Source organism: Sminthopsis crassicaudata, chromosome 4 (genome assembly GCF_048593235.1).
Source record: "Sminthopsis crassicaudata isolate SCR6 chromosome 4, ASM4859323v1, whole genome shotgun sequence".
Taxonomy (NCBI): Eukaryota; Metazoa; Chordata; class Mammalia; order Dasyuromorphia; family Dasyuridae; genus Sminthopsis; species Sminthopsis crassicaudata.
In genome coordinates, this window is record NC_133620.1 from 302,676,602 (window position 1) to 302,798,784 (window position 122,183).

Below are 122,183 nucleotides of genomic sequence, written 5' to 3' on the forward strand. Positions count from 1 at the left end.
TTATATAATTAGTATTTTCATTCATACAATTATTAATTTTTCCTACAATTTATTCTTTAACTTTTTAATTACATAAGATTTGGTTGTCTCCATTTAGGGTTTTTTTTTGGTGTGTGTGATTGATAAGATTACTATTTTTTTATTGCATTATGCAATAAAAATTATATGCAATTATATGCATGTATTTCTTTTTGTGCCTATTTATCTTTATTTGTCATAGAACATGAGCAAAATGGGAGATCAGTTTTCTCAAATGATTCAGCTTTTAAAGAGACAAATTTTAAGGCAACTGAAATGTTATCAGATACTGTGGATCATATATGTACAAGAATCTTTTCTTCTCAATGTTCTGAGAGTAAGTCTATTTTCACAGAGAGTAAGGTTGTAGTAATAGTAACAGGAATCATCTCTTGTGAGAGAGATGCCACAAGTATCTTGTCTTCTGAATGTTATATAGTTGTGCTGACATTTTTCCCCTTCTTCCTGGAGGTGAAAGGTTCACAGCTATTGAACACTCTACATGTTTTCTGAATGCATTGATTAGTTGTGCTTTTTTTTTTTTTTTTTTTTTTTTTGCCTTCCCTCACATATCCCCATGCATGTGTTATTTAATTTATTCATGCTTAAAATTAGGAATTAGGTTCATAATTTACTCCATTTGTCTGTTTTCCCTCAATTTAGGATTTATTCCATCTTCTGCTATAAACACAGTATTATGTCTCTTCAGTTATTTTAGCTCAATCTATTTTAAAGTGACTCTATTTCCACTAGCTATCTTCCCCTCACTCTTGAGTCCTTCTAATTCATTCCTCTTTTCCTTGTTTTTGGAGTTTTGCTAGTTCCCTTTTCTTGCTTCTAATTAGTTCTTTCCCTCTTTTTTCCTCTTTTCTCTTAAGTAGATAGAAACCTACTCCACTTCTTTCACTTTATTTTGTTACTTTAAAATTTTTCATTTTGTGTACCTTTAAAAACATTTTTCTTTTCCTCATTCTCTTATTTTCCTTTTGTCTAGACTTCTGGTCTCTGATTTGTGACCTTTGTACTTAATCCTTTTTTGTGTTGTTGCTGCTGTGTTATTGGACCCTGCCAAGAGGGAGTACCCAGGTCACCTCGACCTTTAGTGCACAATAAGTTTTCTACCATGTTGCAGAAACACCCTTGTTGAGCAAGGAGCAATGATTTGTGATCATGGGAATGAGCAAGTGGAGGGTCACAGCTAGTTGCTCCTGAGCAGGGCTGTCTTGACAGGGCCTCTCACCTGTGAGTAAATTGCTAAATTGCTATATTGTCTTTCCTCCCATTGGCAGATACCATGCATATGCAAAGCCCATGAGCTGCTTCTCTGAATGATGATTGGGTATGACCTACTGTTCATGCACTGACCATGCTAGCAAAAATGTACATCAACAAGGCTGTATGGAATAATAAATTGGAACTCTTTTCACACTCCTGCCTCATTCATCTTGCCTCTGAGATCAAAGGGCTCATGTGCTTTGAGATCTTAAAAGATAACCACAACATGTTCCCTGTGGAATTAAAACTTTCAAGGTACTTATTTTAGGTTCTCTCTTCTAAACATTTTCTGCAATTGCCTTGCAGTTCTTGCCTTCTACCCTTTATTTCTTATGTGCTGAAGTCTCAGAAATATTAGCTACTCCAGGTGATAAAGAGGATATTAACCCATGGTAGGAATATTCTTATATACCTGAAGGTTCAATTCATTATTGACCTTTACTCTTACCTTGATCTTTTTTTCCCCTTCTACCTCAAAATCTTATCTTTCAGTCTAGACCATTCTAGAAACTCCTATATGAATGGTCTAAACACCAGATCCCTGCAGAGCAGACCCATTGCAAGGTCCTCATTTCCTTTCTTGGAAAATCTCTAAGAACAGTCATCAGTGATACCCTCTCACATCAATAAAACAAGGTTTCCTGCTTTCTCATACCGCTTCTCCTTCCTTGCCTTTGTTTCACTGAATATTCTTTTCAAGGCTCCCTTCTTCCTGAAAGAATTCAGGAATGACTTTCCCTTCATTTTTACCTATATTCCCATCAATTTTCTGCCTTCCTTCCCCCATTTGTACAAATGTGGAGGGAGTAGAAAATACAGGGAGAAAACATAAGCTACTCAGTGCCCTGCTCTCTTAAACTGTAATTTATGAATCCTCACCAGTGGCCCCATGTATATGATCCTAATCTTGAGATGAACAAGTCAGCATTTATACTTATTGCAGTTACAGTGGATAGACTATGGGTAGGCCCTTACATCAGGAAGACCTCAGAAGCTTGAGAATCAAGTTATAGAACCTCTGTTTGATTTAGTTTTCTTTATCTGTAAAATGGGCTTAATAATATTAGCCAAGTCCTCAGGTTGTCATGAGTTTAAAATAAGACAATTTATAAATTTACAAATAAATGAGGGAACTGAGACAGAGATATTGTGACATTCAAGATTATACATTACTAGTGACAGAATCAAGACAGGTTTTCAGATTTCCAAGACCAGTGTTTTTCATTATAACCATAGGATTATAAATTTAGAACTGAAAGAATCTTTAGAGGTCATCAAGTCCAGACTTATCATTTTACAGATAAAGAATTAAGGGGAAGAAAGTTAAATGTCTTGTCTAGGGTCACACAACTAATAACTCAATTCGAATTTGAACATCTTTTGGATTTCAAATTGAGGACTTGATTCATTATTCAATATTATCATTTTTCTATATAAAAATGCTTAGAACCCTTGAGTTATGCTAATAGTACCATCATTGCACATCAAACACAATATTTATTCTAGCAAAAGGCATGTTTGTAAAATATACCTCCACTATTGCAAAGTAAGAACTACAAACTTAATTCTGCTTTTTTTTTCCCTTTAGTTTTGCCCTGTTAATGATCTCAGAGGGGTCATTAATTCTTATCTCTATTCTGCATACCAGATGAACTCTTTACCCTGCCTGTCTATATTACAAATACCTCTGATGTTACACAAGTTGGAGGCTTCCCCCAAATTAATCCCAGTGACCTCTACTTACCTCACCGAGTAGTTTTCTGTTTATAATTTGTTTGGACTGGAATTGCTGTTATCCTTAAATTCCTTATCCTTATCCAAAATATCTTTAAATTAATATACATATTCATATATCTGTATCTCTATATATATCTATATCTATATATCTATATAGATATAGATATCCTCAAAAGAAAGAAAAAGAATTGGTTAGTTTCCAAAACTTAATTGCTATCTCTAAAAGAAAACAAATGAAGGATTTCATTCAGAAAACCACCAGTTTTCCACATCTACAAAGTCTGAAAAGGGATTAAAATATAGCTCAACTGCTGGGTGCTAGAACAATAGAAGGAACTTCAAGAAAAGGTTGTAGAATACCCTTCTGCTGTAAATTGTCAGTGAGAAGTGATATGTGCCTGTCCTGAATAGTTTTGATAATATATATATATATATATATACAGAGAGAGAGAGAGAGAGAGAGAGAGAGAGAGAGAGAGAGAGAGAGAGAGAGAGAGAGAGAGAGAGAATGGAATCTTCCTGTGTCTATGAGATTCCTTGCAGTGGTTTTTAATCTGAGTACCCCTCTCTCAATTTTGACACTTAAGGTAACACAAAGCCGGTTTGAGCAAATCCTGGCATCTTGCTGCTAGCTTTCCTTTCCTTTGGTGAACATCTTTCCATTTTCTTCTCACTATCACAATTCTTGGACTTAAATTTTCAAGGGATTTAAAGTCTGAGTCTAATGTGTCAGATTGCTACAGAGATTTTAACCATGAAATCTTGATAGTAGTGCATGGCTTTCAAGTGACTGGATTGTCAAAAATAGGTATAAAAAGTCCTCTCCAGCCCTACCCCTGTTTCCAAAATCTGAACCAGATCAGATTCAGAGTAGTTTAGTTAGACAAATTAATTTTCTCTTAGTTGTGGCAGTGGTGTAGATTACTCTTATTTCTCCTATGTTTCTCCTAAAGCTAATCAAGTCTTATATTCAGTGTAGTAGATGCATTTGAGTGGCATACAAAAATGCAGAACCTTAGACACTTAAATAACTGAGTTGTTTCTCCTTAACTCCAATAGTTATCAAAACTATTCAGGACAGGCACATATCACTTCTCACTGACAATTTACAGCAGAAGGGTATTCTACAACCTTTTCTTGAAGTTCCTTCTATTGTTCTAGCACCCAGCAGTTGAGCTATATTTTAATCCCTTTTCAGACTTTGTAGATGTGGAAAACTGGTGGTTTTCTGAGTGAAATCCTTCATTTGTTTTCTTTTAGAGATAGCAATTAAGTTTTGAAAACTAACCAATTCTTTTTCTTTCTTTTGAGGATGAGTAATAGAGTTTTGTTTTGTTTTGTTTTGTTTTGTTTTTTACACCATTGTGTTGTTGAAAATAAATAACACTTTAAGTTTGTTGTCCCTTACTGGCATGCAAGTTTCTTGTGGAGGGACTGTATATGATCCTTATATATTTGTATCACTAATACTTATGAAGTGTTTCCTAGATCAATGTTTTATCTATTTAATCCAGCTCCCTCATTTTATAGAGAAGGAAAAGTAAGCCCATCAGTGGGTTGAAAAGTGAATGCTCCACATTCTTCATCATTGCCCTCCCACTGTTCTATCTTATTTTGCTTCTCACTATGAGAAGAAAGGCTATATCTGTAGAGGATTGGAACTCTGGAGAAGTATACTTGAAATAAGAATATTTACAACAAGGTGTTAACTCAGTGGAATTGATGAGATAATGGTTCTCTAATTCACATATATCTAGTATGATATAATGATAGAATCATTCCAGTTAGCATATACTCAGTATGCTGTAATGTAATACAGTAACTGTAATAGGGTATTTAAGGGCTGAGAGAACTGGGGACACAAGTCAGTCAGAGTGAATAGACTGTGAAGGAGACAGACAGTAAAGGACAATAAAGACTTTAGTTTTGTCACAGGGAATGAAAAATAGCCCTACTATGTGTCAACTGTATGTTACTGTTGCTCTTACTCCAGTAAGAAAAGCATTTCTAAAAGTTATTTTGTTACATTACATGGATGATATCTTGGGGTATGCACCTGGGGAGCAAGTGTTAGAAGCATGTCTACAAAAGATCAGAGAAACACTAAGGAGATACAAATTGCACATATCTTCAGAAAAGATTCAAAGACATGCTCCTTCTCAAAATTTAGGATATGAAGTATATCCTAAGGCACTTATAGTACAAAAACTTTCTTAAGAACAAAGAAGTCGAACACCTTAAATGACTTTCAGAAATTGATAGGTGCTATCCAATGGATGCACCCAGTGTTAAGCTTGACTCCCCATCAATTGCAACTATTATATGACATTTTAAGCAGAGACACTGCTTTAAACTCACCACGCCAGTTTACAAAAGAAGCTCAAGAGGCTTTGAGAGAGGTTGAACTGGCTTTATCCAATGTGGTTGAAAGAGTCACTCAAAAACCCTTGGAAATATCAGTTTTTGCTACACAAGAGGCACCCACAGCAGTCCTTCATCAAGGAGACAGTGTGATAGAGTAGGTGAACCTTCCAGCACAACTAGAACAAAGCCTTACTTTTTACCTAGTGCTTGTGGCTAGAATTTTATTAAAGACCATTAAGCAAGTAGTACAATTATCTGGGATAAGTCCTGACATATACCAATGCACAAATTAATGTATGCTGTGAAACCATCCCAGGGTGGCAAATTTTATTGGCCACAGCTCCAAATTTTACACATGGATCTCCATTAAAGATAACCTGGCCATTACATAATTGGCAATGGATTTTTGAAGAAAAGGTTTCTAAGGTTCCTCTTAAAGGACTATCTTTACAGATGCATCCAAACATAACATTTGTGCTATATACTTTCATGACTTAACTATAAAGAGAGTAGTCAGAACTCCTTTTCAATCCACTCAGCAGAATGAATTGTATGCAATCATGTTAGCTCTTACTTTTTATCCAGGAGATGTAAATATATCTGATTTGGCCTATTTAGCGGGTGTGGTACAAAGAATTGCTACAGCCCAGATAAAATTTGTAGCTTCTAATATATATCAGCTCTTTAAGGAACTTCAAGAGTAAGAAAGTGTCGTTAAGATTTATAACTTGCATGTCCCCACTCTCATAGTGGACTTCTAGGACCTATTTTTAATGGAAATTCAAAAGCAGATTGCCTTCTTACCATGTTAACCAATACTCTTTTATTTCAGGCAGCCCAAGAATCTCATTCTAAAGATCATCAGGCTGCTCAAGCTTTATGTTTGTAATTTGGGATAACAAAAGAGGAAGCTAGGAACATAGTAAAAGGCTGTACAGTTTGTCTTCCTTTCCATGCTATGCTCCCTACAGTGAAGAACCTCTGTGGTTTGAGACCCTATGAAATTTGGTAAATGGATGTGACCCATTATAAATCTTTTGGTAGTCTGTCTTTTATCCATGTTGTAGTAGACACCTTTTCAGGATTTACTTTTGCAATACCAGCAGCAAAAGAAACAGCTCAAATGGTTGCTGAATTCCTTATACAAGCTTTTATAATTATGAGTGTGCCACAAGCAATAAAAACAGATAATGGACCTGCATATAAGTCTAAACATTTTGCACACTTTTATGCACAGTATCAGGCCTTACACACCACTGGCATACTTTTTAATCCTCAAGGACAGACAATAGTAGAGAGGAAAAACAGAGACATCAAGACTCTTCTCCAAAAACAAAAGAAAGGGAGAACCACAGGTAACTCCAGAGAACTTTTAAATTTAGCTCTTTATAGTATACATTTTTTTGATTTTTGATAAAAATGCACTGGCTTCAGCAAACAGGTTTATAACCCGCCAGAAGGGCAGTGTCCAGTGCAAGCAGCTCTATTATCTTTAGATGTGGAGATCCAGAAAGTGGTTAATGGAAAGGACCAGAGAGGTTAACCGCTTGGGGGAGAGGGTTTGCTTGTATCTCTACAGATGGAGAAGGAATCAGATGGGTGCCAACAAGCCATGTCCATTGGAGAGAAAAAGAGAAGACCCTTGAAACAAAGAAAAAGACCCAACAAACATGAAATGGTTCCATCTCTGACTGTGATAATGAATAACAAAAATTGTTAATGAGACTACTACAGGACTTCAAAATCTGCAGGAATCATTGAGACTGTTATAGGAGTTCAAAACTTGCAGGAATCATTGACACATGAAGTAATGGACAATGGGTTTTGGACTATCTCTTGGCTGTTGAAGGTGGTGTATGTGTGATTGTTATTTATATACCCTCTTTCTAGGACTTATGGACATGTATAATTTCTCATATTGATTCATGTTATTTGTTACATCACTACTAGTCTGTGTATTATATGCTTCTGTAATACCTCCCATGCTGATGGATTTATACGTTTCAAGACAGATCCTCCAGTCCAGAGGAAACCTGCTAATATTATCTCGTTTGGTGTTCTCACCTCCCTGAGAAGTCAAGAAAAGTGTGATCACCTCTTTTTTGGTATTTTCACTCCTTTTCCTGAAAAGTCAGGAGAGTGTGACCACCTGTATTCTAAAACAAAAGAAAGTGGGAGATATAGAGGGTCTGAAATCTGGAGAAACATACTTGAAACAAGGATACTTATAACAAGGTATTAACTCAGTGGAATTGATGAGATAACAGTTCTGTGATTCACACACACACACACACACACATATATATATATATATAATATAATCATTCTAGTTTGATATGATATAATCACTTCAGTTGGCACATACTCAGTATGCTGTAATAATGAAATTATAATAGGGTCTTTTAAGGACTGAGAGAACTGGGGACATAGAGTGAATGGACTGTGAAGAAGACAATAAAGACTTTAGACTCTATTTCTGATCATCCTTGTGGTGACTATCCTGCTGAAACCAAGGCCCGTCTGGAGGACCTCCCGAAAGCTAGCCTGGACATTACATATATCCACATTGTCAAACACCTTAACAAGTGCATTATTGCCAACTATTAACTGATGGCAATGATTAGAGAATTTGATTTTATGAGGATCAGACAGGACACAATGGAACATTTCTAGAACCTGCCCCAAGCAAGTTCTGAAAACTTCCCAGGATATACTGTTTGAGTCCGATTCCTGTGTTCTTACTGGTTTTGAAAAGAACCATTTTCAGTGCTACATATTGATCTTTCTAGTTACTTCATAAAGTAAGCATTCATATATAAACAAGATTTTAAACCTTTTAGAAAAAAATTCTGAGTTTCATTTGGAATGTCAATAATGAAAGAACATGCTTGTATTCTTCTTCCCTTCCCACCTCTTCTACCTCCCCCAAAATGAAATTTGAATATTTATTCAATAGATGATAAAGACCAGATTCTCTTAGACTCCAGAGAAAATTAAGCACTCAATCTTGATGCTGAAGATTGACTTCTTTGAATATAATCCATATAAACCTGCTTGATTTTGAGCAAGTAATTCCAAATGCTTTGGAATGCCACCATCTATCTAGTAAAAAAAGCCTGGGACAGTTTTGGAATTCTTAAATCTTTCTGAGGTAACCAGATTCATATCCCCCAATCCTGTTCCCTTCCCTCCTCCCCCGCTTCAGAAAATTAACTCAATTGAAAATTCCACTATAGGAGAGGGAAAAACATTTATTACTTTATTAGGGATGAGGCAGATTGTGTGTTGGAGGGGATTTAATCTCTGGATTTTCATCACTATACTAAAAATTGTGCACAATCATGTTTAACTTATTGAAATACTTTAATATCTATAATTTCATTTTTATCTTCATACTGTCCCAGTTGATAAAAGCAAGAATGCCTATATACACAGAGAATGAAACCGGCAAGTGACTTAGCCAAAGTCCAAACTGAAACAAATATTCCAGACCCAGTGGATTTAACCACTAGCCTGGACTAAACCTTTCCCTGTACTTTTATAAATAAAGCAATTCAGGAAATTCTTAACATGTGTAGTACAAATCATAATGTTTTCACTATTAGAAGTCAGTTTTTCACTTATGCCCATTGCATAAATCAAAGCCACCTCTGACAAAGTCACTTTAACTGTCCCTTGGGACAATTTTGTTTTTCCTTCCTAATTGGGAAGTATTAGGGAAACTAATTCCTGGAAGTGGAATAAAGCTTATATTACTTAAAGGTTCTTGGAGGTTAAGGAGCTCATTTTAAGAATCCCAAGAACAATAAAAGCCTGGAAGGAAATGGGAGTTTGGAGATCAGTAAATTTTAACTTTCAATAAATGTTGGGAAAGTATATGGAAAGTTGCTCTGTGCTGCTACTTTTGTTTTTCTAAGTATGGGAAAATACTATAACCAGTCTTTCCTCATTTACCTTTTACCTATTCTCCAGAGCATGTTCCCCTGTTGGAAAAAGGAATTCTCTGACCCAGAGCAAGGGGCATAAGTGGGAAAACACGGGGGGGGGGGGGGGGGGGAAGAATCAGGATTACTTTTAGTCCCTCTATCCTTAAGATAGCACTTTGGAAAGCATTAGTTATTTGGGTTCTAATGTGTCTTATTTCCTTCAATAACCAAGACATGCTGCTTTCACTTTTCTAATCATCTTAAGGTCTTGTTTTTTTTTAATAAACTGGGTAATGCTGTCTGGTTTTATTCATTAATTAACAGTATTAATTTTAAAACTAATAAAACTTGCCAAAAAGAAATCTCTTTGGATAAAAAAAAAATTGATAATCCACTTAAATACAAAATATTTATCTCTCTATTGCAGCATTATATGAAAATTATATGGGAATGGAGAGAACAGTTCTATCTACTACTTCATTAGCCATTCAAGTATGGATGGAATTTTTCTCTCTAAAGAAATGTAGGCTTAGGAAAAGAATATCTTGGCTTAAGGTTCAAAAGTACCTAGAGGGTTGAGTCTTAGGCTCCAAATTATTACTTGTATATATATATATATATATATATATATATATATATATATATATATATATATATATATATATATATATATATATAGTTGAGTGTTTCTAGGCTTATGCTGTACCAAGTTGTACCATTAAATGTTATAAGCAGGTAGTAATTTACTCAGCTTCCCTGATTCATACTTGAATCATTAGCTCCAGTTCCTAAGTTTACTCAGAAGATTCTGCTTTATAAGTGAGTGCCTTATTTATATCCCCTCAATACAACTTTTGGATGGGAGAAAAGAATTGATCTACTCATATTAAAATGTGGCTTTTTAAAGCAAAATATAAACAAACAAAAAATACTTCATATATGTGGAGCACTAGAAGATATGGGTTCCAGATAGAAATATAAGTTAAAGTAGTCTGGTTACATGAAATTTAGAATGCACATATCTAGTAGAAGATAAAACATAATACACATGAAACACAATAGGCTTAAAAGAGCCACAAAATGGGCTTGGGACTCAAAATTTCCTTAGAGATAATTTTATATATGTGTGTTATCTACTGGGGATTGGGGAGGAGGACAGATTACCATTTGCATCGATGATATTGAAGAATAAGGGGGTGAAGAGAGCAGCAAGGAACTGATAATTCTTAGTGTCTTAGCATGGGAATTTGCTTGACCTGCTTTGGAGAGAAACATAGTAGCATCAAGGGATGGTAGGGTTTAGTGCAAGTTGTTCCACTTTGCTTAGGAGACTTGAGCTTTATATTGGTTCTGTCAGTAAAGACCTTCCTCTAGCTGTGGTTACTAGAGGAAACTCAAGTATGGGTATGAAATGCACTTTCTAACTAGAAATTTCATAAGGCAGGAAAGAAATGCTCCTGTGGGTTTATCTGAATTTATCTATAAGATACTAAAGCAATGGATTGATTTCATTTCCAAATCAGTGTGATGAGAATGTAGGGGATGTGATGGAGGAGAGAGAGTAGGAGAAAGGAATAATTATTTGGCATTAGTGGAAGGGAAGGGGAGAAGCTAATTGACTCTATTACTCATGGTTTTTTATGCCTATTAAATACTGTATTGCTATATGGGCATTGTTGCAGAGTAAAGGAATGATCACATGGTGTGTGTATGTGTGTGTGTGTGTGTGTGTGTGTGTGAATGAATAGATAAAAAATACATCTGTGTTGGTGTGAGACTCAGCACACAAAGTGGTACAATTCAATAACAGCTATTAACAAAGTCACAACGGTGAGATCACAGTGACCTAGTAACATAAGGCTTTCTCTAATGTTCCCAGCATACTGGGGTAAAAAGGAAATTAGTATGAATTCAGTGCTTGCTTAGAGCGTCTCTTCATATGTACTCGTTGATGTCGGATGAGATCATGCTTATTAAAGAAACTTTTGACACAGTACCGACATTTAAAAGACTTATCTTTTGCATGAATGCTACTGTGCTGGACCAAGTGGTCATGTTGCTCAAAGGTTTTTTCACAAAAACAACACTTATGTATTTGCTCTCTCTTCTCCTCTCCAAATAAGGTGCTAGGATTTGTAATTTCTTCTGATGGACTAGATGAAGATGATGACCCTTGCTGCTCTTTCTTGCTTAGGTCAGGCCCTTTTTCCTGGATGTGCATTCTGCTGTGGGAGACAAGATGGGAACTAAGGCGGAAACTTTTCCCACATTCACCACATACGTAGGGCTTCTTAGTTTCATGGGTCTCCCGGTGTTCTCTGAATTCCTCACTCTCAGTGAATGTTTCCCGGCAGACAGGACACTCAAGAACTTTCTTCTCTTCTTTGCGGCTCTTGAGATGCCTAATGAAGTTTGCCCTCCAGCGGAAATTCTTCCCACACTCAGGGCATGTGTAAGGTTTCCTTGATGTAGTCTCAACCTGAGTATGGACAGCATCTCTGAAGTTAGTCATGTTATTCTTGTGGGGAAGGGAAGGGTTGCGCTTCCTCCTCTTAGAGCTTGGAAGATCTCTGCAGGACTGGCTCTGTTTGGGATCCTCATCTCCAGAACTGGATAATACAATTTCAATGGAAACTTCCTCTCCTAGATTTTTTTGCTGAGGTATCTCCTTCTTGTTCATATTGTTATCCCCTAAAAAATGAAAATAAGAATCCAGAACATGATAAAATAAACTACAACACCTAGAACAGTATATTAACTGATATAATTGGGTTGGCACTCTATCATTCCCCGGTACAAGAGTAACTTTTTAACTTTATCCTCCTGTTTTCTACTCTCACCAAAATCACTATCTTGTTTCCCTACTCCATTTCTACTCCTCTATTTCTTTGCTTTATGCCTGCGAGTTTAATCCAATATTAATCAATGCTAAAAGAGTTCTCTAATCCATGACCCAGAAATTATTGCCTTATAGGACTGTGGAAGAAAAGACACTACATATGATGGTATCCTATCTTTGATACTCATTAGCTATGCAACAGTAAACATCCACTCTGGGTCCATTTTCTCATTTGTAAAATGAAAATAATATTACCTATAATATCTACTTCACAAGGTAATAATGGAGTTCAGCTGAGATAATGGATATAAAGCACTGCATTTTAAATTGCTGTGTAAATGTCAGTTATGTTTGTCATGATACAATTTGTTTTTTGCATGTTTTACTTTGGTAGTTTCAAAATGGTACTATGAAAAGAATGAGTAATCAGAAAACCTATAGGGCAGTCCAAGTTTTAACTAGTTAAAATATTTGGTTCTAATTAGTTGTATAAGCCTTGGTATTCAATTTCATTATCTACAAAATGAACAGATTAAATTAGATGACTTGTCAAGTATTTTCTCTTTCAGCTCTACAACTCCATGGAAATATTTCAAAGAGTAAGGATTTATACCCTTTGCTTATTTATTGGTTTTTAACGTCTGGATAATTTATACATTTATACATTCTGAATAACATTTTTCTTTATTTCCTCTTAAATTTTGTTACTGACATATAATAAGGAACATTTAGAGGCAAATAAGGTTAAATCAATAATTACCGAAATATATTACACTTTTAAATCTGATTACTTGAAAGTCTCTTAGCCAATCTCAAGAAGTAATTATTAACATAAAAAGTAAAGAAGTATACTTCTAGCCAAGATGACTGCCTGAATGGAGAAAGCCAGATCAGTTCCCCAACAACAACTACCCTAGCAAAAAATTAAAAGTCATATTCTGACAAATCAAGACATCCAATAAAAAACAACAATATCCCAGAACTTCATAAAAACCAGCTAGGAGTTTAAGGTGCCACCTGTCACCTGCAAAGCCAGTGTCCAAATTCAGGCAAACAAGCTGGCCACCATAGTTACAATATAGCAAGGAATGTTCTGTGTTCAGGAGCAGCAAGGGTGACCAGAAACCCATAGTTTCAAATACACCAAACAGTGAAGACAAAGCAGTGCTCACACAAGAATATCCCAGAGCTTCAGATGCCTAAAATGCCAGAGACATAGATCCATTTTCTGAACTTCAAAGATCCAATGGCTTAACTCCAGGAGGACTTTATAGAAAGAACAAAAACCTAAGTAAAGCATAAGTACCAAAAGCATGTGTGTAGCATAGGGCCTATAATTCCATTAAAAAAAAAAAAAAAAAAAAAAAAAAAAAAAAACACAGCAAGAGCCATATCTACGCACTAACACAAAGTCCCCATTCAGAAATTAAGGCTGTAATCCACTTCTCGGGCTTTATATGAAAAGAAATAATACACCCTAGAAATAATCTAAAAAGTATTGCTAAAGATTATGAAGTGTTGGAAAAGAAACTGAAGACTAAGGGCAATAAGTGGTATTTTCATCATTGCTATTGATCAATAGTAAGGACCTTGAAGAAAGAAAGTTTTGGTCAATAAGCAAGTAATTTAAAATGAAATTTGATTTTCTATATCACAAATTAAAATATAGTAATGATGGACCTTAAACTGGAGATGGAGTATTACCAAGTAGCAATTTCCTAGCAATGGCTAGTAAAAACGTATTTGTCTGGTATCTTGGAAATTTAATGAAAAGGAAAGGAGGAAAGGAAAGCAGAAAACTACCTAGGTAGATATCTTTCAAACTGGAAACCATAAAAAGTGGTCATCTTATAAGGGGACTTTGAAAACCTCAAAGTATTATATAAATGCTATTATTACTATTATTCCCTTCAAACATGTCTAAGCTTCCTTCAGAATTCAAACAAAACTTAATTAAACCATACTATACCCTCAAGCTGCTACCAATTAATTCTTTTTCTCTTCTCATTAGGAAATTCTCTTCTCTTAGGAAAAGCTGCATTTATATTAATGTCCTCTCTCCTCACCCCTTTCTAATCTATCTTCTGATCAACTGAAACTGCTCTCTCTCCAAAATTACCAAAACTTTTAAAAACTATCAAGCATTTATATTTTCTACCTTAAACTGGGCCTCTCCTTTTTTTTTTTTTTTGCTGAGGCAATTGGGGTTAAGTGACTTGCCCAGGGTTACATAGCTAGGAAGTGTTAAGTGTCTAAGGTCACATTTGAACTCAGGTCCTTTCTAACTTCAGAGCTTGTGTTCAATTCACTATGCCACCTTGCTGACCCAAACTGTGCCTCTCCTTGGAGGAGAGATTGAGAGAGAGAAAATGGAAAGAGGGAAGAGAGAATGGAAGGATGGAAAGAAGGAAGGAGAAAAGAAGGGAAGGAAAGAAGGAAAGCGTTATGGGCCAGAACTCTATACTTGAAACAAGGATTCTTACAAGGTGTTAACTCAGTAGAATTGTTAAGACAATCTAGTCTAGTATGGTGATTAATAGTTCTCTAATTCAGTACATGTATTTAGTACTTAATATAGTTCTACAAGATTCACACCTATTCTACAAGATTCACACCTATAATAATGTAATTATAATAGAGCATATAAGCTGGGACAAACTCAGTCAGACAGATTCATTCTATCTCATATCACCTTGGTGGCAGACCTGTCGTCCTTCATTTCTCCACAGAAACCAAGAAAACTAGGCCCCAGGCAAAGAAACTAAACTGTGAAGGATAATAAAGAATTTGGACTTTATCCCTGGCTATTTTCATTGATGATTACTCTGCTAAAATGAAGGTTGGTCCAGAGGCCTCCAGAAAATCAACCAGAACACTACATTTTGGCGTCCAACATAGGGCTAAGGATTTACACTCAAAGCTCCAGACTGACACAATCCTTAGTTCAATGGGCAAGTCTCTGATCCTGAGGTCAGTGAAAAAGTCTCTTGTGACTCAGAAATTAGGGTAAGTACAAAAATAGACAAGGAGGAAACTTTGTTAAGGGGTAAACTAGTATTTTAGCTGATGGGACAAATGTTTAGAAAGGAGCCTAGTTAAAGCTAAAAAAGGACAGGATATATCTGATTTAATAGAAGCATACTCTGTTTTTCAAGAGTTTGAATCTTCAGGTCAAGAAAGGAGAAGATACACTCCTTTTGATCTAGAAAAAAAATCAAAGATATGAAAAACAGTTGCATTCTTTATGGGGCTACATCGTCTTATGTAAGATGGTATTAGAGAATTTGGCTTATGAAATTTAACCCCTAGTGATTGGAAATCCATAGCAAGGACATGTTTAGAACCTGAACAAAACTTGTTGTGGCTTTTGGAGTATAGTGAACTATGTAGAATACAAGATCAATGAAATAGGCAGACTAGAGTTAATATACAAATCACCTTTGATCATCTAGCAGGTAAAGATCATTATGCAGATGTTTTAGTACAGATTAATTACCCTTTGACAGCATATGAGCAAATTGCTGCTACTATAAAAACATGGAGCACCCTCCCAGGAAAACAAGATAGAGGACAAGCCTTCACAAAAGTAGAGCAAGGTCCAAATGAACCCTTTGCTGATTTCATGGGACGTCTGCAGACAGCTATCACAAGAACCATTGGTGAAAATGCAATTAAAGGAATTATGATAAAACAACTTGCTAAAGAAATGCTAATGAGGTTTGTAGAAGAATCATTCTAGGACTACACAAAGATGCTCCTTTAGAGGAGATCATAAGACACTGTGCCACAATGGGCACAAATGCCTTTTATACTCAGGCTATGATGCAGAACATGGGAAGATGGGGTCCCTCTTGGCAAGACTTCCAGAAAGACTTTTTGATGCTTTCAATGTGGTAAAGTAGGGCATCTGAAAACTCAATGTAGGCATAGTGATAGAGTGAGAAAACAGGATGGGAGAACATGACCCCAAACCCCATGTCCAAAACGCAACAGAGGCTTCCATTGGGCCTCATAATGTAGATTGACTCAGGTAAATAAGAGATGGAGCCCAGCTCAGGGCCCCAGGTGGGGCATGATGGCAGCCCAAGTTACATGCAGAAAGTCTTTAGAAGTTCAGGACTCTGATATGATCAATCAACACAGAAGCAATCAGATGGGAGAAAGGGATTACAAGTGGGACAATACAGGTTTTTTATCCTGACACAAGGGCAGTGTCCAGTGCAAGCAGCTTCAATATAATCTCCAGGTGATATGGAGAGATCCAGAAAGTGGTGAATTGCAGGGACCAGATAGGTTAACTGCTTGGGGGAGAGGGTTTGCTTGTATCTCTACAAATGGAGAAGGAGTCAGATGGGTGCCAATGAGCACCTTGAGAGAGTCAGAAAAAGAGAAAAACCTTAAAACAAAGAAGACCTAAGAAACATCTGATACTGAAAGAGCATGGTTGATGAAACTGTTACAGAACTTCAAAACCCGCAGCAATCATTGGATTCCCTGATGAGTATTGCAGGACTTCACAACTTGTAGGAATTATTGGATTCCTTGACACATTAAATAATAGACAACAAATTGGTTTTGGACTATTTCTAGGACTTATGGACATATATAATTCCTTGTGTTGATTCATGGTGTTGTTACATCACTACTATGTGCTTATATAATACCTCCCATGTTGGTGGATTTATGTATACCTGTTTCAAGTAAGATCCTTCAGAAACTCGCTAATCTGGTTTGATTACCCATTTCCCTTTGGTGTTTTCATCTCCCTTCCTAAGACATCAGGGAGGGTGTGATCACCTCATTTTATGGTGTTTTCACCCTTTTTCTGAGAAGTCAGGGAAGGCAGATCTCCTCCTTTTTGGGGTTCTCACCTCCCTGAGAAGTCAGGGAGGACATGACCACCTATGTTCTAAAACAAAAAAAAAAAGTAGAAGATGTTATGGGCCTTGTTTCAAGGATTCTTACAAGGTATTAACTCAGTGGAATTGTTAAGACAATCTAGTATGGTGAAAAATAGTTCTCTAGTTCAGTACATGTACTTAGTACTTAATATAGTTCTACAAGATTGACACCTATTCTACCAGATTCACTCCCATGATAATGTAATTATAATAGAGCATATAAACTGGGATAAACTCACATTACCATGGTGGCAGGCCTGTCCTCCACTTCTCCACAGAAACCAAGACTCTGGAAGGCCTCCAAGAAAGCTAGCCCAGGCCCCAAGCAAGATAAAAGAATTTGGACTTTATTCCTGGCTATTCTCATGGTGATTATTCTGCTGAAATGAAGGCTGGTCCAGAGACCTCCAGAAAACCAAACAGAACATTATAGGAAAGGAAAGAAGAGAGGGAGAAAGGAAGGTAGGTAAGAAGGCAGGAAAGAAGAAATGAAAGGAAGGAGGAAGGGAAGGAACCAGGGAGGGAGAGGCAGACAGACAAATCCCCTGTTAACAATAGGGAGAACAAATTCCTATAATGATCAAATTCCAAAATAACATGTTTTATTCTAGTAGTCCATCACTCCTGTCAGGATGTGTGTGTAGCATTCTCCATCATCAGTTATCTGGAATCATAGTTGATTATTGAAACAATAAAATAATAACATAAAAATGTTCCGGTTCTGCTCACCTCCCTTTGCATCAACTCATATAAATCTTCAGAGGTTTTCTGAAACTTTTGTTTCTTCAGGCACAATAATTTCATTATATTCATGTCCCATAATCTGTTCAGCTATGCCCCAACTGAAAGGTACCCCATAAGTTTCAAGTTTTTTTGCCAACATAAAAAGAGCTACTACAAATTTTTTTTTGTTATCTATTAGTGATATCCCTAAGTTGAAGTGATATTATGATTTTGTAGCATAATTTAGCACCTTTAGGGACATAGTTCCAAATTGCTTTCCAGAGTGGCTATAATGACGCTTTCTTAAAGCTTATAGTTCTTGATTTCTCTGTAGCATCTGACACGGCTGACTACGCATTCTTCTTGGATATTCTTTTATATGAGTATTTGTGTCACTATTATCACTTGTTTCTCATCCTTATTGCTCCTTATTCTCCTTTGCTGGATCTTCATGTTATTCATTTAAACTGTAAGTGTGCTCCAAAGCTCTGGTTCTTAGCCCTCTTCCCCTTTCTCACTTAGATCTCATTAACTCCTATGGGTTCAATTATATTCTATAAATCAAGGTTCTTAAGCTGTGGGTCTTAACCCCATATGGGGTTGGTATCATAGAATGTGGGGTAATGAAATTATGATTTACTATTAGTAAATGTTTGATTTGTATACCTATTTTATTTTTTAATGCAAATTTTTATGCAATCCCAGATATAAAGATATGCAATTGGGATTGCATAAACATTTCTTGGGTATAAAGAGGTCATGAGTAAAAAAGTTTCAGAAATCCTGCTATGAATAGATGATTTCTAGGCCTATATATTCAGCCTTAGTCTTTCTCTTTGACTTCACTCTTACATCATCAACTACCTGTTGGACATTTTGTACTATATATACACCATAGGTATCTCTAATTCTAATTATATCCAAAACAACTCCTCATCTGCCCCCTCCCACAAACTCCCAACTTTTCACTCCTATTCCTACTTTCAGTAACCTAAATTCACAAGCTCAGCATCATCTTTGACGCCTCACTCCTGTCTTTTCTCACATATCCAATAGTTACAAAATCTCTATTATCTGTTCCATTTTATTTACATAGCCACCACTCTAGTACAGACTTTCATTGCCTCTCAGCTAGATTACTGCAATCAATTCCTACTTAGTCTTCTTGTTTCCTTGTCTCTTCCCTTTCCAATATATCCTTTATACAACTGTCAAAGTTATTTTTCTCAACTGTAGGTATGACTATGTCCTTCTCTTTACTGAGTAGAAGAAAATGTAGAGAACTCTAAAGAACCTGTCCAGAAAGAGTTAATTCGATCTGGGACCATTTGTCCTCATCTTCACCCTAGCCAATTTTTATTGTGATGCCATGTTCCCCTTCCTCATTCTCAACATTCCCTCTTTACTCTCTAATCTACTTAAACTATAGTTACAAAACAGTTACCATAAACATCCAGGTAGTTAGAGATTTCTTTTTCTTCCAATAATTAAGTGTATGATGTGGGATTATTTTAGGGTTTTTCATTAGAGAGGAAACTTAGTATAAGTGAATAAAGAAGTAACCTCAGCATTACAAGAACCCAAATTAAGTTATACTTCTAACATATGCTGGTTGTGTGAAGTTTGTTAAGTTCCTTAACTTCTCAGTGCTCCAGGCATTTCTAAGATAAGATGCAGTATAGTTGCTGTTCTGTGTTAGTAATGGAAATTCCCGATACGGATATAATCAAAAAATTGAACGTAAATTTTATTTTTAAAATGAATGCATTAATAACTCATGTTTTCTTATGACACCTGAAATGTAACTACTATGCCTATGCCTCTTTAAACATATACTAGCAGAGAAATATCCAGAAGAGGTAGAGAAAAGAGAGTATTAACAGAATCTGGAATCAATTTTAAAAACTTATATAAGATTTCTTCTACAACTTCAACTCCATTCCAGTAATTTAACTAAACATACCATGAAGGAGTAGAAAGTTAAGCAGGGTATGAATGAAATCAATAGGGCATTTGTTTATTCAACATCAAGTTCATTTGCTCATGCACTCATTTCTCCAAGTCTTCTCACAAATGTGCACCTCCTAGAACCTGCTTCTTTTAAGTAGTGCCTTCTCCAAGAAGCCTTACCTGACTAAGTGGAAAAAAAAAAAAACAAACAATTACCTACTGCATATGATAGTATTATCAATAATCAAACATTCACTAAGTACCTACTATGTTCCAGGTAACACAAGAGGTACTAGAGATACACGGATAAAATTAAATAACCAGTCTTCACCATAAAAGAGCTTATATTCTACAGGCAAAAAAAATATGATGGAATCAATTCTCAATTATCTCAACTAATGGAATGGTGCAATAGTTCAAAATCAGAAAATCTAAAATGTATTTCTACTTGGGGATATATCTTCATTATGCACACTTCATTGTTATAACAATTTAAATACATCGAGTCATAAATCAATACCTTGATCTTATCCTTAGATAAATATGTAATATGCAATAGTTATATAAAGTAACAAGCTTGCTATGTCATCACAAGCATAATGGAGCTCTACCATACATTCCCAGCTGATTTTTCTTCTTAATGGCTATTCTTGCTCAAGCTAATATTAAAATGCTTTGTTCTTCCATATTTTACAGGGAAGTAATCTTGACTTTGTGAGAAATTCCCCCTTCATGGAGGGAGAGAATCCTCTGTCTAGGATTTCAATCAAATCATCACATTCTCATCCATTGCCTCTTAATATCCCCTCATTGCTGAATTCATGTGCCATCTTTAAATGGAAAATTAGAATAAAAATGTATTTTCATTAACTGACCACTAGATTATCTCTGAGTTCCCTTCTATATGTGCCACTGAATTTCAGATATAGCAGGGTTTTTAAGAATCAAAAATAAACTTCAATTCTACAGAGTTTAAGTTACTTGCCCAAGGTCAACTAGCTAAGGAGGTAGCTAGGCCTTGGGAGACACCAGAAAAAGGACTGTAAATCCATCCCTGAAAAACTACCCATTGAAAATTGAGTGTGTGTGTATGTGTGCATGCACGCATGTACAAAGACACACACTTTATATTACATTAGTCTTTAAAAATTCAATAAGCATTTATAATACTAAGGGGAGAGTAGTTGTACCTACTATACTGAATAGGTAAATACCTAAAGTTTCATCACCACATATAATCATCTATAAGATGCTGAACTTTGAAATTCTGCCACAATTATCTATCTTTCCTAGCCTTAATAAATATTAACAAGCATTTATTAAGCCCTTGCATATAAGCACTATGCTGTCACAATAAGGAAATACAATGAGACAGGAATTACTACTCCAGGATGTCTCATTACCATATACTTTTTCCCATTGCTCTTTTCTATTAATAACCTCCACCACTTAATTTCTTCACTCTTACTTTTATTGCCACATTGCTGAATAAGTATGTTGAAAAAAGTTATATTAATTTTATTGATATGGTGCTCTATTATCTTTTTGTCCAACATTTATCAATCGCCTAATTATACTTTATATAGTACCCTTTACACAGATATTCCCTTGTTCTCAAGGCCCAAACCCATCCCCACACTTACCTTATCTCCTCCTTCACCGAGAAGACCTTAGTGTCCCATATTCTCTTGTCTATATCCCAGAACTTTTCAACACATTCATTACTTCCTTTTCCACCTTTGTTTTGTTGGAAGACATTACACTTGGTAAATCTAGTTCCATCCATCTGCCCAGCCATCTAAATCCATCTACCCAGCATAGTTTAATCCTCACTTGTCTTGTATTTTTTAATCTCTCCTTCTTTATGGGTCTTTTCTTAAAAGTCTATCACTTAGTTTTCTACTTACTACTCATTTTGAAAAAAAATTTTTTTTAATTGATTCTTCGATCACTTGAGCTACAATATCTATCTCTGAACTTCATTTCATAGTCTAAATTTTTGAAAAATTGTGTTAATATGTGGATAATTGTGAAACAAAGACAACAGGCATCAAACTACCATTTAAAAAAAAAAAGTAGTCTGTCTTGTAGCATCACTATTTCACCATTTAACTTCTCTAGCTATCTTAAAATGTCAAATAAAAAAATCTTTCTCAGGGGCAGCGAGGTGGCGCAGTGGATAGAGCACCAGCCCTGAATTTAAGAGGACCGGAGTTCAAATCTGGTCTCAGACACTTAACACTTCCTAGTTGTGTGATCCTGTGCAAGTCACTTAACCCCAGCCTCAGATTTAAAAAAAAAAAACAAAAAAAAACAACTTTCTCAAAGGTACTAAATATAGGAAACTTTTTTTTTTTTTTTTAAATTTTTTATTTAACCTCATTCTCTTAATCTATATCCTCTCCCATTTGGGATATCCTGTATCTCTAATTCAAACTTCTGTCCTGACTTTCAGATTCACATTTTCTTCTGGACTTCTCAACAAATACTGAAAACTCAGCATTTCCAAAACAAAATTTAATATTACCAATATTACTTTGTTCCCCATATTGGAAACTGTGGTCCCATTTTTGACTCTTCACTTTCCCTCACTTCAACTAAAAGTAACAAATTGCCAAGTCATAACTATTCCTCCTATCTTTTATCATTATCTCTTTCCTATCACTACAGTCACAATTTCTAAAAGGCTTCATTATCATAACTTGAATAATTTTAAGTCTTCCAGGCTCTATTCCTTACCATTACTAATCCATCCTTTATACCACTGCTCAATAAACTGCATGGGTAATAATCACCTTAAATCTCTATTCAAAATCCTACATTATTAGTTCCCTACTGCTTATTGTATAAAGTCCAAACTACTTAGACGGTCATTCAAGAAACATGGTGCCATATTCTTTTGAGTCTTGCCCAACCCTATTTTCTACCAAATATTCTTGTGCTCCAGCTCCAGCTAAACTAAACCACCTAGTATCCCCCATAAATCATATATTCTTCCATATATATATATATATGGAAGAATATATGATTTATATTCTTATATATATATATGAATATGTTTATTTATTATACTTAGAACGCACATTGGCCTTTCTCTGCTTCTTGAAATACTAGTGTTCCTTTAAGAAGTCACTTTAAATATCACCTTCTCATGAATCCTTTCTTGATCCTACAATATGAAATGTCTTTCTTTTTCTGGTCTTCATATAGAGCTTTTGGAGTACTTTTCTCATATACTTGTTCTAAAGCTATGAGTTCTCTGGTGATTTTCTGGTGAGAAAAATTCCTAATGCCCCTCCAATTGGTCAATTATTCTCCTTCATCTGATCTTAGAGAATTGCCTAGGGCAAAGAGAGCCTAAATAGTTTGCCCAGTGTCAAACAGCCAGTGATGTGTCAAAAGAAGTTTCCATTTCTTTGTCTATAAAATGTAGTGCTTACTTCCTGGGGTTTTAATGAAGATTGAATGAGCTAATAAATGTACAACTATCTTCAGACCCTAAAATGTTATAAAAATGTCAGTGACTCGGTAAATGATAAATTCCTATGTTGTAAGCTCCAAGATCTAGTAACCCTACCATCACTTAATGTTTGCTGAATTGATGTTAACTGAATATGATTCAGAGAGGATAGGGGGAAGCTACACAAGACATTTCTTACCAGGATAGGATCATGACATCTAGAGTCCCAAATCAGAGTAGTTCAGAAAGACCTTGGATTATATTTTCAATCTGCCTCCATCTCATTCTTCATCTATTTAGGTGTTTTGGGAGACCTCCCCCAAGGAGGCAATGAATTTTTTAATAATACAAAACTAAAATTTTCTTTTATATAAAATGGCTATTCAGCAAGTCAAGCAGCTGGTATTATAGGTGACTAGGTCAAACCTTATCTAAGTCCTCTAAATTTAGTGAGCCCCTAGACCATGCTTCATCCCATCTATCCATTCATAAAGACTCCTCTACCCACTGGTTTTTGTCAATTGCTGAGGGAAAAATAATCAAATCAATATGAACTATTATGATTGTTAAATATAAAGCAATCTATTGCCTATGATTCTATTTACAATTCCCATGACTGTAGACCGTTTCTTGTTATCATTTTCTAATATAGGCTATAATCCTCTAGTAAAAAGTAAGATACTAGGGCAAGTACTATTTTATTTTTATATTTGTATCCCCAGTACCTAGCAAAATACCTACTATACAGTAGGTATTTAATAAATGCTTGTTGCTTGAGTGAAACCAGTTTAGTATGCTAAGAGAAAAGGAAAAAAGAACTATCTTATAAATCCATCATATCTCAAATGATATTAGAAACAAAAGTCTAATATTTTAAAAAAGGCAACTGTGTACAGTAGTCAGTCAACAACGTTGAGAACCCATTGGCATGAACACTGCTCTAATTGGACAGGGTTAAACCCTCACAAAAGGGAGTACGCTTTATTCTGTTCAATGGCTAGACACTATATGTCTATACCTAGTCAATCATCTCATAAATTCACAAGGTGAAGGAATATGGATACCAAATAATACATTCATCTTTACTAGTAAGTGTGGGAGAAGGTACCCAAAATAATGCCAAAAGGTCACTGGGAAATGGAATAATGAATTTTTCTAGAAAACTCCTGATTTTCCAATCCTGGGTTGGGCAAAAGTATGTATTCTATATTTATTCTTTCTGAGACCCCATATTTATTCTTTTGTATTATAAATCCTTGATAAAAATCAAGGATGGTAAGAAAGAAACCTTGAAATATCAAGTCCTACTCACACTAAATCAATAGTCCCAAATCAGAGAACTTATGGAGCAGGGATGGGGTAGAGATAGGAGGGAGTATCCTGATCACAGTGCTCCTCCATCATCAGAAGACACTGCACTCTACTTACTACCTCATTCCTCACCTGTACAAGTAGTTTTGGGGGTCTCTTTATCCTGGGGACTCTGGAATTCCGGAACACATGGCTCATCCTCTTCTACCGGGGAATCTGGTAGTTGCATGACCTTGGGCAATTCATTTATTCTCTCTGGGACTGGCTGGGGACCTGGATTGTACATCAATGAGAAGAAGGAAGGGGGAATATCTATTTGTCCAGCAACCTATTTAGAAGCATCAGCCTAAGCAATGCTATACCCAGGATGAGGTGAGCAGAATAATTTATCTAGGTCCCTGATGAGTTCAAAGATGGAAAGCAGGAAGAAAAATATGATAGGGCATAAGCAAATATCATTCCTAGGGTTAGGATAGTAGACATGGTTATCACTTTCTAGATGAGAGGAGGGAAGAGTTAGTTCTATCTGTCCCATTAGTTCTCTCTGTCAAAAAGGGAATGGAAATATGACTACGATTGCAGATAATTGGACTAGGTAAAACTACTGGTCACAAAGGAAAGCAAGTATGTTCTTTTTGATTACAAGAGCAAAAATAGATAGTTAGCTATGTCTCTGCTTCTAAATCTAACTTCAGTTTGGAAAAATATTGAGGTAGTTAGCAACTGTTTTTAGAACCAACCAAGAACAAATCACCCAGACATAATGGGGAGGAAAAGGGAAGCTATAGAGGAATAGTCAATCACTTCCAAAGACCCTTAGATTATTAATCCTAGCCTAGGAGGGAGTTGAACCCTTACTCATGGGGAGAGAGACTCCATAGTCCTCCTCTATGATGAATTCTCCATAGAAGCCAGTCTGAGCAGGGTCCAGAAGAGACCACTCTTCCTCAGAGAAACACAGGATCACATCCTTGAGCTGTGTCACATGGTTCTGAAACAAGATGAAACAACTACTCAGGATCCAGAAGTCCAAAGAAGTTGACAGATGTCACACCCAAGGAAAGTTAATGCTAAAAGCAAAGGTGCCCAAATGTCATACATGGCTAGTGAAAATGCTATTTTTATTTCTGACAATGAGTCTGTATTTGAGCAACAAGATATTAAACAGATCAACAAGATATTAAAATTCCTTATTTCTCTATTTTTCATGAATATTTAACAAAAGAAAACAGAGAGAAGGAAGTAAAAGAAGGATGTTGTCCACTGCCCATAGTCCTCACTCCTTCCTGGTATCTTCTCAAATGACTGGCAAAGCTATGGATGATAGATTGGTCTGGGAATCCCCAAGGAGTCAGAAACTAAAGCAAAAGTGGCCTAAAATTCAATCAAGAGAATTTATTGAGTACTAGCATCTATAGAACATTTAATCAAAATTATTTTCACTACATAAAGGGGGAAGTAGGAGAGAGAAATAAGTATTTCCAAATATGGCAATAATGTCTAAGTGCCAGGTACATGGAAGGGGCTATATAAAACTCTTAAGCATTTTATAAATATTACCTCATTTGATCCTCACAACAACTCTGATATAGGTACTGTTATTATTTGTATTTTACATGTGAGGAAACTTAGGCATACTGAGGCTGACTTAATTATTAAGCTATTAAGTATCTGAGGCCACATTTGAACTCAGGTCTTCAGACTCCATACCTCTTTCCACTATGCTATCTAGAAGCCTAGATATAGATCTATATTCTACCATAATTGATATCAAAATATTCCAATAAAGTAAGTTTTATTTTAGCAAAAATATGCTAAATTTGGAAAAATTTGGAAATGGAGACAAGGGGAAACTAATTAACTTAACCTAAACAACTCTCAACTGTCAAGTAACACAGATTAACTTTTAGTTCTTTCTAAAAAGTCATGGCTGTCTCCTAGATATGGCCTAAAATAAATAAGTTGGGAGTGTCAGAGATTTGGGACTGTGATTTTTCTTATTTTCTTATTTGGAGGAGAAAAAGGGAAGAAGAAACAGAAAGCAAGAGATAAAGGGCCAGAGCCTTTCACTTAGAAAGACATTAGTAAGCAATCCCTATATGTCATGAATTTAGCAGAAGGCAAAGAAGAATGAAATTTTAGGTGCAAAGCAATATACTAGACTAGACTATGTTAACAAATGCAAAATGTCCAGAATGAATATGTTGTTATCTTCATGGACTCTGTTTTTGTCAGATTACATTTGGTATAGTATATTCAATTCAGACTACAATATTTTAAGAAGATCACATACAAACAGGAAGATATCAAAAAAGTTTGCCAAAATGGGACTTGAAAGGCTTATTATATATAAAAGTATATTTTCTTCTGCTTAACCTAAAAAGTGTTTTTACATGAAGAGTAATGACAAGTTACAACAAAAAAAAAGTTCAGTTTAATAAGAGGGGAAAATTAATAACAGTGAGAGCTGTCCTAAAATGGAATGTATTGCCTCATAAAGTAATGACTTCTTCATCTCTGGAGGTCTTCAAATAGAAACTTGATAGTCCTTTATCAGATGTTACATAGAATTCTTGTCCATATTATTAATTAAACTCAATAATTTTGAGACGTCTTCCTATTCTTGTGACTAAGTTAGAATGGTTCTTACAAATCCAATTTACAATGTTTTATAGTTAAGGATGAAACCCAAAGAAAAACTCAAGATCACATAGCTAATTGGCACCAAAGCTATGACTAGAACATAGACCTGCTTTCAGTTAGATGCAATTCCTTAAGGAAGAGAGCAATAATAACTCACTTGGGACAGATGGAGTGAGGTCACTTTTTCCTGTTCTTCAGAATTCTCCTCCTCAGGAAATAAAGGAACTTGGGAAATAGGAGGTACTGAAACCGGAAAAAAGAACAAATCAGAACAATATACTCCAAAATGTAGCCTATCGCCAGATAGGTAGGTGCTCTTGTTTCTCCTGCTAAAATTATCTTTTTTCTCCCTCTTTTCTTCTGTTCATTTTAGTTACAAATGTAGGCCATAAAATTAAGACAAATTAACCAATGATAAGATATCACAGTTTTATAGTAACAATTTCAGGGGATCAATCCCAGAATTCTATAGTTGGAAGTTGAATTTTTACCAAAATTGTTAAGTATGTAGAATTTGTTCTTAGTATCCTACCAATGAGAAAGCATTTTCTTGCATAAGGAAATGAGTGCAGAACTAGAAGTTAGAAGGAGATATGAATTTAAAATTCCCCCTTTAAATACTTAGAAGAATTTATAATCTCTAAGGTGAATCACTTTCTCAAAATATTAGTTTTCTCATCTATAAAACAGGGATAATATTTTAAATATCCACCTCACAGGAATATGAGGGAAGCTCCTTTTAAAGTACAAAGTGCTGTAGAAATAATGTTACTGTTCTTCAATTCAATAAACAATCATGCTACATTTATTATGTGCAAAGTACTGTATCAAACATTGAGGATTACAAAGATAGAAAATGATGTAGTCCTTACATTTGGTTTGTAAACCAAAAGAGACAGGAATGATGAACAAAATGTGTTAAATACATAGGAGACATCAAATAAGTCATATGAAACACAGAAAATGAAAGATCATCTCTAATTAGGGGGAAGGCTTCATGGGACAAGTAGCACTTTAGCTGAGCTTAAAGAAAAGGATTTTGTTTACTTCACTTACTTTTCCCAATATATCCCTCCTCCTCCCAGAGAGCCATCCCTTAAATAAAGAAGAAAAAAGAAAAAAAGTTCAGATAATTAACCAAAACATTCAAAATGTCTTGACATATGCAGTACTCCAAACTTAATCAGTTGTCCCCCTATCCCCACTCCCATTGCCACTCCCCTCTCCTTCTAATTATGCTCTTAAAAGATTATTAAAAGATTGGGGAACAGCACTCTTTCTTATTTGAAAAGAACAAAGTGATACAAAGGGAATAAACCAAAATGAATGGAAATAAGAGAGGGAAGCATAAAAATGCAGGTAGTCATAGTTACAGTACTGGAAGGGACCTTAAAATTCAAATGGTATAAAATCATTAATTTTACAGATAGGAAAATTTAATGTCCTTAGAGAAAAATTGACTTGCCCGAGAAGCAGAGAAGAGATCAAACAGTCTTTTAACTGAAAGGCCAATATTCTCTGTAAACTTTAGTAAGAGGAATAATATGACATGCTGGGGAAGTAAGTTGAAGCCAAACTGTGTTGTTAGGCCAAACAAAAGTAGATTGAAATAAAATGTTGGTAGGGAAAGGGAAGCCAGAGACTTTCAGGCAGAGGAATAGTATGATTAGATTATGGTTACTTTAAAAGCAGTGTAGAAGAAAGAATGCAGAAAGGAAGAAGATTGGCAAGGAGAAGAGTTAGGTTGTTATGATATATACAGCTGATAAATGATGAAGGCCTAAATTAGATTGATGACAATGGCAGCGGTAGTAAAAAGAGGGAGAGATGCTCGCTGTCTGGGATATAATTTTGTTTTGTTTTGTTTTCTTTTTTTTAATTAGTTTTATAATTATATCATTTTTTGACACTACATATGCCTAGGTAATTTTTTAGAACATTATCCCTTGTACTCCCTTCTGTTCCGAATTTTCCCCTCCTTCCCTCCACTCCCTCCCCTAGATGGCAGGCATTCCCATACATATTAAATATGTTATAGTATATCCTAGATACAATATATATATATATGCAGAACCAAATTTTGTTGTTGTTGCAAAGGAAGAATTGGATTCAGAAGGTTTTCTGGGATATAATTGAAGTGATTTGGCAACTGATTGGATGTAGGAGCCAAAAGAGACCCAGTTATTGTTTCAAGTATTTTCCATATTGTTTTTCAGCTGTAATTTCTGCTAAAATGGATATTAAATATAGTAAAGAAAATATTGGCTCCTTTTGACTCTGCTGGCATCAAAGGATTTAAATGAAAATCCCACTTCTGATGTTTAACAACTGTGTGACCTTGAATAAGTCATATAAATTTCCTATGGTTCAATTTTCTTATCTTTAAAATGAGAGGGTTGTACTATATGGCCTCTGAGGTTATTTTCTAAATATATGATACCACCTGGACTTCTGCATTTAAAGGGACTCTCTATAAAAGAAAAATACCTGCTGTATCAGAGAATGAATCATAAACTAGAAGTCAGGATACCTAGAGATTCTGTTCCTAGGTCTGCACTAACTACATGACTATCAATGAAATTCAATAGACTTTAACTGAGTCCCTACCTAAGACAAGCTGCCACTCTTGAGGATATTACATTGTTTGAAGGGGAGGGGGAAGAGGCAGGGAATGGAGGGATGGATATCACATACATAATAAGGTAATTTATGGGGGAGTTAAAAAAAACACTAGTAGATAAATGGAGAGATCTCAGATTTGATGGAGGAGGCAATACTGGAGTGAGCCTGTAGGGGAGATAAGAATTCAGAGAGGTGACATTAAGAGAACAATGAATTCTCATGAGAAAGGCAGCTAAGTGATTGAGTGGATAGAGTGCTAGGTCTGGAGTCAGGAAGACCAGACCTTTCCTTTGTAGGACCTTGTACAAATCACCAAACCTCTTAGTGTCGCCATTTCTCATCTGTAAAATGATAAAATAATTGTTCCCATTTCACAGGATTTTTTTGAGAATAAAATGAGTTAACATATTTAAACAGCTACATAAATATGCTATTGTTGTTATTCTAAGCATGAGAAAAAGGCTTATGTAAATGAAGATACGCAAAAAACATAGAATTCAGAGAGTACCTGAAAAGCTAATTTGCCTGAAACAATTCAAAAACGGGAGGAATATAAAAAAATCATGAAAAAGTGAGTTGTTATATTACAGGAGATATTAAATGCCAGGTTGAGGAACTTATGTCTTATTCTAGAGTTTAAAGTGATAAAGTTACATGGCCAGAATTGAAAAAAGACACAAGTTTTTTCCTTCAAGAAATGTACCATAATATAGTACAGAAATAAGAATGTACAAATAATCACAATAAAAATAAGAATGAAATAATGTAAGCAAAGGAAAGGTCAAACAGAAAAGCACAAAACATTTAAGGGAAGGGAGATGACTTCTAGCTGTAGATCTCAAAAGATCTCATGGGAAAAAATACTTCACATACTATACATTTCTTCTACAATTCATTTATGTATGTGTAATATATATTGCACTACATCTATCTCTTCATATTGTGACTTTTCTCATTGTCTTTTTTTTAATATCACATGTTGGCATTAAATTAAATGAAATGCAAATTTTGGAGTTTTGCAGAAGTTGCAGTTAATGTCACGATGAAGCAACTAGCAGACAATACCAGGCCTATGACCAAACACTTGACTCAAATTTTACAATAAGATACTATACACACCCCATAAAAGAAAAAAGGAAAAATTTAGACTTCTCTGATATAAAGGGATAGCAAAAAAATTTTATGCAGATTTTTCAGATTGCAAAGGCACTGCACTTCTCATTCCTACAATGTGAAAGTAATAATTATATTTTCTCTTTAACCCTTTTTGAGATATTATCTATATTATCTTAGATTTCAATCTTTGAAAGGACAGAGATTCTTTTTGGTTTTTGTACCAACAAATGATTCATGTACCACAAGATACCAAGAAAGAAGCGCTTGGATGATTTTCTTTTTTAAATATCTGGACATATATTTTAGATAAAAACTGACAATCATGTGGGTCCAACACTGAACAGAAGAATGAGTTGGGTTGCCTTTAAGAAATTGTGAACTGAACTGGAATGGTGCAAATTATCTGCTATTAAGAAAAGGCAAGAAAAAGATTTTATAATGAAGGAGAAGAGGGGAGGAAAAAAGGTAAGTGAGTGAACCTTATTCTCATCAGATCTGGCTCAAAGAAGAAATAACATACATATACAATAGGGGTATAGAAATCTTACCCAGCAGGAAAATAGGATGGGAATGGGATATGAAAGGGAGAGAAAGTGATAAAAGAGAGGGCATATTCAGGGAGGGAGTGGTCAATATAAAAACACTTTTGAGAAGGGCCAGGATGAAAGGAGAGAATAAATGTGTGTGTGGGGGGAGAGAAAATTACAATAGTAATTATAAAAAAGTGTAAAAAAAAATTTCTCAGATAATGCCTCATTTTTCAGACATAGAAGGAATTGAGTCAAATTTATAAAAAAAATCATATATTTATGTTTATAAATATATATATAGTTCATATATATATATATATATAAATGTAAATATATACATATATATATATATATATATATATATAAATGTAAATATATACAACTTCATACCTCAATTGATAAATGATTAAAATATATGATCTGAGCCCAAAGGGCTATAAATTCATGCATATCCTTTGACATAACACCACCACCACTACTACTAAACATGAATACCAAAAGAGATGCAGGGAAAAAACAGAAAATATGTTCTATGTAAAAAAAAAAAAAATATCAGAGCAAAAAAAAAAATTAGAAATTGAGGAGTTGTCCATCAATGAAGGAATGGCTCAATAAACTTTGGTATGTGGAATATTATTGTTCCACGAGAAATGATCAGCAGGATGGTCTCAGAAAAAACAAACAAACAAAAAAAAAAACATGGGAAGTCCTCCATGAACTCAAGCAAAATGAATGTACTATAAACAAAGTAATAGCAATGTTCTGGGATGACCAGCTGTAAATGGCTTTGCCATTCTCAATAGTACAATCATCCATGACTATTTTGAAGGACTTATGATGAAAAATCCTATCCATCCCCAGAGAAGGAACTGATTGTGTCTGAATAAAAACTGAAGCATTGTCTCTTTCTCTCTCTTTCTTTTTAACTTAATTTTTCTTGAGGGTTTTTATTTTCATTAGGGTGGGAGATCTGTTTTCTTTCACAACTTAACTTTTATGGAAATGTTTTGCAAAACTTCATATACAGCTTATTAATTGTAGATGGGAATAAGGGAGAGAACCCTGGAACTCAGCAATTTAAGAAACAAATATAGAAAATTTGCTTTGAATGCAATGGGGGAAAATATTAAATAAATAAGTAAAAAGTAAACAAAACCCAAAAGCTTCTACCAGAAACTATCACTTTAATAATATTTTTCTTGAATATCATGGGATGCCAGGGTCTCTAATTAAAAAGCCAAAATTATCCAAAGAGCAATAGAGAAGACCAGAGTGAGACTGAAGAGGCTGTAACAAAGTGGTAATAAAGAATTATGTAGAAGTAGCATAAAGGATGTCATCAGTTTGATATCTAATCAATAGTGGTGAATCATGTGGCAAGAGAATAAAAACTAGTCATCAGAGCCAATGGGCTCTTCTAATATCCAAGCAACATCAGAATACCTTGAGGAAAACTAGCATGAACTTCTTCTCTTTGGAAGATTTATGGGAAGTTATTACTTAACTTTGTTACTATTTGGCATTAGTAGCACAAGATGAGTTTAAAAAGATAGGATGTCTTCTAATGTATCCTGACAGATGGAGTACTTTCAACAGATATCATAAGTACCTACATAAGTAGATAAATCAATTGTGGTACTTCCAAGCTACCAGAATATATCTTAAGAGTAATATTTCATTATAATTCCAATGAGATAGGCCAGCTCTGCAATTCAGCAATATAAATATCTTTTGTCTTTTTTTTTTAAATACCAATCAATTTTACCTGACACAAGGCACATGCATGCCATACTGTACATGTAGTAGTATCATATAATTGGTGAAATATATTTACATTCATTTGATCCTGAGAACAATGCTGGAAGGTAAGCTTGAACAGGCATTTATAAAACCCATTTTACAGGAAAGGAAAGAGTCAAAGTGACTTGTTCACGATCACATAGCTAGAGTGAGAGAGCTGGTAATAGATCTTAATGCAGTGTTTTTTATACTATATCTAGTTGCTTTCTAAACCTAAAGCAGAGGGCAATAGCAAGCAAGGTAAATTAAAATGGTATTATTTGAATTATAAAAAGATTCTATTTTCAAAAGAATTCTTTTAAATTTCTTGATATTTTGCTCTAGCCTTCTTATATACAACATGTTTACAGGGCATTAAATAGTCTATGCTTATAAAGACTGCAGTAAAATATGTAAAACCAAATTGACAGAAATATAGATAATTTATCCCAGAATTACATAATAAGGTAATAAGAAAATAGTCTGCTTTGAAGTATTCTGAAGAACTTAAAAAGCAGGCTGCTAGTTATAAATAGAAATCTTAACATTCCCCAAAAGGCTTATAATTTAGGGAATCACAGAATAGAAAATATCTCACATATCATCTCATTCAATGCCTTTACTTAAAAGAGAAAGAAACTGAGGTCCAGAAAGGTGAAGCAACTTGCTCAGTCAGTAAAAGAATAGGAACTTAAAATTTCAATTTCCTGCCTCAGTTCTATGCCCCCTTTATTGCACCACACTATCATGTCCTTACCTGATTCTTTTGTGAATGGAGGCCCTTCATCAGTACCTCTGTTGAGTTGCTCTGATCTTGGGTTTGGATTCCCTAGTCCTTCTTCTTGGGATGAAGGATGGCTGACCCGCCTCTTTGCCAGGCTGTTGGAGGGTTCTGATGATGTCACAGGGGATGCTGTGTCTGACAAGAATCTTTCTTGTTCTGGCCCCCGAACTAGGACAGGGGAACCATCACCATCATCAATCACCACAGGATCCTCAGAGAGCTGAAGCTAAAATTCCAGAGAAGAAATCTCAGGAACAATTTCTGGGGACAGGTGTAGTTCTGCAAAGTCACTAGCCTTTTCACTTTATTTCTGTCTCTTAAGTGTTTTCCTAATCAACTCCATGGTTAACATATCTCCTGATCCAGACACACATTTCCTTCCCATAAGTCAAAGAATTTACACGATATTTTCTCCTCTAGATAAAGGTAATAACTATCATTAATATAGTACTATGCATTAAGCACAGTGCTTGCACTTTACAGTCATTATCTCCTTTTAGGGGCAGCTAGGTGGCGCAGTGGATAGAGCACCAGCCCTGAATTCAGGAAGACCCAAGTTCAAATGTGATCTCAGACACTTAACACTTCCTAGCTGTGTGACCCTGGGCAAGTAACTCAGGGAAAGAAAGAAAAAAAAAATATATATATATACATTATCTCCTTTTTTACAGGGAGTTTTCCTGGCTTGCTTAGAGAATTGATGGCTTGCTCTACCACTATCTGTTCATTGAACAGCTATCCCTTATACTCACTAACCCCAAAGTTGCTTGTTCCCTTTTCTCCTATTTTTCTCTTTTCATTATAACTAAGTATCCTAAAGATCACAGAACAGTTAAGTGCATACAATACTACTTATAAAAGCCAAAGTCAAAGCAATGATTTGGTTCACTTTTAAAGCCTCCTCTTTTATACAGACACCTAATGCTCTATGGCAAGATTGTCTTCAAGAATCCCAATGGCCTCCTCCCCACTCTAATCTCTAGCCCAATTGTACAGAAAGCCAGTTAACACTGTTGGGATAAGAGTAGACATCCTATTCTATGTCCAACATCTTTTTTTTTTTTTTTTTTTTTTTTAATCATGTTTTCTATTTTTTCAAAGTTAAGACTAATTGCAGTCCTTTTCTCCCAGGCACTTTTCCTTACCCACTGCCAAGGTCTCCCAGGTTCTGTCTCCAAATCCTCCACCACAACCACTGCCTGCTCACTGCTTTCTGGTTCCTGGGCTCGCACCCAATTCTGGATCTTTCCAGGTAAGATGGTCAGGAACTGCTCCAACACTAGGAGCTCTAGAATTTGCTCCTTGGTATGTTGTTCTGGCCTTAGCCAACCCCAGCAGAGTTCCCGAAGCCGTCTTAGAGCCTCTCTGGGACCAGCAGCTTCCTGATAGCGGAAACGCCGAAAAAGCCTTCGGAAGGATTCAGGACCAGGTGGTTCTGCCTGTGGGGTAGGGTCCTGCCCTCGGGGGTTCCTCATTTTAATGGGTTCTTCTCGCTCCTTTGGGGCCAAAACTCTGGGGCAAAGGGCTGTAGGCATGATAGACTTTAAGATGGATGGGTAGTGGCAGGCAGTAACCCTACTTCCAGGCAAAAATCACTAGCTTCTATATTTATGTCCCTTTTGTTTATTTCAGAGGAACACTAAAACTGGTTCACAGGAGCGATGAAAAATGAGATACAACGTGAAGAAAGAATGCAAGTAATTGATGCTCAGATGTGAGACAGAGGTTGACAGTTTCACCTACTTCTGAAGAAATTTGTCAATCAACAACATTTAAAAAGAAAGTTGTTCCATTTAGGAACAATTAGGAAGTAGTTGTTCACTACTAGGAACACCACACTAGGAAGTAAATGGTAGAGAAATCCAGAAGAAATATATTCAAGTGTTGATGTAATACTGTCTCTAAAGTCCATTTCACAGAACTGTGTTGCAGTTGAATGTTGTAAAGATATCCTTTGTGCACTTCCAGTAATAAATACTATTAGAGTCTAAAATGAATTTACCATTATACTTGATTCTATATTATATCCGGTAGTGTAATTCCAAGGCAGTGGAAGATCTTGAAGAGTTTATAAACAGAAACTAAACTGGGAGAGAAAAAAAGGTACAAAGGTCTCAAAAACACTTAAAATAACAATCACTAAATAAATAAATAAGCATTCAAACATTTATGTGCCAGTAAATGAAGATACAAAGACTGCACTTGCCCTTAAGGAGCTTGTGTATAAAGAAAGAGTACTGGATTTGGGTTTCACAAGGCAATAATTGTAGTTGATAAATCATAAATCTAGGACAAGGGAAATAATTTAGCACAAACGCTTTGCTTTATAGATATTTATACTATCTAATTCACAGTGTTTTTGCTAGGATACAAATGATATAATGTGAAAGGACTTTGTAACTATAAGTATTATCTAAAGATAAGAGTACCTTACTATGTATATTGGTAGGATCTATAGGAGATACAAAGTAACAGAAAATGTTTCCAAACCTCAAGGAAATTATAATTAGCTTGAGTCAAGGAGTAGATATATAAAAAAGTAAATGAACAGGCTTTTCTTTTTTCTTTTAAATCAAGATGATTCAACAGACAACTGTTAACTGTTAACTATTAAACAGACAGCATTTAAAATAATTTATAATTAAGACTAACCTTACTCTAAATTTGTTTGAATTAACAATTTGCCTCATTCCCTGAGACAAAATGTTAACTTTGAGTCCAGATTTAAAAAAAAAAATACTTTATGTGAAATAATTTTTCTCTGTAGTTGTATATACCTCATAAAATAAATTGGGAAAAGCCTGTAGGATTCACTAGACTTCCAGAGATGCAAACAAGGCTTAAGACTGTTACTCTACTTTTGTTGGTTGTCCACCAAAGCTATTCTACTTGTAGCTAGTAGTAGGTAGTTGAAGGTAAATAAGGCAGAAGCTAAAAGTAAACAAGGGCACCTCTTGACAGAATTATTAAGCAGCTGATTTCCTTAATGGCACCTGTCCAACAATTCAACATCATCAATAAGATTATACTCTTTGCAACCTCCAATAACAACTTGCTACAATTGCTGTGTTGAAAGAATGTTAAGCACCCTGAATTTGGAGTTCAAGAATCCAGGTTTAAATTCTGGATATGTCAGTTATGATCTATATGATTTAAATAAATCATTTCTGATCCGTTAAATGGGGAAGAGGAGAGGAGAGCATTTGATTTAATGGCCTCTAAGGTCCATTCCAGCTCTAAATCTATGCTCCATTGACTTAATAGCCAGAAACCCCGTGCATTACACTCTCATCTGTTTTACAATCAAACTGGCATCATCCCTTACCAAAACAGAAAACAAAATAAAACCCCAAAACCCAAAAAAACCCTTTCTTCATCTCCCCAAAGGATATTAATTTTACGATCCCCAAATTATTTTGCATCTATTTATGTACACAGGGGCAGCTAAATGGTGCAGTAAACAGAGAGCCAAGCCTAGAATCAGAAAAACATTAGTTCAAATCTAGCCTTAGACATTAGCAATATGATCCCAGGTAACTCACTCAATCCTGTTTGCCTCAATTTCCTCATCTATAGAAACAAAATGAGGAAATAAATGGCAACTCACTGTAGTTATCTTTGCCAAGAAAAGCTCCAAATGGGTCATGAAGCACAAGACTGAACAACATTTTGTTGCAGATCTATAGAAAATAAGTTCACTAAAGGCAAGTGAACTTTTTTCTTTCTTCTTCTTCTTCTTCTTCTTCTTTTTTTTTTTAATTCCTTTTTGTATCCCCAGCAAGTGTCTGAATTTGTCTAACTTGAATTCTCTTACTGCAGGAGAAATAAAGAACAGCTGCTTATCATAAGATAAAGATAATCTTTATTATATTTTATTTTATGCAAAAGCCCTCTTCTGTTAAATGAAAGTTACATTTTGAACCCAGACTCAAAAAGCGAATAGGCCTGATTCCTCTTCCAATCGAAAACTGTGGAGGAAACCTAGACTCCTTTCAAAATAGGCTTTTAATTACCCCTTTCTCCTCTCCATCCAATATCCAATATACCCCTATCAAAGGAAAAGAAGAAAACTCCAAGTGGGATAGGGGCACAGAAAGACAGGGAAGGGGCGAGGAAGGTTCAGAAAAAGTAACTGTCGACTTAAGACGGAAAGAAGGGAGAATGAGAAAGAGTAAAATAAAAATAATTAGTGGAAGAGAGAAGGATAAAAGGAAAAGAGTGGGGAGGAGAGAAGGAGGGAAGAAAAAGATGGATAAGATACAGAAAAAAATAAAAAAAACGAAACTGATTGGAAGAAGAGAAAAAGTTCTTAAAGAAAGGCAGAAAGAAACAAAAATAGAAGAAATTTAGGGGGGAATGGCGAGACGAGGAAAAAATAAGACGAGGGAGGACAGAGGAATAACTCGAAGCAAGGAGCAAATGTAAGAAGAGAAAGCAAGGGAAAGAGGAAGGGGAGAAAACTTAGGGAAAAGAGAGGAAAAAGAAAAATTAGTCGGGAAGACGATGGGGTAGTAGAAGAGGGCGGGAGGAAGGTGGAAGGAAAGGGAAAGATGGAATGTCAACTTCCCAAGGAAGTCTCCCCAAACCTTAGTCTCCTTGTTCCTCTGCAGGCATGGGAGATTTCGAGGTTTCCAGACTCACCTCCTAGCCCCAGGTTCTCATCTCAGAGACGCAGTCAACAGAGCCGTAAGCACCGCCTCGGTGGATGGAAAGGACTGAGTGAGTCTTCCAGTTCCCTCCCTAGAGACACTTCCTGCTCCTCTCTAGGACCTTGGAGGTTTCAGCATCTCAGTGGTTTTCCTCTACACCACCCTATTCCTCACTCTTTGGTATGTATTGGAGGTAAGGGGGCGGGAATGACATTTGAAACCCCCAAGTCCACAGCATACAAAGATGCTGGTACCTCCTTTCCATCAGGTTCACACTACAATTTCAGTCTTCCTGCATTCCAACAGAGATCAATCTCTTCAGCCAGATATCTACTCCTGGAAGATGGGAGTGAGGGGAAGTGCTAAATATATTTTCTTGCAGACAAAACTGTCGGATCTATATTATGCACTCCCAAACTTCATACCCTGGGATAAGGAATTATATCAGAGGAGAGACGCAATTCTCACTTTATAGGAAGATTAGGGCAAAAGAAAGAAAAAGAAACAACAAATCAGTAATATGCCTCGGTTTTTTCAAATTTTTTTTCGTGGGTTAGAAGCAAAGGTGAACTGAAAGGGAAAAGATCTGATATGAGAGGTGGAAAACTGTAGAAAGAAGGAACAAAGGGGAAGAGAATTGCCAAACTTCACTCCATAATCCACATGAAGTGAATGAAATGTTTCCCAGCTCTTGGCTCTTCTGATACCTCTACATCTACACTCAGCTCCTCAAGAGGAGCCAACAGAGGACGTAGTCCTCTAGCCAGATTCCCAACCATCACTCCTAGGAAGAAAACACCCCCGCAACAATATGAATGGAAGAACTGATGAGGGGGTGGGAAGAGGAAACTGCAAGTTATACAGATTTCATTTCCTTATCTCCCTCCCTCCCCCCATCCCTTTCCCCCATAGAGTGGTCAATGGAAAGTCCAGTTGTTAGAAAAAATGAATTTCTCTTTAGGAAGCTCATTAGTAATAAGTGTGCCAGCCCATTTTCTTCCAGGCTTCGGGTACAGCAGCCCGTTTTTACATCCTCGTGTAAGAAAATAAGGTTCCTGTACAATCCACAGTTTTGAGGAGCTATGCAGCCTAAGCTTCAGGAAACTATGGAAATTTCAGCTGTTTTTCATTCAGGGGCAAATACTCCAAAATGAAAGGCCCCTATTTTAGTTCTTATGAATCAGGGAACCACAAGCATTTCTTATCTAGTAGATGAAGAAATTTAGCTATTGGTGGCTTAATGGAACTATACTAGCCAAGGTCATCTTCTCTGAAATCGCCTTACTTTCTAATTCACTATGGAGAGAATTCTAATTTATCCTCCTCCTATGGAAACAAACCTTCTCAACGGAAGTTTCTTCAAATATATTAAATAAATATTAAGTGCCTACTAAGGGCAATGTAATGTTATATGTTTTGGACACAAAGATAAAACCGTCTTCCAGGAATTTAATAGAAAGTATATTATGATATAAATGTTATAAATGCATACATAATGTAGTAGATGTTCCAAATGTGATAGAGAGGAGTGTTGTAAAAGTCACTATGTCTTGAAGAGTACCAATGATATCATAAGGGTGATGTTTTGACTTGCTTGTGAACTGGATGAGTGAGATAGAGCTGTGCAAAGTTGTGAGCCCACTTTCTCCTCCAGTCATTTAAGTCAAGAGGACAATAAACTAAATCTTGAACCCAATATAAATTTCTTTTTCTTTCTTTCTTTTTTTTTTTTTTTTTTTTTTTTTTGCTGAGGCAATTGAGGTGAATTGCCCAGGGTCACACAGCTAGGAAGTATTATGTGTCTGAGACCACATTTAAACTCAGGTCCTCCTGACTTCAGGGCTGATACTCTACTATGCCACCTAGTTGCTCCTAAATTCCATTCTTATTAATATTATTTAAGAGGACTGATATTTTTTACAGTTGAAGGTGGAGAGAGTAGAGAAAGAGAAGGGACCTAGGAAAAGATCCCAGTCATGAGTTACCTGCCATAGACTGTAGAATTTTCAATAGGTGGAAATATGGAGTGAGTATTCCTAGCATGAATTACTGATTAATTTCATCCAACTACAATTAACACTTGACACTTTCTCAAATTAGGATATCTAGAGTAGGAAAGAACTCTACTATCAAATCAAATTGGTCTATCAAATCTCTCCTCTCTCCAAATCATATACCAGAGCTGCTATGCTAGTTCCTAGAAATTGTGGGCAACTCATTCAATATTCAAGAAGCATTTATTTAGAGCCTACTATATGCCAAACTAGATGTGGATAATACAAAAATAAAGACTATCTAGTATCTGCCTGAATAGGGTTTGCTTGAGAGCTAATGTAATACACTGGCTGATGGTACTCAAGAAGATATTGACATGCCACAATCCTGACCAAGAAGTTTCAGTCTTCCTATTTTCCTACAGGATAAAATACAAACTTTTGTTTGACATTTAAAATTCCTTATAATCGAGCTCTAGCATGTCTTTCCATGCTTATTACAAATTACTTTCCTACATGCAGTCTGGCTTCTAGCCAGAAATCTATTCTTTGTTTCCTGAATTCTGCATTCTTTCTCTAGACTCACTGTCTTTGTACAGGCTATCCATAGTTCTTGGCACTGCACTTCAATTTCATTGGTGTCTTTTCAAATCCCTAACTTTCATCAAGTTGAGTTCACATACTATGTTTTTCAAGGGGATTTTCCCAATTTTCCATCTCAATTTGATTGTGTCCCCCTCTCAATTGTATGTATTTTGTATATATCTTGTAGTTATTTTGTATTTACTTACATTTGTACATATTATTTTCCTTAATAGGATCAGCCCATCAGTCAATAATCTTTATTAAGTGTATTCTAGGTGCCAGGCACTATGTTAAGCCTGGGGAAAAAAAGCCTCTGTTCTCAAGGAGCTCACAATCTAATGGAGAAACACTACACAAACAACTATGTATAAATATGGATAAATTGAAAATACCAACAAAGGAAAAGTATTAGAATTAAGGGAAAGTTGGGTAAAGATTACTATATAAGATGGGATTTTATCCGGGACTTGAAGCCAGGGGCAGAAAATGAATCCTAGAGTGACAACAAAAATGACTGGGAGAAAGGAGATGAAATGTCTTATAGAGGAAGAGTAAGGAGGGCACTATCACCAGAGTGAAGAATTTGGGGGCACAAGCATGTAAGATGTAAGAAGACTGGAAAAATTGAAAGGGGGAAGGTTACAAAGGATAAAGAACATCAAAAAAGATTTTATGTTTGATCCTGAAGGTGATAGGGAGTCACTAGAGTTTGTTGAATATGTATGTATTCAAGTGTGTGTCTGTCCACCTGAATGTGTGAAAGGGCTGGCAGGAAGGGGGTTGACATGGTCATATCTGCACTTCTGGAAGATCAATTTGATAGCTGAGTGGAAAAGGGATTAAAGTGGAAAGGTTTGTGTCAAAGAGACTAATCAATTATTGCAAAAAATCCATATGTGAGGTGATGAGTGTTTTCTCTAGTATGGGAGTAGTGTCAAAGAGGAAAAACATTTGAGAAATGTAACAAAGGCCTTGAAAAAATTTGATATGGGAAGTAAGGGAGGATAAGGAGTCAAGGACAAGCCTAAGTTTTCAGTCTAAATGATATGTAAGGATGGCAACAGTAATAGAGAAGTTAGGAAGAAGGGAAAACATGAAAATGTTTGTAGAAAATTGGCAACTAGCTATTTAAAGCTGGAAAAGACTTTAGAGGCCATCTAATCCCCCTCTTTTTCAGTTCAGTGCTCCAGTCCCACTGAATTAAATCTCCAAATCCCACTGCATTTGAATAGATCAGATCCTAAGTACTCAATCAATCATTCAATCAATAGTCTTCCTACTGTGTGCTAGGTACCGTCCTAATCTCTGGGGATGAAAAGACAAAAGGTTCAATATTTCCTGACCTCAAGGAGTTGAGTTCTATTTGGGGGAAAGAAAAATGGGCATATAAGTATATAAAGAATAAATACTGGATGGATATAAAGTTGTTTGGGAAGGAGAGCATTATTAGCATTTCTAGAAAAAGTGATGATTAAGCTAGATTTTGAAGGAAACTACAGAAATCTATAGGGAGGGAGAACATTTCAGAAATGCTGGAGTATGCATTAGGCAAGAGAATAATATTTAAGACTGGAAATATAGAAAAGGCTTAGGTTAATTACAGCTGTATATGTCAGGTAAGGCTTTATATTTGATGCTAGAGATAACAGAACCATTGGACTTTAGTGAGTAGAGGACTGACAAGGTAAGTACTTCACTTGAGAAAATCACTGTGGCAGAGTTTGGAAATGGGGAGAAATCTGAGGCACAGAGGCCAAATAAGATGTTATTGGAATATTATATGTGTTAAGGGACTGAATTAAAGTAGAGAAGAATAATATTATACACAGAAATATAAGAAAATATGAGAAAGTATTTTAGAAACAAGAAAAATGTTAACACAGTAATAACAAGATTTTGAAACTGATTGCATATGTGAGGTGAGGGAAATGAGAACAACCAAGGCAACACTTCTAGAAATAATAATTATTGACTTACTGGGTATTTTTTCTCATATCATTTAAGAATAAAAATAAAGAAGATGAAATGGGAAAGAAAAGGAAGGGAAATTGGGGAAAGTTAGGGGGAAAAAAAGATAAGGAGAAGCAGATACAAATATTTGAATTAGTAAAGGACCATTAATAACTTACTGAGTTGATGGAAGAGACTTAAGATTTAATTATATAATTTAGCTCTTTCTAGAAGGGACTTTACAATGCATTAGAAAAGCAGCCTTTTGTAGTGGAAAGACTTGGATTAAGACCTAACTTTCTTTGATTCAGACTAGCTATTCACAGAGTAACAAAATTCCTAATCCAGCATTTTTTCCATTGTTACCCTCAGTTCTTTCCATTTTTAGATTTTGTTTCCTAAATTGCTTCATTCACCAAGAAGCAAACAGAAGGGTGCAGAGACCCATTCTTTCCACTTCTCTTGGTAAAGCAACAAGTATGTCATGGTCAAAATTCCTTTTGGTCTTAAGCAATTCAACAGACATCCAAGAAACAGTCATAATCAGGAATTCTATCATTTGAAGTAGAAGAAGCATGTAAGAGTGGGAAGAGTCTTGGCTCTGACCCCTTTTATATGGTTGAGGGAAAATGGGAAAGAAGTTAGGAGTATTGGGTAGGTTGTGGAGCCACTTCAAAATAGGCAAATGAGATACTTATATGATCAGTGAATTCATAGATAATAGCAACAATGACCAGGTTTATTTTCTGCATATTTTACACTTATTTATATGTAAACATATTTCCCCAGGTGAAATGCAAATTCCTCTAGGGCCAGGAAGTTTTTCTCTTTTGGTCTTTGCAGAGATAGTACCTGAAATAAAGTAGGTACTTAATAAATGCTTGTTGACTAATTCAACGGACAAAATCTTTAAAGATGGTTGCTAGGTAATAGTGAGATAGTGTTGTAGAAGAATAAAATGCCAACTCATCCACCTCCTAGGCGTAGAGAAAGGAGTGAGCTTTTGAGAGAATGTAAAAACATCTGATATTTACAAGAGAAGGCTAAGTTTCAGGAAATCCCACAAGACGTTACAAATGTTAGAGGAATCAGGATAAACATTTCGAGTCAGAAGGGCTATTAGAGCGCGCGCGCGCACACACACACACAATTTTATATATAATGAAACAAGAGGCCCACCGAAAAAGGGATTTGTCTAAGGCCACAGGACCAAGTGGGCGAGTCAGGCTTTCGGGCGTCCGAGGGTCATCTTGCCATTGCACCACAATAAAGGAAGGTAACCACGAAGGCAGAGGAAACGCGAGGTAGAGGAGACCATGAGCCCGTGAGGGCTAGTGCCGAGTTTTCCGAGGTAGGATGAGAGTGGTGGAAGAAGCCTCCTTTGATGCTGCTTCTCCAGTAGTCACGGATACCCAGGCCCGGCAGCCATTGCGTGGGTCTGGGGTCCGGGATCCGGGATGGAGAGGACCCCTATATTTCCAGGACTCTGGAGTAGCAGCCACTGGCCGGGGAGGGAAACGAGCTGAGTAGTCCCCAGGGATGACAGAGTGTGAGGCGGGGCCCCGGCTACTTCCGGCCTGGAACCCAGCCTCTACTTCAAACAGTGGGGCCTGCCCAGCCTCCCGGCCCCATTTACCTCGGTGTAGCGGCGGCGCTTGCAGGCCACGAGGGCCTGCTCCGTTTTCTCCCTCCTCTGGCCCCCTCGCCTCTCTATACCTCCCGCGCACACAGTCGCTTTTGCCTGTAGCTCTTACCTTCCCACCTCAGGACTGATCGGAATCTTTGAACTCACAGTCTTAGGGCTTCTTCACTTCATCTCCATTCGCTTGGCTAGGACTTGGGGAGAGCTCAGAGAAGAACTGCTGATTGGCTTCGGAAGGTGACGTCACACGGGAAAAAGTCGGGAACCGTAGAAATCTCTGCCCTATAGATGGCGCAGCCCAGATGCAGGTTCTGGGCCAGAAGACAAAAGTTTATCAAAGGAATGTATCCTACCTGTCCGAAAGGACACCAAATTGAAATCCCTCCAACTTTAACTATGTGATCTGGGCACATTAGTCTCTGTTCTTTGATAAGGCAACTAACTGGAAAACTGGGAAAGGAATACTGATCACAGTTCGAATGGGTTCAAATCCTGCTTGTGATATTTACTCCTGGAGGGTTTGAAATTCCCAACTAAGGGAATTCTGAGCTTCCACCACTCCACCTCCAATCAAGCTAATTATACAATATTTATATAATACAATATATTATGTTTATATAAATGGTTTAGTAATCATTAGGGTTTCTTTCATAGAGGTCATGTGGAGGCAGCGGTCAGCTTATTCAGTAGATTACCAAAAAGACACCCTAAAACCCATGGTAATTGTAGAAATCAGAAAAAGGAGGAGGACCTATGGAGCATCATGCATAAATTAATTTAGTTTGGCTAATGTTTTTATTTGTTGCTTGGGAACTGGGTCTGATTCTGGATTCCAGGTGTAGGTAGTTTGATGTTCAGACACTGAAGGCCATGTACGAGTAAGTTACCAGATACATACAAGGTTATTTGTTGTATATTATGTCCTTGTAATGGCTTTTACCCTCCTATTGTGTCTTTACCTCCTTTGGTATGGCTTCCACCCCTATAGGGACTCCATACACCCCAAAAGGGACCCTATATACCATCCCTGAAGTCGTTGTTATGGCTATCACCAATGGGTATCCCACACTACTTGTGTGTCCTTAAAGGTGATATAGCATTCTCAAGCTTGTTTCTGCATCTGTAAAATGTGGGACTTGAACTAGGAGTCTTCTTTCCAGTTTTGAATCTAATAATTTGATTGTCATTTATAATGATACTGTTTTTGAGGTAAGGGAAAGAAAATAAGTTGGAATATTTACTTCAAGAATAATAGTTATTTTACATATCTACACTTGGGGTTCCATAAAAATTTTTTGTGCAAAAAAGAGGTCACAAGTGGAAAAAAGTTTAACAAGCCCTGCTATAGGCAAAGAATGGCAAAAAGAGATAATGGTACTAAAATTGTGATCATGTTATATATTTCCTTAATTTGCAAGGTTGTTATGAAACTATGAATTTAAAACATTATGGAATGGGAGACTTAGAACAAAAAATTATATGCGAATTTCTCAAACGCATACAAGACTTCTAAAAGAATACTCCATTCAGGGATGAACGCTCCCATCAAACGGAGACGGATAGCAGACTGGATCAAAAATCAGAACCCTACAATATGTTGTTTACAGGAAACACACTTAAAGCAGGGAGATACATATAGAGTAAAGGTAAAAGGTTGGAGCAGAATCTATTATGCTTCAGGTAAAGCCAAAAAAGCAGGGGTAGCCATCCTTATCTCAGATCAAGCAAAAGCAGAAGTTGATCTAATTAAAAGAGATAAGGAAGGAAACTATATCCTGCTGAAAGGTAGCATAAATAATGAAGCCATATCGATACTAAACATATATGTACCAAGTGGTATAGCATCTAACTTTCTAAAGGAAAAGTTAAGAGAGTTGCAAGAAGAAATAGACAGTAAAACTATAATAGTGGGAGATCTCAACCTTGCGCTCTCAGATTTAGACAAATCAAACCACAAAACAAACAAGAAAGAAATTAAAAAAGTGAATAGAATATTAGAAAAACTAGATATGATAGACCTTTGGAGAAAACTGAATGGCAATAGAAAGGAATATACTTTCTTCTCAGCAGTTCATGGATCCTATACAAAAATTGACCATATATTAGGACATAAAGATCTCAAAATTAAATGTAGGAAGGCAGAAATAATAAATGCCTTCTTCTCAGACCACAATGCAATAAAAGCTACATTCAGTAAAAAGTTAGGGATAAATAGACCAAAAAGTAATTGGAAACTGAATAATCTCATCTTAAAGAATGACTGGGTGAAAGAGCAAATTATAGAAACAATTAATAATTTCACCCAAGATAATGACAATGATGAGACATCATACTAAAATCTGTGGGATGCAGCTAAAGCAGTAATAAGGGGAAATTTTATATCTTTAGAGGCTTATTTGAAGAAAATAGAGAAAGAGAAGATTACGAATTGGGCTTGCAATTTAAAAGGCTAGAAAAAGACCAAATTAAAAACCCCCAACCAAAAATTAAACTTGAAATACAAAAATTAAAAGAAGAAATCAATAATATTGAAAATAAAAAAACTATCGAATTAATAAATAAAACCAAGAGTTGGTTTTATGAAAAAGCCAATAAAATAGATAAACCTTTGGTAAATCTGATCAAAAAAAAGAAAGAGGAAAATCAAATTGATAGTCTTACAAATGAAAAGGGGGATCTTTCCACCAATGAAGAGGAAATTAGAGAAATAATAAGGAGTTACTTTGCCCAACTTTATGCCAATAAATTTCATAACTTAAGTGAAATGGATGACTTCCTCCAAAAATATAGGCTCCCTAGATTAACAGAGGAGGAGATAAATTGCTTAAATAGTCCCATTTCAGAAAAAGAAATAGAACAAGCTATTAATCAACTCCCCAGGAAAAATTCTCCTGGACCAGATGGATTTACATGTGAATTCTACCAAACATTTAAAGAACAATTAGCCCCAATGCTATATAAACTATTTGAAAAAATAGGGAATGAAGGAGTCCTACCAAACTCCTTTTATGACACAGACATGGTACTGATACCTAAACCAGGTAGATCAAAAACTGAGAAAGAAAATTATAGACCAATTTCCTTAATGAATATTGATGCTAAAATCTTAAATAAGATATTAGCAAAAAGACTTCAGAAAATCATCCCCAGGATAATACACTATGATCAAGTAGGATTCATACCAGGAATGCAGGGCTGGTTTAATATTAGGAAAACTATTAGTATAATTGACCATATTAATAATCAAATTAATAAAAACCATATGATCATCTCAATAGATGCAGAAAAAGCATTTGACAAAATCCAACATCCATTCCTACTAAAAACTCTTGAGAGTGTAGGAATAAATGGACTATTCCTTAGAATAATCAGGAGCATATATTTAAGACCGTCAGTAAGCATAATATGCAATAGAAATAAACTGCAACCTTTCCCAGTAAGATCAGGAGTGAAACACTATCACTATTACTATTCAATATAGTACTAGAAACTCTAGCCTCGGCAATAAGAGCCGAGAAAGAGATTCAAGGAATTAGAGTAGGAAATGAGGAAATCAAACTATCACTTTTTGCAGACGACATGATGGTATACTTAGAGAACCCCAAAGACTCTGCTAAAAAGCTATTAGAAATAATTCAGAATTTTAGCAAAGTGGCAGGATACAAAATAAATCCACATAAATCCTCAGCATTCTTATATATTACCAACAAAATGCAACAGCAAGAGATACAAAGAGAAATTCCATTCCAAACAAATGTTGAGAGTATAAAGTATTTGGGAATCCATCTACCAAAGAATAGTCAGGAATTATATGAGAAAAATTACAAAACACTTGCCACAAAAATAAAATCAGATTTAAATAATTGGAAAGACATTCAGTGCTTTTGGATAGGCTGAGCGAATATAATAAAGATGACAATACTCCCCAAACTAATCTATTTATTTAGTGCTATACCAATCAGACTCCCAAGAAACTATTTTAATGACCTAGAAAAAATAACAACAAAATTCATATGGAAGAATAAAAGGTCAAGAATTGCAAGGGAACTAATGAAAAAAAAAAGTCAGAGGAAGGTGGTCTAAGTGTACCTGATCTAAAGCTATATTATATAGCAGCAGTCACCAAAACCATTTCGTACTGGCTAAGAAATAGAACGGTAGATCAGTGGAACAGATTAGATACAAAGGACAAAAAAGGGTACATCTATAGCAATCTAATCTTTGACAAACCCAAAGATACCAACATTAGGGACAAAAATTCATTATTCGGAAGAAACTGTTGGGAAAACTGGAAATTAGTATGGCAGAAATTAGATATGGATCCACACTTAACACCATATACCAAGATAAGATCAAAATGGGTCCATGATTTAGGCATAAAAAATGAGATCATAAATAGATTAGAGGAGCAGAGAATAGTCTACCTATCAGACCTGTGGAGGAGGAAGGAATTTATGACCAGAGGAGAATTAGAGATCATTATTGATCACAAAATAGAAGATTTTGATTACATCAAACTAAAAAGTTTCTGTACAAACAATACTAATGCAAACAAGATTAGAAGGGAAGTAACAAATTGGGAAAATATTTTTAAAAGTAAAGGTTCTGACAAAGGTCTCATTTCCAAAATATATAGAGAACTGACCCTGATTTATAGGAAACCAAACCATTCTCCAATTGATAAATGGTCAAGGGATATGAACAGACAATTCTCAGATGATGAAATTGAAACTATTTCCACTCATATGAAAGAGTGTTCCAAATCACTGTTGATCAGAGAAATGCAAATTAAGACAACTTTGAGATACCATACCACTACACACCTGTCAGATTGGCTAAGATGACAAGAACAAATAATGATGAATGTTGGAGGGGATGTGGGAAAACTGGGACACTGATACATTGTTGGTGGAGTTGTGAAAGAATCCAGCCATTCTGGAGAGCAATTTGGAACTATGCCCAAAAAGCTATCAAACTGTGCATACCCTTTGACCCAGCATTGCTGTTATTGGGCTTATATCCCAAAGAAATACTAAAGAGTGGAAAGGGACCTGTATGTGCCAAAATGTTTGTGGCAGCTCTTTTTGTTGTAGCTAGAAACTGGAAGTTGAATGGATGTCCATCAATTGGAGAATGGTTGGGTAAATTGTGGTATATGAAGGTTATTGGAATATTATTGCTCTATAAGAAATGACCAGCAGGAGGAATACAGAGAGGCTTGGAGAGACTTAAATCAACTGTTGCTGAGTGAAATGAACAGAACCAGAAGATCACTATACACTTCAACAACAATACTGTATGAGGATGTATTCTGATGGAAGTGGAAATCTTCAACATAAAGAAGATCCAACTCACTTCCAGTTGATCAATGATGGACAGAAATAACTACACCCAGAGAAGGAACACTGGGAATTGAATGTAGATTGTTAGCACTACTGTCTATCTACCCAGGTTACTTATACCTTCGGAAGCTGGTGATTAATGTGCAACAAGAAAATGGTATTTACACACATATATTGTATCTAGGTTATATTGTAACACATGTAAATGTATGGGATTACCTGCCATGGGGGGGGGGAGGGAGTGAAGGGAGGCAGGGGATAATTTGGAAAAATGAATAAAAATAAAAAAAAAAAGAAAAAGAAAAAAAAATTCATTCAAAAAAGTACACATAGAATACCAAGTTTTAAATGCTAACATAACACTGTAACTGCTTGAATTTTCTAGTATCATCTAAATCTTAGAGAGAATGTCAATGACCTGGAAATGGGTTGGGCCAGGAAATTTTATAATCCATATCCTATAGGATGAAAATAAAATTACAAACATTGATCCATACATGTGAAAATATTTAACTATTAAGTTCATGTATATCTGAAAGAGAATATTATCATCAAAGTATGCAGTTAAAAAAAAAGAAAGAAAGAAAGAAAACCCTAGCAGCTTGAGAAAGTTCCAGTTTTTCAGGAAAAAAAAATGCTTTAAAGAACATTTAGTAACTTAACAAAATTCACAGTAGGATTAGATTAAGAATAATAATTATAAATAAAATTTTGGCTATATCTCTCCTATAGACTACAATCATCTTGAATTTTCTGAATTTTCACAGTTTTCCTTCATCTTTAATTCACAGTTGAGACTGCTTAGCATACACCTGTGGTTCTAGAAATTTAGAATTCTGGTCAAAGTTTGTTCTCTTGCTTCCTCAGTTTCCTAGAAGCTTTTATCCATAAAATGATCTCCTACTGTTTGAAGTACCACCTGACTTCCTCATTCATGAGGACTAGGTTCAAAAAGTATCATTCTCAGAAATTTTTATTGATATCTAATTGTTAAGACTTGTGTCATATTCTACTGGAAAGAGTCAATTAGCCATGGTCTCCATTTCTGTTGTGCTGGACCTAATTCTAATATTCTCTTTATATTGACTATTACTCCATATGCTGAATTTTTATTTTTTAATTAATAAGATTTTTTTCTAACAATGACAAGTTTTTAAATACTTTGATTTATTTTATTCAAATTCTACATGTACACAATTTCAATACTAATTTCCATCTTAATAAATTTGTTAACATCAGATTAGATTCAAGCTCATGAATGATAAGATCATACTTTTTCCCCCGAAGTCTGATAGTAATCTTTAAGAAAGAAAAAATTAGTAAAAAATAAAAATTATTTAAAAATTAGTAAAAAATAAGAAAGAAAAAAATTGGAAAAAATAGTAATCTTTAAGAAAGAAAAATTACTTTAAGAAAGTAATTTTCTTGAAACAGTTGCCATTTTAGAAATAATGCTTTTTCTACTTTGCTCTCTTCTTTTTTTTTGTTTTATTTAATTATAGTTTTTATTTACCAGATATATGCATGGATAATTTTACAACATTGACAATTGCCAAACTTTTTGTTCCAATTTTTCACCTCCTTCCCTCCCCCACCAGATGGCAGGTTGACCAATACATGTTAAATATGTTAAAGTATAAATTAAGTACAATATATGTCCAAACAGTTGTTTTGCCATACTGATTTCTAATTTTCCCAGCAATTTTTGTCAAACAGTGAGTTGTTATCCCAAAAGGTGGGGTCTTTGGGTTTGTCAAACACTAGATTATTGAAGTTATTGGCTGTTTTTTCCTTTGAACCTAACCTATTCCACTGATCAGTCTATTTCTTAGCCAATACCAAATGGTTTTGGTAACTGCTGCTTTATAATATAATTTTTTATTATTTTTATTATTTTTTAAAATTAATTTTATAATTATAACATTTTTTGACAGTATATATGCATAGGTAATTTTTTACAACATTATCCCTTGTACTCCCTTCTGTTCCGAATTTTCCCCTCCTTCCCTTCACCCCCTCCCCTAGATGGCAGGCATTCCCATACATATTAAATATGTTATACTATATCCTAGATACAATATATGTGCAGAACCGAATTGTTGTTGTTGTTGTTGTTGTTGTTGTTGTTGCACAGGAAGAATTGGATTCAGAAGGTAAAAATAACCTGGGAAGAATATATGGGGTCTCTGTACTTCTTTCTTCCAGCCTAGGTTGACAGGTGTCTTATAAAGGGCCATGACTCTCCAGTCTACCTCAAAACCACATAGGAATGTTTTATACCCAACCATTCTCCAATTGATGACATCCATTCATTTTCCAGTTTTTAGCCACTACAAAAAGGGCTGTCACAAACATTTTGGTACATACGGGTCCCTTTCCCTTCTTTAGTATTTCCTTGGGATATAAGCCCAGTAGTAGCACTGCTGGATCAAAGGGTATGCACAGTTTGATAACTTTTGGGGCATAATTCCAGATTGCTCTCCAGAATGGTTGGATCCTTTCACAACTCCACCAACAATGCATCAGTGTCCCAGTTTTCCCACATCCCCTCCAACATTCATCATTATTTGTTCCTGTCATCTTAGCCAATCTGACATGTGTGTAGTGGTATGGTATCTCAAAGTTGTCTTAATTTGCATTTCTCTGATCAACAGTGATTTGGAACACTCTTTCATATGAGTGGAAATAGTTTCAATTTCATCATCTGAAAATTGTCTGTTCATATCCTTTGACCCTTTATCAATTGGAGAATGGCTTGATTTCTTATAAATTAGAGTCAATTCTCTGTACATTTTCGAGATGAGGCCTTTATCAGAACCTTTAACTGTAAAAATGTTTTCCCAATTTGTTACTTCCCTTCTAATCTTGTTTGCATTAGTTTTGTTTGTATAAAAGATTTTTAATTTGATGTAATCAAAATTTTCTATTTTGTGATCATTAATGATCTCTAGTTCTCCTTTGGTCACAAATTCCTTTCTCCTCCAAAAGTTTGAGAGGTAAATTATCCTATGTTCCTCTAATTCATTTATGATCTCATTCTTTATGCCTAAATCATGGACCCCATTTTAATCTTATCTTGGTATGTGGTGTTAAGTGTGGATCCATGCCTAATTTCTGCCATACTAATTTCCAGTTTTCCTAGCAGTTTTTGTCAAATAATGACTTCTTATCCCAAAAGTTGGGATCTTTGGGTTTGTCAAACACTAAGTTGCTATTTTTATTCACTATCTTGTCCTGTGAACCTAACCTTGTCCACTGATCAACTAGTCTTTTTCTTAGCCAATACCAAATGGTTTTGGTGACTGCTGCTTTATAATATAATTTTAGATCCGGTACAACTAGGCCACCTTCATTTTTTTTTTTTATTTTTTTTTTTTTCATTAATTCCCTTGAAATTCTTGACTTTTTGTTCTTCCATATGAACTTTGTTGTTATTTTTTCTAGGTCATTAAAATAATTTTTGGGGAGTCTGGTATAGCGCTAAATAAATAATTAGTTTAGGTAGTATTGTCAGCTTTATTATATTCGCTCACCCTATCCAAGAGCATTTAATATTTTTCCAATTGGTTAGTTCAGACAATTTGTGTAGAAAGTGTTTTGTAGTTTTGCTCATATAGTTCTTGATTTTCCCTTGAAAGATACATTCTGGGACAGCTAGGTGGCACAGTGGATAGAGCACCAGCCTTGAATTCAGGAGGACAGGCGTTCAAATCTGGTCTCAGACACTTAACACTTCCTAGCTGTGTGACCCTGGGCAAGTCACTTAATTCCAGCCTCAAAAAAAAAAAAAAAAAAAAAAAAGATAGATTCCTAAATATTATATTCTCCTAAATATTTTGTACTATCGGTAGTTACTTTAAATGGAATTTCTCTTTGTAACTCTAACTTGTATTTTGTTAGTGATATATAAGAATGCTGATGATTTATGTGGGTTTATTTTATATCCTGCAACTTTTCTAAAGGTGTGGATTTATTTCTAATAGCTTTTTAGTAGACTTTCTGGGGTTCTCTAAGTATACCATCATATTATCAGCAAAGAGTGATAATTTGGTTTCCTCATTACCTACTCTAATTCCTTTGATCTTTTTCTCAACTCTTATTGACAAATCTAGCATTTCTGATACAAGATTGAATAGTAATGGTGATAGTGGGCAACCTTGTTTTACTCCTGATCTTATTGGGAATGGTTGCAATTTATCCCCATTACATATGATGCCTACTGATTATTTTAAGGAAAAGTCCATTTATTCCTATACTCTCAAGTGTTTCCTTCCTTATCTCTTAATTTGCTCTCTTCTGTGGGAGAAAACCTGTTGTCTACTGTCAACTCAAATAGAAACCCAAGTCCAATGGCTCTTAGTAAATTTAGTTAAGTTGACTCTCCAATCACAGGTTTTCATTAGTGTAACTCTTTCCAACTTGGTAGAACAAGTAGAACATGAACTTTACTGATAAATCTTCCAAGAATGGGGATAAACAGTTATCAACAAGCTTAAAATCTATAGAGAAAAATTGTAGTTAGAAAGGTGAATTGAAAGGTCATTTAAAAAGTCCACATTTCCTGGCTAGCAAAAATCCAAAATAGTAAATGCCTTCATCCAGATCAAAATTGCAGAAAAAGCCAGACACTTGTTGTCAATAGGAGAGAGATCTGACTAAGGAAGCTAGCATCAACTTGGATAAACAGGTCTGCTACCACTTTGATCAAAGATGCTCCAGGAACACTGAGGTTTGAAGTGAAAGGGTAAATTCAGTGGAAACTCACACATGGTAGTTTTCTGGGGAATAGGAGCCAATAATGTTTTGACCTAGATAACTGGGGTTGTAGAAAGTTGAAAATACTCCAAAGTACAGTGATATACATGTCTGGAATGTTCTTCCTTCACATTTCTGTCCCCTGGTTTCCCTAGCTTCCTTGAATTAACTCAGTTACTCTTTTTTAGAGTCATTTCCTGGTCTGTTAGAGATAGAACTCTTAGTTCATGTTCAATGTTTGGACAAAATCAGGCACTAAAAAGTTATTGAACATTTAACACAAAGTTTACCTTGCCCTAACATAGCAAGGATATGCAACAAATGTAAAAATTAAATATCTGAAATTAAAAAATTTTTTTTAAAACAATGAAGTACAAATACAAAAAGTAATTAATAATGATGTAATTGTAAGGCTAGCAAGTTACCATTTAATCAAGTCAATTAATTACTCACTAAACATGGTTCCCCACTCAGAAACCACTATTACCAGTCACTCCGAATTCCCATGCCCTTAGAAGAATCTCTGGCCACTGTCTAGTATAGTGCTTCTACCAATCTTTCCTCAATCAGAGGTCTTCAGAGATCTCTGACCATCACTTCATCAAGCAATGGTTGTACAATAGTTGTACAATAGAGTACCTGAGGACAGTCACATGGAAGCTTAAGATCTTTTATTCCATGTGTTCACATTCTACCCTTCTGACCTCCTGTTCACTCTTAATCAATTCCTAGTAAAACTCTTGGTAGGACTCTTAATAAAACTCCTCCTACTTCCTGGTCCCCATAGCTTACATAGGGTCTATGAGGTCACAGCCAATTAGAGAAGGAGATGCCTCCTGTTGATAATGTGGATCTCAATATGACCAGAGCTCCTGCCCACAAGGTGGTACATGCTAATCACAGAAATCCACATCTGGGGATCTCAGGCCTTGTTACTTCCTGATTGCACTGTGCATGGCTCTTCTCCTGACCCTTACAATTCTCTTCTCTTGTAAAGTGGGCACCACTCATCACATCAAGCTAACTTTAGCATCAATAATAGCTCACTTGATCAATGAAATTATAGAATGTATATAACAGAATAAATGCAAACAAAAGTAAAACAGTAAGAACTAGGCCCAACAGGAGCCATAGACAAGCAAGAATAATGTGGTGTTTAACCCACTCAAGAAAGTCATGTTCAATTCTGTAAGATGTCATAAGTTTGTGGTAAAGAAAGGCACAGAGAGAGGTCTATACAAGAAAAGTCATGTCCTGTAGCACTGCCTCATTAACATTGGCAGGTGGGTGTATTGATTTTTCAACCACTAATCAAGAGACATTGTCTATAAGTGGAAGATAGGGCAAAGCCTCCCTAGACCACCATATGAGTCAGGTAGCCATGGGAGAAGTGCACAAGCCCATTGCCTAGTTCTGTTGGTCTTTAAGTGTTGCACATCATCCAGAACAGTCCAATTCAGCTGCTACACTGGTGCTGTGTCTGCCTCTCTGGTGTCACGGTCAGGAGGGACATGGTTGTCATCAGCATCTGAAGGGCTAGTGACATCCGGCCAATCTTTCTGGGCCAGCGGTGGGAGTGACACCTTCGTTGTCTGGTCCTTCTCTTCTTGGTTCCCGAGTTCACAGATATTTCTGGTTGGGATCCACTCTTTGCTGTTGGGTCTCCATCTGGAATAACAAAAGCATACCCAGGACCCCAAACCTTGACCCAATCCAGGCTCTTCCAGATGCCATCTAAGCCCTTTCACATCACTGTAGAGAGAGGGCTCTTGTCCTTGTTGGCCAGTCTGTTAGTTAGCCACGCTTTCTACATGTGCCAGAAGCATATTGCTGGAGTGAGAGCCAAGGAATGTGAAAATTATAAGTAATTATATGTATATATCAATGCATCTAAGTGGGCTTGTAGAGTTTTATAAGTGAGCTTGGGTGAGTCAGGTAGAGGGTCTTATAAACCCTAATATCCCCTTTTCTTGCTTAGACAGGAGCATCTTGAGGCTACAATTAGCCCATTTAACTTCGCCTGTAGGGTTATATGGGATGCAAGTAGAATGGGCAATGCTAAATTCAGAGCAGAAGGACCTAAAGGCAGAGATGTATAAGCTGGTCCATTGCCTATCTTAAGTGCATGTGAGACTCCTGCAAATGAAAAATAATGATAAAGATGGCTGATCACATGCCTAACTGCTTCTCCAGATTGCAGTGAAGCCCTGAGGAATTGAGAATGTATATCCATAGTTACATAGATGCTCTGCCTCAACACAGGTGATGTCCATTTGCCAGAAAGCATTAGATCTCAAACCACAAAGGTTTTGTACTGGTGGGAGCATAGGAGTGTAGAAAAGAAGGCGAACTGTACAGCCTTTTACTATGCTCCTAGCTTCCTCCTTTGTTATCCCAAATTGCAAATGTAAAGCTCTAGCAGCCTGATGATAAAAGGTAGGATGTGAAAGTCCACTATGAAAATGGCCATGCAGGATATAATACTTACCTGAATGCCTTTTCACTTGCTCTCGAAGTTCTTTAAAGAGCTGATATATATTAAAAACTACAAATTTTATTTGGGCTGTGGCAATTCTTTGTATCACATCTACTGAATAGGCTGAATCAAAAATTATATTTACATCAAAAATCCATTGCCAATTATATAATAGCTGGTTTATCTTTAATGGAGACCCATGTATAAGATTTGGAGCTGTGGCCAATAAATTTTTCCACTCTGGGATTGTTTACCAACACACATAAATTTGTGCATTGGTACAAAAGGTATATTTTTTATCAGATCTTATCCTAGATAATTATACTGATGTGGGCGTAGCCCCCCCTTTTAAGATTCCTTGTCTGATCTACCTTTGGGATTGATCTTTGATTTACAAGATCTGGTCAAAACCCCAAGATGAGAGATCAGTATCTGAGCCAGTTTGGGCTTGTACCCAACCCCCAACTATCTGCTCAGGTTTCCCCAAAACAGTTTCTTCCTTATCTGAAAAGCCTGCCAAAAATCTGGCCTTCCAGGAATCAACCTGAGCTCTGCCCTATGCTTCTTCAAGCAGATAAAAACAGCCTAGGTGGAGTCGTCCTTTGTCAGAGAGTTGAAAGATGCCAGCCAAGATGCTTTGCATCAGAGACTCTCTGTCCCGCCGCTTTGGGCGTATATCTTCCTCTGTCTAATGTCTTTTTTAACCTTGCTTCCAAACCTTGCAATAAATCTTGTTTTTACCCATCTAGGTTTTTGGGCCTGTAAATTCATTTACAGGGGACTCTCACCGCCACTAGACCTGATTTAACTTTGTATCCTTGTGCCGAATCCTAAGGGGGTTGCAAGGGAGTTCCATGTGACTCCAATCCTGCCACTAGACCTTAATTAATCCTTTTGAGGTATATACCTCACCATTAGGTATTTACCTCAATTATTTGGTTCCCTGTTACCTCATCATGTTACCTCATCAGTACTACTCTCTTATTGGCCTTTAATGAAGTTCTAGCTACCAACACTGGGCAAGGAGCAAGACTTTGATCTGGTTGTGCTGGGAGGTTTACCCACTCCATCACACTGCCTCTTTGATGAAGAATTGCTGTGGGTGTCTCTTTTGTAGTAAAAACTTTAATTTCCAATACTTTTTGAGTGACTCTTTCAACCATATTGGATAAAGCCAATTCAATCTCTCTTGGAACCCCTTGAGTTTATTTTGTAAGCTGGCGTGGTGAGTCTAAAGCACTTTCTCCTCTTAAAATGTCATAGAATGGTGGTAACAACAATTTTTGGAGATGCTTTTCTTACAGGAGTAAAATCAGCAGCCACATTTGACACATAGTAGGGCTATTCATTTCCTGTGGCAAAACTGTCCATACAAATCTTTTGTAAGGCTCAGCTAAATTAATGCTGGGCACTGAAAAGACAAATCCTTTCATACCCCTCTTATCTAGAGGGATATAATAGAAATAATCCTTAATCCAAAAAGACCATTCCCTAGACAATTGAATAGGAGATGGAAGCTCAAGCTGAAGAGCTCCTATTGTCTCCATCTGTCCATGTACTTTTCTTGACTTAATCAATATTCTCCATTCTCCAAATTTCTTTTTTATAGCAAATTCAGGGGAATTTCAAGAACTTAGAGAAGCTTATAAATGTCCTTGGTTAAGTTGCTCCTGTCCTATGTCAAATGAGGCCTGAATTTTTTCACTTTATAAAATGTCTTCCCCACAGATCCTTTCAACTGTAAAAGAAAGAAAAATTTCTCTTATCTTCAAATTCCCATCTCAGAGGGGTAGCACTAATTCCAGCTACTATAGATCCTTTTATGCTAGACATATAGGTATTTGCTGTAGTCTTTAGCCAATGACTAGACCAGCTGACACCTCTGGTAGGTATATGATTTGTGTCTACCAACCTTTTCAATGGTATGCCATTCATATGGATAATGAGCAAAGGGCTTTCAGCTATAACAGCTGTAGTCCACACTGAATTCTGTTGCCGGAAGTCAAAGTTTGAATAACTATCACCAATTTCAAGAGTGTGAACCAATAAATCTGATGTTACTTCTCCTTCTGGGTCATAGATCACACATTGTATGTCTATCTATATTGGTGATTGGAACAATAGCTATACATTCTTCAATTTCCCAAATCAGTATATAAATAGACATTGTCTTATAAGTACTCTCAGGAGGCGAAAAGATCAAGCTAACTGTGTAAAGCTCTATTTTATAATCCCCTATCCCCACAGGCTTGCTTAAAGACTGAGCAGGTTTGAGTGCTGCATTTTCAAAGACTCTCTGAGCATAATAATTGCTGCCATCAAGGCATCATAATTGCTCCTTGACTATTTTCTCCTAAGCTTGTGTAGCACATTGGGCAATAAGTAGAAATACAGTTACATCCTATAAAATCTGAGCCTGAGTTGTGGAATAGTGGCCAGTGCCAATAATTACAAGCACACATTCTTCTGAGTCCTGATAATCATTGGCCACAGCATACTTCTGAGCCAATTTAGCAAATTCTAATAACCATATAACTGATTGGCCAGGAGTAAAACAGGCAGATGCCATGGATTTTCAATCATTTGGTGTGAGGGCATACCTACTTGATAATAGCTGTAACATTTGTATGATATAGGGAGCCTTCAGACCATAATTAACACAAGCTTGTTTCACTTCCTTCAACATTTTAAATGGGATTGGGTCATGTGTTCTGGGATTGGGTCATGTGTTCTGCCTCCAGCCTGCCTGGAGGGCCCAATTGGAACCCCATGGAATTACATCCTCCCTCTCAGCAGCTGCCTTTATCAAAGCTTCCAGTAAAGCCAAGAGGGAGTGGCTCTTTCTGTATTTTATAGGAAAAGCAACAGGTCTTTATAAAGTAATCTTTTGTCTCTAGCTCAGCTTGAAGGCAGAATTCTTGCATTTTTTGTTCTCTCTGCCAATAAAATAATCCTTTCTCTGTTTTCTGCCTCAGCCTTTAGGTGGCATTGTTGTGCTTCTTGTTCTAATTGTAAGGTTTGTCCTGCAACTCTGCCCACAGGCACACTAACCTATCCCTTCTTGCAGAACTGTACTTAATGGGAGTGGGAGACAATTTTCTTGTTTAATTCTCACTGCATTCTTTTCATCTTTGCTATCTTGGTCACCTATCTTGGACATCTATAACCTGGTAGATGTGCTAATGAAGGGTATATATGCCTGGGCGCTGGAGGACAAACCTCCTGCTTTTTACTGGGCATGTTTTTTGTTAAACGATCACCCATTCGATTTTTTAATTTGTATGCTTGAGTTGCCTGTACAACTGTACCCTTGGGTTTGGTCATAGGTACCTAGACCCATAATACTTCACTGCCTTTTCTTCTGGATAGAGGACTATTGTATCTTCCCAGATTGTGGGGTCTGGTAATTTACAATGCTGCCCCCATGTTTAGGCTGCCGTTTGTGGCTCCCCACTCAAAAACCACTATTACCAGTCACTCCTAATGCCCAGGCCCTTAAAAGAATCTCTGGCCACTGTTTAGTACAGTGCTTCTACCAATCTTACCTCAATTCAGAGATCTCTGGCACTACTTCATCAAATGATGGTTTTATGTATGATAGAGCACCTGAGGACAATCACATGCAAGCTTAAGATCTTTTATTCCACGTGTTCATCTACTCTTCTGACCTCCTGCTCACTCTTAGTCAACTCCTAGTAAAACTCCTGATAGGACTCCTAGTAAAACTCCACCTACTTTCAGGTCCCCATAGTTTACATAGGGTCTATGAGGTCACATGCACAGCCAATTAGAAAAGGAGACGCTTCCTGTAGATGATGTGGATCTCAATACAACCAGAGCTCCTGCCCACAAGGCAGTCCATGTTGATCACAAATATCCACATCTGGGGATCTCAGGCTTCAAGGCCTTGTTACTTCCTGATTGTACCATTCATGGCTCCTCCCCTAATCCTTACAATTAATGCCTTACAAAGAAATTATTTACAGAACTTATTTTTATAACAGAAAAAAAAGGAATAAAAAAATGGGAAAGTTGTTTTGTACTTAATTCAATTAGACAAGAAAGATCATTTGACACTATTGATCAGAGAAATGCAAATTAAGACAACTCTGAGATACCACTACATTCTCAGATTGGCTTAGGTGACAGAAAATAATAATGAATGTTGCAGGAGATGTTGGAAAACTGGGACACTGAAACATTGTTGTTGGAACTATGAATGGATCCAACCATTCTGGAGAGCAAATTGGAACTATGTTCAAAAAGTTATCAAACTGTGCATATCTTTTGACCCAGCCAATGTTTCTACTAGGCTTATATTCTAAAGAGATTTTAAAGGAGGGAAAGGGTTATGTTTGTGGCAACCCTTTTTGTACTGGCAAGAAACTGGAAACTGAATGGATGCCCATCAATTGGAGAATGGCTGAATAAATTATGGTATATGAATGTTATGGAATATTACTCTTCTGTAAGAAATGACCAGCAGGATGATTTCAGAGAGGCCCAAAGAGACTTACATGAACTGATGCTAAGTGAAATGAGCAAAACACAGCAACAAGAAGAGTATACACTGATCAATTCTGATGGACATTGCTCTCCTCAACAATGAGATGATTCAAATCAGTTCCAGTTGTTCAGTGATGAAGATTGTAGAAACTGAGTGTGGAACACAACATAGCATTTTCACTCTTTCTCTTGTTGTTTGCTTGCATTTTTTTTTTCTCAATTTTTTTTTCTTGGTCTGATTTTTCTTGTGCAGTAAGATAACTGTATAAATATGTATACATATATTGGATTTAGCATAATATATTTAACATGCATTTTACTACCTGCCACCTAGAGGAAGGGGTGAGGGGGAGGAGGGAAAATTTTGAGGAGAAGGTTTTGCAAGGGTCAATGTTGAAAAATTACCTATGCATATGTTTTGTAAATAAAAAGTTTTAATTTTAAAAAAGCTGAATCATATTATCATAGAGATGGTATGGATAATTCTGAAGAGTAAAGAAATAACAAGATTATAAAACTTGCTAAGCAAAACCCGATTATACTATTAAGTGGTGATTATATGGGAAAATAGTGTATGTTTTTGCTGGAAAATAAATCTCTTTGATGCTCTGCTTAAAAAAGAAAAAGAAAAGTCATTTGACTAGCTCACTTTTCCAGGCAACATCTTGGAGATTGCTGCAGAAATTCTTACTCTACAGGTGATCCCTTTTGTAACCAAAATGGTTATTGGGAAAGAGGAACTTGTGGTTTGTATTTAGCAGTTATCCCACCACCACCACCATCACCATCTTCCAGCTGCCTATTTTAGAAGATTCCATTATTCAACTTAGATTTAACCTATAGCTAATAAAAATAAAAATTAAATTAAAAAAGAACAACAACAAACAACAATAGACTGTTTTAACCATTAAGACTGGAAAGAGGAACTTAGCCTTTAGTCAACTCCCCTTTCCCTAGCTCCAAGAAAAAGGGAATTTAGCCTTTAAAAAGAGTCTTATAATCCTATGATTATTTTATTTATGCAAAGATTTATCTTATTATAAATTATCTTCTACTAAATGATCTTATCAATTGATCTTATCATGCTATTCACTAAATTTATAGGTAATCTATGCTTAAGAGAACATATAGTCTGGTTTAGCTATGAGGGCTAGCTTTTCCTAAAGAAAGGTGTTTAATCCTACAATTAAACTAAAAATCAAAGTAATCAATAATAACTGATTTTCTTTTTACAAAGAAATGGATCCTTTGGTCCCAGAAAATCTCTCCTTCTCAGAAATCCAAATAAAATATTAAAAACTCTATCTTGCCTCAGTTTCTCCAGCATTACAGGCATTAATAGTTGAAGAGATCAGGAAAAATTTCATTTATGAAGTAGTACTTGAAATGCATCTTTTAAAGCATGTAACAAATTCAGTTAGAAGTCTGGAGATATGTAACGAATTGTTCAATTATAATATTTCTTAAAGTATATATAAAATATTTGAAGTTTTATATACAGTTTTCTTATTCTCTTTATATATGAGACATGTTCATGTTTGCTGCTTGTCTAGTTTAGAATAACAAAAAATTAAAAAAAACCTTGGGGAAAGAAATTGAAAGGAAAATGACTTACACAAATATAAAGAGGGTGCTTTTCTGTGGGTTGAAATAAAAATATCTAATATACATTTTTTTCACTCTGATGCTCTGTATATGAACAGAGGGCACTTTTTGTTCAGACTTTTAGAAATCTGGATGTGAGCCTGGTTCATTAAGGTCATGGGGTGCTGTGTTATGGGCCAGAACTTGAAACAAGGTGCTAAGTCACTGGAATTGATAGAAACAATGCTTATATACTTAGTACATACCTTTAGAGTTACGCCTTTTAGAGAGTTCACACATTAGAGTTCACATCTTTAGAGAGCATATAAAAGCCAGGAGCCTCAACTAGGATTGACTTTTGGGAGATTCACAAGTCAGAAGATCACAATCCTATTCTCAGAGGCAGAGTCAGATTCACTCCGTTTTCCACTTTTGTGCTGGCTAGAGGCTCAAGGACAAACCTTTGGATTCAAAGACATTTGGAGGGAGCTCTTGGAACCAAGGAGAGAGATAGGCCTCTAAGAAAGCTAACCGGGCCCCAGGAAAAGATTCAAGACTTTGAAGGAGAAAGTAAAGGATTTGGACTTTAACTCCTGGCTGCATTTGAGGTGATTATTGAACTGAACTGAAACTAAGGCTGCTCTCAAAGAAACCTGCTCCCAGAGAACATAATTTAGAGAAGAGAACACTACAGTGCCGTCATATAGGTAAAATAATGTAAACTTATTTGGAATCCTTGTAGACCTGCTATCCCCCCAACCTCATGAGCAAATTATGACACATGAATATTTGTCTTTTTTTAAAAAAAAAACAAAACAAAAATCTTTTTCTTTTCCCTTGCCCCATTGGCTATATTTTCTAACCAGAGGGTCACAGGAGATCTATCGGTTTGGGAAATTGATTTGAGAGAGCTCAAGTTAAATTTGAGATACATGTGACTGGAAGGAAAGACACATGCTTTCCAGTCAAACTCAAACACACCAAAACAAAGAACTAGTAGGGGGAAATAGCTTGAAGACAGGAGTAGAACATTGTGGATTCAAGGGAATTTCCTGGTAATCAAAAGCTGAAAAGAGGAGAATTCAAAGAGGAGAGATAAGATAGTGAAGCCCTGAGGTACTGAGCAGGAATTGCTTTGATCACATGAGTGCCTTGGGTTTATTGTTCTCAAAGTCTGTGAGTATTTTTCCCATATGTGCTGTTGAGCAAAAATATCTTTTTAAAGATATTTCCATATTTGTCAAGATGTATAAGAAAAATCAGGTCAAAAAGAAAAAAAACCTACAAGAAAAACAACAAACAAATAAAAAAGGTTAATATTATGCTTCAATCAATATTCAATCGCCATAGTTCTCCCTCTGGATGTGGATGATGTTTTCCACCTCAAATTTATTGGAATTGTCTTGAATCACCACATTCCTGAGAAAACCAACTTCATCACAGTTGATATGCACTCACTCAATTTCCAATTCCTTGCCACTATAATAAGAGTTGCTATGAATATTTTTGCACTTGTGGGTCCTTTTACTCTTTTATATTCTCTTTGTGATATAGACCCAGTAGTGAGACTGCTGGATCAAAGGATATACATAGTTTTATAGCCCTTTGGGCATATTTCCAAATTGCTCTCCAGAATGGTTGATCAATTCACTACTCCACCAACTACGCATTAATGTCCCAGCTTTTCCATACCCACGCCAACATTTTTCATTTTCCTTTCCTGTCATCTTATCCACTCTGAGAGGTATGAAGTGGTATCTTAAAGTTTTATTCAGCATTTTTCTAATTAAGTGATTTAGAGCATTTTTATATGACTATTAATGACTTTAATTTCTTCATCTGAAAATTGCCTGTCCATATCTTTTGAGCACTTATCCATTTATTTTTTATTTATTATTATTTTTTTTACATTTAAAAAGCAGATTCTTAATTCTTGGTCTCACTGAAATTTCTTTCTTTTTTTTTTTTTTTTTTCTGAGGTTGGGGTTAAGTGACTTGCCCAGGGTCACACAGCTAGGAAGTGTTAAGTCTGAGACCAAATTTGAACTCTGGTCCTCCTGAATTCAGAGCTGGTGCTCTATCCACTGCGCCATCTAGCTGCCCCTGAAAATTTTTTTTTAAATTAATTTTATAATGGAGGCAGCTAGGTGGTGCAGTGGATAGAGCACCAGCCTTGAGTTCAGGAGGACCCAAGTTCAAATCTGGTCTCAGACACTTAACACTTCCTAGCTGTGTGACCCTGGGCAAGTCACTTAACCCAGCCTCAGGGGGAAAAAAATTAATTTTATAATTATAACATTTTTTTTGACAATACATATGCATAGGTAATTTTTTACAACATTATCCCTTGCACTTCCTTCTGTTCCGAATTTTCCCCTCCTTCCCTCCACCCCCTCCCCTAGATGGCATGCATTCCCATACATATTAAATATGTTATAGTATATCCTAGATACAATATATGTGTGCAGAACTGAATTTTTGTTGTTGTTGTTGTTGTTGCTAAGGAAGAAATGGATTCAGAAGGTAAAAATAACCTGGGAAGAAAAATAAAAATGCAAACAGTTTATACTCATTTCCCAGTGTTCCTTCTCTGGATGTAGCTGATTCTGTCCATCACTGATCAATTGGATCTGAGTTAAATCTTCTCTTTGTTGAAGATATCCACTTCCATTAGAATACATCCTCATATAGTATTGTTGAAGTGTATAATGATCATTTCACTCAGCATCAGTTGATGTAAGTCTCTCCAAGCCTCTCTGTATTCATCCTGCTGGTCATTTCTTACAGAACAATAATATTCCATAACATTCATATGTTAAATTGTGGTATGTGAATGTTATGGAATATTATTGTTCTGTAAGAAAAATGTGCGCGTTTTCTTAATAGCTATATATTATAAAAGTCAGTTTCAACTAGCCAAAATTAGATTTAATGGTTTTTGCATTGGTGAAGTCTGAACTCACTCTAAATTAGAGATTTTTTTTTCCCCTAAATTTGGAACCAAGAAGTCATCATAGAACAGAATTCAAAATTCCTCTGATGTAAGGGAGGATTCAATTTATTATGCCTAATGAAAAATAATGATATTGTTAAAAAAAAAAAAACAACAGAACTATATTGTGAACTACTTGAGGAATAGTAACTCAATCTGAATTCTGAGTAGTACTACAGGGACTTTTATCCCTAAGTCTCAACTCTGGACTCCTAAACCCTCAAGATTAATTGCATTCAGGGGTTCTGGGATCCCTAAGGCCTTTGTACAATGAACATAAGGCCTCTCTTCCCCAGAGCTAACAAATTTCCTAATGCTTTGGGGAACTGGGCAATCTAGATATTTTCATTGGTACCAAGGATTTCTTCCCTTATCTTCTTGGTTTTCAATTTAAGGCTGGACATCTTTGAATATCTCTATCCAATGATACCCTGTTTCTATGCAAAGGGGGAGATGGAAGTAGAGAATTCTTCTTCCCTCAATTTTGTCACAGTTTGTCCTGGGAAAGCTTTTTGGAAACAGAGCTGGCCTTGCAGTAGTAATCTTGGGCATTTTCTTCTTCCACCCTAGGAGATTCTGCTACAGGATACAGGATCCCTGGCTGCTTGTACCATGCTTAAAGGAATAGAAGTGAGTTGCTTCTTCAAGTTTTATTTGATTATGCTTTATTTATTTATATTTTTTGGGGTGTTTTTATCTAAGCCTTAAAATGAAAGCACTGAGGAGAAAAGAAGCTGAAACAAGGGAAGTAAGAGTTGTTACCCTGATTTTGGGGGTCTGCAATCCCTATCTCTCATTGCTCTGTAGAGTCTGATTTTATTTGATTTCCATAGGTAATGGAGTTGAACACTCCTTTGAATGCCTTCCATAATGTTTTCTATTCTTCTGATTTTTTCTTGACTTTTCCCCTCATAATTTTTTCTATCCATATCTTTTCCCTCTCCTTTCCTTCTCCTTATCTCTAGAATTAGTCATAGAAAGTAGATATGGAAATGAATTTAGAAATCATTTAATTTAACCCCATCATTTTGCATTTAAAGAACTAGAAGTTTAGAGAAACAAAGGGATTTTTTTTTTCAGCCATACTGTTAATTATTGGTGGAGTTAAAACTAAGTTTTGGTCTTATATGCTTTTAGCTACCCAAATACTTTGCCTGCTCTTCCCTTTTCTCTTCTTTCTTTCCCAAATCATAAAGACACCAAGGATTTCTATGCACTTCTATGAATTCTATACATTTGATGCTCTTAATTCCACAAGCCATATCATAATATTGATGTTTTTCCAAAAACATTAACTTTACATCACTCTGTAAAGAATGGAAGTAATTAAATAATTCAGTTCTCCTAAAAGTCTGTTCTTATCTCTGATGGTGTATTAAAATGAGCAAAACAATAATTAGCATGTAAGAAGTGAAGTGATTTTTTAATGTATATTTGGGGCAAAAATGTTTCATGGTCTATTTTCTTCAGTTGAACACATTATTAAGCACATGAGAATATGTGAGATATTATTTCAAATGTATAAATTCCAAGATTTAAAAATGAGATTTCTAGGAATTTTCAAAACAGATTACCTTTTGATTTTAAGTGTAAATTCATTTAGTAATGAATTTTATAGAATCATAGAATCCTATTGTTGGAAGTAACCCCATAGACCATTTGTTTCAACTTTAATTTTACCACAAATTTCTTCTGTAAAAAATAACTATCCAGACTCTGCTTTTAGTTAGAGGTAAATATACTACCTTCTGAGCAGCATACATACATACATTGCATAATTCTAATGATTAAGAAATTTTTCCTTATTAGATCTACTTTTCTGCTACTTTTACACATGGTTCCTAGTTCTGCTTCCAAGGGTTAAGTAGAATAAGTCTGTTGTGGAACAAAAAATATGTTCTATTTGGGAGGTAAAATTATCAAAGTATCTCCCACTTTTTAAGCAATCAAAGTATCTTATAAGCACCATGAATAGTAATCACTCAATAAAAAAGCACTTAGTAAGGACCAACAATAAGCCAGGCACTACACTAGGCAATGGGAATCCCAAGACAAATTAATTAAATAGTCCCAACTCTAAAGAAGTACACACTCCAGAAAAGAATACAGTAAAGTCATTCATCCTCTTGCATTCAGAAAAAAAAAATATTAAAGAGGATAAATACACTAACATTTGGGCAGATCAGGAAAAAGATTAATGTGATCTGCATCTTGAAGAAAAAGATTCTAGCAGGTAGAAATAAGGATGCTATGAATTCTAACAATGGGAAGTTGCCAGGGCAAAGATGGGAAATGGGAGTATTATGTGTGAGTAACAGAGAAGTTCTATTTCACTTAATTGCAGAGATCAGGAGGAGGAATAATATACAATGATACTGGAAAGATAGATTGAAGTCAGGTTGTGAAGGACTTTCAAATTTTGGAGTTTCAGTTATAGGGAGCACCTGACATAGATCTCCATGTTAGGAAATTACTTCAGCATTAGTGTGGAGGACAAATGATAAAAGGAGGAAGAGACTTGAGGGGGAGACACCAATTAGAAGGCTGTTTCAATCTTCTAGACAAGAGCTAAAGTTGTGGGAAGAGGTTAAGACTTTGGATGTGAGAAATGTTAAAGATGTGGAAATGGAAAAATTTAGCACCTAATTGAATATAAAGTAATCAATTTATTGATTAATAAATATTTGTTAAATGCCTACAAAAAGAACAAGGAACTTAGAGTAATGCTAAAGTTATGCAATTGGTGAACTTTTTATATAAAAGTTATAAACATTTTCTAGGTTCAGATTTTCTAGATTTTTTTTCCAAAAAATTATTTTCTAGAAATTGGGACACTATCTGGTTTCTAAAGCAAAGGAGAAAAAATAGAAAAACAATATAGACAGTTATTGAGGCAGGGACATGCAGTTAAGAGTCAGATAATGTTCACTTAGATTAGACTAACTTCATCAAGAACTGAAAAATACTTATTGGTCATAAGATAATTTTAAAGTCTATTGTTACTATATTACTTACTCCCTTGCTTCAAATCTAATGAATAGAGGAGGTTTGAAATGGAATTATTGAAACTAAACAGACTTTTTTGCCAGTCTAATTCCACTTTGACATGACAAGAATTTTACATCCTCCAGTTTCTTTTATTGATACTCATTTGGCAGAAACCAAAGATTTGCAATATTAGCTTGTCTATGTCTTTTTAAAGATGTAGCACCCAGAAGTGAACATAATATACTAAATATAATCTGACAAGAGCTAAGTACAGTAAAATAGATTGTTATTATAGATGCTATGTCTCCCTTAATACAAATTTAAAAAAATATTAGTTTTTTTTTTTAATTGCCATATCACACTGGGATTCACAGTGAGATTAAAATTAAAATCTCTAAATATGTTTTCACAGGAACATTTCTTTCATCATACCTCCTCATAAGGTGATAATTGATTTTTAAAAACATTTATATATGCAACTTTACATTTATTCCTATTTATATATTTATATTTATTTATTTATTATTTACACATATATATTTATTTATATTTATATATTTATATTTATTCCTATTGTTCACTTTGGCTGATCATTCTAGCTAGTTAAGATTGTTTTTCGATTCCATTTTTTTTTCATCCCACAAGTTAGTTATCCAGATTCCTATAATTTATTAATATGAAAAATATATTTTATGCAGCCTCATACAAGTCATTGATAACATGTTGAATAGATGAGAACCAAATATAAATATCTGTGCCATTCCACTAAAGTCTACCTTCCAAGTGAACATTGGTACATTAATGTTTTATTTCTGTTTCTGAGTTAACTAGTTCTAAATCCACCTAATGATAGTATTACCTAGACCACATTCCTTCTTTCTGTCCATAAGGATAACATGAGAAATTTTGTCTGATGGTCTGCCAAAAATGTAAATATTTTGTGAATGTAGCATTTCCTGATCAGGCTAGATACTCTGTCAAAACAGAAAATGAAATTAGTTTAGCTTGACTTATTTTGAGGAACTAATGCTGCTTCTTTTTCTAAATAATACAAATCATCCCTTTAATAATGTTAATGTATTCTAGCGTTGTCTGGAATAAAAATCAAATTTATTAAGCTATATTTTTACCTATCAGCATGGAAGCTTTAACCTCTTCCAACCTAGACCAGTTCACTTTTCCTTTTGGTCACCTTCTGTTTCTGCTTCACCATATTAATTGGCGTTAGCGCTTCTGCAGCTCAGAACTCTCAGATCCAAACCATTCAGCAACCTCAACCTCCTCAGTGGCAGGAACTGGCATGTACCATTAAGCATAGCTCCCTGTGATATTTTGGAGGTTGCGAGTCATGACTCAGCAATTATATTTGCCAATATTTTTAATATTATAGATTGAAGTTCATCTGGGGCTTGTAATTAGATCTCATTGAGGGCAGTTAGATGTTCTCTCATCATCTCATTTATCTTTGAATTAAACTTCTTGGTAGCTATTGTCATTTTACACTTCCAAATCTAAAAGTAGAGAAAGTAGAAGCAATATGAGTAGACTAACTCAGCCTTCTTACTGACATCTGTCAGCATCCATTTTAAGCAGTGATAGTCTTATCTCTTCACTGGTTTTACTTTCCCGCCCCACTCCCTCCAGAAAAAAAGCTATAGATTCCTTTCTTCTTGTTTTTAAGTATTCATCACCAGCCTTAACTCATCTGGTGATATGGTACTTCTGATATTCTTATCAGAGTGATACTTTTTTTTTTTTTTTTTTTTGGTATTCATATTCATTTATCTCCCCTTGTTCTCTTAAGTCCCTCACTTTTCTGCTTCACAAGAATAATTTTTCCATGTTACTTTCATTTTCTGATAACTTGTCACCCCTCTAGGGCCAACAAATCATTTGTATATTAGAACTCTTTCTTTTCTTTAATCTTTAAGATTGGCTCTCCCCAAATCCTGGGTACATATCAACTATTTTTTCTTTCTCTCTGACTGGTCACTTTGCCCTAGGGTTTCTAATCATTTGTACTTTAGCAACATGTTTTTTCTCGAGCTATTTGGTCCTAGGATACATTGTCTTTCTTTTTAAAATAAATTTTTATTGCTATCTTTTTTTTTTTTTTTTAACATCACTCAAATTTCCTGCATAGCCATTTCTTTCTTCCAGAGAGTCATTCCTTATAATGAAGGAGTTTTTCTTAATAGAGAAAACAAAATTGAGCAAAAGCCAATCAATCTACTGAAGAACTAACTCCACAAAAGAGGAGAGATGTGGTGGGGAAAATGACTTCTCATATGACTTTTTTGGGGCCAAACTTATTATTTGTGATTTTGTAATCGCAATTTTAAAAAAATATTTTGTAGGGGGCATTTAGTTGCTACAGTAGATAGAGCACCAGCCCTGAGATCAGGAGAACCTGAGTTCAAATTTGGCCTCAGATACTTAACACTTACTAGTGACCCTGGACAAGTTGCCTTAGCAAAAAAAAAAAAAAATAAAAATAAAAAAAAATATATATATATAGTAGTGATTGTTCTTTCCATTTACATTGTAACAAATATGTATGTTGTTTTCTAGACTCTGCCAACTTTGCATCAATTTATATTTTTCTGTAATCATCATATTTATGATTTCTTACAGAACATTAATACTCCATTACATTCATATACCACAGTTTATTTAACTACTTCCAATTGATGAGCAGTTGAAAAATTTTTACTTTCACAAAAGTACAGCTCTCAATATCTTAGATACCCTTCAATGGGATGAAACATCAGACTGACCAAGTATGCTAGAGCAATCAAGAAACAATGTACTTATGCAACAGCTTTTAAATATATCCCTTTTTCTCTACTGAACTGCATTGTCTTGATAGGATACCTGATCTGTATTTCTAGTTATGAAACTGGATTTTCTGGCCAGTTCTAGTCTCAATGGTTAGTTACTTATTTAGTGACTACAAGACTGAGTTCCAGGATACAATCTTTTTTTAGAGAAGGTATTCCTGAGAAACACCAATCTTGTGTATAAAAGAGTAACAATCATAGATGCCAAAACTGAGAGAGTGAAAAAGTGGAAAAGTTATAATATAAAATAATATAAAAGTTTGATTAATAAGTTATAACATGGGTACCAAAATATCTTTGAAAAGTATTCCAATCTTGTGTCATATTATTTTCTTCTCCATATTCCTCATTTTAGTCAATATACACTGTATTTTCCTCTTTGAGAGCCTTTGTTTTTTTTCTAGACTCAGAATGACTATCTTTTCCATCTTCATTTGTCAAATGCCTGCCTACCTGATAAAATTTTACTATAAAACATCCTCTCGGAATGTCATATAGTACTGTTTCACAGAACTCTGATGCATTTAACATTATGTATTATAGATATTTATGTTTTGTTCTATTCAACTATTAGACTGTTAGCTCTCTAAGGGATTGTGTTTTATTCAAATTTTGTATCTCTTCCAATACTGTACAGAGTTCTCTGCAAACAGAAGGCACTTGATAATAGTCAATAGTCCTGGATTTTGCGTTATTTTATTTCCTTGAATTATTTTGATGGTGTCAGTTTAATGGGAATGGTGATACCTGTCTAGCAACCTCATTAGAGGCTTTCCAGTAGGGAGTTCAATACATAGGACAATGCTATGAATTGTAGAGACTGCATATATTTCCTCAGAAGAGAATGGAAATTGATTCTCATTTTAGAGTGATGAGAACTACATCAGTCATTTATGTGACACAGAGACATATGTGACATAGTTTCAAAGATACCTATAGGCTTTTGTGAATAGCTTATTTGTAAATATGTACTTTATATGTAACTATCTTTTTTATTGTACTATGGAAATGCCCATAATTTGCCTATCATGTTAAAAATAATGTAAATATTATGTGAAATATTTGCTCTTTTTACTAATAAATGTGGGAACATAGACACAAGCTGGATTTAATTTATAGCTATAATTACAAAATTACAAAAACAAGCTATAATTATGGCATTTCTCAGAGAAGAGTAGGTTAGAGACAGATATAAATTATTTTTGGGAGGTCAGGAGTATTCTGGGAAGTGATGTAGTGTCAAGGCCCCCAGAACAAATGTCAAGCACAGGGTAATGAACCTTGGATTGTATTTGCAAAAATTGTTCTTCAGTTATATTGTATTGTTCATCAATACAATATAGTATCAACAATATTGTATTGTTCAAACTCATTACCTTCTCATGGACACCAAAATACTTTTGAAAAGTATTCCAATTTTGTCTCATATTACTTCCTTCTCCATATTTTTCATTTTAGCCAAGCCAAACTCCTTTCCAAATATCCTTTCTTCTTTCCTTATCCCCTTTTCTTCCCATGTACTGTATTTTCCTCCTTATGATCCATCTTTACCATAAAACATCCTCTCAGAGTGTCATATAGTACTGTTTTACAAAACTCTGATGCATTTAACATTATGTTTTATAGATATTTATTTTTTTTATTCAACTATTAGACTGTTAGCTCTCTTCCAGATTATGTTTTATTCAAATTTTTTATCTCTTCCAGTATTGAGCATAGTTTTCTGCAAACAGAAGGCCCTAAATAAGTGTTTATGGAAGGGCAGCTAGGTGGCCCAGTGGCTATTGCACCAGTCCTGAAGTCAGGATGACCTGAGTTCAAATGTGGCTTTAGACACTTAATACTTCCTAGTTGTGACCTTGGGCAAGTCACTTCACTCAATTGCTTCAGCCAAGAATAAATAAATGTTTATGGAATGAATAAATTTTGAGTGAATACTTTGCTTGTATTTCATAATCACAGCTAGATTACAAATTAAAGTATCACTGAGGAGGCTTGTATGATTTTACAACTTGGGGACAGAAAAAAAAGAGAAGCAATTATTCTCTATTCTATTCTACAGTATAGTATATATTTACTAGAGTATAGTAAGAGAAGTGGAAGAAAACTTAGAAAACATGATGACGTAGCCTGAGTAGCAAACCATGATTGTTTTCTTCAAATCAGCTTCAGCAAACTAAAAGCCATTTTTATTAAAGTTGTAGATTTCTGTGAAATATAGTGATCTGGATAGACTCAGGTGTATTGTTTAACCAAAGAGCTGGTTCCTTTCCAAAACAGGAGCCAGAGATGAAACTCTACTTGCACTGTAGATTAGGAAAGAGCTCCAATTGGGAATAATCTGATGAGGATCTAAAAACATGAATCAATAATTAATCCTCATTTTTCATACCTCTTGTTTCTATCTTCCCCTTCTCTATAATCCCTAAATTTTTTTAGTACTTTCTTCATCACTTTTAACTTCATTTTACACTTGGCCTTTGCTGCTCTGCTTGCTGCCAGGAAGGCACTTTATTATAGATAAAATGCTGAACTTGATGTTAGGAATACTTTAGTCTAAATTGTACTTCAAAAACTCACTAGAATTATGACTATGGACAAGATTTTATTCAACCTTTTTTAATACTCAATTTCTTATAAAATGGGCATAACAATAACTGTAACACTTATATTACATAGTAATAGTGAGGCTCAAAGAAAATAATGTTATTAAAAGTGCTTTGCAAAATTTTATGTTCCTAGTTATAAAATAAAAGCTGCATTGTTTTTTTGGCACAATTATTTTCCAGACACTTTGAGAAAACTTTTTAGATAAAAAAAGTTTCCTGACTAATTCTACTGAATGATCCTCTCCTTATTTAGCAATTTGAAATCATAGGTAATAATCAGAGATAAGCAAAACAATTTCTCCTGGACTGGGTTTCTTTCATTCTGGTTTTCTTAATTCTTTATAGGTGTCAGAATATGAAGCAGCATGAGAAGTAACAACCAGAGTCTATTGGGGACTTTTGCTGGGGATTTCTTCCTTTTGGGGATCTCTGACTGGCCATGGCTAGAGCTACCCCTTTTTGTAATTCTCCTGGTTTCCTATGTCCTGGCAGTCTTGGGAAACATTGCCATCATATTGGTGTCTCAGCTGGATCCTCTGCTGAGCAGTCCTATGTATGTTTTCCTCAGTCACTTGTCCTTTCTGGATCTTTGCTATACCACTACTACTGTGCCTCAGATGCTGTTTAACATGGGTAGCTCAAGGAAGACTATCAGCTATAGTGGCTGCACAGTGCAGTATGCCATCTTCCATTGGCTAGGCTGCACTGAATGTATAGTCCTGGCTGCCATGGCCCTGGACCGATATGTGGCCATCTGTAAACCACTCCGCTATGCAATCATCATGCACCACACACTATGTCTGCAGCTAGTGGCCACTGCCTGGTTCAGTGGATTTGGAAATTCTCTGGTTCAAGTTGTATTAACAGTACAACTACCTTTCTGTGGGCAGCGGATGCTGAACAACTTCTTCTGTGAAGTGCCTGCTATGATTAAGTTGTCATGTGCCAACACAACCATCAATGATACCATATTGGCTGTGCTGGTAGCCTTCTTTGTGCTGGTGCCCCTGGTCCTCATTTTTATCTCCTATGGCTTCATTGCCCAGGCTGTGATGAGAATCAAGTCCTCCAAGGGAAGAAGTAAAGCTTTTGGGACCTGCTCTTCCCACTTGGTGGTGGTGTCCCTCTTCTATTTGCCTGCTATCTACATGTATCTTCAGCCCCCTTCTAACTACTCTCAGGACCAAGGTAAATTTATCTCCCTCTTCTATGCCATTATCACTCCTACCCTGAACCCCTTCATTTACACCCTCAGAAACAAAGATGTAAAGGGGGCACTGAAAAAACTTTGGGAAAGGATTTGGAAGCTCATTCAGAGCTGAGTAATAAAAAGTTCATATTCAGTATAAATTTATTGCCTTCTGTTTAAAAACTTTTGACAATGTTGGGGATTCCTGTAGAGGGAATAATATACTTAGTTTAAGAGATTGGTGACAGAATAGGGTACTGGATGCCTATGTGATGAAATAAGAGGAGGAAAAGCTTCCTATTTAAAATATTTTCTTACTGTTATGTCAGTGTCTGAAATTACACCTTTAGAGATTCATGCTATTGCATCTTTAATGACATTATGATTTTATTCTCAAGAATGCCTTTTGACATATTACCTTAACTATCCATTTCTTTTTTAAAATTAATTTTTGAATTAATAAAAATCTGTTTCCCTTTCTTCCAAGTCAAATCAAGTCAACAAATGTTTATTAAGCATTTAACAAATGTGAAGCACTATATTAAGCACTGGATCCTAACTGTCGCCTCTTACTGAAAGAAAAAGAAAAGCAATAAATATTTTGTTACAAATATGCATAGTAAAGCAAAAAATATTGTCACATTAGCCATGACCATAAAATAGATCTCATTCAGTGCCCTGACCTCTCTGAAAAGACTGAGGCAACTTACATCATCACAGGTATTCTAGAATCATGCTTGTCATTGCAATAATTTGAGTTTTAAAGTTTTTTAAAGCTATTTATCTTTACAATATTGTTATTATGTAAAATTTTATCTTGGTTCTGCTAACTTTATTCTGTTTTAGTTCAGTCCATTAATTAGTTCAGTGCAATTACAGAGCCTACTATGGGTCAGGCACTGTATCAAGTACTGAAGATACAAAGAAAGGCAATAGACATTCCTGTTCTCAAGGTACTCAGAGTATAATGGAAAAAAATATGAAAGCAACTATGTCCAGATTATGTAAATGATATTTTATTTTATTTTCAGCTTCAAATTTTTTCCTTTCTTCAGTCCCTTCCTACATCCATTAAGTTGATAAGAAATATGATATTAATTATGCATATGAAGTAATAAAAGCATTTGTGTTAACCATATTTATAGAAAATTTTTTCAAATGAAAAAAATTTATAAGTCCTTTGGAGATCCAGTGGATCCTGATAATGTTTATCTTTAAAATATTGCTTTTATATTGCTCTGGTTCTATTAATTTCATTTTACATCAGTTTATTTCAGTCTTTCCTATTTTTCTGAAACCATCCCCTTCATCATTTCTTTTACTACAATAATACTTCAATAATATTCCATCACATTCATATCCACAACTTGTTCAGTCCCGTTGATGAGCATCTCTTCAGTTTCCAAATCTTTGCTATACAAAAATTGCTGCTATAAATATTTGCATGCATATGAATCTTTCCCCTCCTCTTTTTTTGGCTCTCCTTGGGGTGCAGACTTAGTAGTCAAATTGTATGTAGTTTTGTAGGTCTTTGGACATAATTCAAATTGTTCTCCAGAATGGTTGGGCTAGTTCACAACTCCAACAATGTTTCACTATTTTCCCATATGTCTACCAGCATTTGTTATTTTCCTTTGCTGTCATTTTAACCTATTTTATGTGTGAGAAATAATACCTCAGAGTTGTTTTGATTTACATTTCTCTTATTATTATGGATTCAGAGAGTTTTTAAATGTTAGTATTATAGAGGATAATTTGAAATAAGCAACAGAGTGAAAAGCCTGGGATTAAGAGAGAGCAAGAAAATCTTCCTGTAGAAGTAAAATTTTAGTTGGGAATCCAGAAGATCCAGGAGGAATCCAGAGAAACCAGAAGGCAGAGAAGAGGAGAGAAAGCACTTCAAGCATAATGGAAAGTCAGATAAAATTCAAGGAATTGAAAGATGGAATGTCTTATTTGCAGAATAGCATAAGAGCCAATGTCTCTGGATCAAAGAATACATGGTAGATATAAGAAATCTGAATAAGTGGGAGGGAGCTCATGAAGGAGCACCACGAAGAGGAGTTTGTATTTGATCTTGAAGTTGATAGGGAGCCACTGGAATTTATTGAACGCAGAGTGAAATGGTCAGACTTATGCTTTTAGAAAGATAAGTTTGGATGTATGGGAGTAGTGGATATTTGGGAGTGAGGAGAAATGCATGACAGGAAGACAACTAGTAAGCTATTTTAGTAATCCAGGCAAGGTGATGAGAGAGAGTACTTGAGTAGAAGAAGCATCAGAGGAGAAACAAGAACAAAAGTTTGGATTTAGGGGGTTCTAAGATATGGATATAGGGGAAAGTTGTAGGTTATAAACCTGGATAACTGGGCATATAGTGGTCTCCTCAAAAGAAATAGCGAAGTTAGAAAGGGAAAGACTTAAGAATGGGGTTAAGATTTCAGTGTGGGACATTATCAGTTTATAGTTTGAGACATCCAACAGGCAGAAAGAGAATCTAGAAGTCAGCAGAGAGATTAGGGCTACAATACTAGTTTTGAGAATCATCAATATAGAAATGATAATTGATAATTACATTCATATATCATAATTGGTTCAACTATTCCCTAATGAATGGGCAAGTCCTTGATTTCTAGTTCTTTGCTACCACAAAAAGCTCTGTTAAAATATTTTTTCCCATATATATCCTTTTCCTTTCTTTGACCATACAGGAATATAGGTTAAATGGGTATGCATCACTTAGTAACTTTGAGGCAGAATTACAAATTACTTTTTGTAAGTAGGTAAGCTAAACCAATCTGTGTCTTCAGCATTGTGAATATTTTGCTTCTTCTCTGATATTTGTCAATGGTGAATTTGGTTAGATAAAATAAGATATTTGTTGTTAACATGTAATTTTGGTGCTTTAGCTCAAATTAGCAAGATTAGGAGAAATTATCTCAGCTGGTAAATTGAGAATGAATCTGTTAAGAGACAATTGGCTCTTTAAAAATGAATAGGGTTTTAAGAAAGAAAAACAATTGAGTAGAAAGTAAGAAGAGAAATAAAGAAAGGCTATGATGCACTGCTTATAGTCATAGTTATAATATAGTTATGAGAAAGTAGAACTTCTTGATTCATATTTTCTATCTATTCATATTTTTCTGTGCCAAAAAGAATGATTTTTGGACCAAGAAATATAAAATAAAAGTGATAAGCAGGTCATTTAAACCAAAGAAGAGTAAAGAGATGAAAAGAGAACATTTAATTGCCCTCAATTCATCAGTCCTAAACCAACTATATCTCAAGGAATTGACTGATAATGATACACCAATAATGTGGCCACCACATTGTTTTTGTTGTTGTTCAGTTGTGTTGATATTTGATTCTTTGAAATCCATGGTATACTATGCTAATACTGTCCATGGGACTTTCTTGGAAAAGATACTGGAGTGGCTTGCATTTCCTTGGCTAGTGGATTGAGTTAAACAGAGGTTAAGTGTCTGAGGCTGAATTTGAACTCAGCTCTTCCTGATTCCAGGCCCAACACTCCATCTCTTGATCCATCTAGCTGTTTCTGATGGTTACCACATTTGAACTCTAATATTCTAGGCAAGGATATATTGTTGTTGCTATTTTTTCCAGGAAATAGAAATAAGTAAAAATAAGAAAGATGGGAACTTAATTGAAACAGTATATGCAGAGATGAGTCAGTGCTAAATAGATAATACAATTTTGAGATATTGAGAACAATAAAGGATTAATTATGAAAACATATATATGCACATATATACATATACAATGTATATATATGTGTGTTTATATATATTTGATGTATATATGTATATATATTTGATGTATGTATATGTATATATATATATATATACACACACATATACATATATATACATCAAATATATATAACATAGAAGAGAAAAAGATTGTACACAAAACTTCAAATTTTCACTGATGAGATAGTAACTGGATAGAACACTGGACCAGGTGTCAGGAAAACCTGAATTCAACTTAAGACACTTATTAGCTGTGTAATTCTGGGCAAGTCACTTAACCTCTGTCAGTTTCTTCAACTATGAAATGGGAAAAATAAAAATACCTTCATAATTATTGTGAAAATAAAATGAGATAATATTTGTAAAGCATTTAGCATAGTGTCTGGCAATGAACAAATAATTAATAAATGCTTATTTCCTTAGTTTTCTCCCTTATTATGTATAGTTTTTTTTTCAAAGTATGTAATAAATTTCATGTTACTTTGAAAGCTCACCTGTGTGTTTGTATTTCCTTCACTGCCTTCTTTCTCTTTCTGGTTTTATAACACATAACACATATAAAGAAGCCATCAAGTAAATATATAACTGAAAAAGAAGATGGTCCAGCCATATATCAACAGTAGCACAAGCAGCAGACACTTTTATGTATTTTAAAATATCAAAAGAATGTGAAGGCCTTTAATAGACTAAAAAGAACCCCTTTTCATGAGCTTATGGAAGGACATAGATGAGAATCCCATAGAGTGGACAACCCTTAGATAGCTGAGTCATGTTATGGATCATTGAAGTGAATATCCAAATTAAGATGATCTATTGTAACATTGAAATATGAGATCTGCAATTAAATTGACATAGTTATTTTCCTCTGAACTAACTATGCCTTAGTTTACAATCTTTATGAATTGCTGTGGCCAAAAAGATTTATCATTCATTAATCATGATACACCTCTCCACACTTAGTACTGTTCCTCAAACAAAGATAGTATAGTTTTGGTCTATACTACAACCTTTTGCAGTTTAGTAGTTCTGCCAGGATTAATCTTCTTTAGCCAAAGTGTTCAAGAACCTAGGATCATTTCCATGTTATAACTAGATGGAGTATATGAAAATATGATGTAACAACAGGTACTCAATAGCTTTATATTTTTAAAGTTATTTTTTTACAAGATTTAATAAGTTCTATGAAGTCAGTTAGTGATTTCTGCATCGCCTAAATAGCAAATTCAAATATGAAGGTAAGAAAACCAAAGTTTAAATTATATGGGGGAGAATAAAAATCTATTTAATCTAAAACAATAACTACAAAATTAATAAATATCTACATTTTGCTTGACAGAGATGAAATGACACAACTGTTGCTCTTGAATTTACAATAATCTAGTAGGATGTCTGAGCATAAATAACTATAATAAAATTAGATTTTATTAAATACATAGGAGAGGTGATAGATCACAAATGAAGGGGTAACTTCTTTCTGCATGTCAGTTTCATGAATGACTTGGACCCTGAACAAAGGAAAAGCTTTCTATTCAATTCAGAAAATATTGAAAGTGTATTTTAGGTGCCAAATACCGAGGCTAAAATGGAATGGTAGATAGCAGAGCTTTGTCAGCAGAAGAGAGACACCCCTCACCCACCCACCTCCAACACACACACACACACACACACACACACACACAAAACCTCATCCAAACAACTTCATTGTTTCTTTGAGGCAATCAAGATTTACTCTAGACCATATAGTTAGTGTTTGAGGCTGTATTTGAACTCAGGTCAGGGCTACTGTTCTATCTATTGTACCACTTAATTATCCCATACTGAAGTGGTTTGCCATTTCCTTTTTCAACTCATTTTATAGATGAGGAAATTGGAGCAAGTAGGGCTAATCCATTTTCCCTGGTTTACACAGCTAGTAAGTTTTTGAGGCCAGATTTGAACTCATGAAGATGATCTTTGTTTTATTTATTTTTTTCTTTTTTTAAAATTAATTTTATAATTATAACATTTTTTTGATAGTACATATGCATAGGTAATTTTTTTTTTTTTACAACATTATCCCTTGTACTCCCTTCTTTTCTGAGTTTTTCCCCTCTTTCCCTCCATCCCCTCCCCTAGATGGCAGGCATTCCCATATATATTAAATATCTTATAGTATATCCTAGGTACAATATATATGTGCAGAACCGAATTTTGTTGTTGTTGTTGCAAAGGAAGAATTGTATTTGGAAGGTAAAAATAATCTGGGAAGAAAAACAAACAAAAAAAATGCTCACAGTTTACCCTCATTTCCCAGTGTTCCTTTTCCAGGTGTAACTGATTCTGTCCACCATTGATCAATTGAATTGGATTAGCTCTTCTCTATGTTAAAGATATCCACTTCCATCAGAATACATTCTCATACAGTATCATTATTGAAGTGTATAATGATCTCCTAGTTCTGCTCGTTTCACTCAGCATCAGTTGATGTAAGTCTCCTCAAGCCTCTCTGTATTCATCCTGCTGGTCATTTCTTATAGAACAATAATATACCATCACATTAATATACTATAATTTACCCAATCATTCTCCAATTGATGGGCATCCATCAATTCATTTTCCAGTTTCTAGCCACTACAAAAAGGGCTGCCACAAACATTTTGGCACACACAGGTCCCTTTCTCTTCTTTAGTATTTCTTTGGGATATAAGCCCAGTAGTAGCACTGCTGGGTCAAAGGGTATGCACATTTTGATAACTTTTTGGGCATAATTCCAGATTGCTCTCCAGAATGGTTGGATTCTTTCACAACTCCACCAACAATGCATCAGTGTCCCAGTTTTCCCACATCCCCTCCAACATTCATTATTATTTGTTCCTGTTATCTTAGCCAATCTGACAGGTGTGTAATGGTAGCTCAGAGTTGTCTTAATTTGCATTTCTCTGATCAATAGTGATTTGGAACACTCTTTCATATGAGTGGAAATAGTTTTAATTTCATCAGAAGATGATCTTTCTTGATCCCATAGCCTGTAAACTATCCATTGTACCATCTAGCTGTTTGTCTCCACAAACAACTTTAAAATAGCACCTCAAATCAAATTTTGGAGTAGCAGAATCAACTAAAGATTGGGTTGAGATACTTAGGAGACAGCTAAGAAAGGTCTGTGATACTGAGTTTGGGATCCAGTCCAAAGTGCACATGATGGCATTACCAGCACAGATCTTGGAAGTGGTCTAAAGAATATTAACAGCAGTAGCCTGAGAAGTTCTCAGCCAAGAGACAGTAACAGAATCAGAACACTGCTCATAAATGGATTAGGGGGCACCCATTGCCTGCATTGTGCATATCTATTTCTGATTGGCAACTCTATTACTGGTAGACAGTTCTAGATCACAATTCCAGGGTAAAGAGGAACACATATGGTCAGTCACTGGGGAAAAAGGTATTAGTCACAGTTCCAAAGTAGAGAGAAGTACTGGCACTTGTGGTTACAGGGCATAAAGAATCCCTTTCTGAGCAAAGACCAGTGTGAAGACCCCCATTTCTGGGCCCATACCATGTTAGAAACACTGAAAACTTGCAGAACTTCTAGAATTAGCTCTGGAAATAGCAGAACAGAAAAACATGAAGCACCAAACAATGTATTCTTGCTGCCAGGTGACCAGCCCAACTTTAAAATAAAATTCAAAGGAAAGAAATGAGGGAAAATGGGAAATTTTCTTTTTTTTTTAAATTAATTTTATAATTATAACATTTTTTACAACATTATCCCTTGTACTCCCTTCTGTTCCAAATTTTCCCCTACTTCCCTCCACCCTCTCCCCTAGATGGCAGGCATTCCCATACATATTAAATATGTTATAGTATATCCTAGGTACAATATATATGTGCAGAACCGAATTTTCAAAGGAAAGCAAAAAGGGGAAATGAGCAAATAACAAGGGAAAAAAAAGTTGACCATAAAGACCTACTGGCAGGGAAAACCAAAAAACAAACTCAGAAGACAAAAATGTAAAAAGAACCAAATCCTCAAAGGGGGAAAAAATAATTGTTATACCCAAGCTAATAAGAATTTCTGAAATAAGTAAAGAAAGAGATAAGAATAATAGAAGAAAAATAGGAAAAAAGGAGTAATGCAAGAAAATTGTGAAAAAATAATTAACTTGGTAAAAGGTACAAAAATTCACTGAAGAAAAAACTCCTTAAAAAGAAGAATTGGGATTAGGTAGATGATACAGTGGACAGAGTGCTGACCCTGAAGTCAGGAGGATCTGAGATCAAATCCAGCCTCAAATACTTGACACAATAACTATGTGATCCTGAGAAAGTTACTTATTATCTTGCAGCAACAGCACCACCACCACCACTACCACACCAACAATTGACAATATAAAGTAGGTATGATAGATCTTTGGAGAAAACTGAATAGTGACAGAAAAGAGTATACTTTTTTCTCAGCAGTTCATGGAACCTATACAAAAATTGACCATATATTAGGACATAAAGATCTCAAAATTAAATGTAGGAAGGCAGAAATAGTCAATGCCTTCTTTTCAGAAAATGATGCAATAAAAACAATATTCAACAAAAAGTTAGGGGTAAATAGACCAAAAAGTAATTGGAAACTAAATAATCTCATCTTAAAAAATGATTGGGTGAAACAGCAAATTATAGACATAATTAATAATTTCACTCAAGATAATGACAACCATGAGACATCAGACCAAAATTTGTGGGATGCAGCCAAAGTGGTAATAAGGGAAAATTTTATATCTTTAGAGGCTTACTTGAATAAAATAGAGAAAGAGAAGATCAATGAATTGGCTTGCAACTTAAAAAGCTAGAAAAAGACCAAATTTAAAACCCCCAATCAGACACTAAACTTGAAATTCTAAAATTAAAAAGAGAAAATAATATTGGAAGTAAAAAAAAAAAAAAAACTATTGCATTAATAAATAAAACTAAGAGTTTTATAAAAAAAACCAATAAAATAGATAAACCTTTGCTAAATCTGAGTAGAAAAAGGAAAGAGGAAAATCAAATTGTTAGTATTAAAAATGAAAAGGAAGAAGTTTCCACCAATGAAGAGGAAATTAGAGCAATAATAAGTAGTTGCCCAACTTTATGCCTATAAATTTGATAACCTAAGGAAATGGATGACTACCTCCAAAAATATAGGTTTCCCAGATTAACAGAAGAGGAAATAAATTGCTTAAATAGTCCCATTTTAGAAAAAGAAATAGAACAAGCTATTAATCAACTCCCTAAGGAAAAATCCCAGGACCAGATGGATTTACATGTGAATTCTACCAAACATTTAAAGAACAATTAGCCCCAATGCTATATAAACTATTTGAAAAAATAGGGAATGAAGGAGTCCTACCAAATTCCTATTATGACACAGATATGGTATTGATGCCTAAACCAGGAAAGTTAGAAACTTAAGTTGAAGAACTTAGGATAGTTTACCTCTCAGACCTGTGGAAGAGGAAGGAATTTATGACCAAAGAAGAACTAGAGATCATTATTGATCACAAAATAGTAAATTTTGATTATATTAAATTGAAAAGGTTTTTGTACAAACAAAACTAATGCAGACAAGGTTACAAAGGAAACAATAAACTGGGAAAACATATTTACAGTCAGAGGTCCTGATAAAGGCCTTATTTCCAAAATATGTAGAGAATTGACTCTAATTTATAAGAAACCGAGCCATTCTCCAATTGGAAAATGGTCAAAGGATATGAATAGACAATTCTCAGATGAAAAAATTGAAACACTATTTCTAGCTATATGAAAAGATGCTCCAAGTAATTATTAATAAGAGAAATGCAAATTAAGACAACTCAGATTGGCTAGAATGACAGGAAAAGGTAATATGGAATGTTGGAAGGGAAAACTGGGACACTGATACATTGTTGGTGGAATTGTGAATACATCCAGCTATTCTGGAGAGCAATTTGGGACTATGCTCAAAAAGTTATCAAACTGTGCATACGCTTTGATCCAACAGTGTTACTACTGGGCTTATATCCCAAAGAGATTTTAAAGATGAGAAAGGAATCTGTATGTGCAAGAATGTTTGTGGCAGCCCTCTTTGTGGTGGCCAGAAACTGGAAACTGAGTGGATGCCCATCAATTGGAGAATGGCTGAATAAATTGTGGTATATGAATATTATGGAATATTATTGTTCTCTAAGAAATGACCAGCAGGATGATTTCAGAAAGGCCTGGAGAGACTTACATGAACTGATGCTGAGTGAAATGAGCAGGACCAGGAGATTCTTGTATACTTCAACAACAATACTATATGATGATCAATTCTCATGCATGTGGCCATTTTCAACAATGAGATGAACCAAATCAGTTCCAATAGAGCAGTAATGAACTAAACCAGCTATACCTAGTGAAAGAATTCTGGGAGATGACTATGAACCCCTACATAGAATTCCCAATCCTCTATTCTTGTCCACCTGCATTTTTTATTTCCTTCACAGGCTAATTATACACTATTTCAAATCCAATTTTTTTTTGTACAGCAAAATAAGTGTTTGGACATGTATACACATATATTTTTTAACTTATACTTTAACATATTTAACATGTATTGCTCAACCTGCCATCTGGGGGAAAGGGTTGGGGGAAAGAGGGGAAAAATTGGAACAAAAGGTTTTGCAATTGTCAATACTGTAAAATTACCCATGCATATATCTTGTAAATAAAAAGCTATAATAAAAAAATAAATAAAATAGAAAAATCCTTTCATTCATCTATTTGGTCCATACTAATTGCTTTCAGAGATTAGTTTAGATTACTTATAATGCAAATTTGTTATAGTCACAAACATGTCACCAACAGTTATCATTCAAAACATAGATTAATCATTTTGTGAAAAACAGTTTTGCCTAAATGATTTATTTTTTTTGTCCATTCATTTTTCAGATGTGTTCAACTCTTTGTGTCTCCATTAGAGGCTTTCTTGACCTTTTTCATCAACTTCATTAATCTGGTGGCTGTGAGGTGGTACGTCAGAATCGTTTTAATTCAATATTCTCTAATTATCAGTGATTTAGAACACTTTTATATGTCTTTTTAATGTCTTCCTTTGAAAACTGACTATTCATATCTGTGGGTGATTTATATCAATTGAAGAATACAAAAATGAGACATTTATCAGAAAAATGCACTCTAACACTTTCTTACAGTTTCCTGCTTCCCTTCTAAATTTAGTTTCATTTCTGTAAAAATCTTCTTATTTTGTGTAATCAGAATGATCCATTTTACTATCTGTTATTCTTATTATGTTTTATTTGATCATGAGCTCTTACAACTGACCTCCATTGGTCTGACAAGTAATTTCTTCTACATTTATCTAATTAACTTATGATTATAAACTTTATGTCTAAATTATGTATTCATTTGGAACTTATCTTGGTACACAGAGTGAGAAGATGTTCTATGCCTAGCATTTTGAAGACCGAGTTAGCACCCTGGATACCTTAGAATCAGCCAGAGTCAGGATAAGCAAAAGTCCTTGGTCTTTATTCCTGGTCTTAGGGGTAGAAGTGAATTGGATGGATGCAGGATCTATACGACTCCCTCTTTCTCTACCACCAAAATCACTCTGCTTGTCTAGTCCACCCCCTGGTCCCTCCTACAATTCTCTGTATACACTATTGAGCCAATACAGAATAGTGGGAAGGGCCATTTTCCAAGCATATTCTAATAGAGTATTGTACAATAAGTAATTAGCTTTAAGTGCTCGGTTGTCCAAGTGTACCTCCTCAGAGTTTCAGCCCTTTACAATTCCCACTTTCTTTTGTTTTAGAACACAGGTGCTCACACCATCCCTGACTTCTCAGGGAGGTGAGAACTCCAAAAATGAGGTGATCATGCCCTCCCTGACTTCTCAGGAAGAGAGATGAAAAACACCAAAGGGAAGTGGGGAATCAAGCCAGATATTGCTAGCAGGTTGTGGGCTGAAGGGTCTTATTAGAAACAAGTATGCACAAACCCATCAGCATGGGAGATATTAAATAAGCACATAGCAATAACACACAGGTTATTAGTGATGACTTTCCCCACAGCCAGTGCAGGCTCAATGTGGTATAACAAACATGAATTGTACATGCAAGTAGTGATATAACAAACAATATGAATCAACATGATGTTGTAAAAGATTTCCACAAGTCCTAGAAGGAGGGTATGTAAATAACATCACACACACACGACTCCTTCAGCAGCCAAGATATAATCTAAAACCAATCTATTGTCCATTGCTTCACGTGTCAGGGAATGCAATGAACTCCATAAGCTTTTGAAGTCCTGCAATAGTCTTTTTATATGTTAGGGAATCCAATGATTCCTGCAGATTTTGAGGTCCTGCAACAGTCTTACTATTTCTCAGAAAATCCAATGATTTCCTGAGGACTTTCAAGTCCTACAACAGTCTTATCATGTCCAATGATTCCTGTGGGTTTTGAAGTCTAGCAATTTTTGATATCTATGAGTCAAACACCATAACTGCCAGGCTCTTTCAGTGATGGGCACAGTCAGCAATGGAACCACATGGTGTTTCTTGAATCTTCTCCTTTATTTCAAGGGTTTGCTCCATCTCTCTTCAATGGACAAAACAAATATGGCACCTTGGCACCCATCTGATTCCTTCTCCATCTGTGGAGTTACAAGCAAACCCTCTCCCCCAAGCAGTTAACCTAACTGGTCCCTTCCATTCACCACTTTCTGGATCTTTCCACATCATCTGGCAATTATCTAAAGATAGTAGAGCTGCTCGCATGGGACATTGCCCTTCTAGTGGGTTATAAAACCTGTGCATCTTTGTCAAAAATCAAGAAGTTAATAGTATAAAGAGCTAGATTTAGAAGTTCTCTAGGGTTATCTGTGGCTCCCCCTTTCTTTTGTTTTTGGAGAAGCATCTTAATGTCTCTATTTCTCCTCTCTACTATTGCCTGTCTTTGAGGATTAAAAGATATGCCAGTGGTATGTAAAATCTTATACTGTACACAAAAGTGTGCAAAATGTTTAGAAGTATATGCAGGTCCATTGTCTGTTTTTATTGCTTGTGGCACACCCATAATTGCAAATGCTTGTATAAGGAATTCAGTGACCACTCGGGCTGTCTCTTTTGCTGCTGGTATTGCAAAAGTGAATCCTGAAACAGATTAATAAAAAACAGATGACCAAAAGATTTATAATGGGTCACATCCATTTGCCAGATTTCATTGGGTCTCAAACCATGAGGGTTCTTCCCTGGAGGGAGTGTAGGAGCATGGAAAGGAATGCAAGTTGTACAGGCTTTTACTATGCTACTAGCTTCCCTTTTTTTTTATTCCAAATTGTAAATCTAAAGCTCAAGCAACCTGGTGATATTTAAAATGAGATACTTGGGTTTCAGGAAATAAAGGAGTGTTGGCCAACATGGTTAGAAGGCTTTCTGACTTTGAATTACCATCAAAAATAGGATCTGGAAGTCCACTATGAGAGTGTACATGCAAGATATAAATCTTACCTGGATGCTTTCTCACTTTGAAGTTCCTTAAAGAGGTGATATATATTAGAGGCTACAAATTTTATTTAGGCTGTGGCAATTCTTTGTACCACACCTACTGAAGAGGCCAAATTATTATTTATATCTCCTGGACAATAAATAAGAGCTAGAATGATTGCATACAATTCATTCTGCTGAGTGGACTGAAAAGGAGTTCTGACTACTCTCTTTATAGTTATGTCATGAGAGTATACAGCACAAATATTATGTTTGGATGCATCTGTAAAGATAGTTGGTCTTTTAAGAGGAACTTTAGAAACCTTTTCTTCAAGAATCCATCGTCAATTAGGTAATAGTCTGGTTATCTTTAATGGAGACCCATGTGTAAAATTTGGAGCCATGGCTAATAAAATTTGCCACTCTGGGATGATTTCACAGCATACATTAATTTGTGCATTAGTATAAAAGGTGTATATCTTGTCAGGTCTTATCCCAGATAATTGTACTGCTTGCTTAATGGCCTTTAATAAAATTCTAGCCACAAGCACTGGGTAAGAAAAAAGGCTTTATTCTGGTTGTGCTGGGAGGTTCACTCACTCTATCACACTATCTCCTTGATGAAGGACTGCTGTGGGTGCCCCTTGTGTAGCAAAAACTGGTATTTCCAAGGGTTTTTGAGTGACTCTCAAATCCACATTGGATAAAGCAACTTCTCTCAAAGCCTCTTGAGCTTCTTTTGTAAGCTGACATGGTGAGTTTAAAACACTGTCTCCCCTTACAATGTCATATAATGGTTGCAATTGATAGGTAGTTAAGCCTAACACTGGATGCATCCATTGGCTGTCTCCTATCAATTTCTAAAAGTCATTTAAGGTGTTTAACTTCTTCATAACCTAAATATTGAAAAGGTGCATGCCTTTGAATTTTTTCTGGAGCTATGTGCAATTTGCAGTTCCTTAGTGTTTCCATGGTCTTTTGTAGACATGCTTCTAACACTTGCTCCTCAGGTGCACATCCCAATATATCATCCATGTAATGTAATAACATTATTTTGGAAATGCTTTTCTTACTAGAGTAAGAGTAGTAGCAACATACATTTGACATATATTAGGGCTGTTTTTCATTCCATGTGGCAAAACTGTTCATTCATATCTTTTATAAGGCTTAGCTAAGGTAACACTAGGCACTGAAAAGGCAAATATTTTCATATCCTCCTTATCTAGAGGGATAGAATAGAAACAATCCTTAATGTCTATAACCCACAGAGGCCATTCTCTAGGCAAAGGAGATGGAAGTCCAGGTTGAAGAGTTCTCATAGTTTTCATCTGTTCATTTACCTTCTTATATCAGTCAACATGCTTCATTTTCCAGATTTCTTTCTTACAACAAATACTGGGGAATTCCAAGGACTTAGATAAAGTTGTAAGTGTCCTTGGTCAAGTTGCTCCTGCATTATATCCAATAAGGCCTGAATTTTATCACTACTTAAGGGCCACTGTTCTATCTATACTGGTTTATCAGTTTTCCATTGGATAGGAACAGGTGAAAGTGCTGGCAGGCCTTCAACAGCAGCCCTGCCTAAAAAACTGAAGTATTCATTTGTAATTCTAATTGTTGTAAAATGTCTCTTCCCCATAGATTGATGGGGATTTTTTCAACTATAAAAGGAGTAAAAACTCCTGTTTAGCCTTCAAAAGTCCATCTCAAAGGGGTAGCACTAACTTCAGCTGCTACTGATCCTCCTACATCAGACATGTAGGTGTCTGCCTTAATCTTTAGCCAGTGACTGAGCCAGTTGGCACCTCTAATGACTATATGATCTGCACCAGTGTCTATCAATCCTTCTTATGGTATGCCATTTATATAGATAGTAAGCATAGGCCTGTCAGCTGTCACAGATGCTGTCTAGTATATTGCTGGATTTTGTGATAGTGGACGACTATCACCAGATTGCTTATTAGGAGTCTGTATCAGTAAACTGGATGCTACTACTTCTCCTGGTTGATAAGTCACACATTGTCTACCTGTATTAGTGACTGGGATATTATCTACACATTCTCTAGTTTCCCACATCAGTGTATGAATGAACACTGTTTTGTAAGTTCTCTCAGGAGCTGAAATGGTCAAGCCTACTGTGCCTGGAGGCAAGGGATCCATAGGCTGGAGAGGAACATATTTCACTTCTCCAGGAGGTATCTCAGTTGTCCCAGCTGCATACAACTCTATTCTGCCCAATTGTAATCCCTTTCTCCCATCAGATGGCTTCTTGGCTGATTAGGTCATGTCTGGGTACTGGACTTCTAGGCACTCTCTGGGTGTAGCATCGGCTGCCATCATGCCCCAAGTGTTTTTTGCCTGGGGCCCTGGAGCTGGGCCCCTCATCCCATTTCTCTGAATCACTCTACATTCTGATGCCCAATGGAAGCCTTTGTTGCATTTTGGACATGGGGTATTGGGTCTTGTTTTCCCACCCTGTTTTCTCACTCTGTCTCTATGCCAACATTGAGCTTTCAGATGCCCTACTTTACCATACTGAAAGCATTGATGAGTCTCTCTGGAAGTCCCTTGCCAACAGGGACCCTGTCTTCCCATGCTCGGATCTTGGGAAGTCTGCATCATAGCTTGGCTATAAAGGATATTTGTGCCCACTGTGGCACAGCATCTTATGATCTCCTCTAAAGGAACATCCTTCTGTAGTCCTAGTATAATTCTACAAAATTTCTGTTACTGCATTTTCACCCTCAGTTCGTATGACAGCTGAGTGCAAGCATCCCACAAAATCAGCAAAGTGTTCATTTGGCCCTGTGCTATTTTTGTGAAAGCATCTCCCTTGTTTTTTACATGCTTTGATAGCAGCAGCAGCAATTTGCTCATATGTTGTTATGGGGTAATTAATCTGTACTGAAATATTTGCATAAGAACCTACATCTGTTAGTTGGTCATAGGTGATTGGAGGATTAACTCCACTGTGACTGTTTTGCTGGACTTGTATCCTACAGAACTCATTATATTCAGAAAGCCACAAGTTTTGTCCAGGTTCTAAGCGTGTCCTTGCTATTATAGATTTCCAGTCCCTAAGGGTTAAGACTTTATAACACAAATTTTGTAACATCTTAACATAAACTGATGTAGCCCCATAAAGAGTGCAAGCCTTTTTTCAGGTCTTTGAGGATTTCTATATCAAAAGGAGTGCATCTTCCACTTTCTTGACCTGAAGAGTTAAACTATTGAATCACAGGATACATTCCTATTTTCCAGTGAGCTATATCCTGCTCTCCTTATGTGGCTTTAAGTAGTGGCTTTTGCAATCTAGTCATAAGAGGGGGGTGATTGCTGGGGTGGGGAGGTGCTGGTGATATCACTGCCCCTCCCACTACTCTTACTCCTTCAATCTGGGAAAGTGGAGTTGATGGGGGCATGTCAATAATCTGCTCTGTAGCTCTTCAGCAGCCTGGTGAGAGTGAGAATCACCACACCCTAGAACCTCACTTAAGTCCCCATGCCCTCTGGCTATATGGTCATTAATCTGCTCTTTGTCTTCCTCTTTTTCCTCCCACTTCTGAAAACTTTTCTTTTTTCTATAACTTTCAGGATTCTTTAAGGCCAATTGTATTACTTGTACATATAGAATGTTTCTTTGGAAATTGAATCAGCACTATTATCATTATAATATTCACATAGTTGATCTCCTACTAGTTTCCATTTATCTGCCCCTATATTTTCTTCCATCATTCTGCTCCCAAGTCATAATTAAACCCTGTCTCTTTATCAGAGTATGCTTCCTGTAGATCTCCTTTGGGGTGGGGATGGGGAAGAATCTTTTCCTAATATCTGCCCCATTTCAGCTAGAAAAGATTACTTGTTTAGCTCTTAACAAAGTAAGTTCCCTATTTGTCTATTAAAATACTCACCCTATTTCATGGTCATCAGGGACTTCAGTGAAATTAGGGTTCTTGGTTCACACATTGGGCACCAAATGTGAAGACCTGGATACCTTAGAATCAGCCAGAGTCAGGATAAACAAAAGTTCTTGATCTTTATTCTTGGTCTTAGGGGTAGAAGTGAATTGTATGGACACAGGATCTGCACAATCTCTCCCTCTTTCTCTACCACCAAAATTCCTTTGTTTGTCTCACTTCACCCCCTAGTCCCTCCTACAATTCTCTGTATATTACCAAACAACTGAGCCAGCATAGAATAGTGGGAAGGGCCATTTTCTAAGGATATTCTAATAGAGTATTGTCCAATAAGTAATTAGCCTTAAGTGCTCGGTTGTCCAAGTCCACCTTACTCAGAATTTCAGCCCTTTACATAGCATATGTTATATTTTTTAGGTTAGGCTATTTTCCAGTTTTCTCCAAAATTTTTATTTTTAGTTTGTGAGCTCTTGCCCCCAAAGAGAGATCTTTGGGTTTATTAACCACCAATTACTAGGCTGATTTGCTTCCTTACCTTTGTACCTAAACTATTCCTCTGATCAACCTCTTTATTTCCTATCCAATATAAATTGTTTTGACAATTATGTCTTTGAAAATCAGCTTAAAATCACACACTCCTAAGTATCTTTCCTTCACATTGTTTTCATAGATTACCTTGATATTCTAGATCTTTTGTTCCTCTCAATGAATTTTATTCTTTTTTATATTTCTTCAAGTCTATCAAATAGTCCTTTGACAGATTATTATGATATTGAATTAAAATTTTGTAATAATATTGCCATTTTAATAATATTGACTGTGAGCAATTAATATTTCTCCAATTATTTAGAGGTTTTTATTTATGTAAAAAGTGTTGTGTTTTTGTCTTCATATACTTCCTTTGTATGTATTAGCAGAGAGACTACCAAGTATTTTATGCTATTATAATAATTGTTATAAATTCAATTTATCTATCTCTTTCTGATGAATTTTATGGATAACATACAAAAATGCTGATGATTTGTGTGGATTTATTTTATATCATAAACTTTGTTGAATTTGTTCATTGTTTCAATTAGTTTTCTAGTTGACTCTCTAGTGTTAGGGATTTGCAGGCTTTTGATGAGACAAGGCGCAGGTAAAGTAAAAGAATTTACTAAATTAAAAGTAAAATTAGAAGTAAAAGTTTATTATAAATCATTGAGAGATCTCAGTGGACCAGAATTCTTGGATAGAATTAGAGTTCTGTCCATTCTGCCCACCTGTCCATTCTTCCCACCCTCATATATATGATTTGAGACAATACAGAGCTATTGGGTTTGAATAGGCTTCAGTAAGGCTATAGAAAGCTGTGTGGAGATGGTAAGTAATTTTAAGAACCTTTGCTACAATTTGTGTCACCTGAGAAATAAAGGCAGGCCCGTTATCACTCTGTAACGAGGCAGTAAACCAAAGCGAGGTAGGATTTCGTTTAACAGTCATTTGGATACCTCGTGGACTTTCTCAGTCCTGCAAGGAAATGCTTCTACCCAGTTAGTAAATGTGTCCACTAACACTAGAAGCAACTTGAAACCTCTGCAGGGGGGCATATGCGTGAAATCTAGTTGCCAGTCCTCGCCAGGGTAAATGCCTCTTCTCTGAATTGGCTTCAGGAGAGGTGGGGGTTTAACGGCTCCCTCAGGATTCACCTGGGCACAAATTGGACAGGCCTGGCAGACTTGCCTGATCAAGTTTCCCCCAGCTTACGGCCAGTGAAAACGCGTTCAACCAAGGAGTGGAGAGCATTCCTCCCCAGATGTGTAGGCTGGTGCAGACCAGAGATCAATTTCCACTGATTTGCCTCTGGAACTAAGAGGTAGTCTGAGAGAGTCTGGTACCAACCATTGGGAGAAAGGGTGTATCCCCTTTGTTCTGCCAGAGCTTTCTCCTGTGTGCTTTAGGAAAGAGTAAAAGACTCAGTTAGCTGGGGAATTAAAGGTGTTAATAGGGGCGTAACAGCAGCCATCTTAGCAGCTGCATCTGCCAGCCTATTTCCCTTAGCCTGAAGTGACTCTCCCTTCTGGTGCTCTGCAAAATATAACCGAGACCTCCTTGGGTTCAGGGACAGCTTGTAATAGATGTAGAATTTCTCCCGAGTGTTTAATGGGAGAATTCCTTACTGCTAACAAGCCCCTTTCTTTCCAAATAGCTCCATGAGTATGCAAAACATGAAAGCATATTTGGAATCAGTATAAATATTGACTCTCATCCCCTTCCCCAGTTCTAAAGCCCTGGTTAATGCTATAAGTTCGGATTTCTGTGCCGAGGTGCCAGGAGGCAATGGCTTAGCTTCAAGGGTGTTATAAAGAGACGCCACCGCATAACCTGCCTTTCTCTCCCTATCCTTGAGGAAGCTAGACCCGTCCGTGAACCATTCCTAATCTGGGTTCTCAAGAGGAATTTCCTTCAAGTCAGCTCTGCTAGAGTACACAGAGTCTATAATTCCCTCGAAATTATGGACAATCTCTCCAGATTGAGAGATGTCAGGGAGGAAGGTAGCAGGATTTAGGGTGTGGCAAATTCGAAGAGTCAGGTCAGGGGTATTTAATAAGAGAGCCTGGTATTTAGTAAGTCTCCCACTTGAGAGCCACTGATGGCCTTTGGATTCTAGAATGCTTTGGACCTTGTGTGTGTGGGGGTAAAAACCTGTAATGGCGACCCCAAGGTCAGTTTAGAGGCTTCCTTTATTAAGAGGGCAGTTGCAGCTACCGCTCTAAGGCAGGAAGGCCATCTAGGAAACTGAGTCCAGCTTCTTTAAAAAATAGGCCACTGACCTGGGATCTGGTCCCAGAGACTGAGTAAGGACTCCCAAAGCCCGCCCGCGCCTTTCGCCTATATACAGAGTGAAAGGTTTCTGTAAGTCAGGCAGGGCGAGAGCAGGGGCAGAGGTTAACTTAGCCTTCAAGGTTTTAAAAGCATTGGCCTGCTCAGGTCCCCATTCGAGAGGAAGGTTATCGGGACCTTGAATAGAACCATAAAGGGGCTTAGCAATAATCCCAAAATTTGGAATCCAGATTCTGCAGGAGCCTGCCATACCTAAGAAGGTTCTCAGCTGTTTCTTAGAAACAGGAGGTGGGATACCTAAGATAGCCTGCTTCCTCTCCTCAGTTAGAGAGCGAGAGGTGGGGGTGAGATTGTGACCCAAATATTTGACAGATTGGCAGGCAATGTGGGCAATGTGTTAGAGAGACCCTGTAACCTCTTGAGGCTAAGAAATTCAAGGTTTTTACAGTCGCTGCCAGAGACTCCTCCCTAGTAGGACTTCAGAGCAAGATATCATCCACATATTGAATAAGGCTGCTGCCGGGCAGCTCAAGATCTCTCTAATCTTTAGCTAAGGCTTGCCCGAATAGATGTGGACTGTCTCGAAATTTTGAGGGAGGACCGCTCAGGTTAATTGGCCAGGAATTCCACCTGGCTTTACCCATTCAAAGGCAAAGAGAAATCAGCAGCCCTCGTGCAGAGGAATACAAAAGAAAGCATCTTTTAAGTCCAGGGTAGTAAACCATTGAGTATTTCCAGTGAGTAAGTATAGTATAGGGATTAGGCACTATGGGATGGATTGGGATAACTGCTTCATTAAATTGCCCTTAAATCTTGTACCATAGGATTGTTGAGGGCGGTAGCCCCTTGGTATTCCTTGTTTGATCTACAACTTCCTTTGGGACTTGGACCTTTGATACAAGATCTGGTCAAACTAGTCTGGGCTTGTACCCAGCCCCCCACTGGATCTGAGCTGGATTGGATAAAGCCTGCCAAAAATCTGGTCTTCTAGGAATTAACCTGAGCTCCGCCCATGACTTCTTCAAGAAGATAAAAAGAGCAAAGCTAGAACCATCTTTGGTTCAGAGATTTGAAAGATGCCAGCCAAGATGCTTGCATCAGAGGTTCTCTGTTTCAGTGTATATCTTCCTCTATCTAATGCCTTTTACTAACCAGACCTTAACTTTGCTTCCAAACCCTGCAATAAACATCTTTTACCCATCTAGGTTTTCGGGCCTGTAAATTCATTTACAGGGGACTCTCGCTGCCACTAGACCTGATTTAACTTTGTATCCTTGCGCCGAATCCTAAGGGGGTTGCAGGGGAGCTCCATGTGACTCCCTGTACCCTGAATCCTGCCACTAGACCTCACTTAATCCTATTGAGGTATAGACCTCATTATTAGGTATTTATCTCATGATTTGGTTCAAGTTACCTCATCATTTTGGGGTTCCCTATTACCTCATCAGGATAATCCCCACTTTCTTAACAGGAAGGATAGGAGTATTACAGGGAGACTGGCAGGGAATCAGAAGTTTAAACTTAAGGAACTTCTCAATCAAAGGCTGTAACCCGATCCTGTCCTCCTGCTTAATTAGATACTGTCGTCTATGTGGGAACACAGTAGGATCCTGTAGCTTAACGAGGGCTGGTGTAGCATGCGTTGCCCTTCCAGGAATGCCCTGATCCTCACAGATTTCATAAGGAACATGGAAAGGTCTCAGAAGGAGCACAAATATATCACTTGGAGATTTGAGCAGAGAGAATTGGGTTCCCAGCTTCTCCATTAAATCCCTATCCAATAGAGGAGTGGGACAGGAAGGAATAATTAAAAAGGAGTGTGGAAACAGCAAATCTCCATATCTACAAGGTAGAGGAAAAGTTTCCAAGCAGCTCTGGAGATTCCCTTCAATCCCTATTACTTTTCCGGGGGAGGGGCGCGTTGGACCAGAGTGGGATAATAGAACTGAAAAACAGGCCCCAGTATCAAATAGAAAATTAATGTGCTTACCTGCCACGTCTAGAGTCACCCTGGTTCGGCTTCGCTGATGGAGAAAGGTGGGGCCTCGCCGAACCCCGGGCCCCATTATACTGAGTCCTGAGAGGACTGGAGGGTGAGGTTTGAGGCAGTGGCTCTACCCCTTTCTGGGCAGTCCCTTTTCCAGTGTCCTTCCTTGTGGCACGTAGGACAAGGATCTGGAGGCTTTTTCTGGGGGCATGTTCTTGCCCAGGGACCCTGCCTCTTGCATATAAAGCATGAACAGGTCTGATCTCTAGAAATGGTGGCCTCTAAAAGCTGAGCCTTTTCTTTATTTCTGGCTCTGGCCCTGCAATCCTTCTCCATTGCTGCTGCTTGGTCCCTATCATTGAACACCCCAAAAGCAACTTCTAATAATTTAGTCATGGGGGTTTGAGGCCCTAGAACCAATTTTTGTAGCTTCCTTCTGATATCTGGGGCAGACTGGTTAATAAAATGCATGCTAAGAACTGTGGCACCCTCCTGAGAAGTGGGGTCCAGATTAGTGTATTTTCTCAGGGCCTCTTCCAATTGAACTTGGAAGAGGGCAGGATTCTCCTCAGATGTTTGAATAATCCCCCTGAGCTTGTCATAATTGACTTGCTTTTTGATTCCTTTCCTCATGCCCTCAATGAGGCAGATTAGTAGGTGGTCTCTCCTCTCTCTCTCCCTGCTTCCCTCCTGATAGTTCCATGAGGGGTCTGATAGAGGTACAGCAACAGCCCCTACCTGGTACCTAGCAGGGGAGGAGGAAGCCATATCGTCCCGAATTTCTGAGCTTAATCCCAGATTCGCCTTTTCTCCTCTATGGCACAGGAAGAGGAGATGATAATATTAATATCTCCCCAGGAAAGATCATATTGGAGGGTGATGGCTTTAAATCCCTCAATATATTTAGTAGGATCCTCAGATTATCTGCCCAATATTTCCTTGATTTGGGAGAGATCTGACATGGAAAAAGGCACTTGTACTCTGAGTACTCCCCCCTGAGGGTCAGCGACTTCCCTCAAGGGGAAGAGATTAGAAGGAGGCTCCTGTAGAGGTGTAGAGCTGTAGAGGAATCAGGCTCCCATGGAGAAGGGGAATCTACAGCTTCAGCCTGAGGAGGGCAAAGGCCTTGAGACTGGCAGGCCTCAGAGGGAGGAGGAAGGGATTGGGTTGAGGAGAAAGGCAGCCCACTTTGTGTATGAGAAGGACTAAAAAGTGGGGGTTGGGCATTTCCAGAAGTCGATATGATGAGGTAATAGGGAACCTCAAAATGATGAGGTAACTTGAACCAAATCATGAGATAAATACTTAATAATGAGATAGATACCTCAATAGGATTAAGTGAGGTCTAGTGGCAGGATTCAGGGTACAGGGAGTCACATGGGGCTCCCCTGCAACCCCCTTAGGATTCGGCGCAAGGATACAAAGTTAAATCAGGTCTAGTGGCAGCGAGAGTCCCCTGTAAATGAATTTACAGGCCCGAAAACCTAGATGGGTAAAAGATGTTTATTGCAGGGTTTGGAAGCAAAGTTAAGGTCTGGTTAGTAAATGGCATTAGATAGAGGAAGATATACACTGAAACAGAGAACCTCTGATGCAAGCATCTTGGCTGGCATCTTTCAAATCTCTGAACCAAAGATGGTTCTAGCTTTGCTCTTTTTATCTGCTTGAAGAAGTCATAGGCGGAGCTCAGGTTAATTCCTAGAAGGCCAGATTTTTGGCAAGCTTCATCCAATCCAGCTCAGATCCAGTGGGGGGCTGGGTACAAGCCCAGACTAGTTTGACCAGATCTTGTATCAAAGGTCCAAGTCCCAAAGGAAGTTGTAGATCAAACAAGGAATACCAAAGGGCTACCGCCCTCAACAGACACAGGTGGAGAGGGGAGTTCTATATCTTTGGACCCTGGGTCCTGTTTCTGATAAGTGGAGTGCATGTGTTCTGCCGAGAGCCAGAGGATGGAGCAGACGCTTCTTGTGCTCTTAAAGGAGTGGAGAAGAGAGGATTGACTAAAAGGTCAATTTCTTCTTCTCCATTAGAGTTGGCAAGTAATGCTTTGCAATTTGGCCTTGCTTCAGCGTCCTGTGCTAGAGCCATGAAGGCCTGAACATAAGGGACTTCAATCCACTTCCCTTGTCTCCTGCAATATAAGTCCAACTCCTTAAAAATCCTATAATCTGTTGAGCCGAATATGGGCCATCTTTGTTGGCCGCCTAGAAGCTACTTTGGCCAGGTATTTTTGGAAAAATGAATTAGTTTTTTTGTTTTGAGATCTCTTATGCCAAACTTATCTTTGTTTTTTAAGAGACACCTTAGAGGTGAGTCGTTAGGAATGGATGAGATAAATTGACCCATTCTTGCTTTAAGCCTCAAAAAATTATGCAAAAGCCTTAAGAGCTGTAAAGCACCCCGAATTTTTCCCAATAGCTCCTTCGTTCTCCAAGGCGACCCTTGAGAGAGAGAAAAAAAGAAATTGCAGAAATCCTTATTGCAAGTGTCCCCACGAGTAAGGATTTTGCTCGAGCGGAAATGCTCCAGCAGACAAAGTTGATCCGGATCTTTGGCTGCTCACAGCTATGGGGGTTCAGAGAAAGAGGGGGCTTACCTACAGCTGGCTCTGTCCATTCCCCGTATGAGGCCACCAGGTTTGTTGGGGATTTGCAGGCGTTTGATGAGACAAGGCGCGGGTAAAGTAAAAGAATTTACTAAATTAAAAGTAAAATTAGAAGTAAAAGTTTATTATAAATCATTGAGAGATCTCAGTGGACCAGAACTCTTGGATGGAATTAGAGTTCTGTCCATTCTGCCCACCTGTCCATTCTTCCCACCCTCATATATATGATTTGAGACAATACAGAGCTATTGGATTTGAATAGGCTTCAGTAAAGCTATAGAAAGTTTGATTAGTGATAGTTCAAATTATATAGAGCTTAAGTGGTGGTACTTAACATTAATTCCGTTCTATTGAAAGTTAAGTAGGGGTACTTAGTTTTAGTTCAGCTCTTTAGAAAACTTGGGTAGTGTCAGCTGAACTCTATAGAAAGGTAAATTAGTGAAACTTAACAGAGGTGGGGGTTGGCCTGACTTCTGGGTCACGATAACATGGAAAGTGACTTTTTTTGGGTCTCCAGTCTCAGTTTCCCTTGTCACTAGTATTATCTAAGTAAGTCATCATCTAGAAAAAAAAATGACAGTGTTATTTTCTCTTTGCCAATGCTTATTTCTTCGATATCTTTGTTCTTGACTTATTTTTGTAGCTAACATTATTAATACAATATTTAATTGTAATGGTAATAATGGTTATCCCTTTTAAACTCATGATCTAATTGGAAAGTCCTCTACTTTGTCATCATTATAGAAAATGCTGCATTTTGGTTTTAGAGATATATTACTTAACATTTTAAGAAAAAAAAAACATTCCTGCTTTTAGTGTCTTGAAAAAACTGCAACAAGTATAATTTGTGAAAAAAAATTTCTATATCTGTTAACATAAGCAGATGAATTAAAAATGGTTATTTATATAGTTAATTACATTTGTTATTTTCCTAATATTGAATCAGAATTGCTTTCCTGGTAAAAATTCAGATTGCTCTTAGTGTATAATCTTTGTAATATATTGCTGTAATTTTCCCCCTAATATTTAATTTAAAATTTTTTGCCTTAATAGTTATTAGTTTTCTTTTCTATTTTGACTCTCCCTGGTTTTGGTATACATTCCATATTTGTGTTATAGAAGGAATTTGGCAAAACTATTTAACCCATTTTTCCAAACAGCTTGTGTAATATTAGGATTAATTGTTCTTTGAATGTTTCAAACAATTCACTTGTAAATCTATCTGGTTCTGTTTTTCTCCCCATGGAAGTTCATTTATGAATCATTCAATTTCGTTTTCTATTATATGGTATTCTATTTCTTGTTCTATTACTTTGAGCAGTTTTTTTTTTAATACGCATGCATTTAATTTGTATTGTTAGCTTCTAAAATTGATTTCTTCTTCTCTAGTTATGAATTAACTCACCTCTTTTATAGCTGATACTGATAATTTACTTTTTTTTTCTTTCAAAATAAATTAGCCAATGCCATGTAGGCAATGCCTTATCTATTTTACTGTTCTCTCCCACCAAAATTCCATCTCTTAATTTTGTCAATCTGTCCTTTTGGTTTTTCAAGATGTCTATTTTGATATTTACTTATTACATTGATAATTTCTTTATTTTATTTTAATTTTTAAAATTATACTTTTTTATTTACAAAAACTATGCATGGGTAATTTTTCAGCATTGACTCTTGCAAAATCTTCTGTTCCAACTTTTCCCCTTTTTCCCCCTACCTCCTCCCCTAGATGGCAGGTAACAATGCATATCAAATATGTTAAAGTATATGTTAAATACAATATATGTATATATGTTTATACAGTTATCTTGCTACACAAGAAAAATTGTATTTAGAAATAAGGTAAAAATAACCTGAGAAAGAAAACAAAAATGCAAAGCAGACAAAAACAGAAGGAGTGGAAATGCTATGTTGTGGTTCACATGCGTTTCCCATAGTTCTTTCACTGGTTGTAGCTGGTTCTCTTCATTATTGAACAATTGGAACTGATTTGGTTCATCTCATTGTTGAAGAGAGCCCTGTCCATCAGAACTGATCATCATATAGTATTGTTATCGAAGTGTATAATGATCACTTGGTTTTGCTCATTTCACTCAGCATCAGTGTAACGAGCTGTTGTCTCCAGAAGCTGCTGGATCACTCTCTGGGAAGAGATCTGCTGTGTCTACTCAAATCTCTCAGACAGATTCTTCTTCCTGTAGTGAACCGTTGTCTCCAGGTAGTTGCTGTTAACTCTTGTCCAGAGAAGTGACTTCCCTTCCTGCAGAAAGCCGACTTCCCTTCCTGCAGAGAACTGCATCAAGCCAGATGTAGTGCAGAGTCTTCTCTTTTTCCTGGAGTGCTGTCCTCTTTTATCCTCCCAGAGAATGGGCGTGGGATAATGCAAGGGCTTCTGGGAAGAACCACTTCAGCCAATGAGCTTGCTCCTTCTATCAAGTCAACCTGAGTTCTAACCTTGTAATTGTCCAGAGAACCTGAATTCTCACCTTGTCACTGTCCAGACAACTTGAGTTCTCACCTAGTAATCCTAACACATCAGTTCATGTAAGTCTCTACAGGCCTTTTTGAAATCATCCTGCTGGTCATTTCTTACAGAACTATAATATTCCATAATATTCATATACCACAACTTATTCAGCCAGGTTCCAATTGATGGGCCATCCATTCAATTTCCAGTTTCTGGCCACTACAAAAAGGGCTGCCACAACATTTTTGTACATACTAGTCTCTTTCCCTTCTTTAAGATCTCTTTGGAATACAAGCCCAATATAAACATTGCTGGATCAAAGGGTATGCACAGTTTGATAAGTTTTTGAGCATAGTTCCAAATTGCTTTCTAGAATGGTTGGATGCATTCACAATTCCACCAATAATTTTATCAGTGTCCCAGTTTTCCCATATCCCCTCCAACATCATTATCTTTTCCTGTCATCCTAGTCAATCTGAGAGGTATGTAGTGGTATCTCAAAGTTGTCTTAATTTGCATTTCTCTGATCAATAATGACTTGGAGCATCTCTTCTTATGGCTAGAAATAGTTTCAATTTCTTCATCTGAAAATTGTCTGTTCATATTCTTTGACCACTTATCAATTGCAGAGTGGCTTGATTTCTTATAAATTAGAATCAATTTTCTAAATATTTTGGAAATGAGGCCTTTATCAGAAATGTTGACTGTAAAAATGTTTTCCCAGTTTGTTGTTTCCCTTCTAATTTTGTCTGCATTAATTTTGTTTGTACAAAAACTTTTTAACTTGATACTATCAAAATTTTCTATTTTGTGATCAATAATGATCTCTAGATCTTCTTTGGATACAAATTCCTTTCTCCTCCACAGGTCTGAGAGGTAAACTATCCTATGTTCTTCTATTTTTTTGTAATCTCATTCTTTATGCTTAGATCATGAACCCATTTTGACCTTATTTTGGTGGAGGTCAAAGCCTAGTTTCTGCCATTCCAATTTCCAATTTTTCCCAGCAGTTTTTGTCAGATAGTGAATTCTTATCCCAAAAGTTGGATTTTTGGGTTTGTTAAACACTAGATTAATATAGTTATTGACTATTTTGTCCTGTGAACCTAACATATTCCACTGATCGACTAGTCTACTCTTAGCCAATACCAAATGGATTTGGTGACCACTGCTTAATAATATAGTTTTAGATCTGGTACAGCTAGGCCATCTTCATTTGATTTTTTTTTTTTTTTTTCATTAGTTCCCTTGAAATTTTTTACCTTTTGTTCTTCAAGATGAATTTTGTTGTTATTTTTTTTCTAGTTCATTAAAATAGTTTTTTGGGAGTCTGATTGTTATAGCACTAAATAAATAGATGAGTTTAGGTAGTACTGTCATCTTTATTATATTTGCTGGACCTATTCAAGAGCACTTAATATTTTTCCAATTGGTTAGATCTGATTTTATCTGTGTGGAAAGGGTTTTGTAGTTTTGCTCATATAGTTACTGACTTTCCCTTGGCTGATAGATTCCCAAATATTTTATACTGTCAGCAGTATAAAATGGAATTTTCTTTGTATCTCTAGCTGCTGGATTTTGTAAGTGATATATAAGAATATTGATGATTTATGTGGATTTATTTTGTATCCTGCAACTTTGCTAAAGTTGTGGATTATTTCTAATAGCTTTTTAGTAGAATCTCTGGGGTTCTCTAAATATACCATCATATCATCTGCAAAGAATGATAATTTGGTTTCCTCATTACCTACTCTAATTTCTTTAACTTTCTCAACTCTTTTTGCTGAAGCTACCATTTCTAATACAATATTAAATAATAATGGTGATAGTGAGCAATCTTGTTTCACTCCTGGTCTTACTGGGAAAGGTTGCAGTTTATCCCCATTACATATGATGCTTATTGATGATTTTAAATAGATGCTACTAACTATTTTAAGGAAAAGTCCATTTATTCCTATACTCTCAATTGTTTTTAAAAGGAATGTGTTTTGGATTTTATCAAATGCTTTTTCTGCATTTATTGAGATGATCATATGATTTTTGTTGATTTGGTTATTGATATAGTCAATTATGCTAATAGTTTTCCTAGTATAGAGCCAGCCCTACATTCCTGATAATCCTACTTGGTAATAGTGTGTTATCCTGGGCATGATTTTCTGTAATCTTTTTATTAGTATTTTATTTAAGATTTTTGCATCAATATTCATTAGGAAGATTGTTCTATAATTTTCTTTCTCTGTTTTAAGCCTACCTGGTTTAGGTATCAGTACCATGTCTGTGTCATAAAAGGAATGGTTTACGAGTCCTTCATTCCCTATTTTTTCAAATAGTTTATATAACATTGGAGTTAATTGTTCTTTAAGTGTTTGGTAGAATTCACATGTAAATACATCTTGTCCTGGGGATTTTTTCTTAGGCAGCTGATTAATAGGTTGTTCTATTTCTTTTTCTAAAATGGGACTTTTTAAGCAATTTACTTCCTCCTCTGTTAATCTGAGCAACCTATATTTTTTTATTAAATTTAAAAAATTAATTTTATAATTGTAACTTTTTTTTGACAGTACATATGCATGGGTAATTTTTTACAACATTATCCCTTGAACTCACTTCTGTTCCGAATTTTCCCCTTCTTCCCTCCACCTCCTCCCTTAGGTGGCAGGCAGTCCCATACATGTTAAATATGTTATAGTATATCCTAGATACAATAAATGTGTGCAAAACTGAATTTCTTATTACACAGGAAGAATTGGATTCAAGAGGGAAAAATAATCTGGGAAGAAAAACAAAAATGCAAACAGTTTACACTCATTTCCCAGTGTTCCTTCTCTGGATGTAGCTGATTCTGTCCATCACTGATCAATTGGAACTGAATTAGATCTTCTCTTTGTTGAAGATATCCACTTCCATGAGAATACTTCCCATACCGTATTATTGCTGAAGTGTATAGTGATCTCCTGATTCTGCTCATTTCACTCAGCATCAGTTCATGTAAGTCTCTCCAGGCCTTTCTGAAATCATCCTGCTGGTCATTTCTTACAGAATATTCCATAACATTCATATACCACAATTTACCCAACTATTCTCCAATTGATGGGCATCCATTCCAGTTTCTAGGCACTACAAAAAGGGCTGCCACAAACATTTTGGCACATACAGATCCCTTTCTTTTCTTTAGTATTTCTTTGGGATATAAGCCCAGTAGTAGCACTGCTGGATCAAAGGGTTTGCACAGTTTGATAATTTTTTGGGCATAATTCCAGATTGCTCTCCAGAATGGTTGGATTAATTCACAATTCCACCAATAATTTTATCAGTGTCCCAATTTTCCCATATCCCCTCCAACATCATTATCTTTTCCTGTCATCCTAGTCAATCTGATAGGTGTGTAGTGGTATCTCAGAGTTGTCTTAATTTGCATTTCTCTGATCAATAGTGATTTGGAACATTCTTTCACATAAGTGGAAATAGTTTCAATTTCATCATCTGAAAATTGTCTGTTCATATCCTTTGACCATTTATCAATTGGAGAATGGCTTTATTTCTAATAAATTAGAGTCAATTCTCTATATATTTTGGAAATGAGGCCTTTATCTGTACCTTTAACTGTAAAAATGTTTTCCCAGTTTCTTATAGACAAACTTCTAATCTTGTTTGCATTAGTTTTGTTTGTATAAAAGCTTTTTAATTTGACATAATCAAAATTTTCTATTTTGTGATCAATTATGATCTCTAGTTCTTCTTTGGTCACAAATTCCTTCCTCCTCCACAAGTCTGAGAGGTAAACTATCCTATGTTCCTCTAATTTATTTATGATCTCATTCTTTATGCCTAAATCATGGACCCATTTTGATCTTATCTTGGTATTTGGTGTTAAATGTGGGTCCATGCCTAATTTCTGCCATACTAATTTCCAGTTTTCCCAGCAGTTTTTGTCAAATAATGAATTCTTATTCCAAAAGTTGGGATCTTTGGGTTTGTCAAACACTAGATTGTTATTGTTATTCACTATTTTGTCCTGTGAACCTAATCTATTCCATTGATCAACTAGTCTATTTCTTATCCAATGTCAAATGGTTTTGGTGACTGCTGCTTTATAATATAGTTTTAGATCAGGTACAGCTAGGCCAACTTTATTTAATTTTTTTTTCATGAATTCCCTTGAAATTCTCAACCTTTTGTTCTTCCATATTAATTTTGTTGTTATTTTTTCTAGGTCATTAAAATAGTTTCTTGGGAGTCTGATTGGTATAGCACTAAATAAATAGATTAGTTTAGGGAGTATTGTCATCTTTATTATATTTGCTTGGCCTATCCAAGAGTACTTAATGTTTTCCAAATATTTCAATCTGAATTTATTTTTGTGGCAAGTGTTTTGTAATTTTGCTCGTATAATTCCTGACTTTCTTTTGGTAGATAGATTCCCAAATATTTTATACTATCAACAATTGTTTTGAATGGAATTTCTCTTTGTATCCCTTGCTGTGTTGGATTTTGTTGGTGATGTATAAAAATGCTGAAGATTTATGTGGAATTATTTTGTATCCTGCAACTTTGCTAAAGTTGTGAATTATTTCTTTTTTTTTAATTTTTATTAAAGTTTTTTTATTTTCAAAACATATGCATGGATAATTTTTCAACATGGACCTTTGCAAAACCTTGTGTTCCAAATTTTCCCCTTCTTCTGTCCACCCCTTTCCCTAGATGGTAAGTAATCCAATATATGTTAAATGTGTTAAAATATATATTAAATCCAATATATGTATACATATTTAGGCAATTATCTTGCTGCACAAGAAAAATCAGCTCAAAAAGGAAAAATAATAAGAAAAAACAAAATGCAAGCAAACAACAACAAAATGACTGAAAATGCTATGTTGTGGTCCACACTCAGTTCCCACACTCCTCTATTTGGGTATAGATGGCTTTCTTCATCACAAGATTGGAACTGGCCTCAATCAAGATACTCAGATTTTGAAAGTGTTTGAACCCATTTTTGTCTTACATTGTAATAGTACATGTATGTTCTGCTGTATCTCATTCCCTTTAAATGCCATTACTGTACCACACGATGTTTATGAAGAGATTTCAGTCTAGTATAATGAATAAAGTGTTAAACTTTGGTTCAGGGACACACTTCAAATTCTGTCTATGACACTTTTTACCTGTGTTATCCTGTGCAAGTCACTTAAACTCTTAGATGTCCAATTAACTCCTCAGAAAATTTATGAAATTGAAATTTATTTCAATCTGCATTGATGGAGGTAGTTCCTTCATTCCACATGCTGATTAAATTGCTGACATTATTGTTATATCAGTATTAATGATCTTGATATCCTGGCCACCTTCCTCATCTTAATATTCAAGTCAGAGGAATTACCAAAAGTATCTGCCCCAATTGCATGGAAAGAACTACATGGATTTCTGTTTTCCAAAAACTGAGTAGCTGATTAATTCTTGGCTTTATTAATGACAGAGAAAGAAATGAGTGGAAGGGCTATCCTAAACTTCATCATGATCAATTAAAAGAAATTGATGAGATTGAGATGAGACCTTAGGAAGAAATGACTACTCCATTTTAAACTATATATTAGAGGAAAAAAAATAAGTATAGTCAGACCACAAACCCTACCTACGTTTGGGGTGATAAAGATAGGCACCATAACTCAGGCTTAAGATTCTGCAAAGGAATATGGTCCAAGAAGGACCATTTCTATGTTTCCATTCAACCATGGTTGAAAAATTTCAGGATTAAAATTATGGAGATAGAAACATGAAGAAGAGTGGATTTTTCCTCAGTCCTATAAAAAAAAGTTGATATTGAGTTAGCATTTTAGGGTTTACAAAATTTTATATAACTTTATATATTTTATATAAACTATCTCTATAATTCTCTTTCCCCCCCTTTTTTATTAATTTTATAATTATAAAAATATTTCCACAGTATATATGCATGAGTAATTTTTAAAAATAATATTATCCCTTGTATTCATTTTTCCAAATTTTCCCCTGCTTCCCTCTACTCCCTCCCCTAGATGACAGGCAATCCCATACATTTTACATGTGTTACAGTATAACCTAGATATGTGTGTAAATCCAATTTTCTTGTTGCATGTTAAGTATTGGATTCCGAAGGTATAAGTAACCTAGGTAGATAGATAGTAATGCTAACAGTCTACATTCAGTTCCCAGTGTTCCTTCTGTGGATGTAGTTGTTTCTGTCCATCATTGATCAATTGGAAGTGAATTAGATCTTCTTTATGTTGAAGATATCCACTTCCATCAGAATATATCTTCATACAGTATTGTTGTTGAAGTGTATAGTGATCTTCTGGTTCTGCTCATTTCACTCAGCATCAGTTCATGTAAGTCTCTCCAAACCTCTCTGTATTCATCCTGCAGGTCATTTCTTAAAGAGCAATAATATTCCATAACCTTCATATACCATAATTTACCCAACCATTCTCCAATTGATGGACATCCATTCATCTTCCAGTTTCTAGCCACTACGAAAAGAGCTGCCACAAACATTTTGGCACATACATGTCCCTTTCCCCTCTTTAGTATTTCTTTGGGATATAAGCTCAGTAGTAGCACTGCTAGATCAAAGGGTATGCATAGATTGATAACTTTTTGGGCATAGTTCCAAATTGCTCTCCAGAATGGCCGGATTCTTTCACAACTCCACCAACAATGTATTAGTCTCCCAGTTTTCCCACATCCCCTCCAACATTCATCATTATTTGTTCCTGTCATCTTAGCCAATCTGACAGGTGTGTAGTGGTATCTCAGAGTTGTCTTAATTTGCATTTCTCTGATCAGTAGTGATTTGGAACACTTTCATATGAGTGGATATAGTTTCAATTTCATCATCTGAGAATTGTCTGTTCATATTTTTGACCATTTATCAATTGGAGAATGGTTTGAATTCTTATAAATTAAGGTCAGTTCTCTATATATTTTGGAAATGAGAACTTTATCAGAACCTTTAACTGTAAAAATATTTTCCCAATTTGTTATTTCCCTTCTAATCTTGTTTGCATTAGTATTGTTTGTACAGAAACTTTGTAGTTTGATGTAATCAAAATCTTCTATTTTGTGATCAATAATTATCTCTAATTCTCCTCTGGTCATAAATTCCTTCATCCTCCATAGGTCTGAAAGGTAGACTATCCTCTATTCCTCTAAACTATTTATGATCTCATTCTTTATGCCTAAATCATGGACCCATTTTGATCTTATCTTGGTATATGGTGTTAAGTATGGATCCATATTTAATTTCTGCCATACTAATTTCCAATTTTCCCAACAGTTTTTTTCAAATAATGAATTTTTATCCCAAATGTTGGTATCTTTGGGTTTGTCAAACACTAGATTGCTATAGATGCACCCTTTTTTGTCCTTTGTACCTAATCTGTTCCACTGATTGACTGGTCTATTTCTTAGCCAATACCAAATGGTTTTGGTGACAGCTGCTATATAATATAGCTTAAGATCAGGTATACCTAGGCCACCTTCATCTGACTTTTTTTTTTTCATTAATTCACTTGAAATTTTCAAACTTTTATTCTTCCATATGAATTTTGTTGTTATTTTTTTAGGTCATTAAAATAGTTTCTTGGGAGTCTGATTGGTATATCACTAAATAAATAGATTAATTTGGGGAGTATTGTCATTTTTATTATATTCACTTGGCCTATTCACGAGCACTGAATGTCTTTCCAATTATTTAAATCTGACTTTATTTTTGTGGCAAGTGTTTTGTAATTTTGCTCATATAATTCCTGACTTTTCTTTGGTAGATGGATTCCCAAATATTTTATACTTTCAACATTTGTTTGGAATGGAATTTCTCTTTGTATCTCTTGCTGTTGCATTTTGTTGGTGATGTATAAAAATGCTGAGGATTTATGTGGATTTATTTTGTATCCAGCAACTTTGCTAAAGTTGTGAATTATTTCTAATAACTTTTTATTAGAATCTCTGGGGTTTTCTAAATATACCATCATATCATCTGCAGAGTGACAGTTTGATTTCCTCATTACCTATTCTTATTCCTTTAATCTCTTTCTCAACTCTTATTGCCAAGGCTAGCATTTCTAATACAATATTGAATAGTAATGGAGATAGTGGGCAACCTTGTTTCACTTCTGATCTTACTGGGGAAAGGTTCCAGTTTATCTCCATTACATATTATGCTTACTGACGGTCTTAAATATATGCTCCTGATTATTCTAAGGAATAGGCCATTTATTCCTATGCTCTCAAGCGTTTTAGTAGGAATGGATGTTGGATTTTATCAAATGCTTTTTCTGCATCTATTGAGATGATCACATGGCTTTTATTAATTTGATTATTAATATGGTCAATTATACTAATAGTTTTCCTAATATTAAACCAGCCCTGCATTCCTGGTATAAATCTTACTTGATCATAGTGTATTATCCTGGGGATGATTTTCTGAAGTCTTTTTGCTAATATCTTATTTAAGACCCTTTTAATGAGGTGAGAGAGAATTCTCTGGAAAACAAATTTGTCAATTATTTACTCTTTGAGCCTACTCTGCAGAATGGCTGGATTCTTTCACAACTCCACCAACAATGAATCAGTGTCCCAGTTTCCCCACATCCCCTCCAACATTCATCATTATTTGTTCCTGTCATCTTAGCCAATCTGACAGGTGTGTAGTGGTATCTCAGAGTTGTCTTAATTTGCATTTCTCTGATCAATAGTGATTTGCAGGTCATTTCTTAAAGAGCAATAATATCCCATAACCTTCATATACCATAATTTACCCAACCATTCTCCAATTGATGGACATCCATTCATCTTCCAGTTTCTAGCCACTATGAAAAGAGCTGCCACAAACATTTTGGCACATACATGTCCCTTTCCCCTCTTTAGTATTTCTTTGGGATATAAGCTCAGTAGTAGCACTGCTGGATCAAAGGGTATGCATAGATTGATAACTTTTTGGGCATAGTTCCAAATTACTCTCCAGAATCACCAGATTCTTTCACAACTCCACCAACAATGCATCAGTGTCCCAGTTTTCCCACATCCCCTCCAACATTCATCATTATTTGTTCCTGCCATCTTAGCCAATCTGACATCCACCTCTAGTTTCTAGAACAAATTATACATGTATTCTTTATATATCTTTATTGCAGAAATAAAGTTCTCAAGATTTCTTTTTGCCTTTTTAAGGATCTCTTGAGTTCTATATTTGGGGATGAAAATTTTGTTTAGATCCGATTTTTTCATCAAGAATAGATGAAATTCAATTTTTTGTTGAATGTCCATCTTCTTCCCTGGAAAAAGATGCTCATTTTTCCTGGGTAAGTTATTCTTGGCTCCATACCAAGTTCGTTAGCCTTTCGGAATATCAAATTCCAGGTCCTTCAATCCTTTAATGTGGATGCTGCCAGATCTTGGGTAATTCTTATTGTGGCTTCTCTATATTTGAATTGATTTTTTGTAGCAGCTTGCTTTGCATTGTTTTTTCCTTCGTGTGATTGTTTTGGAATTTGGCCACTATATTTCTTGATGTTTTGATTTTAGGGTCCCTTTCAGTAGGTGATCAGTGAATTCTTTCAATGTCTATTTTACCCTCTGTTTCTAAACATGTGGGGAGTTCTCTTTGATAATTTCCTGGAAAACTGTGTCCGGGCTCTTTTTTTTCATCATATTTTTCAGGGAGTCCAATTATTCTCAGATTTTCTCTCCTGGATCTATTTTCCAGGTCGGTTGTCTTCCTAAGAAGGTATTTAACATTTTTTTCCATTGTTTCATTTTTTTGGTTTTGCTTGACTGATTCTTGGTGTATCCTCGAGTCATTCAATTCTATTTATTCGATTTTGATTTTCAATGAAGTATTTTCTCCACTTACTTTTTAAATATCTTTTTTCTAATTGTCCAAATGAGTTTTTTAGTGAGTTGTTTTGTTCTATGGAATTTTTTTCCATTTCGCCAATTTTATTTTTTAGAGAGCTGTTTTCTTTTTCCAACTCACTAATTTTGTTTTTCAAGTATTTGATTTCTTTATCCACTCTATCTTTAAATGAGTGGGATGACTTATCTAGTCTCTTGCTAAGCTTCCCTTTCCTTTTCCCATTTTTCTTCTAGCTTTCTTGTGAGAGCCTTTTTGATTTCTTTTATGAGTTTTGTGTATTGAGGAGCAGATCATATCTCCCTTTGGGGATTCATCTGGAGACAGTCTGCTTTTAGTTTCCTTGGGGTTTAAAGTCTGCTCTCTATCCATATAGAAGCTATCAATGGTTAGAGTCCTTTGTAATTTTTTGCTCATTTTGTCAGAGAAGAATCAAAGAAAACAAACTAACAAGAAAAACAAATGCAGTCTACTTTTTTTGGGGGGGTAGGGTGGGGGTTTGGATGGTGTTACTGGGCTTCCTCTACAGACTGCAGGGGACAGCAGTGAGGCAGTAGCAGGACATCCATGATTGTGCTGAGGGCTCACTCTGTGACTCTGAAGCTCCAAGAATGTGCTGAGACACCCCAGATGGGAGTGGCCAGATCCTGAGAGTCCCTAGCTTTGAGGGGTTACAGTCTTTATCTCCTGTGTTTACACCTTCTCTGCTGATCCTGGCTTGCTGCCAAAACAGAATATCCACACTGTAGTAAAGGGCGCTCCACAGAAATGGCAGAGATCGCACCACTCCCCCCTCTGGTCTGTGCAGTGTAAGCTGCCTGCCTAGCCCTCGCTGCTTGCACTCAGCCTGAGCCCAGTCTGTTTGTCCCTGCCCCCCATCAAAAAGAGACCTTTTCTGGCGAATTTCAAGGATGTCTTCTGTTGGTAATTATTTGTGGGGTTTTTTCCAGTCAAGCACTAATTCTGAGAGAAAACACAGAGCTTAAGCAGATGTGTGCCTCTTCTCCGTCATCTTGCCTGGAAGTCTGGCAGCCTATATTTTTAAAGGTAGTTATTCATATCACTTAGATTATCAAATTTATTTGCATAAATTTGGGCAAAGTAACTCCTAACTATTGCTCTAAATTCCTCTTCATTAGTGGAGAGTTCTCCTTTTCATTTTTAAGATTAAAAATTTGATTTTCTTCTCTCCTTTTTGTAATGAAATGTCCAAAGGTTTACCTATTTTATCATTTTTTCCATAAAATCAACTCTTAGTTTTATTTATTAATTCAATACTTTTTTTTACTTTCAATTTTATTAATTTCTCCTTTTAATTTTAGAATTTCAACTTTAGTATTTGATTTGGTGGTGGGGTTCAATTTGCTCTTTTTCTAGCTTTTTAAGTTGCAAGCCCAATTCATTGATCTTCTCTTTCTCCATTTTATTCAAGTAAGCCTCATTGATATAAAATTTCTGCTTATTACTGTTTTGACTGCATCCCACAAATTTTGATTTGTTGTCTCATTGTTGCCATTCTCTTGGGTGAAATTATTAATTGTGTCTGTTATTTGCTTTTTCACTCAATCATTTTTTAGGATGAGATTATTTAGTTTCCAATTATTTTTTGGTCTCTTTTCCCCTACCTTTTTGTTGAATGTAGTTTTTATTGCATCATGATCTGAAAATAATGCATTTACTATTTCTGCCTTTCTGCATTTAATTTTGAGGTCTTTATGTCCTCATATATGGCCAATTTTCTTCTGCTGAGGAGAAAGTGTACTCCTTTCTGTGTCCATTCAATTTTCTCCAAAGGTCTATCATACCTAACTTTTCTAATAATCTATTTACCTCTTTATTTACCTTTCTTATTTATCTTGTGGTTTGATTTATCTAATTCTGAGAGTGCAAGGTAGAGCTCTCCACTATTATAGGTTTGCTATTTCTTCTTGCAGCTCTCTTAACTTTTCCTTTACAAATTTAGATGCTATACAACTTGGCACATATATATATATATATATTTAGCATTGATATTTCTTCATTATCTATACTACTGTTTAGCAATATATAGTACCCTTCCTTATCACTTTTAATTAGATTCATTTTTGCTTTTGTTTTATCTGAGATCAGGATGGCTACCCCTACTTTTTTTTTTTTACTTCACCTGAAGCATTATAGATTCTGCTCCATTCTTTTATCTTCACTCTGTATGTATCACCCTGTTTTAAATGTGTTTCTTGTAAACAACACATTGTAGGATTCTGGCTTTTTGATTCAGTCTGCTATCTAGCTTCACTTTATGGGAGAGTTCCTCCCATTCACATTTGTGGTTAAAACTACTAATTCTGTATTTCCTGGGATCTTATTATCCCCAGATTATACTTTCCTTTTTCTTTTCCCCCTTTCCCTCCTTGCCAGTATTACACTTATGGGCACCACTTGCCTCACACAGCTCTCCCTCTTTAGATCCTTCTCACCCCCTTTGAGTCCCTCTCCCTTCCTTATATTTTTCCCTTATTATTTCTGTATTTCCTTCTATTTAGCATACTCTTTTCCTTTTCCCTTTTCCTCTCTCACTTTTTAATGAGGTGAGAGAAGTTTCTCTGTAAACCAAATATGTCTAATATTTTCTGTTTAAGCCAAATCTGATAGAACAAGATTCACACAATGTTCTCCCCCTCCCTTAATTCCCTCAGATATGTTACCTTTGCCACTTCCTGAGATGTAATTTCCCTCTTTTACCTCTACTTTTCCCTTTTTCTGATACAATCCCCTTTCCATTTCTAATTCCCCCTTTTTTATACTATAACAGTAAAAATCAAATTAGACATGTGCTCTTTATGTATGCTTGTAACAGAAATATAGTTCTCAAGAATTTTAAAAATCTTTTTATGCTTCTCTTGAGTCTTGTATTTGGAGGTCAAATTTTTTGTTTAGCTCTGGTTTTTTCATTAGGAATAAATGGAATTCACATGTTTCATTGAATGTCCATCTTCTTCCCTGGAAGAAAATTCTCAGTTGAGCTGAGTAGTTTATTCCAAGTTCTTTTGCCTTTCAGAATATCAGATTCCAGGTCCTTTGATCCTTTAATGTGAAAGCTGCTAGATCCTGAGTGATCCTTGGTATTTGAATTGTTTTTATTTTTGGCTGCTTGTAATATTGTAATATTTTTTCTTAGTCTGATAGCCACAATATTCCTTGGAGTTTTTATTTTGGGGTCTCAGGCAGAAGGTGTTCAGTGAATTCTTTCAATGCCTATTTTACCTTCTGATTCTATTACATCTGAACAGCTCTCTTTGATGATTTTCTGAAAAATATTATCTAGGCTCTTTTTTTCATCATGGTTTTCAGGGAGCTCAATAATCCTTAGAGTATCTCTCCTAACCTATTTTCCAGATTTATTGTTTTTCCAAGTAGATATTTAACATTTTTTCCTACTTTTTCTTTTTTCTTTTTTCTTTTTCTTTTCTTTTCTTTTCTTTTCTTTTCTTTTCTTTTCTTTTCTTTTCTTTTCTTTTTTTTTTGGAGGCTGGGGTTAAGTGACTTGCCCAAGGTCACACAGCTAGGAAGTGTTTGAGTGTCTGAGATTAGATTTGAACTCGGGTCCTCCTGAATTCAGGGCTGGTGCTCTATCCACTGTGCCACCTAGCTGCCCCTTTACTGACTAATTCTTGATATCTCAATGAATCATTCATTTATTCGGTTCTGATTTTTAATGAGTTATTTTCTTCATTTATTTTTTAAACTTTTTTTTGTATATGTCCAATTGAGGGTTTTTAATTTTATACTTTTAATAATTTTTTTATTATACCTTTTTATTTACAAGTTATATGCATGGATAATTTTTCAGCATTGACAATTGCAAAACCTTTTGTTCCAATTTTTCCCTTCCTTCCCCTCACTCCCTCCCTAAGATGGCAGGTTGACCAATACACCGGACTTTGAAATAGTGTACAATTAACCTGTGAAGGAAATAAAAAATGCAGGTGGACAAAAATAAAGGGATTGGGAATTCTATGTTGTGGTTCATACTCATTCCCCAGAGTTCTTTCACTGGGTGTAACTGGTTCAATTCATTACTGCTCTATTGGAACTGATTTGGTTCATCTCATTATTGAAGAGGGCCACATCCATCAGAATTGATTATCAGATAATCTTGTTGAAGTATGTAATGACCTCCTGGTCCTGCTCATTTCATTTGGCATCAGTTCATGTAAGTCTCTCCAGGCCTTTCTGAAATCATCCTGTTGGTCATTTCTTACAGAACAATAATATTCCATAACATTCAAATACCACAATTTAGTCAGCCATTCTCCAATTGATGGGTATTCTCTCAGTTTCCAGTGTCTGGCCACTACAAAGAGGGCTGCCACTAACATTCTTGCACATACAAGTCCTTTTCCCTTATTTAAGATCTCTTTGGGATATAAGCCCAGTAGTAACACTGTTGGATCAAAGGGTATGCACAGTTTAATAAGTTTTTGAGCATAGTTCCAAATCGCTCTCCAAAATGGCTGGATGTATTTACAATTCCACCAACAATGTATCAGAGTCCCTGTTTTCCCACATTACTTCCAACATTCTGCATTATCTTTACTTGTCATTCTAGCCAATCTGACAGGTGTGTAGAGGTATCTCAGAGTTGTCTTAATTTGCATTTCTCTGATTAATAATGACTTGGAGTATCTTTTCATATGGCTAAAAATAATTTCAATTTCTTCATCTGAAAATTGTCTGTTCAAATCCTTTGACTATCAATTGGAAAATGGCTTGATTTCTTATAAATTAAAGTCAATTCTCTATATATTTTGGAAATGAGGCCTTTATCAGAACCTTTGACTTTAAAAAAATGTTTTCCCAGATTATTGTTTCCCTTCTAATTTGTCTGCATTAATTTTATCTGTACAAAAGCTTTATACTTTGATATAATCAAAATTTTCTATTTTGTGATCAATAATGATCTCTAGTTCTTCTTTGCTCACAAATTCCTTCCTCCTCCACAGGTCTGAGAGGCAAACTATCCTATGTTCTTCTAATTTATTTACAATCTCATTCTTAATTCCTAGATCATGAACCCATTTTGACCTTATCTTAGTGTACAGTGTTAAGTGAGGGTCCATGCCTAGTTTCTGACATATTAATTTCCAATTTTCCTAGCAGTTTTTGTCAAATAGTGTATTCTTATCCCAAAAGCTGGGATTTGGGTTTGTCAAACACTAGATTATTAAAACTATTGATTATTTTGTCCTTTGACCCTAACCTATTCCAGTGATCAACTAGTCTATTCCTTAGCCAATACCAAATAGTTTTGGTATAATTTTAGATCTGGTACAGCTAGGCCACCTTCATTTGATTTTTTTTAAGCTTTTTATATACAAGATATATGCATGGGTAATTTTTCAGCATTGCCAACTGCAACCTTTTGTTACAATTTTTCCCCTTTTTCCCCCACCCCTTCCCCCAGATGTCAGGTTGACCAATACATGTTAAATATGTTAAAGTATAAGTTAAATACAATATATGTATACATGTCCAACTAGTTATCTTGCTGTACAAAAAGAATTGGACTTTGAATGTGTACAATTAGCCTGTGAAGGAAATAAAAAATGCAGGTGGACAAAAATAGAGAGATTGGGAATTCTATGTAGTGGTTCATAGTCATCTCCCAGAGTTTTTCTCTGGGTGTAGCTGGTTCAGTTCATTACTGCTCTATTGGAACTGATTTGGCTCATCTCATTGTTGAAGAGAGCCACATCCATCAGAATTGATCATCATATAGTATTGTTGTTGAAGTATACAATGATGTTCTGGTCCTGCTCATTTCACTCAACATCAGTTTATGTAAGTCTCTCCAGACTCATTATCCTGCTGGTCATTTATTACAGAACAATAATATTCCATAATATTCATATACCACAATTTATTCAACCATTCTCAGGAGCAAGTTTTCTAAGATTCAGAAATAGAATTAATGGGTCTTCAGGTGCTCGAGGAAGGTCTGGATCTTGCCTAAGGTATTCCTCAATGACTTCATTGTATCATTCCTCAGACTGAATATTAAGGATTTAAGCAGGGATGTAACAACACTGGAGAGGACAAAGAGGATCTTATTAAGGTGAAGGCTATTTGTGAAGGGCGGACATAGACAAAGATGGATATCCCATATCCCATGGATACCATAGTGAAGTGTGAGGCACACGTGACAAATACTTTAGGTTGACCTTGGCCTGAAGGGATCTTCACAATTGTGAAAATGCTGTAGACATAAGAGACTATAGTTAGTGTCAGTGAGCTGATGAGTAGCACAAGGGAACTGAGGAAGTCCAGCTCTGATGTCAATACATGCAAGATGCAGTAGGGGAGCACTATCACAGAAGAAGTAGTCAATTACATTGAGTCCACAATATGGAAGTCCTCCCTTAAGAATAGTAGATGGACAGATGAGCAAAAAACCACCTAACCAGGATAAGATGACAAGTTGAACAGAGTGGATGGGTCATGATAGTGGGATATTGAAGGGGACTACAGATGGCAATATAGTGATCAGAAGACATGATGGCAAAGAGGATAAACTCAGTGCATCCAGAAAGGAAATAGAAGTAGGATTGTGAGAAGCACCTAGCAAAGGAGATAGTTTTTTTTCTAAAATAGAAAATCGGCCAGAATCTTAGGTTGCAGTTAAGATTTTAAGGGCTGGATAGTGTTACTGGGCATCTTCTACATGTGGTGGGAGATAGCATCAAGGCACTAACAGGACAGTGTGCCCTGAGGCTCTAGGAATGTGCTGAGTCACTCCAGATGGGGGTGGGGGTAGCCAAGTCCAGAGAGATGCTAGCTTTCTGGGGTTTTATTCTTTATTTCCGCTGTTTACACCTTCTCTGCTGATCCTGGCTTGCTGCCAAGATGGAATATACACACTAGGGTAAAGGTCGTTCTGCAGAAAGGGCAGAAATCGCACCCCTCCCCCTCTGGTCTGAGCAGTGTGAGCTGCCTGCCTTGCTCTCACTGCTTGCCCTCAGCCTATGCCCAGTCTGTTCATCCCCTCTCCCGAGCAAAAACAGACCTTTTCTGGCGAATTTCAAGGATGTCTTCTGTTGGTAGTTATTTGTGGGGTTTTTTCTGGCCAAGCATTAATTCAGAGGCTTGTCATGAAGTAAATTCTGAGAGAGCTCAAGCAACTGGGTGCCTCATTTTCACCATCTTGGCCGGAAATTCCAGAAATGCAACATTTTACATCTGTAGCAACCATCTCTCTCTATTCAAAACAAAAACAACAAATTTATTTTTTGTTACATTTTACCCTAGTTATATTAAAAAGAAAAGAAAAATATACACAACACAAATAAATGGCATGTATGTCACATTCTATACATAAATCCATCACCTTTCTGTTGATGTTTTATCATTGGTTCTTTGGAATAACAAATGATCATTGTATTGATTATAGTTTTTGCAATTTGCAAAAAAGTTGTTACAAAGTTTTATATTGTTATCATTATTGAATGAATTGTTCTCTTCATTTTGCTTATTTTATTCTTTATTAATTTGCAAAAGTCCTCAAATTGTTTAGTTTTAATTGTAAAAATTATATTAACAAATATATCTATTATTACATTAATGATTATTATTGATTAATAATTATATTAAATCTTAATTGAGTTATAAAATTATAAGTATAAACACTTATATACCACAGCTTATTTAGCCATTCCTCAATTAATCTCTAGTTTTGCTGTTATCAAAAAAGCATTAATGCAAAATTTTTGTACATATGGAAATTTTTTTCTCTTTCATTGATCTTTTTTAGATGTAAATTGGTGTAGATATGCGATGGTATTGATGGGATATTATTTAGTCAATTTTTTGTATACAATTTCAAATTGCTTTCCAGAATAATTGTCCCTATTCATATGTCCATGAACATGCCTCTTTTCCCACATCCCTCTACCTCTATCATTTTCCTTTTATTTCTTTGATCCCTTTTGCCCTCTGCTGAATGTGAGAAGGAATCTCAGGATTGCTTTAATTTGTCTTTCTCTAATTTGGAGAATTACTTAATTGGTTTATAGATTACCCATGTTTTTTCCCTTAAAAAATTCCTCTTTAGATCCTTAGACCATTTATCAGTTGGGGAAGAGTGTATATATTTGAATCAATTCTTTGTGAATCTTAGAAATGAGAAAAACTTGCTTCAAAGACTTTTTGTGTTAATTGTTTCTCTTTTAACTTCACCCCCTTCAAATCATTCTTTTTTCTTGATACAATGTAAGAAATACTTATTAAGAGAATCTGTCATATATAAGACATTATTATTAATTTATAGATTACAAAGATAGAAATGATTCAGTATTTATCTTCATAATCTTACATTATATTAAGAGGGGAGGGATATAATATGCACAAAAATAATCCTAATAGAAATGAGGTAGTCAGTGAAATGGTGAGTAGGAGAAGAAGAATAGAAGCAGGGAACATAATTCTAAAACACTTCTCACACAAATAAAGTCAGATCTAAATGATTGGGAAAATATCAATTGATTATTGGTAGGCCAAACTAATATAATAAAAATGACAATTCTCTCTAAATTGATGTACTTTTCAGTGCTATAATAATCAAAATGCCAAAAAACTATTTTATGAAGCTAGAAAAAATAACAAAATCCACTTGGAAGAACAAAAGGCCAATAATATCAACGGAATTAATGAAAAAAAAAAGAGTAGAGGCAGGGAAATGATTTAGGAAGATACTAGAATGGGCTAGAGGTGATTATGATGTGAAGAAGAGTAGTAAGTACTCAATAGTATCAATAGTAGCTTAATTATTATTTTTTTAAGGAGGAATGGTGAGGAAAAACAAAGATGATTCTTGGATATTTTATCTCTTGGTGATTGGGAGTCAATGACAGAACAAAACAGCTGGGAGGATCAGAGAGCTTATGGAATATGATAAATTTATTTTCATATATGAAGAAAGCACCCATATGTTTAGCAGGAGGGGTGAGCAGAATGAACTGAGAAAGGATGTCTAAATGGAATATTCAAGAAAAAGGAGAATTGATAGAAAAGGAGAAGAGAAAATTCAAGAAAAGTGGGTAGTTAATAGCAAGAAATCCTACTGAAAGATTAAAGATGTTGAGACAAGAAAAATCAGCAGATTTAACTTCAAGAGATTAGTGATAA

General features: G+C 35.8%; 2 protein-coding genes across 10 annotated transcripts; one reads left to right on the plus strand and one right to left on the minus strand.

Annotated features, from left to right (window-relative positions):
- Positions 1-8,627: 8,627 nt before the first annotated feature.
- Positions 8,628-45,038, minus strand: ZNF496 (zinc finger protein 496). 9 transcript variants are annotated; one of them, XM_074311951.1, is made up of 9 exons: positions 44,911-45,010; positions 37,586-37,791; positions 35,124-36,064; positions 33,952-34,204; positions 28,204-28,242; positions 27,305-27,390; positions 25,363-25,495; positions 24,637-24,777; positions 8,628-12,011 (listed from the first exon to the last, which is right to left on the minus strand). In XM_074311951.1, the coding sequence occupies exons 3-9, from the start codon at positions 35,511-35,513 to the stop codon at positions 11,221-11,223; spliced, it is 1,833 nt and encodes a 610-aa protein (XP_074168052.1). In that variant the 5' UTR covers positions 35,514-36,064; positions 37,586-37,791; positions 44,911-45,010; the 3' UTR covers positions 8,628-11,220. The 9 variants fall into 9 exon arrangements, with proteins under 9 accessions (XP_074168052.1, XP_074168051.1, XP_074168056.1 ...); XM_074311950.1 differs by lacking the exon at positions 37,586-37,791 and having other exon boundaries at positions 44,911-45,038; XM_074311955.1 differs by lacking the exon at positions 37,586-37,791 and having other exon boundaries at positions 35,124-36,059; positions 44,911-45,019.
- A 30,217-nt stretch (positions 45,039-75,255) lies between these two features.
- Positions 75,256-76,212, plus strand: OR2B11 (olfactory receptor family 2 subfamily B member 11). Its single transcript, XM_074312073.1, has one exon. It carries the CDS (start codon positions 75,256-75,258, stop codon positions 76,210-76,212), a length of 957 nt encoding a protein of 318 aa, XP_074168174.1.
- The last annotated feature ends 45,971 nt before the right edge of the window (positions 76,213-122,183 follow it).

Excerpts from the sequence above, each read along its gene's own strand:
- ZNF496 (XM_074311950.1), bottom strand. The coding sequence starts at position 35,513 with ATGCCTACAGCCCTTTGCCCCAGAGTTTTGGCCCCAAAGGAGCGAGAA. Across the intron at positions 27,391-28,203 it reads GGAGGGATATATTGGGAAAA|TACCTCCTATTTCCCAAGTT; the intron begins GTAAGTGAAGTA and ends TTCCGGTTTCAG. Across the intron at positions 25,496-27,304 it reads CCTCACTCCATCTGTCCCAA|AACCATGTGACACAGCTCAA; the intron begins GTGAGTTATTAT and ends ATCTTGTTTCAG.
- OR2B11 (XM_074312073.1), top strand. The coding sequence starts at position 75,256 with ATGAGAAGTAACAACCAGAGTCTATTGGGGACTTTTGCTGGGGATTTC.